At 42.6% G+C, this 144179-nt stretch overlaps 8 protein-coding genes across 10 annotated transcripts in view; 5 read left to right on the top strand and 3 right to left on the bottom strand.

The window, feature by feature from the left end:
- LOC310871682 (high-affinity choline transporter 1-like) overlaps positions 1–11028 on the bottom strand; it is a gene marked incomplete at both ends in the record, with an annotated part of 16779 nt that extends 5751 nt beyond the window's left edge. Inside the window, 8 exons of the mRNA XM_083783322.1 lie at positions 790–1365; positions 4374–4935; positions 5546–5763; positions 6347–6434; positions 8032–8180; positions 9051–9206; positions 9819–9932; positions 10845–11028. Coding sequence (XP_083639448.1) covers positions 790–1365; positions 4374–4935; positions 5546–5763; positions 6347–6434; positions 8032–8180; positions 9051–9206; positions 9819–9932; positions 10845–11028 — 2047 coding nt within the window. The remainder of the gene's footprint in view (positions 1–789; positions 1366–4373; positions 4936–5545; positions 5764–6346; positions 6435–8031; positions 8181–9050; positions 9207–9818; positions 9933–10844) is intronic.
- A 10778-nt stretch (positions 11029–21806) lies between these two features.
- LOC310871592 (microsomal glutathione S-transferase 1-like) lies at positions 21807–24194 on the top strand (the record flags this gene model as incomplete). Its single annotated transcript, XM_083783203.1, has 3 exons — positions 21807–21911; positions 22865–22956; positions 23856–24194. The coding sequence occupies 3 exons, from the start codon at positions 21807–21809 to the stop codon at positions 24100–24102; spliced, it is 444 nt and encodes a 147-aa protein (XP_083639329.1). The 3' UTR covers positions 24103–24194.
- A 13108-nt stretch (positions 24195–37302) lies between these two features.
- Positions 37303–49043, top strand: LOC310871514 (tyrosyl-DNA phosphodiesterase 2-like; the record flags this gene model as incomplete). The annotated part of the gene is made up of 6 exons (XM_083783076.1): positions 37303–37421; positions 44089–44265; positions 45635–45739; positions 47356–47461; positions 47896–48066; positions 48837–49043. The coding sequence occupies exons 1-6, from the start codon at positions 37342–37344 to the stop codon at positions 49041–49043; spliced, it is 846 nt and encodes a 281-aa protein (XP_083639202.1). The 5' UTR covers positions 37303–37341.
- A 10861-nt stretch (positions 49044–59904) lies between these two features.
- tmem64 (transmembrane protein 64) lies at positions 59905–99898 on the bottom strand. 2 transcript variants are annotated; one of them, XR_014570509.1, is made up of 5 exons: positions 99428–99898; positions 97535–98803; positions 71947–72102; positions 61445–67415; positions 59905–61047 (listed from the first exon to the last, which is right to left on the bottom strand). XR_014570509.1 is itself a non-coding variant. In XM_083786363.1 (4 exons), exons 2-4 carry the CDS (start codon positions 98264–98266, stop codon positions 67224–67226), a joined length of 1080 nt encoding a protein of 359 aa, XP_083642489.1. In that variant the 5' UTR covers positions 98267–98803; positions 99310–99898; the 3' UTR covers positions 59905–67223. The 2 variants fall into 2 exon arrangements, 1 of the variants encoding a protein (XP_083642489.1); XM_083786363.1 differs by having other exon boundaries at positions 59905–67415; positions 99310–99898.
- An 8946-nt stretch (positions 99899–108844) lies between these two features.
- cUnh6orf62 (chromosome Un C6orf62 homolog) lies at positions 108845–117546 on the top strand. The gene is made up of 5 exons (XM_083786388.1): positions 108845–110512; positions 110686–110862; positions 111420–111545; positions 112528–112662; positions 115840–117546. The coding sequence occupies exons 1-5, from the start codon at positions 110384–110386 to the stop codon at positions 115963–115965; spliced, it is 693 nt and encodes a 230-aa protein (XP_083642514.1). The 5' UTR covers positions 108845–110383; the 3' UTR covers positions 115966–117546.
- acot13 (acyl-CoA thioesterase 13) lies at positions 116897–122028 on the bottom strand. 2 transcript variants are annotated; one of them, XR_014570510.1, is made up of 4 exons: positions 121876–122028; positions 120219–120403; positions 119165–119533; positions 116897–119101 (listed from the first exon to the last, which is right to left on the bottom strand). XR_014570510.1 is itself a non-coding variant. In XM_083786399.1 (3 exons), the coding sequence occupies exons 1-3, from the start codon at positions 121957–121959 to the stop codon at positions 119374–119376; spliced, it is 429 nt and encodes a 142-aa protein (XP_083642525.1). In that variant the 5' UTR covers positions 121960–122028; the 3' UTR covers positions 116897–119373. The 2 variants fall into 2 exon arrangements, 1 of the variants encoding a protein (XP_083642525.1); XM_083786399.1 differs by having other exon boundaries at positions 116897–119533.
- Positions 122029–122382: 354 nt separating this feature from the next.
- Positions 122383–130196, top strand: LOC310873801 (tyrosyl-DNA phosphodiesterase 2-like). The gene is made up of 7 exons (XM_083786352.1): positions 122383–122569; positions 123316–123443; positions 124539–124718; positions 125452–125543; positions 126313–126431; positions 127803–127973; positions 128934–130196. Exons 1-7 carry the CDS (start codon positions 122423–122425, stop codon positions 129213–129215), a joined length of 1119 nt encoding a protein of 372 aa, XP_083642478.1. The 5' UTR covers positions 122383–122422; the 3' UTR covers positions 129216–130196.
- Positions 130197–133007: 2811 nt separating this feature from the next.
- Positions 133008–141335, top strand: gmnn (geminin DNA replication inhibitor). The gene is made up of 8 exons (XM_083763071.1): positions 133008–133090; positions 133778–133848; positions 136143–136244; positions 136870–137020; positions 137619–137701; positions 138698–138808; positions 140017–140164; positions 140339–141335. Coding segments are annotated over exons 2-8 (651 nt in total). The 5' UTR covers positions 133008–133090; positions 133778–133794; the 3' UTR covers positions 140341–141335.
- The last annotated feature ends 2844 nt before the right edge of the window (positions 141336–144179 follow it).

The raw sequence follows: 144179 nt of genomic DNA, 5'->3' as shown, positions 1-144179 counted from the left end.
TGAACTAAGTTGGTTTCGGTGAATACATTGGTTTGAATATTGAATGATTATTAATAGTCTGATCTTGCATGTGTTCCAAATACACAGCATAGATTGTCCTATCCGTGCATGGTTAACAGACTGACCTTGTCTGCATTTAAACTTGTAGCACTGAATGTTCACTCACCCAACAATTAATTCCTAAGACTTGTAGTTGGTTTGGGGAGTAGTTTCATATTAATTTGAAAGTTATGGCAGAACATTTATTTAGTAAAATATCTCCACTTTTCACTGTAAAATCCTGATGTTTCGGGGAATGGGTCACTCAATGCAAAGTCAGAACTGAACTGTCAGAACAAGTGAAAGTTTTCACCCGTCAGTGATGAATGTAACTGTTAAATGTGAACATGTCAAATAAACTGGTTCTGAAGCTTGCATCTTTCAAATGTTTATTTTCATAAATTCAAAAACAATTTAGACCAATGTACAGCTTAGGCATTAGCACTGGGTAACATTATGATACATCATGTTGATTTTCTCATTTAATTGTCAATGGCATTTAATGTTTGTTGGCACAAAAAAGGCGATTTGATCAGAAAGTAAACTCAAATGTAGTAAACTAAATTCATTTTTCATTTGTCTTTGCCACCATTAGCTCCAACATCTTGTTCTGCTGTTGCAGTATTTGGCCCAACATCCCCAATTTTTCTGTATGGCGTTGTGATATCTGTTCTGCCCTCCTCTCTGCCGCTTCTTCCCGTTCCTTGGCTTCTATTCTATATTCTTTAAGCCAAGTCGGCTCCTCTGCACTTTTTCTTTTTCTTTTTCTAGCTTTGTCTTGGTCATCTGGTCCGGTGGGTGGTGGTGGAGGTGGTGGGGTGTAGATGGGTGAAGGTAGGACAGGGGTGAATGGTGCTAGGATGATGTTGGAAGGAGGCTGAGAGTTGGGCAGAGGTGTAGGGATGGTGGCTGGTGGCTTAAAACCACTGCTGCTACTGGCCGTTGACAGGGGGTTTATGTTGGGGAACTTGTGCAGCAGAGCATCCAGGGCAGCATAATAGGGGCATGTAGCTCTGCCAGCACCAGACCTCTTATTATGGGCAAGTGTGTCCTTGTATACCTTCAGCATCCCTTTCCACTTGTTGCTGCATTGTGTACCAGTAAGTTCATATCCTCCTTTTCCCATTTCCCTGGCTAACAGCTCCCAAGCCTTTTTCTTGGTCATCTTAACAGAGGAGAAGTTCTCTCTGTGCTCTTCAAAGAGAGCGATGAGGAGCAGGATAGCAGGATGCGTCCAGATGAATCCTGCCTCAGGCTCAGCTGACTGCTGCTGACTGGACTGGCCCCGACTGGAGTCACTGGACACAGTGTCCTGCTGACTGGACCCTAAAACAAGTGAATGAATATAATTGTAAGAATGTTAAGGGTAATTTGGTTTAAGTGTGCAAGTTTAGAGACAAACAGAACCAAAGTGTTCCAGCAGGACAACTATAAGGCTACTGAGTTATAAGACTACTATCATTTATAGCAGTTCTCAAAGTGGGGTTCAGGGACCTTGGCTGGGGGGGGGGGGGGTTCCCAGTAAAATGAGCAACAGTTTAATTTACAGTTTAATCCCCGGGGTCTGAATAAACATGGGCCAGCCAAAGTCATGTACATGGTGAAGTTGGTGAACTAACACTTGTATATGTTGATGTACAGTAGGCTACTTAGCCATAGCTTAGCTTCCTCTAGCCCTAGAACGGCTCTTGTTGTTACATACAGTATGTACAGTATTTCACATACAGAGCCATAGAACACGCTCCTTGATTTGTGGTAGAACGTTAACATGTGCGGCATAAATGTGATAAATGCTCCGTTTGTACTCACCCATTAAATTATTCCAAGTGAAAAATGGTCCTCTAGTTTTATATCCATGTGAAAGTTCTGGCACAAAATGCGTATTTAGTGAATTATCTCCACTTTTTCAAGAGATGCACACGGACGCCTTTCTCTCCGGCGAGGGGGGGCACGGAAAGATCGATGAACCGATTAAAATACTTCCTGTTGTTTACCAAAGACGTCATCACAAATTGACAGGTGCCAGGTGTGCTGACATTTGCTCCCACCAATATTTGCCTCTTTTCTCCAGTAAAGTAAAAGTACCTCGAAATGTTACTTGTGTAGCCTACTTATGTAGCCTTACTTTCCACCACTGCTGGTAAAGCACGTTGTCTCTATGTATAGTAGCTCAGGGCATGCTCTATGATTTAGCCAGGGCGCCCGAGCCGGCGATCTTCAGGTCGCCACAGCGGTTAAACTGTTAACTGTGAGTGGACGACACCATAAAACACTAGGCCTACACTTGTTTACAATAGGGCCCACCATTTTCAATTAATCAAAGAGACATACGAATATACACTTCTATATAGCCAAAAACAGGAAATCATCATAGAGGTAAAAAGGGGGGAAAAAAACATATACAGTGACACATATTACACATACACACAGTGAAGTATTTAGAGAGGTACATGAGTATCTTGGTGGTGTATCGAATGTTGTGGACCAGACCCATTGCAAGAGGCTAGCTACTCTAGGGGGTTTTCATGATTCTGAATCCATTCCAAGCATTCGTTTTGCATGATTCTTTTTATTTTTTTATTTTTATTTTTATTTGGCCATAACCACTTACCCAACTGTGTCCAAATGTGATGCCGTTTTTAGCCCAAGAAGTAAAACTTGTGTAACTCCTCATGCTGAACAACTTTCGTGTTCTGACTTTTCACCTCTGACCTTTAGATGTCCCACCATTTTGCATTATATGAAAAACAGTTCAAATCTATCTACTATAAACTTTGAAAAGGCGTAACTCGTCTGCCAAAAGCCATGGATCTTGTTTAGTGAACTATGGGGGTTCCATAATATGCTGCACTTTTTATTGTAAATAAGATAAGAGAGACCCTACGTCTGTTCTGTTTGTAAATAAGCTAAGAGAGACCCAACAAGTGTTCTGTTTGTAAATAAGCTAGAGAAACCTAATGAATGTTTTGTTTGTGAATAAGCTCAGAGAAACCCAACAAATGTTCTGTTTGTGAATAAGCGAAGAGCTAAGAAGCTAAGAGTGTACTGTTGTGAAAAAAAACCTGTACATTTTGTGGAAAAAGCGGAAACCCTTTACTTTTTTTGTGAAATAAGCGCTCAAACTTTCTTCTCCCCACCCCCCCACCCACACACACACACACACACACACACACACACACACACACAATCTCTTCTTCACACACTTTTACTTTAAAAAAGCCGTCTCATTTCATCAGTCTGTTTCATTTCTATCCAAAGGCCCTTCAATTATGGAATATTAGTAAGGATTACTGTGATTATGGTAAGCTCACATATCATACATACCATACTTCACTGGCAAAAAAGGACCCCACTTTGGGAACCAGCGCAGTACAGGACACAAATAGATAACAGTCATAGATAGCAGGTAATCACATTTCAATTCCAGATTACTCATTTAAAAAAAGAAAAAATTTGTTTTTTGTTGAAAATAAATAGTATAGGCCTACAGAAGTCCCAAAGCTCCTGGTAAGGAAGCTGAGACCATATCTTTTAACCCATTCTGAACGGACACCCATTTTGGTGTCAGCATCATGTTATGCTTTAGCTATACGAGCGCGATACGAGCTTGTAGGTCTGCTATTTTTTGAAAAATAGACATTTCTAGAATCTGATCTCAGGTCAGAATGGGTTCATCAGACCAGTGTGTGTCCGGCGGAAACCTCGTTATGAATCTGATCTCAGGTCAGAATGGGTTAAACCAGATTGTGATATGCTGTGAACATATGGATGGGGCATTGGTAGGTCTTCAGGAGGAGTACTCCATCACCACTAGTAAGACGCCTGAGGGCGAGAAGCGACCTCGCCCTATAAGGGAGAGGTCAGATCAACATATGGAATGTCAGAACAAATCAGCTCCATACAGTATATGGAGATCTATAAGGGAGAGGTTGCACGTATGCATCTGCCTCGTTGACGGCAGACTGCTGGGCGAGCGCTGGCGTTTTGGCATGCAGGGGTCAGATCAACATGGAATGAATTCTGTACTGGCCATATATGGAGCATGTCTTGAGTGAACAGGGTTTGATGAGGTCAGATCAACATATGGAATGTCATAACAGGTCAGCTCCATACAGTATATGGAGATCTATAAGGGTGGTATAGCGGGGACATTCTCTTGAGTGTACAGGGTTTGATGAGGGCCCAGGTAGGGCCGGGCCTCCATTCTTGGGCCTGTTGAGAACTCTAACTGACGGGAAATGCTCAATTCCATAGTTAACTGCGACCTTTGGTCGCAATCAGAGTCCTTAATCATCCGTTAACCTACATAGACCATAGAAAATAATGTTACAAACGGGTGCTGTCGATCACCTCTGCTCTCTCCGCTCCGTTGACACCCTTTGCCCCTTCCGCCTCCCCACCCTTCTCCCCCGAGACACCCATAGGTACCAGGAAGGAGCCTTCCTCCTCCCCCGAGGCCCCCAGGACGTCCCAGGAAGGCGGCAGCACGTGGCGGGCGAACAGGAGGCGGGCCAGCATGGAGACCGAGGGAATGACAAGCAGCGTCAGCAGCATTATCAAAGTCCTGAAGGGAAAATACTGGACAATCTCTCCAGTGGACTCGTCCTCCCTCCAGCCAGGGAACAGCAGCACGGGGGGCATGTCGATCATTGGCTCCCCGCTCAGCAGTCTCAGCAAGGTCCCGAGGAAGAGGCCGGCTGCCGCGCCATACCCGTTGGCGCGCCTACAGTGCAGCACGCACAAGAGCTGGGGGAAGATCATGCAGTACAGCAGGTCCCCGCCCAGCAGAAACAGGGCACTGATGCTGCTTCCTGCAACGAAGGCCACGCCTGTGCCGGCCACGCCCGCCAGCAGCACGTTGACGCGGATCACAATTCCACATTCCCTGTCTGACGCCTGGAGAGAGAGAGAGAGAGAGAGAGAGAGAGAGAGAGAGAGAGAGAGAGAAGGAAAGACACGTTAGTTATTTAAGGGACATTTCACCGCTGGAAGAAACTGCTTTCACTCAATGTTACCGGTAATAGTATTTGTAGTAGTAGTAGCACAATTTGAAATCTGCACCCTATGGCCAGAAAAATAAGGAAGTCTGTGTGTTTACTAGGGTTTGACTGAATTCCTACAATGACCATATTGCTTTGGTGCACTGCCCCATCTTGTGGATAAGGGGGAGGCTGCATGAAGGTGTAACTTGTAGTCCAGAAAGGAAGTGAGAGCACATTTTCACGACAAAGTTTGGCATCATTACTAAAATATCTAAAAACATTACACACAGATTTTAGAAAAGTTTGCTGCTCAAACCTTTTCATGTCAAGGACTCCCAAAATTATATGTATTTGGCCCCTGACCCCCATCTCAAAATATTTTGTTCTAGCGACCCCCCCCGGGAGGTTTGAGAACCACCAGACAGTGTGTTAAAATGGTTCCAAATGTGATGGAACCAATTCTGGTTGAGTTCTTTGCATGCTTTTTGACCCTTTTTCTCCCCAAATGTAGCCGTTATGCCAACCTGTTTCCTGATGATGTTCTTGTAGATATTCTGAGTGAACATGGATGCAAAAGAAAGCAGCATAGAGTCCATGGAAGACATGACGGCTGCAGTTAAGCCTCCAATGCCCAACACTGACACCCAGTATGGAGTGAGGTTTTGCAGGGCCAGCGGCAGCACATTAGCTGCCTCCCCGCGCTCAAATGGAGGTGGAAGACCATACTGGGTCTGGTTCCAGTCTGAGAATGGGAACCGAAACAGGTATACCAAATAAGTGATGAGAAGAAGTCAATAGTTGACTCAAACTTAAGCGGCACAATGTCATTGTTTAAACAAATAAAATGTAATTTTCTCCAATGTGTATGGTAGAGTTAATACAAGATAACTTAAATACAATTGTGGTGGTTGTATTTTGTCTCATTGCTCTTCTATTGAGACATTTAGATTGTGTTATGACCTAGGCACAGGATCTGACACAGATTTTTACCTGAAAATCAACATTCAATTTATCCCCTGAGCAAGCAGGCAGGCTCTATTAGCTCAATGATATATATAAACTTGCAGTTGCGCAGAAAACTGGGTTCAAATCCCGGGTAGAAGAGAGGCTTTCCAATCAAACGATAACAAACTTTAGGCTACAAAACTAACTCAAACTAAATAAATCATACAGGAAATCTTCTTAGTTTAGTAGCTAAGTTAGTAGGCCTATCCAATATTTTTATTTAAAAATAGCAAACATAAAAATAAAAAAAGAATCTGCTATGGCTAATCAGTTGACCAAAATGTAATAATACGGCAATACGTCGTGTGTTTCTCACATGCCTGCAGTAGCAGCCACTGCTCCTGTGATGACTGCCGGGATTCCTATGATGAAGACCATGACGGCGGCAACAAAGCAGGTGATTTGAGCCTGAACAGGTGATGCAGCAGAAAGCACCCGCTGGTAGAACACCTGGTATGACAGACTTCCCAGGCCCTTCAGAGCATGCAAACAGACACGCACGCACGCACACAGACACGCACGCACGCACGCACGCACACACGCATGCACATTTATAACATTCACTCACATTCACTCACATTCATAAGACACAGTGATGTGATTTAGAACATTGGCTCTCAAAGTGTGGTCCGGGGACCCCCATGGGCTACTTGAGGGGGTTCCAGGGGGGTCCTCCCCGGCAAAATGTGTTAATATAGCATCAAAATCATTTGAACCGCTTTAACCCTATATATTGTACATCAGCTTTTTGAAAATCTACAAGCTCACAGTGATTCGCAATGCGGCATGCTTGTAGATCTGTTTTTTCTCTTGACAACACAACCTTGCATGGGTGTCCTTGACACTAAATACTTTCAGATGGAGGTCTGCGACCAAATACATACTTGACATGCAGAGGTTTGAGAAGCAGCTGGCTTACGTAGGCCTATACGAAATAAAAACTAACCAATAAGAGAAATTCATCCATCCATTTCCCAGCATCCTGCAGCTTCAGCTCCCCAATCCAGAGCTGCGACTGTAAAGGTGTCATATTACTATTAGATTAGTGCTTCTCAACATGGGGTCTTCTAAGGACCCCCAGGGGTCCTTGAGGAGGTTCCAAGGGGACCCCAGATAAACAACCGATACTTAGGAACTATAGGCTAATCAAATGGATCCTTAATGGGTCTACTCTGTATAACTCGGAGAGAGTGAGAGTGTACGTATATGGTACCCAGTGGTTTTACGGTGCATGTTGGAGCCTGCGGCGCAGACATTAAAAAAATGGGAGTCTATGGTCTAATCTAATGTATCTCACACTGGGGGTCCTTGAAATTAAAAAGGTTGAGAATCACTGTATTATATGACGATGACGACGACAACGATGACAACAATGATGATGCTGGGTTGAGAAGCAGGAAGGGAACACAGAGCCACTGGGAAGAGAACAAAGAGAGAAATCAAACAACACTGAATGATTATACATCACAGAACAGACATATCTTTTCTGTCGGGCAACACCAATAAGGCAAACTACAGTGGCTTCAACACTTGTATCACTTGTAGATAGTTGGTTTTACTGGCAGAGCAGCATGAATCAAGCTTATTATGTGCAGGGGCCATTGCTATGTTGGCTTGTGGTAGACATTTTTGTCAAAATTCAATTTTTGCCAAAGACATGAGTATTACCAGAAACACGTAAAGAGCTAGCCCTGAATGACCATAACAGCTCTGTAACTCTGAGAGAGTACAAATGGACACTCTCAGAGTTAAGGGTGTCCTTGCAAATGAAACGTTTGAAAAACACTAGTTGGACTATGGAATATGTCATAGTAAAACATGTGTCTTATCATATTCTGAAGAAAACTCTTGACATTCAGTGATTGGTTCTCGTGATCAAAAGAAAAACATGATAATGGTGCAAAACATGAGGAAAATCTCAAATCTACCACGGACAAGGCCAATACGTCTTTTCCGCGGACACATCTGTCTGTGGTGGACATGTTGATTGATGGGCCCTGCTCACCAGGCAGACGACAATGATTATGAGCTGGATGATGTCGGTGTAGGCCACAGAGTACAGGCCTCCCATCAGGGTGTAGGTGATAGCCACGGCTGCAGACAGGACGATGGACCAGGACGGAGGGAGGTCCAGGATCACACTGAATGTCACCCCTGAGAACACAAAAAAGAAGGGACTCCCACACACAGTCTTTTTAAGTAGGCTATGTCGGGCACTCGGCTTGTCCTTCTCCTACGCACCTGTCGCCTGTAGGTGTACTTTTTTACTTAAGTATCAATACTGCAACATAGAAATACTCTGTTACGAGTACAAGTCTGGAACTCAAGTAAAAGTATGTATTGGTATTAAAATGTACTTGAAGTACCAAAAGTGAAAGTTTTCAAAATGTGTATGTATAAAAAGTATTTTGAAAAAAATCTATTTGGCGGGCATTTCACCTAATTCCTCCTTTCATTGTCAAAGGCAAATATGAGACGTTTGTGGACAAAAGCTGTATATACAGTAGGCCCCTCAAAAAACACCCCCGACCTACCAAGCTACCGACCTACAAATAATGTAAAGATCAGACCCGTGTGAACTGTGAAGTGAGGGGCGCTCTTATCAATCATAATTATACAAGATATGAAATGTAAGATGACAACTGAATTTATGTGATAAGCCCTGAGCTGAATTAAAACAGTTGCATTGTGTTTAGGAAAGTCGATTTGCTCGTCCACATATAATGTATCCTTTCATTGTCAATGGCATTTAATGTTTGTGTTGCCACTGATTTGTTCAGACACACATGACATAAATTCTCCTTTCATTGTCAATGGCAAATGTGACACGTGAATTGTGACGAAAAGCTGTATATACTGTAGGAGGGGCTAGCGGCCCTCAAAAAATAAGAAAAAACGACCTACCGACCGACCATATATGGCGGGACCGCGATTGGATCTCGCTGTCTCTCCAGAATGTTATCCTTGGGGTTAACTTTTTTTTATCCTCCAGGAACTTTTTTTTTTTTTTACAGTATGACTGACCTAACCCTGCCAGGATGACGGCCACACACAGCAGATCACACAGCAGGATGGGAAGCAGCAGGGCGGTGGTGACGGCGTTGCCGTAGCGACGCTGAAACGGATCCATCATAGTCACATAACACTTGACCCTCATTGGCTTGGTAAAGAACAAGCCTCCTGTTGGGACAGAGCATATAGTAGTTGTAGTTTCTGTGTGGGAACTGGGAAGTGAATGTGATATTGTTTATATATGTTTTTGGTGTCTTATGAGTTATAATCCTGTAAGGGATGGGTCTTTACGTCAAAACATGAAAATAAAGATTAATTCATTCATTTATTCATAGAGGCCAAGGGAAAAACCTGCCCTGCATTTTTCACATCTGCCTTTTATAGTGAAACCAGCAGGCCATCTTATGTAAAAGTATATATAACTCATTCAGTTCAATTTTACACAAATCGGTATACCCATAATGTCTATAGTCATGCGATCTAGATGGATCTGTTTGATTTTCCATATTCCATTCTGATTGGCAAGATGGTTTGCAGGTGTGGTCCGTTTCGAACAAAACCAATACATAACTAAATCTTAGCCTTTTCTTTAGCCTCCAAGGTCGTCAAGGCAAGGGCAAGCACTATGGCAAGTTTTCATTGAATTTGGAATGGATGCCACGTTTCTTTAACCTGACTTTGCCAGATGGGGGCGGTATTGGGTAACCATGTTCCCCACTGTGAAACAAATTTGTGTAGCAAGCTTCTTGGATCTGGCAGCGTCAGGTTAACGTTTCTTACCTACAATGAAAGTCACTACGTAGGCCAGGGGTGCTACAGCCCAGATGAGACCACGTGAGGGAGTGTAAACCATCTCAGCAGTTCCCAGGATGTAGCCCGCTGAAACCCAGGTGGCTGGTGGTGACAGATACACGAAGAAATCAAAGCGGTTATTATTATACTCAAACATGACGATACAAACATACAACCACAACACCAGGGATTGAAGAAGTACTCACATTCTTTACTGAAGAAAAAGTATCAATACCACAATATAGAAACAAAAATCGAAATGTACTTAAAGTACCAAAAGTAAAAGTAGTCATTAATGTAGAAAGTCCCATTTCACAAGTTGTCAAATGTATAAAATGTATATATTTTTTTATTTACATCTACTGTCTGTACAACATCACAATATTATTATAACAAGCTCACATGTTGCGATGCGACTTGTGAGCTTAGTAGATCGGCTATTTTCAAATAGGCAATGTACAGTATAGGGCTGAAGTTATTTTCTTTTGTAATAATCAAAAACCTACAAAGTAACTATAGTAGTAACTAAAGTTTTCAATAATTACAGTGGGGTAAAAAGTTGTAGTGGTGTAGAAGTACAAATATAGACCTCTCGACAATTGAAACTACTCAGTACCTCACAACACTGATGTCCTGACACTATGCACTGGTTCTCAAACACTGGGTTGGGACCCATTTGTGGGTCGTGGACACATTTATGGGTCCCTTTATTTTTTTTTGTTTCCTACATTTTGTTTTTAATTATTATTTCAAAACATTTTCAAGAAACCCAAAATTGACTTCATTGATTATTTTCAGTCATTTTGTTTTTGAAATAAAAGAAAAATCTAATCAATTACATAAATTAGAAAACAAATTGTAGATCTGCTATCTTCACTATAGTTGGTCCAGGGCAAACTCATTTATTTTTTGGTGTCTTGAGCTACTAAGTTTGGGAACCACTAGCTATAATGTCCTGTGTGTGCCATGCAATGCACTGGCCAGCACACAGCAGCTACATAGGATGCTGCTCACCTGTCATTGTGAAGATTCCAATCCAAACGTTGATGTCGCGTCCCCCTACGATGGTGACCTCACTCCTGGGACCCACACACTTCTTCTCCTCCTCTCTGGACTTCTTAGATGCCCAGATGCCCATTGCCAGGATCAAGACATAGAAGACCAACAGCCCCACCAACCCCCCTACGTCTACAGCCATTGTCAAACTGTAATAATCACAAACACATAAAACATCATAGATCACATGTGTGCACCCACACACACACACACACACACACACACACACACACACACACACACACACACACACACACACACACTCCCTCTCTCTCTTACGGTTGTGTGCACAGTCCTGCTGCAAAGTGAGGAATGGTCTGTCATGGGAGTAACCTAACTGTGTAGTGAAGCTATACCAGTGTAGGCAAACAACCTCAAATGAAGCAGATTAGTTCATTTTACAAGGTCTTGCTATGCACCAAGGTCCTTCATTGCCACCCCCAGTTTCTGCCTACTGAAGCACCGGTCCTTCATTGCCACCCTCAGTTCCTGCCTACTGAAGCATGTGTCCCTAGCGATGACATCAGGGAACGACAGCTTTCTACCTCTGGTCCGCCCTGAGGCAGGACTCCAGAGAAGAAGGGAAGATATAACCTCATTGTCAGCTCTGTAGCAGTGGCCGGCAAACTGTGCTCTTCTGGATCGGACCAGTGAAGAAACACGGGGAAGGTTGCCGTATATTAGATTAGTCGATGGATGGCTCTTCCAAGACAGATTTTGCGCTCTCATTAGAAGGCGGGTGTAAGTGCCATCCAACCGATTCTCTTGTTTCTTTGAAAGTGTCCATGTCTGGCACGTAAGGACTAGGCTCTGTGGGTTGACTCCTATCCGGGCCCCACCTACGTCTCACCAGGTCCACTCCTGCTCTCACCAGGTCCAGGCCCTGTGCGTTACACCAGACTCCCAGCACCAGGCACCTCATTCAGGAATGACGGATTCTCGAGCCGCAATGGTTCATATATAATATGGTAGCACATTGTGAACACAGAGTAAGATTTTAATATATTTATCAACCATATTTTCTGAATTATTAAAACGTAATCTCCTCTATATTTAATCGTAACGAGGGGATCGTATCACATCAGTAATGCAACCTAAAACATTGAGAAAACTGGCAAATTAAACAGTGATATTATACCTCTTCTGGTGTAGGGTCTTCTTCTGGTGTCATGTGGCTAGAGAAACAGTCAGAGGACATTTACAGGTCGATTTGCATCAGCGTAACGGGGGACATTAAAGTTAGGGACAAACATTGATTACAAGATTTTAAGCATTAAAAACACATTAATTTACACATTAATTTGGCGAGAAGCATTAGAACTATAATAAGAATTTTGTTGTTATTTTTTAAATGTGTAACTCACCTAGAGGCGACAGGTGCGTAGGAGAGGGTAAGGTGCCTGACAATGAAAGAGAACAAACACCTGCACACTGTCTTCAACTTTAGTAGTAAACAGCAACGTTTCGGCCTTCATCAGGCTATCTCATAAAGATAGCCTGGTCAAGGCTTATTTTACACAAGATATGCTGTATCTGTACCTGGGAACACAAATGGCACAGAATACTGTGCCATTTGTGCGATTTTTTTCCTATTTTTTGCTGTCCTGAATGGTCACGTTTGTGACCTCAAGGTTTTGACCTCAAGGTTTTCTTTTAAGTGAGATTACGTCTCTGCTGCCTGTAAATCATGTCACGTGTCAACCATAGGCTCCAATTTACAACTAGTGGCCTACCTACTATGCCTGTTGGGTATGCAGAGCTCAAGAGTTCAATGTTTACATCGGCAGTGGCTCAGGGGTAGAGTGACCGGATGGCAACTGCAAGGTTCCCAGAGTTAGTGTCAAAGTGTCCTTGAGCAAGACTCTGAACCCCAAATTGCTCCTGATGTGCAGGTTGGTGCCTTGCATGGTTTCCCCCGGCATCCATGTGTGAATGTAAATGCTGACTTTATATAGCGTCTTTATCCAAGGCGCTTTACATAGATTGTGCATCAATTCACCCATTCACACACCGATGGTGGCGGAAACCGTGCAAGGCACCAACTAGCACATTAGCAGCAATTTGGGGTTCAGTGTCTTGCTCAAGGACACTTCAACACTAACTCTGGGGAGCCCGGGTTCAAACAGGCAACCTTGCGGTTGCCATCCAGCCACTCTACCCCTGAGCCACCGCCATGTGTGTGAATGGGTGAATGTAAAGCACAATCTATGTGAAAAATATATATAAATTTACCATTTACATCCGTAAATCTTCTCTTCGGCCTTCCTCCAAACCATATATATCTCCAAAACATCTGACATGTGCTGTTCCTCTGATGTAGCCTACTTGTTCCCTGATCCTATCCATCCTTAGAATACACAAGGCAATAACACACCAATGATACACCTATTGAATCACTTTTGCGTAATAGGTCACAGCTTCAGGACATCGATAATATGTTACAGTAAAAGCGAGAAACCAGTAAAAGTGAGAAAATCGGAACGGAGGTGGGGTGGTTGTTTTTCCGGCGGGAGGCCGTGGCTGGGTCCGGGCCGGTTCTCTTTGAGGCCATTCACACTGAGCACTGCAGCCAGCCATGCAGCGTTGTTGTTGTTGAACAGCCTGCACCGCTCAGTTCACATGGGTGTGATTTTTCCGTCTTATGGCTGCCTGCAGCTATATTTACTTTTTGTTTTCTACTCGTTTATAATTTTGCATTGTATTGTATATTTGTCTATCATTACAGCAATAATAAATAATAATTTATATGGGGAAAAATAATAATATATATTGTGGGGTCTCGTGAGCGACAACCCGCGATGGTAAGTGCGTTGCCAGGGCAACCAGACACGCTGTCAGACAGAAGACGCCTCGGGCCGGTGGGAACGCCCTCGGCCGCCTGACAGGGAGTGTGTACGTCCCGAATCACCTCCTCCGCCAGATTGAGCTGATTGACGGACCGCGCCCAAGTCAGCAAGCGGCCACACCCGTCATATAAAAGGCAGAATCAGTCTGCGTCTGACAGCGGCTGGTTCACACACACGCTCACGGAGGCACGCACACCGTCGGGGGGTAAGCAGACACACACACTTCCACCGAACACACACTCATGTGTATAGCTCTGCATGTCTTAACTGTCACTCTCCTCTCGTCACAGGCTTTTAGGATCCAGGATTATGTCCGAGGGACAGAATCCACGGGACTGGATGAATGAAATATAGGATCCGTCCAGGATTATGTCCGAGGGACAGAATCCACGGGACTGGATGAAGGAAATATAACATTGAGTTCCAGTTCTCACGTATCGGGCTCCGGGAGGAAGGCAGCCCCGCCAGCGACGGCGACGTGAGAACTACAGATAATAAGGTCGGGAAGAAACCTATAATTCTTTCTATAACATTGAGTCCTGTCTGGCATACAGGACAGGAATCCCAGTTCCACGTATCGGGCTCCGGGAGGAAGGCAGCCCCGCCAGTGACGGCGACGTGAGAACTACAAATAATCAGGTCGGAAAGAAACGTATAATTCTTGATAGAGGAACGGGAGTTCCAGTTTCCACGGACCGCGCTGCGGGAAGAAGGCTGCCCCGCCACAGCGACGAGGACGCGGAAACTACAAACAATAAGGTCGGAAAGAAACCTATAATTCTTTATATAATTCTGAGACATTGCATTGAGGCCTGTCTAGCAAACAGGCGCTCATTATATACGCCGGATCGGCTGAACGGCTGGTGCTCTCTCGGAGCTGAACCCCCGCTATGGGAGAAGACCCACTACAGTTAAAGATAAATACTGATGACGTCACGAAGCAAGGCATCGCCGTCACCTCTTATCATTTATTAGTAATCGAAGCCCTCCAGTGAGGAGGAGAGCTATAAGAAACTGTATGACCTGAGTTGAAGCTAACCTTTGTTCTCATCCTTCTCCAGGCTGTGGAAGACGCCTGTGCAACAAATAATACTGTCTGGAATATAATTTGCCCAAAACCTATGTGGGGTTTTGCTCCTGTCTGTGAATATGATATAATTTACTGCTCTTTAAATAAATAAGCCGTTTTGAAAGTGCTGCAATCCCTTGTTCCGCCTGTTGATGACCTCAGAGACTTCACAATATATATATATATATATATACACACACACACACACACACACACACACACACACACACACACAGTACAGTATTCAGTCAAACAATCAAAACATACACTGAAGGGGCTTGCATTACTTTGATTCTTCAACCCAGCTAACATGTCCATCTGGGCCCAATTGGGTTTTGACATGGGCTATGGGCATGGGTTCCAAGTGGGCCGTGCACCCGGTTTTCACAAAGGGCCCACCCGTATTAGCCCATATGGGCTTACGTGGGTTTCTAACTGGATCTTAGGTGGTATCCAAATGGGCCATTTTATTTCAGAACCATGTGTGTGCGCCACCTGTGTTTGCCTATATGGGTTTGAACTGGGATCTGATTGGGCCTTAAGTGGGTACCAGCTGGGCGAATTATATGTGACCCATGTAGGCCACACTTGTGTCCGCCCTCATTGTCTTCCGTCCTGTTTCTGTTGTCACCTGCTGTCGATTGTTCATTCCTACGGATAGGATGCAGTGCGCCACATTGTCGGTGTTTCCAGTTTTCTGTAGTAGTTTCTTCAAGTGTTCAAACTTTATGACTGGATAGCACTCGATCTGTAGAGTCCTACATTACTATCTCCTACGATCAAGGGTTAGGGTTAGGGCACTGTAGCATGCTGTTTTTCATCATTTTTGAGGACGAAAATCACTCCGACACCATGGACTGTAGCCCATGGTCTGGAAGTGATTTATTTTCATTTTTCAAATCCTCGTTTTTCATCGTTTTTGACCATGGATTATAGCCGGTTTAGGGTTAGGTTCCACGGGCTAATAAAGTGTAAATTCGGGGGTCCTTGACAAGAAAAGGGTTGGGAAACACTGTTGTAGAGGGTCTATAGCAGGGGTGTCAAACTAATTTTGGGGCAAGGGCCACATTGCGCGAAAGGTGACTTGATGAGGGCGTTTTTAGATTTTTGGACTTTTTTTTTAATCCTCGTTTTTCATCATTTTTGACCATCCCACTGAGCAATAGCCGGCTATTAGACGTGCGTCTAAAAATGGGATAAAAAACGTCTAAAAATAGACGTCTAAAACACGTATATTCTAAAACACGTCTAAAAATATACGTGTTTTAGACGTCTATTTTTAGACGTTTTTTATCCCATTTTTAGACGCTTGTCTAATAGCCCATATCATACGGCATACTGTAGCACGCCGTTTTTCATCATTTTTGAGGATTTGAATTTTCTTTTTTTTAAACGATGGGTTATAGCCCATCGTTGTTTGATTTTTTGATATTTTTTTGAATCCTCGTTTTTCATCATTTTTGACCATCCCACTGAGCAAAAGCCGGCTATTAGACATGCGTCTAAAAATGATGTTTTTTATCCCATTTTTAGACACTTGTCTAATAGCCCATATCGTACGGCATACTATAGCACGCCGTTTTTCTACATTTTTGAGGATTTGAAAAAAAAAAAAAAAACGATGGGTTATATATAGCCCATCGTTTTTTGAATTTAGAATTTTTTTTAACCTCGTTTTTCATCATTTTTGAACATGGGCTATGGCCCATACCGTACGGCATACTATAGCACGCTGTTTTTCATCATTTTTGAGGATTTGACAAAAATGAAAAGAAAAAAAAAAACATGGGTTATAGCCCATCGTTTTTAGAATTTTAGAAAAAAAAAAATTAAACTCGTTTTTCATCATTTTTGAACATGGGCTATAGCCCATACCGTACGGCATAGCCTACTATAGCACGCCGTTTTTCATCATTTTTGAGGATTTGAAAAAAATGAAAAAAAAAACAAAACATGGGTTATAGCCCATCGTTTTTTGAATTTTTGAAAAAGAAATTCATCCTCGTTTTTCATCATTTTTGACCATCCCACTGAGAAATAGCCGGCTATTAGACGTGCGTCTAAAAATGGTATAAAAAACGTCTAAAAATAGACGTCTAAAACACGTCTATTTTTAGACGTGTTTTAGACGTCTATTTTAGACGTTTTTGATCCCATTTTTAGACGCTCGTCTAATAGCCCATACCGTACACTCTATAGTCTCAGGTGTGCCGGCCCGGCCCCACCCGCCACCATAACAACATTTGCCCCACCCACCACCATAACAACATTTGCCCCACCCGCCACCATAACAACATTTGCCCCACCCGCCACCATAACAACATTTGCCCCACCCGCCACCATAACAACATTTGCCCCACCCGCCACCATAACAACATTTGCATTGTGAAATGAGCCACTAGCTGTCTGTTGGCAGTTAGCTGTCCTGGCGCGCAAGATAGATCATGCCCATAGTTACACCACATAAGCCTGAGTTAAAGCTCTGTGTAAGTAGGTGCTGCACACCGAAAATAGAGTGCAAACAGGGGAGTTGGGGGGGTAAAGGGGGTGGGGGGGTGTGGACTTGAGGGACTTTGGGGGGGATTGTGTGGAGGTGGGTTGGGGTTTGGGGACCATGGGGTGTGGACTGGCAGTTGGTGGGGTATTTGGAGTTGGGCGTACATGTTATGGGGAGAATTATATTGTTGGGGGAAAGGGGGGTCTGTAATTGCCAGTAAGACACATAGGATGTCGCCCAATGCTGCAGGGCGCTTTTCTTTTTTTTTCTTCTATTCTTGAGAATGAGACAACACGAGGAACATGCAGTTAAGAATCCGTACAAATTCTACAGTGGAACTACTGACAGGAAACAAAATATGCCCTCCCTCCTAAAAAAGCTTCCAATATATTATTTATGCCCCAAAATCTATAAATCTCACACTATTAAGGCAACCGGCCGGTTCCACGCACTGCACAAGGTGCCCTTTTCTTTTCACTTGAGCACCTGCCCCTCTAAATGTCTGTGCACACCACTGGCTAGACTGAACACACACGCTGAGTAAACACCAACAACAGTGGCCTTATAGCAGGGCTGGACTGGCCACAGGTCGTACCGGGCATATTCCCGGTGGGCCGCGACCGTAGGGGGCCGCCATGAAAAAAACAAAACAGGCAGGCAGGCCACCAGGAAAGGTCCGGGCGTGCTGCCATTCTGCTAGTGCCATCATGATAATTTCACTGTACCTGTATCAGTGAGTGACAAATAAACCCTCTACAAAGGGTTGTGTAGTTGTCTGTTGGTTTGTATCATTTATGTTGTTCTGTAAAAGTGGTGGTATTAGGGCTTGTTTGTTTGTGTGTGCCGTGACAGAGCGGGCGGTAGAGTTTCTGCTATCTGCGCGCTGGTTGTAGCGGGCCGGTCTGGGCCAAATTCACGCGAAAATGACTGGGCCGCATTTTTGTCCCAGTCCAGCCCTGACTTGTAGGCCTGCAGGGGTTAACGTTGGGAGGCGGAGAGACTGTTGGCTCTTGTTTCCGTGCAGGCATTCCAGAAATTGTGTCACCAACAAGGAAGTAGGACTGACTGTCAAGTGGATTATTTGGTGGATTATATCGAGAAGGAATGGACAACCTGAAAGACAAGGTAGAATCAAATAGCGCTGTCACGATTACACGATAATTCAAGTTGATGATTAGGCTAATTGTCATATAAATAATTGTGATTGTACGATTCAATTGTTATTTTTTCTGGCACTGAACATTACAATGATTTTTTGCTCAGATATGACAAAATACCCTAACTGAAATATACAAAGAAATTATACTGACATATAACTGCCCATTTAATTATATTTTATTAAACTACAAATAGCAGGAATCTTGTAGATCATTTCTGCTATTCTTTTGGAGAATGTATGAATATCCTTCAATAATTAGTTTAGTTTAGTTTAGTTTATTTGATCATCCTTCAGTTTCAAATACAATATTTACAGACAATGAATGTAAGCTGTTATGAAAACAAAACAAAACATAATAACAAGTATGCATACATAAACTGTGCTTATCTAAAAAAAAAATGATTTAAATGTGTTTTGGTTGCTTCATCATCAGGATGTGGTGTATAAGCTTGTAGATCTATTTTCAAATAGCATTGGCATAAACTAGGTTAATATAATGCGTTATATTAACAATCTAAATCTGCAATAGCTCAAAGCTGTCAAGAGTTGTGAGCTTGTAGATCAGTTATTTTCACCATTGTTGATATTATTTGACGATTTCTGGAAAATCTATTGGGGGTGTCATGGATCATGGTGGTGGTGGTGGGGGGGGTGTCTATATCTGAATACAGCAAAGCATTGATATGAAAAAGAAATGTAGTTTGTCATTTTTTTTCTTTTGAACACAAATTTGACAGAGCAACTTTCTCTTAAATGGTAAATGGTGCATTTATATAGCGCCTTTATCCAAGGCACTTTACATAGATTGTGCATTACATTCACCCATTCAGGCATTCACACACACATTCATACACCGATTGCGGCGGAAGCCATGCAAGGCACCAACCAGCACATCGGGAGCAATTTGGGGTACAGTGTCTTGCCCAAGGACACTTCGACATGTAGACAGGAGGAGCCGGGATTCGAAACGCCGACCCATGGATCATTGGACGACCTGCTCTACCTCTTGAGACACAGTCGCCCTATTGTAGTTACAATACAATTTACAATGTAGGCAATTAGCAGATCTCCTCTCATCCAGAGTGACTTACACTAAAGCAAGGTAAATGTAAGCAAGAGGCAATGTATGTAGTGCCTCAGTAAACACTGTAGGATCAGGCATAGACAATGAACCGAGCATCTGTCTAAAGTAGTATATTTTAGTAGTATTTTAGACCGTGAGGGGCACTCTTTTCATCATACATCATACATTCATTGTCAATGGGAATTTAATGTTTGTGTAAGACAAAAATCTACACTATAGCTGATTATAGGTCGTACGATTAGTCACACATGTTACCGCAGTGAAAGTTTTTCTCCGCATTTGACCCATCTCATGGAGCGGTGAGCCGCAGCGTGCGCTGCACTCAGGAAGCATTAGTTGACTTAACAATATACTATCAAAATAATAATCTGTACATTGAAACTATACAACTATGGGCTGTAAACAAATTAACCTATAGCATCTGTTCTAAATCACTGGTTCCCAAACTTTTCAGGTCAAAACCCAAAAGAGAGATTAGACGTTTGCCCCCACGGACCTAAACTATAGTGGAAATAGCAGAACAACAAGCAGGGCGTGTTAGATTTCCTCATGAGATTACTGAAAGGAATCATTGAATTGGTCTTGAATTCATGAAAAATTTAGCTTTTTTAGGAAAACAAATTAAAATAAAAGCTAAATGTGGGAAACACTAAATAAAGTCACCCACTGTTTGGAAACAGTGGTCCACTCTAAATGACCACTAAATGCCATCTAAATGACATTTTAACCTATGCATGAGCCATGAATGGTCGTCAAGACGACTACTAGGTCAAGTGCTAGTTGAGTAATATTTGACCAGGAGGAGTATGTATATATAATTAGTTGTTTGACCGCACTGGAGTCGAGTACTTTGTACTCTTATGCAAGTCACCGTGCGTACCACTGTCATGTCATCCAGGTTAGAAGCCACTCCAGGACACAGGATCTCCCAAGTAGTGTTTGTGGACCACTGTTGTTTTCGTCGACTAAAACTAAGACGAGAAATGTTCGTCGACTACCTACATGTATCTACCTGTATTTTCACTGACGAAAATGAATGGAAACTAAACAAAAAAAAAGACTAAAACTAAAACTAAGACTAAATATACTGACAATTTTGTCGACAAATAAAAACTAGACTAAAATGTTAGGAAGGGACCAGTGGACAAGAGATCCAGTATAAGTCATGTTACACTTGGTTGCATGCTGAAAATAGACGTGTTGTGAGCTTGTAGATCGGCTATTTTCAGCAAGTGTAAAAACACTCATTACGACGGCATCAAAATACATTTTAGTCGACTGTAGATTTAGTCGACAAAAATCTTATGACATTTAGTCGACTAAAACTAAACTAACACATTCCAGGTGACTAAAATGTGATTAAAACTAAATAAAGTTTCAGTCCAAAGACTATGACTAAACTAAAATAGAAATTTGCTGCCAAAAACAACACTGTTGTGGACCACCACATCTGACGGCCACATCATGGGTGGGCCGTGTGCATTTTCAGAGCGCCATGATGTGACATCATGGTCACGACTCCATATATGGTCACGCTTCTTGACATCACGCCTTGTGACACGTCACGGCACCATATATGGCCGTCTCCATATATGAAGATCACGACACTGACCTCATCAAAACCTGGATAGCCATACATGGAGAAGACTGGAGGATCATCACCTAGATCTGCATATATGGAGCCGGCCAGCAACTCTACATCTGACCTCAAACCTCAAACCCTTAAGATCTCCATATATGGAGCTGACCTATTCTGACATTCCATATGTTGATCCTCCCCACCCATCCTTCCTCTTCGATGTCTCCCTTTTGACTGATACCTGTCCATTCAAACTCTAGACGGGCCAGCCCCAAAGCCGTGCCCGGCAGGCCGCGAAAACTAGAGTTCTCAACAGGCCTGAAAATTAAGGCCTGGCCCTACCTCATCAAACCCTGTACACTCAAGACACTGCCCCCACTGCCACCCTTAGATCTCCATATATGGAGCTGACCTGTTCTGACATTCCATAATGTTTATCTGACCTCATCAAACCCCTGTACACTCAAGACACCCTCCATATATGGCCAGTACAGAATTCATTCCATATATTTATGCCAAAGCACCATAAAGCGCTCGCCCAGCAGTCTGCTAGCTGTCACCCAGGCGGATGTGTGCATGCGAGGGCGAGGTCGCTTCTCGCCCTCAGGGCGAGGTCGCTTCTCGCCCTCACTGGGCACGGGGTACAGTTTGTATTGACATGGACAGACGTTATTTTGTATTTACAGATGGACAGTCCGGTGTTCTTAGCGTTCTGTACCTACGCCACCATCGTCATCCTGAAGATGATGATGATGTCATTCATGACGGCGTTCTTCCGCTTTTCACGAGGGGTAAGACAGTGTTTTTCACGAGGGGTAAGACAGTGTTTTTCACGAGGGGTAAGACAGTGTTTTTCACGAGGGGTAAGACAGTGTTTTTCACGAGGGTAAGACAGTGTTTTTCACGAGGGGTAAGACAGTGTTTTTCACGAGGGGTAAGACAGTGTTTTTCACGAGGGGTAAGACAGTGTTTTTCACCAGTGTTTTTCACGAGGGGTAAGACAGTTTTTTCACAAGGGGTAAAAGGTTTTTGAGTGGTGCAACCACTCTAAGGAACAGCAATGAACGTGTCCGTCTATGTGTTGGTTAATGAGCACCAGTATAATGAGTACCAGTAGGGGCGCTGTTGTGCCAGAAACAGAGAGAGGGATAGTGCTGCACTGTTGCCTGCTAATATGAGAGAGAGAGAGAGAGAGAGAGAGAGAGAGAGAGAGAGAGAGAGAGAGAGAGAGAGAGGTGTGGGGGGGTTGAGTTGCACCACTCAGTTCACACAGGTGTGATTTTATCAGCTTGCAGAGCTGTCATCTACATTTAGTTAGTTAGTTTCATTTATTGTCCACGTACTAGACTGTAAAGACGACATTAGTAGACACTTTTCCATATAGCCTGAACGGCATAAAGAACAGCGCAACTGGAGGAGGCTGTGTTGTGAACAGACCAATTCAATTGATTGAGAATAGAAGAGAGATAGACAGGGAAAGAGATACAGGCAAATACAGGTAGTAGCATACAATATAATGAATGAAATAGTGTAAGATAATTTATATGGTATAGTAGCAGATGAGTACCATCTATGCTATTGATGAACTCCGGATTATTCTTTATTGATTATGTGTGGTTCTATGACAAAAACGATTTGAGTATCTGTTTTTTACTTGTATGCTATAATAATATATAATGTAATTAGAATAACATAAGTCAAAGCAGGGAAATAATTATGCTACTTTATGCTGTCATCCATTCAGGCCTTTGCAAACCTAGAAGATGTAGCGGATAAACCCGCCGAGGAGAGAAAGAAGATGATGAAAATTGATCCGGATGTGGAGCGTGTGAGAAGGTTAGAATAAATAAATAAAAGTTTTATCATATTTTAATTTATTTTTCATAATGTTTTTCTTTTTTTGCGGTCCATGTATATTTAGTTCCAGAGACGTTTACGCTGCGGACAAAGCCAACTGGAGCCGTGACACATCATGACAATAAACACAATGTTTTGGGCCAAACAAAGAATTAGAAAGAAGAAAAAAACTGCAGGTTACAACACTTTTTTCGTTGTTTATTTATGTATTGTTTATTCTTTGTAATTATTAGTTTGGTCCGAAATAATTATGTTTGTTGTCATGATTTGTCACAACTCGAGTTGGCTTTGTACGACGCTTATAAGGTCTTTAAATAAATACTTTTTGAAATGTCTATGAGGAAAAATGCATTGGGAACTATTTCCTGGGCCTGGCGTCGTCATGAAAGTGGGCGGGACTGCAACGCTCTATAGAGATGCACGGATATGGGAATTCTCGTCCGATACAATGTTTAAAATAACAATTTAGCCGATAGCTGATACTGATACGAATATTTATTTATTTCGTTTTTGGTGTTATTTGTTCCCCCTTTTGTGCCAGGGAAACAAATGTTGATGTTGTGTTTATAATAATAATAATTATTATTATTATGTTTACCTTGATTACTGTAAGTCGCAAGCGTCTGCTAAATTGCCTAAAATGAAAACTTCATTTGTATAGCACTTCTCAAATATAGTTACAAAATGCTGTACACAAAGGAATGTAATTGCAAACACAAAGTGAGTTACTGTATTTCAAAAAAAGCTTTGCTAATTTAATATATTCTATTTAATAGAAGCAGGGCTCCACTTTAACAAACGCAACGAGCCAATAACGATATGTCATTTTTGTACCATTCCCCCCCCCCCCCCCGTGACATGGACTCTTTCGTGTCCAGGTGCCACCAGAATGATTTGGAGAACATCATTCCCTTCGTCCTGATTGGTCTGCTGTATTCTCTGAGCGGTCCGGAGCTGTCCACGGCCCTGATCCACTTCCGGGTGTTTGCGGCGTCCCGGATCCTGCACACGGTGGCGTACGTGTGCCCTCTGCCCCAGCCCAGCAGAGCCCTGACCTGGATCACCGGCATGGTGGTCACCTTCTCCATGGCCTACAGGGTGCTCACTGCTGCCTCCTATCTGTAGAGATGAGACTGCATGGTGGTCACCTTCTCCATGGCCTACAGGGTGCTCACTGCTGCCTCCTATCTGTAGAGATGAGACTGCATGGTGGTCACCTTCTCCATGGCCTACAGGGTGCTCACTGCTGCCTCCTATCTGTAGAGATGAGACTGCATGGTGGTCACCTTCTCCATGGCCTACAGGGTGCTCACTGCTGCCTCCTATCTGTAGAGATGAGACTGCATGGTGGTCACCTTCTCCATGGCCTACAGGGTGCTCACTGCTGCCTCCTATCTGTAGAGATGAGACTGCATGGTGGTCACCTTCTCCATGGCCTACAGGGTGCTCACTGCTGCCTCCTATCTGTAGAGATGAGACTGCATGGTGGTCACCTTCTCCATGGCCTACAGGGTGCTCACTGCTGCCTCCTATCTGTAGAGATGAGACTGCATGGTGGTCACCTTCTCCATGGCCTACAGGGTGCTCACTGCTGCCTCCTATCTGTAGAGATGAGACTGCATGGTGGTCACCTTCTCCATGGCCTACAGGGTGCTCACTGCTGCCTCCTATCTGTAGAGATGAGACTGCATGGTGGTCAGCTTAACCCATTCTGACCTGAGATCAGATTCATACGAGGTTTCCACTGGACACACACTGGTCTGATTAAGGTGCTCACTACTGCCTCCTATCTGTAGAGATGAGACTGCATGGTGGTCACCTTCTCCATGGCCTGGCCCTACAACAGGGTGCTCACTACTGCCTCCTATCTGTATAGAGATGAGACTGCAACGAATCCGTCAACGAATTAAAAACTAGACTAAAATGTTATAGGAAGGACAAGTGTCTAGTGGACAAGCTGCGACGCGTTGTGAGCTTGTAGATCGGCTATTTTCAGCAAGTGTGAAATATGTCATTACGACGTCATCAAGCCCTGCCAAAATACATTTTAGTCGAATCAACCGTAGATTTAGTCGACTAAAATCTTATGTTTAGTCGACTAAAACACTAAGACATTCCCAGGTGACTAAAACTAAATGAAAGCCCAAAACAACACTGTTCTGATCACCAGGCAGTAACAATTCACCATAAATGGAATTAGTTTTTTTCCCCCTTTTTTGTCATCTGCTGCCACCTTGTGCTACAAAAGTAAATGACCTAGTAATTAGTAGCAACTTGCTTCCTCGTGTCAAAACTGACATACGGTATATCATTCATGCTTATCAATACAACAATTAAAATGTTTTATTTGTATACCAGTGTTCCAATGTGGATAAGTAAATGTACACAATTCCTGAGGTAAATAAATACAATGCATTTTAATGTGTAGCCTATGTGTTTATGTACAGCTTTCTTGAAGCTGTGATGCATGTGTTCTCATCTTATCTGTTTTCGTTCACATCACATTGTAACAATCGCCCTTTGTGTCAAATGATTAACTAAGGAAAAATAAACAACAGGATCGTAGGATTATAGTTTATATTATTTATATAGAGATGCAGCAAATGTGTAGCTATTATCAACCAACCGGTGTACATTAAATCAATGCACTTGGTAGAGTGCGTCTGTGCCCTGTCGCTCTCCCTACCATAAAGAAATAAACAGGTAAACAAACTGAAATCAACAAACAATTCTCTTTCAAAACCCCTCCCGCCCCAAACAAGTCCCGACGCTCTCTGTAGCGTCCTGCGCCACAACTACAACAAACAAACAAAACAATCAACAAACCGCCCACAGTCAAGTGTGCAAAACCGCGCTTTGTAGAATTAAATAAATAATAAAGTCCACACACACACACACACACACACACACACACACACAGTGACACCCACAGATTAGGGATGTATAAAATGTGACAGAGAATCAGTTAGAACTGAGAGTGAGAGACAGCAGAGAGACAAGGGGAACCTAGGCGCTCTGCCTGGGACGAAAGCCTCAATATGCTGTAACCATGGAACGAATGCTTAAGTTGTAACCTGTAACTATATGAATGCTGACCAATAAATGGAAAGAAGGAAATGTGCTAGGCAGCCCTCCAAGCAGAACCCAATGCTACTGAAGTTTCTGACATTTTGTTCGACCCAGTGCATTGCGTCCTGTTGCAGCAGTACCATGCCACCTGGTACGCAGACTACATAAAACATAAACACCGTGTTTATGGCCTGTCTGCGCTCTTTGACGATTTTTTTTCGTGTGAGTGTTTCTGAATATGTGAAGTATAAGTACCCATACATGCCGCTGCGAATATCTCCTGTGGCGCGGAAGCCGTTAAGTATTTTTAATCTTTGTTTGACCGATTTGGTCGCTTTGATTCTTCTCTTCCTTCCTTGTTTATTGTCACCTCATTGTACCGCCTATCTGGCTAGCTAGTGCGGCGCTATAGCTATGACAGAGCAGATCAGAGGCAGGGACGTAGCCGCACAAGCCAACCGCACACCGGGAGGAGGTACAATAAACGGTAAACAAACAAGAAGAAATAAAGCGACCAAATCGGTCAAACAAAGATTAAAAATACTTAACGGCTTCCGCGCCACAGGAGACATTCGCAGCGGAATGTATAGGTACTTAAAGTTCCCGAATTCAGAATAACGCAAACAAAAAAAGGCCGTCAAACGGCGCAGATTCAATCTTAGAGAGCATGTTTACTTCCGCGTTCCGGAATTCCCATACGAAAATATAGTCATGACCAGGGACCCTACATAAAACTCATCAAAATGTCAGAAAAGCTTTATGGAGGGTCCCGGAAGGGGCTAGAAATGTGCCTGCTTGGATCTCCTATTCATTTCAACAGCAACTTCAACAAGGGAATTAGGTAAATTAATCCACAGAGACCTGTAAGAAAGACACATCAGTACCCCTTAAACTTTAAGGGGTACTGATGTGTCTTTCTTACAGGTCTTTCTTTCTTACAGATGATGAAAAACGGCGTGCTATAGTATGCCGTACGGCGTACGGCATACTATAGCACGCCGTTTTTCATCATTTTTGAGGATTTGAAAAAAATGAAAGAAAAAAAACATGGGTTATAGCCCATCGTTTTTAGAATTTTCGAAAAAAAATTAACCTCGTTTTTCATCATTTATAGCCCATACCGTACGGCGTACGTGGATGAAAAACGGCGTGCTATAGTATGCCGTACGGCATACTATAGCACTCCGTTTTTTCATTATTGTTGAGGATTTGAAAGAAATGAAAGAAAAAAAACGATGGATATAGCCCATCGTTTTTTTTTATTATTATTATTTTTTTTTAATCCTCGTTTTTCATCATTTTTGACCATCCCACTGAGCAATAGCCGGCTATTAGACGTGTGTCTAAAAATGGGATAAAAAACGTCTAAAAATAGACGTCTAAAAAACGTCTAAAAATAGACGTCTAAAACACGTCTATTTTTAGACTTGTTTTAGACGTTTATAAACAGAACATTCAGGGTTCAAGTCTCCTGAAGAACATTTTCACTGTCCATCTAAATTCTAAACGGCTGGTTAAATATAAGTTCCCGATTGTACCTTACATGCCAGTGTGGCTCAAAAGATAAATCTGAGGTTCGTAATCCAAAGGTTACTGGTTCAAAACTCAAACAAAACTAATACTCAACCAAAGCTGCAGTAATTTGAATTTTTCAAGGCTAGAATAGAAAATAAAAACTCAAAAGCACCAGGAGACATCTGCTGAATGCCCCAAGGTGCCTTGTGGGGCGGCAGTGGCTCAGGGGTAGAGTGCCTGGATGGCAACCATAAGGTTGCCAGTTCAAACCCGGGCTCCCCCAGAGTTACTGACGAAGTGTCCTTGAGCAAGACACTGAACCCCTAATTGCTCCCGATGTGCTAGTTGGTGCCTTGCATGGTTTCCGCTGCCATCGGTGTATGAATGGGTGAATGTAATGCACAATCTCTGTAAAGCGCCTTGGATAAAGGCCCTATGTAAATGCACCATTTACCATTTATGTTAAATTGGACATTTTCATGGTAAAAGGTTAGCTGGACAGGATTCTTTCAGACATAAGCCCCAACCGTTACATCTCAGGAAACAGGGGGAGAGAGCACCGTCTCCCGATGGTCCTCCAGCACCTTGATGTCATGACATGGGACTTGAACCTGCCAACTGTCTGTAGCAGAGGCAATGGGTCAAGTGCTCCACACAATTGAGCCAAGGCACCTTTGGGCAATCAGCAGATGTCTCCTGGTGCTTTTGAGTTTTTATTTTTTATTCAAGACTTGAAAAGTTCAAATTACTGCAGCATTGAGCTGTAGGAGGAACAGGACTTGAACATGGAATGTCTGTACTGAAAGCCTGATGATTAGACCACTGCACCATCAGTCAGACACTCTCAGGCAAAGTCTCCTGGTAATTTTGAAGTGATCTTTTGTGCGTTAGCCTTCAGTAAAGTTTAAATATCACAGAATCATATTAATCAGATGTTTCTTAGCGCTGTTGTTGAGGTCTTCTTTTGTATGATAGTGTAACAGCCGGGAATCGAACCCTGGTCTCCCACGTGGAAAGCCAACATCTTAACCACTAAGACAATTAGAGTTTTGAGGTATTCAGGCTGAGGCTGTGAGCCACTGCTAGAATAGCAGTAAATGAAGCTCAATAACTCTAGCATTAAACTTTAGGAAGAGTGGGATTTGAACATGAACTCTCTGTGCTGAATAGCCCCTACCACACCATCACTCAGTAACATCTGCCTCTTTGTACTGTTGAAGCGATCTTTTGTATGTTAGCCTTCAGATAGTAAAGTTGAAAGAATAAAGAGTTGAACATAGACTCACGTTCATCAGAGTGTAACACCCAGGAATCGAACACAGGTCCCCTGCACTGAAGGCCAACATCTTAACCACTAAGCCAAAGCAACTGTCTATGGCTCAGGGGAGATATGAGACTTTTGAGGTTACCAGGCTGAGGCTGTGAGCCTTCAGTTAATACACCTCTAAATGTTCAAATCCCTGTTCTCCTATAGCTTAATGCTAAAAAACGATGGGTTATAGCCCATCGTTTTTTTAATTTTTTAATTTATTTTTTTTATCCTCGTTTTTCATAATTTTGGACCATGGGCTATAGCCCATATCGTACAGCATACGATAGTACGCCGTTTTTCATCATTTTTGAGGATTTGAAAAAAATGGAAAATGAAAAAACGATGGGTTATAGCCCATCGTTTTTTGAATTTTGAAAAGAAATTCATCCTCGTTTTTCATAATTTGGGACCATGGGCTATAACCCATATCGTACGGCATACTATAGCACGCCGTTTTTCATCATTTTTGAGGATTTGAAAAAAAATGAAAAAATGAAAAAACCGATGGGTTATAGCCCATCGTTTTTTGAATTTTTGATTATTTTTTTTATCCTCGTTTTTCATCATTTTGGACCATGGGCTATAGCCCATATCGTACGGCATACTATAGCACGCCGTTTTTCAAAATTTTTGAGGATTTGAAAAAAATGGGGAAAAAAACCGATGGGTTATATAGCCCATCGTTTTTTGAATTTTTGATTATTCTTTTTTAACCTTGTTTTTCATCATTTTTGAACATGGGCTATAGCCCATAGCGTACGGCATACTATAGCACACCGTTTTTCATCATTTTTGAGGATTTAAAAAAAAATGAAAAAATGAAAAAAACGATGGGTTATAGCCCATCGTTTTTTGAATTTTTGATTTTTTTTTTATCCTCATTTTTCATCATTTTGGACCATGGGCTATAGCCCATATCGTACGGCATACTATAGCACGCCGTTTTTCAAAATTTTTGAGGATTTGAAAAAAAATGAAAAAATGAAAAAACCGATGGGTTATAGCCCATCGTTTTTTGAATTTTTGATTATTTTTTTTATCCTCGTTTTTCCACATTTTGGACCATGGGCTATAGCCCATATCGTACGGCATACTATAGCACGCCGTTTTTCAAAAATTTTGAGGATTTGAAAAAAATGGGGAAAAAAACCGATGGGTTATATAGCCCATCGTTTTTTGAATTTTTGATTATTCTTTTTTAACCTTGTTTTTCATCATTTTTGAACATGGGCTATAGCCCATAGCGTACGGCATACTATAGCACACCGTTTTTCATCATTTTTGAGGATTTAAAAAAAAATGAAAAAATGAAAAAAACGATGGGTTATATCCCATCGTTTTTTGAATTTTTGATTTTTTTTTTTATCCTCGTTTTTCATCATTTTGGACCATGGGCTATAGCCCATATCGTACGGCATACTATAGCACGCCGTTTTTCAAAATTTTTGAGGATTTGAAAAAAATGGGAAAAAAAACCGATGGGTTATAGCCCATCGTTTTTTGAAATGTGTATTCGTTATACATTACAACCGGGTCGACGACGTCCCCGACGCGTTCATTGCAGTCTTATCACTGGAATTATAATGAATAAAAAGGTGTTACAATCACACGAGCTATAGTGATTGCTGGCGAAGACGGCTATGTGCAGATCCCCAACGGAAGACATGTCAGCGGCCACTGTTTATATGGCGTTCCCTCGATTAAGTGATTCGTTTGTTAGTTCATAATATGAAGAAGGAAACATGCATCTGTCCATGACTCCATGTGATCCGTTGCAGATTATTCTTATTCGCCGTGGGGTTTTATGGCGATTGGCATATACGGGCTGCGGGCAAATCGATGCACTTCTTAGGCTGCGTAGTGCGTTCAATAATTTTCCGAGAACGAGAGAGAGACCGACCCCCGGGGGGGGGGGGGGGGGGGGGGGGGTCCGGAACTTTGAAGATGCGATCGGAGATACATTATATGTTGTCCGGGCACATAGAAAGATGAACTAAAGTATTCAATAAAAAAGCTATAAATGCGTATAGATACGTGATACGCACATGGCGATCAGCTGACAAATGACGTATAGATACTGACCCCGCAAACGATGTGTTAAGGCCCAATCAGATCCCAGTTCAAACCCATAGGCAAACACAGGTGGCGCACACTTGGTTCTGAAATAAAATGGCCCATTTGGATACCACCTAAGATCCAGTTAGAAACCCACGTAAGCCCATATGGGCTAACACGGGTGGGCCCTTTGTGAAAACTGGGTGCACGGCCCACTTGGAACCCATGTCCATAGACCATGTCAAAACCCAATTGGGCCCAGATGGACATGTTAGCTGGGAAGTGTCTGACTCCAGAGCCATAAAACAGTGCAACAGCTCTATCTAGTGATAGTAGTGATACATGGAACGTGGCTGTGTGTTTACTGTGTGCGTGTGGTGTGTGTATGCGTGTCTTGTGTGCTCTGTGGAAACCGAGCTACACTTCCTAACCATCTGTCCATTGGGCTCCGTCTATGAGCTAATTTAGAACTTCCTGTCTGAGAGCTAGCTAATTTAAGACATCCGGTTGCCTTCAGAATAAAATAAGGTTATTTAATTTGTTAATTAAATAATTATTACATTACATTATTAGTATTATTATTACATTACAGTTATTGTAAAGACACACATTATGTTTCTGTGTAAAAATAAGTAATTAAATAACATAAAAAAGTTATCTAAATGGATAAATGCTATTCACTGGAGTGCATGGACTTTATAAAGTGGACACTGGACAAAAGACGGCTCCGCGAGGCAACTATCTGGACATACCCACGCGTTCGGGGAGATGTCCTCTACCACACCCCACTCTCCGCTAAGCGGGAGAGGTGTAAAATTCACAGCAGCAGACCTTCTACTGGGGTCAATGCTCAAAAAAGTACCGTTTCCGGACCCAGAATGGACACTGGACAAAAGACGGCTCCGCGAGGCAACTATCTGGACATACCCACGCGTTCGGGGAGATGTCCTGTACCACACCCCACTCTCCGCTAAGCGGGAGAGGTGTAAAATTCACAGCAGCAGACCTTCTACTGGGGTCAATGCTCAAAAAAGTGCTGTGCCTTGGGGCATTGACATGAAATCACTGGCCTATAACATGCATTGCAAAGTAATACTAATTATTTTGGTAATTACTGGTGTTTGAACACTAATGTCTGCATCAATGACAATGGTAATGTCATTCACTATGTAGATGGTCCATTAACAGTAATAGTTTATTTTTACAGTGCTGTGTTTATACATTCCTCCAAACCCTCTTTCTGGCTGGGCGGTGCCCAGGTATAGATGAGGTGACAACGATCGATCGTTATATATATAGTGGCCCTCTCCATAGCATTACATTTATAAAAGAATAAAAGAATACAGACAAGGCTTTGAAAGTTAGAAAAAAAATACCTTTTAATTAATCATTAATCATTTCTCATTCACTGTTACACAGAAGAAGAAGAAATCACTCTGCAAAATAATGATCATCACAATCAGAAATAAAACGCTCATTTAAAAGTTTCCAAATCCCTACAATATTTGTTTTTAAACATCACAATTTGTCTTAATGTGGACTGAGAAGCTACTTTAATAGTTAGTAGTTACAGATTTGATCAATTTACTGCATGTGTGTGCGCATCTGTGTTAATACAGCAAACATTATTCAAACACATGCAAAACATGCAAAAACTACAAAGTCAATCAGTGCAAACATCACTCAAAAGTACAAAATGGTACTATAAGTGCAACGTACCTATATAAGTGCATACATTACTCAAATGTATAAAAAGGTAAGACGTGCAATGTAACAAGTGCAAACGTTACTCAAAAGCTTAGGTACAACATGCAATGTACCTCAATGCAAACATCACTCAAATGTATAATATGGTACAACATGCAATGTACCTAAGTGCACACATCACTCAAATGTATAAAAAGGTAGCCTATAGTGCAAAGCATCACTGCAAACATAAAGTGCAAACATTGTACACACACACACACACACACACACACACACACATAAATTGATCAAAAGTTAGATGTACTTTTAAAGCAAAACCAGCTCAGTCCAAACATTTCAAACGTTTGTTTTTAGATGATCACAGTAAACACTATTGGATTAAATCACGTGGGGACGTGTCATTTGGCGTCCCTCGCATCCTCCATTGGCGGCGAAGTTCTCTTACAACATAGATAAAACAGAGCCTTTTAGTGCAGTGCAGTACTTAAACTATGTACTCAGAGCAATACATTTTTTCCTGTCAGCTCATACAATACACAATCTCGCTTTTCAGTCTCTGTTTGGTAAGTGTTGAGACTCACGTCAAACAGAACAGCTTTGGAAAACAAACAAGTGTAGAGACCACAGCTACTGGTATCAGTTTGTGTTATGAAATGAGGGCAACTGTCATAACACTCATATCTAAATGTGATAGCCATACCTCTACCATGAATTGCAAAGTACTGTAAGGCTAAGTATTTTTGCAGTGGACCAAATACATTAACCAGGTCTTGTTCATAGCTATGGACTGAATCCATTAGAACAACATCTAAGATTATGCTATCACCCTCCACTGTCTTTTTAGAGAAATCTACGACAATTGCTCCCCAATGAGTCTTTTGGAGGTTGACTGGCAATATTACCAACTCATAGCTCCACCAATTCTGTGATGTTCTTGGTACATCTGGTAGTATGCTGATGTCACCACAATAAAGACTCATTAACTGTTGGCTTACAAAAATGCTGGGACAAATATATGCCCTTTTGTCAACAACAACAGATAGCAAGAGCTGATGGTACTGATCGATTGTCTTATCACACAGCCACCCGTTAGCTTTCTCTACGCAAGCTAAGTCAGGTGAAGGAGTTACCTCTAGTTTTGGAATGGGTGTCACTTGTGTGCGGTGATTGCATCTGTCTGTGCATTTATGCATTTGTTTGTCCTGACGAAACTTGATTATTCCTTGACTGTTTATTTTCTCGTATGACACGACATAGAAACTACTTGTGACTACTGTCTTTGTGTGCTGTCGAGCGGATTCTATTTGCATCAGCTCAAAGGTATAGCCTGCTGTGTCATTCGATTCATTTGTCCAGATATGCCATTTATGATCTTTACGGATGTACAATGACACATATGGTGGCCTGTCGTAAAATACACACATACTGGTCAAAGCATACTCATTTTGGTGGTACAGACAGGATAAATTGAACGGGTTTGGAATTTTTGTGCCAGCTCTTAACAGGAGAAGTAAGGTCTGTGGGCTGTTAATTACTTCATATGTTGATAAGCTCTTTTCCTGCTGACATGTTTCACATTGTTCAGATTGAGCAGGTAATATTTGTGCAATATAGTGTCTAAGATGCCTTTTTGTTTACACCTCTCCCGCTTAGCGGAGAGTGGGGTGTGGTAGAGGACATCTCCCCGAACGCGTGGGTATGTCCAGATAGTTGCCTCGCGGAGCCGTCTTTTGTCCAGTGTCCATTCTGGGTCCGGAAACCGTACTTTTTTGAGCATTGACCCCAGTAGAAGGTCTGCTGCTGTGAATTCTACACCTCTCCCGCTTAGCGGAGAGTGGTGTGTGGTAGAGGACATCTCCCCGAACGCGTGGGTATGTCCAGATAGTTGCCTCGCGGAGCCGTCTTTTGTCCAGTGTCCATTCTGGGTCCGGAAACGGTACTTTTTTGAGCATTGACCCCAGTAGAAGGTCTGCTGCTGTGAATTATACACCTCTCCCGCTTAGCGGAGAGTGGGGTGTGACACTGGTCCACTTTATAAAGTCCATGCACTCCAGTGAATAGCATTTATCCATTTAGATAACTTTATTATTATTATTATTATTATTTAATTACTTATTTTTACACAGAAACATAATGTGTGTCTTATAGCATCATTTAAATGCTTAATTTGAAGTTTTAATGTGCAAATTAAACTTTTTTTCAATACTCTAGAGGATACAAAACGGTGTAATTGCCATGACCAAATCAGCCAAATGTAACTTTATCAATGATAAAGCCGAGGAAATCAAAAACAATCCTCGGGAGCTATGGAAGTTACTAAACAACCAACTAGGCTGTGGTCAGAAACTAAAAACCAGGTTTACTAACATAAACATCAAATCAAATAACACCCTCATCACTGACAAACTCGATGTAGCCAACCACTTGAACATCTTCTTTACAAACATTGCAACAAAGCTGGTTAGCAAACTGCCCTCCCACTCTGGGCGTTTTGGTGTAGAGCACATCACAGCCTTCTACAAAAACCTTGGTGTTTGTAAAGATGATTTTAAAATGGCAATGGTAACAACCGAGGAGGTACTTAAAAAACTGAGTGCCCTCCAACCCCACAAGGCCACTGGCCATGACAATATTCCCTCCAAATTTCTCAGAGACTCAGCCTTTTCCATAGCTCCAGTCATCACCCATATAGTTAACCTCTCCATCAAACAGGGACAGGTCCCCCAAGATTTTAAACTGGCCAAAGTAACCCCCTTGTACAAAAAAGGGAGTAAATTAGAACCCGGCAACTACCGCCCTATTTCTATTCTAAGCTCCATCTCGAAAGTGATGGAAAAAATAGTCTATGAACAGGTTGAAAAGTATCTTGCCACTAATAAATTGCTGTACGAGTTCCAATCTGGTTTCAGAACATCCCACTCCACTGACACATGCCTCCTCTATTTGAGCGACCACATCAAACACGAGGTGGATGCTGGAAAATACTGCGGCATGGTCATGCTGGACCTCCAAAAGGCTTTTGACACCGTGAACCACTCCATACTGGTTAACAAGCTTAAAGCTATTGGTTTTGATAGCACATCAGTGAGCTGGATGCAATCCTACCTGGAGGGGAGAGAACAGATGGTGGAGGTGAACGGAACACTGTCCCCTCCCCTCCCAGTGAGCTGTGGCGTCCCACAAGGAAGCATACTAGGGCCTTTACTGTTCCTAATTTATGTTAACGACATGACTTCAGCTTGTGACTGCAACTTGTTCCTGTTCGCAGATGACTCAGCACTGCTGGTCTCGGACAGGAACAAACTGCAGGTTGAAAAGACCCTCAGCTCTGAACTCGGTAGAATCTGCACCTGGCTCGCTGATAACAAACTATCCTTACACCTGGGAAAAACTGAATCCATCCTCTTCGGATCAAATAGTAAACTCAGCAAGGCAGATGGCTTCTTGGTTAGAGTGGGTGACAATATTATCACACGAAAAGATGAAATTACCTACCTAGGTTCCATCCTGGAGGCCAATCTTTCCGGTGATAAAATGGCCACCAACGTAATCAAAAAAGTCAATCAAAGAACAAGATTCCTTTACAGGATCTCCTCACTGGTCAGCAAAAACACCTTGAAGACCTTAACAGGAGCCCTCGTACAAGGTTTCTTTGACTATGCATCCACCTCTTGGTACCACAGCACCTCAAAGGCCCTTAAAACAAGGCTCCAGACCTCTCAAAACAAACTGGTCAGGCTCCTACTTGGCCTCACCCCCCGAACCCACCTCACCCCTGCCCACTTTGACAGGCTGGGATGGCTTAGGGTCGACGACAGAGTACAGCATCTTGCAATGGGTCTGGTCCACAAGATTCGATACACCACCAAGATACCCATGTACCTGTCTAAATACTTCCTTAATGTAAACGAAGTCCACACCCACAACACCAGAGGGAGTGCAACAAACCATGTACAACCCAGATTCGGCACAAACAAGGGACTAAATTCTTTTCGCTCCTATGCCACCAAAATGTGGAACGCCCTACCAACAGTCATTAAGACATGTGAATCCCTTGACTCCTTCAAAACCGCTCTCAAAGGGCACCTACGGATGGCTGCAATTCGAAACTGGCCTCTGTAAAATCTGAATCCCCCCCACCCCCCCACCCCATTTTCCCTCACTGTATATAGTATCTTTTCCCTTTTTTGCTTCCCATATGATGAATTCCTGTTCTGTTCTTTACCTACAGAGAAATGTCTATTTGTATGTCTCTAAATGTTTGTATGTCTTTAAATGTTTTGATGAATTGAACAATGTGGACCCTGTTGTAAACAAGTGTAATGCTTAATTGGGTCGTCCACTCACAGTTGACAGTCTTTGTATTGAGTTTGTGCTTAAAATGTACTGTAAATTCTACAAACTGTTAATAAAGATTTCAATCAATCAATCAATACTCTTATTTTGAAGAGATCGTCCACCGGAAGTCTTAAATTAGCTCACTAGATTAGCTCACTAGACAGTGCCCTCTAAATTATTTATTTCCTCTCTGGGAATTAAAACATCTGTGTTTCCGAGGCTAGTGCGCAACTAGCTCTGGTGATTCTGCAGCCTGCAGCGACGTGCGAAAGTGACAGTCTGACAGACAGTTTATTAGCTTAATAGCTTGTTATAAATCAGAATTATCATAATAATCCTCCACAGTGAAGTAATTTTGCAAGGCTAACATGGAGAAAGAAATCGAAAGAGGCACCACCAGCCATCAAAGCAAGAGGGACACATCTCAGGAAAACAAGGAGGTGAAACGGTAAATAAACCCAACAGTGTTAAAATAAATGTAAATGCTGTTTTTTCCCATACCGAGGTGGTGAAGCCTGGTGTGATTGATTGATTGATTGATTGATTGATTGAAAATTGTATTCACAATATCGTTAGCCTAATAGGATAAATGCATAAGTCATTTTTTATGATTTTCGGATAATAAGGAAAAACACATTTTCTCGCAAGTATGTAAGAGTTTTTAATGCAGATTTTTACAATGGTTTCCTGAGGGGTTAACAAAATGTTTTTTACAAAAAGATAAACATGAGAGTCATTCCATAACAAAAAAAAGTGACTTAGGCCATTTTCAAGAAAATAATCTGTGACTTAGGCATTTTTTAATACATGTCTACTAAACACCTGGGGGTCTATTAGAGTGATGTTAACTCCATACTAAACACCTGGGGGTCTATTAGAGTAATGTTAACTCCATACTAAACACCTGGGGGTCTATTAGAGTGATGTTAACTCCATACTAAACACCTGGGGGTCTATTAGAGTGATGTTAACTCCATACTAAACACCTGGGGGTCTATTAGAGTGATGTTACCATACTAAACACCTGGGGGTCTATTAGAGTAATGTTAACTCCATACTAAACACCTGGGGGTCTATTAGAGTAATGTTAACTCCATACTAAACACCTGGGGGTCTATTAGAGTGATGTTAACTCCATACTAAACACCTGGGGGTCTATTAGAGTGATGTTAACTCCATACTAAACACCTGGGGTTCTATTAGAGTGATGTTAACTCCATACTAAACACCTGGGGGTCTATTAGAGTGATGTTAACTCCATACTAAACACCTGGGGGTCTATTAGAGTAATGTTAACTCCATACTAAACACCTGGGGGTCTGTTAGAGTAATGTTAACTCCATACAGAACACCTGGGGGTCTATTAGAGTGATGTTAACTCCATACTAAACACCTGGGGGTCTATTAGAGTAATGTTAACTCCATACTAAACACCTGGGGGTCTGTTAGAGTAATGTTAACTCCATACAGAACACCTGGGGGTCTATTAGAGTGATGTTAACTCCATACTAAACACCTGGGGGTCTATTAGAGTAATGTTAACTCCATACTAAACACCTGGGGGTCTATTAGAGTAATGTTAACTCCATACTAAACACCTGGGGGTCTGTTAGAGTAATGTTAACTCCATACAGAACACCTGGGGGTCTATTAGAGTGATGTTAACTCCATACTAAACACCTGGGGGTCTGTTAGAGTAATGTTAACTCCATACAGAACACCTGGGGGTATATTAGAGTGATGTTAACTCCATACTAAACACCTGGGGGTCTGTTAGAGTAATGTTAACTCCATACAGAACACCTGGGGGTCTATTAGAGTAATGTTAACTCCATACAGAACACCTGGGGGTCTATTAGAGTGATGTTAACTCCATACTAAACACCTGGGGGTCTATTAGAGTAATGTTAACTCCATACTAAACACCTGGGGGTCTGTTAGAGTAATGTTAACTCCATACAGAACACCTGGGGGTCTATTAGAGTGATGTTAACTCCATACTAAACACCTGGGGGTCTATTAGAGTAATGTTAACTCCATACTAAACACCTTGGGGTCTGTTAGAGTAATGTTAACTCCATACAGAACACCTGGGGGTCTATTAGAGTGATGTTAACTCCATACTAAACACCTGGGGGTCTGTTAGAGTAATGTTAACTCCATACTAAACACCTGGGGGTCTGTTAGAGTAATGTTAACTCCATACAGAACACCTGGGGGTCTATTAGAGTGATGTTAACTCCATACTAAACACCTGGGGGTCTATTAGAGTGATGTTAACTCCATACTAAACACCTGGGGGTCTGTTAGAGTAATGTTAACTCCATACAGAACACCTGGGGGTCTATTAGAGTAATGTTAACTCCATACTAAACACCTGGGGGTCTGTTAGAGTAATGTTAACTCCATACTAAACACCTGGGGGTCTGTTAGAGTAATGTTAACTCCATACAGAACACCTGGGGGTCTATTAGAGTGATGTTAACTCCATACTAAACACCTGGGGGTCTATTAGAGTGATGTTAACTCCATACTAAACACCTGGGGGTCTATTAGAGTGATGTTAACTCCATACTAAACACCTGGGGGTCTATTAGAGTAATGTTAACTCCATACTAAACACCTGGGGGTCTATTAGAGTAATGTTAACTCCATACTAAACACCTGGGGGTCTATTAGAGTGATGTTAACTCCATACTAAACACCTGGGGGTCTGTTAGAGTAATGTTAACTCCATACTAAACACCTGGGGGTCTGTTAGAGTAATGTTAACTACATACTAAACACCTGGGGGTCTATTAGAGTGATGTTAACTCCATACTAAACACCTGGGGTCTATTAGAGTAATGTTAACTCCATACAGAACACCTGGGGGTCTATTAGAGTAATGTTAACTCCATACTAAACACCTGGGGGTCTATTAGAGTAATGTTAACTCCATACTAAACACCTGGGGGTCTGTTAGAGTAATGTTAACTCCATACTAAACACCTGGGGGTCTATTAGAGTAACTGTTGTTTGCTGTGTATGCAATGTAAAAATGCCCAAGTCACACAAAGTGAGTTAGGCGGCAACGTAAAAATGCTCAAATCACACAAGTGACTTAGGCAGATCATCATTTTTGAAGATTGTGAGCTTTGTGATTGGCTGAGGACATAGGCGATGATCCAGAACGATGCAGCAGCCCCAGGAGATCACCTGTATGCAGAAATCTCAATTTCGCCAAAAAATGACTTAGGCATTTATCCTATGAGGCTAACGATATGTAGAATGATATATTTCATCCCTATATGGGACCTCAGGATAAAACCAGAAAAAGCACCAAGACTTACTTGTTTTAGGATCCTATAAGGCTATACAGTTAAGGGGAGGGAAACGTGTACAGTATGGAAAAGGGGGGGGACTTTGACTTTTTTTGTTACTATACTGTTAGCCATGATTCATGACTCTCGTATTCATACGAGAGTCATGACGAAACTTCACCCTGGTTTTTGCGAACGATACATTTACAAATAATTAAAATATATAAACATTCGCATTTCAAATATAAAGTACTCACAAAGTGTCCCACGGGTGATTAGAATTTCTGCATCCCGCGTTGTTTAATAAAAAGCATTTTTATCCGAGGTGTTATTTTGCCATTGGCTTTCAACTACGCGCCCCTATCGGTCGGGAGGAGGGTGGCACTCGGTGTGTTCGATATATGTACGCTGACCGCCCTGCCAATACAGACTAATAGGCGAGTGCGCTCCCGGTGTGCAACTGTGAATTTCCCAAACGAACCCCGTTTGTAAAAAGTAGCCGGGGAGCTCGGACAAAAATGCTTTTTATTAAACAACGCGGGACGCAGCAATTCTAATCGCTGGCGCTGCTACTAACTAACACCCGTGGGACACTTTGTGAGTACTTTATATTTGAAATCTGAATGTTTATATATACGGAAATCTTGTAAATGCAGCGAGCGCAAAAAACAGGGCAAAGTTTCTGCATGACTGTCATCATGGCATCATGGCAGTCATGTTCCAGGGCTACTATACTGTAGGCTAATCAGTATTAGCCTGGGTAAACCCACTCCCCCTGCTGGACAACATTTCATTCTGCCATAGTATTCTCCTGGCAGAATGAAATGTTGTCCAGCAGGGGGAGTGGGTTTACCCAGGCTAAATCAGTATGGCTTATGGAGAAACGAAACTATGAAGATGCTGCTCTCAACTGCCCTCTTGTGGCAATTTGGAAGATGCATAGCATATGCTCATAGTCATAAGACATTAAACGGGCCAGAAATAGCTCAATTAGAAATATTTATTGAGCTACACTTTCCATTTTCACACATTATTGAAAGAAAGAAAGTGTGAAGTGAGGGGCGCTAATATATTAAAGTCTAACTCATGTTGATTGGGTGATGTAAAACAAACGGTGTCAAAACACACACACACATATATATATATATATATATATATATAATAAGAGCGCCCCTTAACAATTTGTGGCAACAGCCCCCCCATTAAATGCCATTGACAATGAAGGGAAAATGTACGTCATAATTATGTAGACGAGCAAATCGTCTAACCAATAATAAAACTTTATTTATATAGCACCTTTCAATTTGCATTACAAAGTGCTTCACATAGACAAACAGCAAAATATGCAGCAGAAGACATTTCAAAAGACAACAAAATATAATAAGCTAAGCAGCAGGGAAAAAAATATTAAGGTATTAGATTGGCAGTGAAGGCTAATCTATAAAAGTGTGTTTTCAAAAGGGATTTAAAAGAGGACACTGATTCACTGATGATGTTCCAAAGTTTAGGCGCTATGGTGCTGAAAGCCCGATCTACTCCGACAAGTTTGAGGATCTCAGGGAGCGGGTTGGGACATTGGGGGATATTAGATCGGCGATGTAGGGTGGAGCGAGACCGAACCTGGCCTTGTATATGGTGAGAATGAGATGAGATGAGATATACTTTATTAATCACAAAGTACAAAGTAATCACAAATAAACACAAGTGGACATAAACACACTAGACAAGTAAGACGCGAGAACGCGGGAAGCGAACGCAGATCGTAAATTGCAATAATTAGAATAAATTACGAATTAGTGAGAAGTGTGTGGTAGGCCTACTGTGAAATTAGTGAAAACAGGGCCGCCACGAGAAGGCTCAGCACCGCTAACCCCATAATATATATATATATATATATATATATATATATACACACAGACATTCAGTGTCGTTGTTAAGCAGCGGCGGGTGGTGTAACAGCGGGACACACAGACATTCAGCCCTTGCTGTCTAGCTGCGCCCTCTGGTGTGTCGTTGTTGAGCAGCAGTAAACAGGACTGTGACTGCTTAGCTAACGTTAGCCCATATGCACACACTAGTACACATAGCCTAGTTACAGACAGTGTCGTTGTGACAGTATTGTTTTTATGTTGGGCCTAGTACAGCAAGTTACAGACAGTGTCGTTGTTAAGCAGCGGCGGGTGGTGTAACAGCGAGCAAGTTACAGACAGTGTCGTTGTTAAGCAGCGGCGGGTGGTGTAACAGCGGGACACACAGACATTCAGCCCTTGCTGTCTAGCTGCGTCAGCCCTTGCTGTCTAGCTGCGCCCTCTGGTGGCGGGCGGGTGGTGTAACAGCGTGACACACAGACATTCAGCCCTTGCTGTCATACTAAGTGGCTCACTGCGTTCGCAACCAGGACCACACGCAAACTTTGGGGAGGCAGTTCTTATGCATTTGCATTATAGAGTCTGATGGCAGTTGGCATGAAAGAGTGTCTATACCGCTCCGTATGCATCCTCGGGGGGGAAGGTGAGCCTTCGGCTGCAGCATAGCATGGAAGGGGTGGGATGGATTTGCCGGCATCCTCCACTCCAACTTTGGCCCGGTAGGCGAACTGTAGGGGGTCCGAGGAGTCGCTCACTAGAGGCTGTAGGTGCTGCAGCACCTGTCTCTCCAGGGTCTTCATGACGTGTGAGGTCAGTACCACTGGCCTGTAGTCGTTCAGAGTAGGCCTACTGGGATGCACTCCTTTTGGCACCGAAATGATGCAGGATGTTTTCCGTCTCACAGGCACCCTCCCCAGTCTCAGTGAGAGGTTGTAGAGGTGCTCGAGCACCACTGACAGCTGGTCTGCACACATCCTCAGCACCCTTGGACTGATGCCATCGGGCCCAGACTTGCCCTGGTGTAGCCTCCTCAGTTCGGTCTTCACCTGGTCTGAGGTCACAGTCAGTCCCACCTGGTGGGGTGGTGATGGGGGAGTTACCGAAATAGAAGAGGGGAGAGAGGCCAAGGGCGGGGGGGAAGGAGTTTGAAATCGATTCTGAAGGAGATTGGGAGCCATTGCAGGGACGCTAAAACGGGGGTGATATGGTCAAATTTCCTGGAGCCAGTTAACAGCCAGTCAACTTTTATTAGCAGACTCAGGTCCATAGAGATACATACACGGTTTATGATTTTTATTGCCTGTTGTATCTCTTGTATGTTAACCTCGTCACGGGGTTAACATACAACAGGCAATAAAAATCATAAAAGAATGTAAAACAAATACATAACTTACATAACTTAACCCACAGGCAGAACATACAGGCATTTTAGCCAGTGTACCCTTATGTATAACGTGAACAGCTCACTGAGGGGCTTGAGAGCGCTACAATGATACTGTTTGTCGCCTTGAACAAGGACACTTTCACTTTAGTGGAACAATGACTTTCGGGCAATAGTGTTTGCTTGAGCATACAACTTCCGACATTGTCTGTATATATCATCATCATCAGTCATTTGATCCGTAATAAAATGGCCAAGATATTTAATCTTATTCCAGACCACAAGACTATTGTCTGATAGTTTAAACATAGGAAAGTTAAGGCGTTTGTCCTCTTTAGTTCTACATATTAGAACAGCGCTTTTGCTGGCATTATATTTTATATCATATTGCACACCCTAAATAAACTCAGTTGTTCATGAGATGATGTATAATGATAAGAGCACCCCTCACTTCACACGGGTGTGCTTTTTATTTTAGTTGATCTCAATATCAGATGTACAATCTCACAATACGCCATGGCACCAAACTTGAAATTGGAATGTTTGATATGCTTGATTGTCCAGCGTTGATCTAACAGAGGAGGAACCGGCCTGCTCCAGTGGAACCAACAAAACAGAAGCCAAACCGAAGCGTCCAGAGAAAGAAGATGACAAACTGTCCCTGATCTCCTGGAATTTAGATGGACTTGACTTGGAATGCCTGGTGGAGCGTGCCAAAGGCTTCCATTCCTACCTAGCTGATAGCCCTCCAAGCAGAACCCAAATGCTACTGAAGTTTCTGACATTTGTTCGACCCAGTGCATTGGGTCCTGTTCCGCGTCGTCCATGCCACCTGATTAAAACATTTACTGGCTCATGTTTACATGTTAAAACGCCTCCCCGCGCTCTTTGACGATATTCTTCAGTATGAGGCTTTCTGAATATGTAAAGTATAAGTACACATACATACCTTTGCGAATATCTCCTGTGGCGCGGAAGCCGTTAAGTATTTTTAATATATGTTTGCCCGATTTGGAAGCTTGGATTCTTCTTGTTTATTGACACCTCATTGTACCGCCTATCTGGCTAGCTAGTGGCGCTATAGCTATGACACAGCAGATCAGAGGCAGGGACGTAGCCTCACAAGCCAACCGCACACCGGGAGGCGGTACAATAAACGGTAAACAAACAAGAAGAAATAAAGCGACCAAATCGGTCAAACAAAGATTAAAAATACTTAACGGCTTCCGCGCCACAGGAGATATTCGCACCGGGATGTATAGCTACTTAAAGTTACCGAATTCAGAATAACTCAAGGAAAATAATGGCGTCACATGCCGCGGGTCCTATTTTAGAGAGAATCTCCATATCCGCATATAGGAATTTCCATACGAAAGTACAGTAGCGAGCAGGGACCCAACGTAAAACTCAACAAAATATCAAAAAAGTTTTACGTAGGGTCCCGAAAGGGGCTACCTAGCTGAGTAAGTCTTTGAAGTTCCAAGGTTTTAATATCCAGCAGTCACCACACTGTCCATTACTTCATACAATAACAACAACTCTCTAGTGCTCTCAAGTGGTCATTTAATTTAGCCGAGCCGGGGCTGCCATCTAAAAGATTTTCACACAGAAAGTATTTCTACTATCAACTCATGACAATGTTATTTACATGGCCCTTGATCAGTTACAGCAGTGTGTCAAATGGCTTTACAGGCCCACATTTAACCCATTTTGGTGTTAGCATCATGTCATGCTTTAGCTATTGAAAAATAGCAGATCTACAAGCTCATATCGCGCCACCAAGTGGCGCGATACGAGCTTGTAGGTCTGCTATTTTTGAAAAAAAATCGAAGAACGACTGACATTTTTAGAATCTGATCTCAGGTCAGAATGGGTTCGTCAGACCGGCGTGTGTCCAGTGGAAACCTCGTATGAATCTGATCTCAGGTCAGAATGGGTTAAACAGAAAACAAAAAGACCCAACAAAACAAAACGGTTCCAAAAAGCCCACATGATTTCTACAAGGTAATAGAAACTTCCCTCTGCGGATAATTACAAATAATCTTTGCGCAGCAGTAAAAAAACAACATTTGGAAATGAATATATAATATGTGATGTGGTTTCTCTGCAGATATTGTCCTGACGTGGTGTTTCTCCAGGAGCTCATTCCACCCTATGTCATGTACCTGAAGAAAAAGGCTGTTAACTACCTGCTCATCCAAGGTAACAGAAGAGCGTTTCTCAAACAGCCAGACGTTCTGACGGCGACCATTGTGTTGTACATATAGAGGGTATGTGCGTGACATCATCGTACCTGGAAGTTATGCGGGAACGCCCACTGAGTGGCAAAACACTACTTTCTGGCCTTGACAGCCCATTCACTCAAACAGAAAAGTCCTGTCTGATTGCATTAAACAATGTTAAACTCACCAACATTGCAGCTGAATTATCCTGCAAAGTTTTTGTTTCATAAAAATCCACCATAGAAACGTTATGAGCTTTCTGTCAAGCATTTGATTTGTGTCAGAGTGTCAGAGTTTGGAAGTGCTTGTTTTCAATAACACAACATTTTGCTGCCTCCTGCATTATGTGCCATTTAGAAACAGGTGGTACGCAGGACGGTTGAGTGATGTCCAACGAGCGCCCTCAAACACTCCATGCTGCTCAATGTTTTGCCACTCAGTCTAGATGAGGGGGGCGTGTCCTGATGATATCGTTACGTCATGTTGTAGTCATTGTTTTGTAGTCATCAGGCCGGAAACCCTCAATCTGGAACTTCCTTTCCCTCAAACCGGAAGAATAATACCTTCCCGATGGGGCCAATTAGGACTCCTAGTTCGCTATGCATCAAGCCAAGTACAAATAGGCGGTTCCATTTATACTCTGGAGTTACGTGTCTATTTGGAGTGGACTAGTGTTGATTTTGACAGCAATTTAGTTTTAGTCATAGTCGTTTGAATAACATTTCATTTAGTTTGTCATATGTATATGTTTCAGTTTTAGTCTCGTTTTTATTCAACTAAATCTAGTTGATTTTGTCAACAAAAAATATTTTGGTAGGATTTGATGGTGTCATGACTGATTTGACACTTTGTTGCATGCTGAAAATAACAGCTGACAAGCTTGTAGATCTAGATAGACTTTAGTCACCCAAAATCCCCAAAAGTGTCAGGAATGGACCTTGCAGGAAAGTAAAGTTTTTAATTGAATCCATGCCTGGATAACATCATTGCAAACATTTGGCAACTAAAGAAAAAGGCAAGTCAAACAGAGAAGTAAGGTGTCAGCCTCTCTCCACATACTCAACTGAGTTGTTCCCCTTATCCCATTCTGACCGGGCACCCATTTTGGTGTTAGCATCATGTTATGCTTTATCTATTGAAAAATAGTAGATCTACAAGCTCATATCGCGCCACCGAGTGGCGCGATACGAGCTTGTAGGTCTGCTATTTTTGAAAAATCGAAGAGCAACTGACATTTCTAGAATCTGATCTCAGGTCAGAATGGGTTAATCACACCAGTGTGTCCCCTGTGGAAACCTCGTATGAATCTGATCTCAGGTCAGAATGGGTTCTTATAGTCTACACTACAGACATAGCCAGTGGTGGACACTGGCTATTAAAGCAACCAACACCAGTGCAGTATCAATCTACCCAAGAAGTTAGCATACAATACAACATAAATACAATGAATGTGTATTGCTGAACATTCAATTAATCTGTTAGAGGCTGCTTTGTCACAGCTACTCTACTAACACGACCTGGCTCTCTGTCAGGTGGTGAGGAGGAGCTACTTCACTGGGATGTTACTCTACTAACATGAGCTGGCTCTCTGTCAGGTGGTGAGGAGGAGCTACTTCACTGGGATGTTGTTGAAGAAATCCAGCGTCAAGCTGATGGAGAGCAACATTGTCCCGTACCCTAATACCAAGATGATGAGGAACCTGCTGGTAGCTCAGGTGATTATGCAGTCATATGACTGCCTATGAAAGTAAACAGAAATACTACAAAAATACTTTTGTAATAATTGGCTCAATAATCACCTTATGTCAGAAGATACAGCTTTGTTATAGAATGTTAAAAGTCAAGGACGACGTCACCCATTTTCAACCTATCTTCATATAATTGGTCATTATATCATGGTAGAGGAGATCTTGAAAAAACAAGAAGGTGGCCGGCCGCACACGCCAATAGCCAGAGTGCCAATATGGCACTGACAAGAGATGAAGACGCTGTGCAGTCCTACAGGAATTGGGATATCTGGTCACCCTAATTGAAAACAACAAATTAGAGTAGAGTAGAGTACCAGACCAGACCAGTAAACTTCTCTACATTGGATCACTTTTCCATCTCAAACTGACCAGCGTGCATTTGCTTTTTCTGGTGACCAAAGGTGAAATTCAGAGACCTGGATCTGTGTCTGATGACATCCCACTTTGAGAGCTGCAAGCCGAACGCAGCAGAGAGAATGAACCAGCTCAGACTGGTTCTGCAGAGAATGACCGAGGCACCCGATGACGTCACGGTGCTGTTTGGAGGGGACACCAACCTCAGAGACAAGGAGGTCAGGGCACGGGGCCTTGATCTAGTCACAGTAGTAGGGGGTGAAATAAACGCAGGTCCCCATATCCTCTCTCTGCTCCTGTCAGATCAACCAGCATGGGTTGCCAATGCAACGAGGACATCATCCCATGCCTCCCAATCAGTGAACAATACTGACCATCCTGTTATTTGAAGGGCCCGGCAAAGCTTTAGGCACCATTCACATTGGAAGCCAATGACATGCAGAATACCGGTACATACAAAATCTACAAAACTACAATCCAAGCTGGCTTCAACTGCAAAGTGTTATTTAATCATTTCCACTCACCTTCTCTCTTCACACAATATCTGCTTGTAATATGGGAAAAGAAATATTTCTGTCAGCTAGTTCCCAATTTTCTTTATATATTCTTCTCGCTCGTCGGACACACGCTTGACGTAAACGAGCGTGTTGATCACTACGCAGTGACAGATATGCTGCGTCACTTTGTGTTTTTTGTAGCTGACAGTGTGAACGCATGGCACTGTTGCCAGTAATTGAACCCCATGGGCTCAGCCTCTGCCCTATGGTGCCTGGCAAAACCTCTATGTCATCAAATTATCATCATCACACACACATGGCTTTTCAGATAACTTTCACTGCAACAATAATGAAGCCGTCAAAGCATAATAAACGCTGTGGCGTGCATCTTGATCACCTACATGGAGTCATTAATGAAACCTTGCACACAGAGTTCTTCGGGCCACTCATAGCTCACCTCTAATAATACCCACGTTATGTTTCCGTCCCAGATGGCCACGGTGGGGCTGCCACCCGGTGTGTGTGACATATGGGAGAAGCTGGGCAGTCGGGAGCACTGCCGCTACACCTGGGACACCAAGGCCAACGACAACAAGGACGCGATGTACACCAGCCTGCTCCGCTTCCACCGGGTATACCTCCGAGCCGCTACCGGGGGTGGGGTCCCGCAAAAAGGCTTTGCTGGTGTTATTATTTAAGCATGTGTGGGTTAGGTGAGACTGTGCTGGGTTAAACCACTTTAGATCATTATGCATCATAACTGTCATTGCAAGACTTTCCTAGCCTGGTAAACCATCTGCTGGCTAAGGTTTTACACAAGGGATATACAAACAAATGTCTGACTTTGCGAAATGAAATGTAGTAGTACTGCAACATGACCACTTGAGAGCACTACAGAGTTAAGGTAATGTCTGAAGTGATTGGCACTTGGAAAATGACATCTGTTTCTAGTTAATATCAAAGACTGACACACATGTTCACAGAAACTCATAATATAACATGAGTTATGAAGACAAAACCGTTGCAGCAATGAGAAATAAGTTAAACTGCAATAGAAGCAAGAAAGATGCAACCTACAGGAGCTTACATAAACTTGCGTTGTAATTATGTTGTAATCATGGGTGTACTATAAGAGGAGCAAAGCAATACGTAATGGGTGCTTAGTGCTTACACCTCTTGCTTCCTACAGATAAATATCAGGTACAAAGAGCGTTGTTAGAGGTACAATTAAACAGCGTTGTTACCGGCGTGTTGGTCATAGTAATTATTGGGTAGGTCACTATAATTGGTCATGACTGAAGGGGATTATGGTGTGAGTGTGTGTGTGTGTGTGTGTGTGGGGAGGGGGCTACTTTGTCTCCCTTCAGGACATTTATGACATATCCATCACATCAGTCCTTGGACCAACCTTTCCACACAGTTATGTGCATATCGTTGCTGTTGGGCAGAAATGTCTTATCTAAATGAACGCCCTACCCTACTATAGTGTCATGCAAAAGCATCAAAAGTAGCAGATCCGCAAGCTCGAAACACTGCGAAGCGAAGCGACGAGTTTTGAACTTGTAGATCTGCTGCTTTTGCCAATGAATTCCTCCCACTGCTTGCCACTGCTGATGTAGCCTATACTGGCTCACCTACCGAGAGGAAGTATACCACCTCCGTACGGCATACACTCCTCCCAGTAGGCCTATAGGGAGTATGATGCGACATACCAAAGCCTAACCACTTGTGCTTATAACCACGCCCGCTTCTGCGACCAACGTGGAAGTGGAACTGCCTCTCGCCTAGAACAACTGCAGACAATGTTTGTGGCCGACAGTGTTGGACCGTGACGGAGGCGTGCCATCTCAAGCAAACTTGAGCCACAGACGAGTGAGCTAAAGCGAGCGTTTCGCCGTGCCGAACGTTGCAAAGTTTGCATAAGCCGACTCAGCGCCGTCCAACATATGTACCGATAGGACCAGGATCATAAATCATGATTTGGCTGGCTACTGGCCAATCACATCGTGTCCTTGCACAAGCAGTATAGGCTTCTGGATGACACCCTGCTGACAGGTGCCATCCAGCCCAGCAACCAATTGCAATGACAAATATTGCACCCTCCCCTGAACAGCAGTGGTGTAAAGTAACTAAGTACATGTACTTAGTTACTTACAATTTAGTCATTCTTACTTTATGTTCAATATTTTTACTTCTACCCACGTTACGTATACATCTCAGAGGAGAATATTCCACTGAAAAAATATGATTTTGACATATTTAGTTACTAGTTGTTTTGTAGATTTTATTATTACAAAACACACTAACCACTTCAGCCCTAAACTGTATATATATTTCAGCCATTTGAAAATAGCCGATCATTTTCAAAATATATTTGAATGGGACATTCTGCAGCGAGTACTTTTACTTTTGGTACTTAAAGTCTATTTTGACCCGGATGTACTCAAGTACATTTTGAAAATGGGACGTACCACTTGTAACAGAGTATATCTACATTCTGGTATTGTTATTTGTTAAGTAAAACATATGAGGAGTACTGGATGGAACTGGTGGGCATATAGGTACTAGCCTGGCTAATAAGCCAGACACGAATCTGCCGTGATATGAGTCTGGCTTATAAACCAGGCTAATTGGGTACCGGTGAGCCACCTGAGCCTCTTTGAGCTAGCCCCTCCTATGCCCAGCTTTGTGTGTCCTTGTGAATTTTAGGGATGATTTGATTGGCTGATCACCCCATAGCGATGATTTGATTGGCTAAGCAAAGGTGAGGATAAATGTGAGGGCAGACAATATTGAAGACTCACTTTTCTGTCATTCTGGCCAATCACAATTGGCCAGAATGACAGAAAAGTGAGTAGGCCAATTGTGATTGGCCGGAATGTGATGATGTATGATGATAAGAGCACCCCTTACTTCACACGGGTGTGATTCTTAACTTCCTATATTACTGTTGCTTTGTTTTAATCACTTTATTCTGTCTAGCACCTTGTAACACCTTTGAAAGGCGCCTATAAATAAACCATATACCTTTCCTGACAGACAGACAGACAGACAGACAGGGGTGAGAACATGACCTCCATGGCTGAGGTAGATTCCTTGCAAGCTGTCAGGACGCATGTTGTCAGTGAGTTTGATGGCGGTTCTTTTCCTGACATCACCAGTGAAGCAAACAGACTCATGCTTAACCACCTCAACCCGATATACTTCACTGGCCGGGGTGCCTTAGGGCTCTACGCTTGGTCCCCTTCCCTTCCCGGGGTGCTTCAGGGCTCTACGCTTGGTCCCCTTCCATTTTCTCCCTTTACACCAGCGGTTCCCATGCAACATTTTCTGAATCGGGGCCCACTTGAACATCTGGAAAGCGTGTGCGAACACTTAAACACGGCAGCCTTTTATTTGTCAATGACTACTGACTGACTACTGGCTGTCTACTGACTGACTATTTTCTCTCACTGTTTCACAGTGAGAGAAACATGAGAGGACTTTTGTTTGGTGCGTTGGACTATATTTGACCGGAATTGCTGGACAGTTGTTACATAAAGTGTAACTGTAGACTGTACATTGGTCAGACGGGACCCGGAGTCTTGGATGTTCCAAACCGGAGCTGTCCTCGTGGAGCTCGGTTGCGTAACGCCAATCCACCCCCCCCCCCCCCCCCCAGTTACGCCATGTCTAGCCCACTGTCTCTCAAACGTCAGGATCTGGGGACCACCAGGAGTCTAAATGGAGCCCTATATGGGTCTATAGAGTTACATTAACAACACAACATAGTGTCATAAGGGGGAGTATATCAAACAGGGGGTCTTGAAATGGAGGAGAGAAAAAAAAAGGTTGATAATGACTACTCTTACCGGAGGAGTTGTCCTCCTAGACCTTGGTTGCATAACGTCAGTCTGCCCCCAAACCCTGTCTATAGTCATCTCTTTGCCATCCATCCCCGCTGGCTAGCCAACCAACCAGCCAGCCAACCAGCTGCCACGGAGAGACAGTGGGAGAGGAGGGGGGTGGAAGAAGTATAGGCTACTCAGATAGTTTACTAGTAGAGTACTAGTAGTACTAGTAGAAATAGAACGTACGACATCTACAATTAAAATAGTCTATACTTTAAAATTGAAAGGAATTATGCATTATTGTGTTCATCGCTTTAACGTTGCAGATAATTACTTTACGTGCTGCTGCAGATTAGCCTATATTAATAGGCCTAAATCTGTCAGCTTATTAACAATACAGGTTTGTAATAATGCGATAAAGTAACTATTAAATAATGTCAAATAGTGGAGTGAAACCAAAATGTCCTCCAGAGTGCTCAGTGGCATATAGATGCCGAGGACACAGTGATAGGGGGAGAGCGGGGTATTAGCTCAGTGGCATATAGATGCTGTATGTATGGCACTGTTACCAGGTTTTGCCAGTCCGGGTCTGGGTCTTTGAAAACAAAGCCCAAAAGAAGTGACTTTATGCTACACGAGCCCTTTAAAATACATCAAAAGCTCACAACCTGAACATGTGGAATGTTTTTTTTTTTTTTTAAAGATATTTTTTTGCGGCTTACGCCTTTTATTGTTTTTTTTTTTTTGAAGGGACAGACAGTAGGCTGACAGGAAACGGGAGAGAGATGGGGGAAGACATGCAGTAAAGGCCGTGTCGGGCTCGGGAGTCGAACCCGCGGCACACTGCGACTGGATTACCAGTCGGGTGCCCAGACGGTTACGCCACCGCCTGGGCAACATGTGGAATGTTTATGAAACATTTTAAAAACACAAATCTTGTAGAGGGAACTACCATTATTTTACAAGCGACGTTACAGGAAAAACGCTTCCCCCTTAAAATAAGCGGATGTGTCAACCGCCAAACGTGCTGTACGGGACTGTATTTCCAGCAGCCACAGCTACACACATATAAAGAAGCGCTGACCTTAGCGGAGGACACAGATGTCTGCTGCCATGGAGCGCACCATGGCATGTCACCATCAGAACACACCTCAGTCCTCCTGATCAAACACACCCCATACACTGTTGAGGTGTTATAAGAGTCCCTCAGGGCTCTTTGCTGTAGGCCAGTCAATCGAAGCTAAAAAAGGGGCGTGACGTGACCCCAAATAATTTGCAATAGTAATCATTAAAGGTTTATTATAATCCTAGGGTAATCAAAATAATTAAATTAAAATTTAATTAAAATAAATTAAAAAACATTTTTAATATGTTATTTAATTACCTTAAAGGGACCCCTTTTGCAACCAGATCTTATTATAATGACGTTTGGGAGACAATCACTTTCCTGGGATCTTTATGTCGGTAATATGTGTTATATTTAAGGTTTTCAACATGTCCATGGAATCCATGATGTCATGGACACGTTGACTACGTTACTTCCTGGACTACATGTTGTAGTCAGTCAGACCCTCCCCCTATCCACAAGGAGGAGCAGTGCACCAAAGCATTATAGGAATTGTAGTCCAGGAAGGAAGCGAGCCCAGTGTCCATGACATAATGGAGTCCATGGACACTTTGAAATACTGAAATATCTAAAAACACATATTACCCAGATAAAAACCCCAGGAAAGTGTTTCTTGTCTCCCAAACATCATTAAAATAAGATCTGGTTGCAAAAGGGGTGAAGTGTCCCTGTAAGGATCATAAAAAAACGATTACAATTTATTATACAATTTATTTTGGGTCAAACCTTCGATTGACTACTGGTGTCTTTCCCGTTTTCCGTTCTACAATATTAAAATGTCTTCGCTGAATATAGCCGATCTACAACCTCACAACGCGTCGGAACCTTCACAAAGGCGATGCGTTATTAGCTCGTAGATCAGATATACAGTAGAGTCAAATTAGCTCAAGTTCAAGCATATAGGGGGTAAAAGGAGTATAGTTCCCTCAAAGCAAAGTTTATTTTGTCTCTGGCAGGAGACTCAAACTGAGTCTACGGTTGATTGATGACTCGAACATCAAATTATTGGCTCAGGAATGTGACATAAACAAAAACATCTCCATGAATTCTAAGTATCATGGGGTGTGTAATTGATAGAAAATAAGTACATTTTTGGGTGAACTACTCCTTTAAGAATATTATTTTGCAAATCAAAGCCCAGGTGTGCATGTACTCGATTAAATAAGCACGTGTGGAAATCAAGTAAAGGCAGCCTTTGTTGAGCTAGTATAGTCCTCCTATAGTCCATGGCGGTGCTGTCACACCTGGGTTGGGTTCCTAAAACCGCCCTGGCACTGGCATAATCCCTTCTGATGGGGATATAACAACATATAACACACCCTGGGAGTGGTGCGACTGACTGACTGTCTGTGGCATGGGGACAATGAGGGCAATGTGGCAATGAGTCACACAATCGTGTGACTATAGGGATGTGCTAAAAACGAATCTATCTGGCAGTGTATCGTCACAAACTCCTTGCTAAAGCTGATACGCATTGATATAGAGCAGGGGGTCTTCGACAGGTGGTCCTCAGAATTACTACAGGGGGGCCACCAAATCTTTGTGTGATATTAGTCACTTCAACCCTAGAATCACTATTCTGAGGGGAACATTGGCCCAAAATAGAAATGTGTTTACCTCAGAAACACACTGCCCTCTCACTTTCTCACTATTTTTGTGTTCACTGTTTGATTTGGTAGCCCAAAAACATCACCGTCGACCAAAACAAACAGTGAAAACACCAAAATACACTGAGAGGGAGTGTGTTTCTGCAGGTAAACACCAATACTACTCCAGTGTCTGATGGCTGCTGGTATAGAGGGAAGTATGGGTACACAAATATTTGTGTTGTAAACACAGGGCAAAGTCACATAGCCTATCTTCTTCTTTTCCCTTCAGGGCCCACACCACAGCAAATCATCTGCCTCCATCTCACCCTGTCCTCTGCCTTCCTCTTCTCTCACACCAACTAACTCCATTTTCTCTTTCACTACATCCATAAATCTTCTCTTTGGTCTTCCTCTAGGCCTCTTGCCTGGCACTCGTTTAGATGGAATTGATAAATAATCTAAATCTGTAATGTAAAGTTTAAAGTAGTGAAAAATAAAGTAAAAGTACATAACAGTACTTGAGTAAATGTACTTGACATGTGCGGCATGCAGCTCAACCAGACAAGTGATTAAACCATCATGACTCAGTTATGTACATTGATTGATTGTATGTCTTTGCTGTACTGACGTGATAACAAGGCACCTGCCTCCTATTAACTGTCAAACAGAGATAATGTTCAATTAACACGTTAGGGAGAGCACTGAAGGAGAACTTGTAATAGGGGTTGCCAAACCTTACTATGCAGAGATAACGCCCAAATAGCTAACAGCTACTGTACCTTTCTGGAAAATTGTGAAATACCTTGAAAAACAGAAAATAATCAAAAATAGCAGATCCACACTGTGGAAAGGCTGACCGACGGCACAAGGCTCCACAAAGTATATTTACATTTTACACTCACATTACATTCTTTATTTACCTCCAAAAGTTCATTAGAAAATAAATAAATAAAAAGTAAATAAATAACACTGGACAAAACGACGTTCCAAAATAGGAAAGAGAAAAACAACAAACAGGAACTTACCATAAGAATACTGCTAACAGGCTGTGGTAAATGGTGCATTTATATTTTTTATATAGCGCCTTTATCCAAGGCGCTTTACAGAGAGTGTGCATTACATTCACCCATTCACACACACATTCATACACCGATGGCAGCGGAAACCATGCAAGGCACCAACTAGCACATCGGGAGCAATTAGGGGTTCAGTGTCTTGCTCAAGGACACTTCGACAGTAACTCTGGGGGAGCCCGGGTTCGAACTGGCAACCTTACGGTTACCATCCAGGCACTCTACCCCTGAGCCACCGCCGCCCCAGTGCGGCCCTCCCCTGATGTTGTTCCTGGCTAGACTCAAGACAAACTGAACATCTCCTCACCTGCAGCTGATGAGATGATGAGATATACTTTATTAATCCCTGCGTTACAGCAGCATAATGTGACACATAAATAAAACTACTGGACAAACAGTAAAACAACAGGCACAGGTGGACATAAACACATAATACCAGGACCACCATAGCCAGACCATATGCATTTGGGGAGACAGTTCTTATGCATTTATTACTGATGGCAGCATGCCTGCTCTTAAACAGGTGGGACAAACCAAGCATAATCACAGTATCAATAACTCAAAGAGGCAAACCAAGGCCCGTTAGCTGATCTAGAATTACATACTGCTTTTCAAACAGATTTTCAATAAATACAATTCAATAAATATTTCAGGTGAAAACATGACAGGAACAAACACTCTACAGTGCTTGGCCCAATCAGTGCTTCCAATCAACAGGATTAGATTGCCAGCACTGCAGAGAAGAGATGGTAATTAAACATATAAGTGTTTCAATCATACCAGTACACGTCTTTGATGCGTGTATGTGTATAGGGCAGGGCACGGGCTGCACTGTGACACACACACACACACACCCACAGCGTACATTGTGAGTGTGTAGATCTGCTATTTCCGTGTTTGTGATTGTTTGAAAATGTTTTGACAGATTTGGCACAATAATCAATAAGTTCTCTTTTCCAATAGGCCAAGCATCAGGATGTAATGATTCATTAGACTCAATAACCCACCTATGTCTACCTCCCAAGAGTTCAGAGTGTGAATTCATGTAGAATATATATAGGCCTATACATAATCCTCTCGCTCACGCTTGATGCCAGTCATCACCCATTCACCCTCCCCTTTTCCAATGTTGGCACCCGTGCCTGAGGTTGCCTATGTATATACCCCAGATTGCGTGTGCATAGCCAGGATTCATTCATCTTCATTCATCATGTACAGCAAAGGTCTGCCAGGGGTGGGTGTCCTGCTTTGTCCCACTTTACAGGACATCTGTGTCACCGTGTCAAGAGGTGACAACAGGTCACGTGGTTTATCCATTTGCCTCGAGTAAGAACCCTTCAACCAAAGACCCGTCAACCTTTCCCTCCACAAATATCCACACACCATAGTACTGTGGAGGCTGAAACTCAGCCGTACATTACGGACAGAATATTGAAAATAGCAGATTGTCTGATCTTTTCAATGAAAGCTTTCCCCACTATATGTACACTGGGGTTTAAGTGGTTTAGCATAAATGTAGCTTTCCTTTCCTACAGTGGTGGTCAGGTGGATGTGTTCCAAGATCATTTACCTCATTTTCCCATATTTTGATTAATTTCTTTCACTCCTCCATATTAGTGTTTACCAAACAGAGTCGCAACCTATTTTGGGGGCCTGTTTTTTTGGGGATACAGGCAATTTTTTCCTGCAGAAAAAGGAACAAAAATCTAACAAACATAGAAATAAAATAAATCATTTGGAGTACCCAATTACTTTATTAGCACTTTTCCTACAATGTAGTCAGTAAGCCAATCAATTCCTATTGAAAATGTGACACTTTGTGGTCCGGGCACCTAGGCTCCAAAGTAGCCCGGCAGCACTCACACGCACACGCACATGCACACTCACACTCACACTCACACACACACACACACGCGCACACACACACACACACACACACACACACACACACACACACACACACACACACACACACACACACACACACACACACACACACACACACACACACACACACACACACGTTGGGGTCTTGTCCTTGCGGGTAATGATGGATCGGACACAAATGTGACCTGAGAGTCCGGAGAGAAAGCAGCAGACAAACCGGTAGCTCTTGCTAACAGATGGAGCTAATGAGGTGCTTGAGGAGCCCCAGTCTATTCACATTCTGATTGATAGACTATGGCGTGGCTCTTTGTCAATTCAATTCATCAGTGGAGAAAAAAGTATATTTCAGAATTTTACTGGAGAGCTTTTCAATGTTTGTAATTATTGAATTAAAAAGTGTATACAATAAATTATATTCTAAAACACATTAATTGACGCCTAGTCTGTACAGGGTTCTCACACATTTCAATGCATTTCAAAAACATTTCCAAAACTTTGATTCTTTCGGCGCAATAATGAGTCTACTCCTACTGTATATGTGCAATGCCCAAAGACTGAGACAGAATGGTATAATTCCATTCCAAATGTCATGCCAAATCTTTGCTACACCGTCTATCCTAGGTCAAAGGATCACACTGCAGCATGTTGTGAGCTTGTAGATCTGTTCTTTTTGTCAAGTCCGTTACACAATAGGCTGCAATCACGCAGTCCGTTTGGCGAAAAACTACTTATTAACAAAATAAATAGCCAAAAACAATTGCAATGCATAGTCAAATATTTGATGAATTCCAAACCTTTTCCAGTATAAAAGTATAAATCGCTTAAATATCTTGTTTATAATTAAACGTCTACAATCAATGAAAAGCTCTCCTGTGAAATCCTGAACATGTCACTTGCCCTTTGGGCTCCATGCTCTCAATATATAAGGTGGTGATATAAGGTTTCCCCAGATCTGATAAGAACGCTGGCTTTAGGTGCTCTCCGACCTAAAGGGTCTGAACAGCATCTGGGCAAACTCCAGACATTGATAGCACCTCAATCTCATAGATACAACACGGCCCCATTTGGAAAGTAGCCTACTCACATTTAGGATTAGGACATGTGCCTTTACATAACACCTTCTGAAGTCTGCAGATTATTAACCCAGGTAAAGACGGAGGACATGATAAAACACAGCCCTCAACAAGCATATCGTTGCAGTCGGGACAGAAATCTCAATATTCAATTTTTTTGTGTTTTGTTTTTATTTGTAACTAAGCGGCCTACTTGATCATACTGCACAGTGTCACACAAATTCATCAACAGTAGATCTACAAGCTCAAACACACTGTGTTTTGAGCTTGTAGATCTGCTACTTTTGCTATGTTTGAATTTGAATACTGGAAGGTAACAGTTTTGGACTAATGAGGTTTCCACCCAACAGAGACGTCTGAGAAATAACCAATGCTTCTGCTTTTGATATTCCCCTCTGCTCATCCATTTATCACCACCGATGGGGAGTCTGCATGCAAATACATGCATTTACTTTCAATATAATTATGCATGTTTGATTACAAAAAATAAAACATTAATTAACCCTGGTATCCCTGTTTTGAGCAAAAGTTCTAGATTTAATTTCACAATTTAGCAGAAAGAAATGTAGATTTTTTAACCCATTCTGACCGGGCACCCATTTTGGTGTTGGCATCATGTTATGCTTTAGCTATTGAAAAATAGCAGATCTACAAGCTCATATCGCGCCACCGAGTGGCGCGATACGAGCTTGTAGGTCTGCAATTTTTTGAAAAATCGAAGAACGACTGACATTTTTAGAATCTGATCTCAGGTCAGAATGGGTTCATCAGACCAGTGTGTGTCCAGTGGAAACCTCGTATGAATCTGATCTCAGGTCAGAATCGGTTAAATAGCAAAAATAGCTGATATACAAGCTAACGCTAGCGCATCACATTGCAACACCTTAACTTGTAAATTGGCTATTATCGTATATATAGGGCACATAAACACATGTTTAAGCCGTTATACACAGACAAAAAAAAAGAACACACACAAACGAGAATAATTAAGAAAGCCTTGACAGTTTTTATTTCTCTCTCTCATAAATAACACTGAACAAGCTTCATACAGCGATAAATATCAATATTCATACACCGTCTGTAAAATTCTCTGTATTACAAAATACAGTATTATGTGTAATGCACTTGATACAGGTGGGGGAAGTATTTCATAGTACCTCAATAGCCGACCCTTAAGTTAATATGTTACTGTAGTGTACCCGTGTAGGCCTACTCACATACCAACAGTGAAGAAATGTGCAGTTCTAACCTCCCAGACTCGGGTCTGTGTGGGTGTCTATGAGAGATTCACTTCCCTTGGGAATTGGTTGTTGCATAACTAGATCTAAAGTTAAGTTCAGAGCCCACCTATAAGGAAAAACAAAAACAAAGCCTCGAATGAATGAGATCACCCTCGGTAAAAATGAAAATTCTGCCAAATGATCTACTCACTTTCATGCCGGTTGAAAGATGGGGGACGTGTCTTTCACGCAGCATATAAGCAGTTTTCCAGAAACACTAGGAAAAACAACTCAAGTCAATGGCAGTGATAATTTTGACAGCAATTATTTGTTTCGTTTTGGTCCTAGACTTTTGAATACAATTCAATTTAGGTTCAGTCATATTTTAGTCATCTGAAATATTTTAGTTTAATTAGTTTTAGTTGACTAAAATTCATACCATTTTAGTCACTGGTCAGGCGCTAATGAAGAGTTCAGAAAAGGCCAGATAATGACACTAAAAAGACTCCTTGCGCAGCATGGTCCAAGCCTTCAGGAAGCTAAATGATCACACATGCAGATATATTCACTATAGTCATTGTTTTCCAAAGCGCTCATGCTTGCCGTACACCCGGGGCTTGCAGAGCTCTGTGAAGTCAACCTCCGAGGCAGGGGTGTAAACATGCGGGGGAGACTTTGTGTTCTTACTGAGCAGCGCTTGGCTTTAGAAGACTGCATCGAGTCATGTCATGTTTTTTTTTATAACTCTTTAAGATAGAATGGTGCTTATGGGGGGTTGGGGGGTAACACTATTTTCAAATGCAAATATAATACTTTCATGGAAATACAACTTCATCAAAAGGTCTAAGAACGAAATCCTATTACAGATTTATTTTGCAGTTGAAGACTGCCTACGCACGTGTTGCTTTTGTATAGGCGTGCAAAATACTTTTTTCACAGAACTCTTAAGAAAGTGAACTCTAACCACCTACAGAACCAGACAGGATGCGTCAGAGAAGACCCGAGGACCGGATCGATGCTGAAGCAACACACTGTTCCATTCTGGGGATGAACATTCTGCGAAAGATTGCACATCTACAAGTGGCGCTGCCACAAAGAGATTTCGTGCAGAGGCAAACGAAGACATTTCGAGGAGGTCTAGTATATTTATTTGAACCGATTCCGGTTCTTTAACGATACCTATAGGGGGGGTCCAAATGGACCCTTACGGGTCTGTAACTCTCAAGAGTTATGGTGGTCCTTGAAATGAAAACATTGGTGAATCACTGGTATTGTAATTGTATAGCAGAAGTGAAGTCCACCACACGGCGCACGCCAGCTCTGACAGAGGGATGGAAAACCGATCGAACAGTCCAACAGACTCTGGATCCCAACCCTACTAGGCCCCTGGGGGACTCCGGTCAACACATACAGTATAGGGTTTTAATAGGTTAAACATTGTATTTGAATTTGAAGACGCAAGACAATACTCTTGCCTGTGAATTATGCAGAACTCTAACAATAGATCACCATTGACTTGAATTGTTTTGCAGAGAGCTGCCGTGTATTCTTGTGTGGCTAAAGACATGGCATCCGTGTCTCAACTGACATGAGGTTGAGGAGATAAAACAGCGTTTTCACTTTTGGCTGAACTATTCCTTTAAGTAAAAACGGGCCTACCGTACTTCCTCTAGTTCTATTTACGCTCCTCGATATCACATTTTCAAACATCTAAATTTGGGAGTCTAAAACAATGCAAAGCATGACCGCAGTGACCGATTGTGGACCTACGTTTGCGGTTATTTTTCATTCATTTTTTGCATTAAACTTGGAAGAACCTCCTTGTTTCCCCACTCTGTTCTGTCAAAGAACTTGTAGTATGACAACCACCCTTCGTTTGGAGAGGACCGTCTGTACAAGTAAAAACTAGCGATGGCCGTCATCAAGCCAGCCGATTGCGGCTAGTCAGTTAGTCTGCAGCAAAAGCTAATGGCTTTGACAATAAAGACAATAACGTGATGAAGAAATCGCTGCTGACCGCCATTTCCAGAAGGCCTTGGACCTTCAAAATGGGTTTCTCATGAATAATAATAATACAAAAAACAATGTTGAAAAATAAGAACTTATCCGAGTACCATTTGAAAACACACGTCCTCATGTCACAACCAATCCAGACAACAGTGTAAATCATCAATTCAAGTACAAAAATGTCAAAACCTCAAACTCTGACAAATGCCTAATTTGGTTGGTCAAATGGCTAATTTGGTTGTGCAATCTGTTGTGAACAACTGAAAATAGCCTGTCTATAAGCTCACAAAGTGTGGCACCACAGCATGTTGTGAGCTTGTGTATATGCAATTTCCAATGTGTGACACTAGCGCACAATTCTGTATTAATCAGGCATTAATATTTTCACATGCCAAAAGGGCAACGTATTGAGAAGTTAAACATCCAGAAATCGTCTGCAGACTCTCCAATTCAAGTGCTACCAAGCTGAAAGGTGTATTAGACACTGGTGTTTGGGTGGGTGTGGTTGCCTTGTTGTTCTATTAGATACTGGTATTGGTTGTTGTTCTTTTCTCATTAAATCTCTCTATCACATCACAGCCAGGCAGCATGGACATTTCACAGATAAAGTTGTGGGAGAATGTAGGGAGGCTGAACAACGTATCGGAGCACAAGCCTCGCAATGTCTGGTTCGTTACAGAGGCTTGTAATTGTAACACGGGCCGCATTCCAACTCATATCTAATTCATGTCCTACTGCTGTAAACTTCTAGTTTACTACACTCCAACAATACAAAATATATTCACATTTTTTCCTTCCTAACACTGTAAGTGATGGGCAATTTCCAACACGTCGGCTGACTCCAACATTGGTTCTCATTGGTACAACTACAACTTATAGCACACATATATATCCTACTGTATATATACTGTGTTTATATATATTTATATATATATTTTTGCTTTAAAATCTGATTATTATTGCTAAATCATCACACAGGAACGGGCCCCCGATCAACCAGTATAGAATGTGAAGACATTGAGCGTGGGAATAATTCTACAGCTTTATCAAACTGTCTAACGGCATTGGAATGTGTTTGGTTCACATGAGTCTCTCGCAAACACCTTCTTCCACAACCTTCAAAAGCTACATGGACACTGCCAGTCTGTAATAGACACAGCGGCCATAATGGCAAAAAAAATTGGGCCTCTTTCTTCCTTCACAGGTGTTACCAATGATACTAATTTGTACACACGCGTAAGCCCGGAGCCCTGTCAAGGAACGATCCCTGGACCCCAGTTTTCCAGTGAGCCAACATGCGCAAAGGCAAAAACGAACATGGGGAAATGAAGTTATTTTCAACCCATTTTCAGAGCTTCCAAAGTACAGACTGTCGAGCACAATTCATGCACGTTGTATGACAGTGTGAGGCCATCTATAGACGCATCTGTGGAGCCGTGCCATGTAGGCCAGCTGTCCCAGGGCAGCCTGCGTGGATGTCTATAAGCTCATAGTTATGCATCACCTATTTTTGATGAGCGACGTTATCGTACCATGGAGCATCCATTAAGCATTAGGCAGGAGCATTTGAAAATTGTGGGAGCCAACATGTCCGCCTCGAGAGACTAATTTCACATCAACCGCCTAAAACTTCACAAAATAACTACTTTTGTGAATACATCAGACGGGCTTGTGTGAAAAAAAAATTAAACACACAAAAAAACCGTAACATAAAAACAGATCTCATATAGGAGCCCTTATTTATATTACTCAATCAGACGTTGTCTGAGGAGCAGCATCATGAAAACAGATGTCATGTAGTAATAATAATTAAAAAAACACACACAAAAAGAAAGGTATGATCACATTCATCGATTAGAGTCCATGTTTGTGTTTGATTGTCGATTTTGAGACACATTGTTTTTGAGCTTCAATTATCTGGAAAACAAACTCCTCTCTTGACTTCACGTTTAAACCGTATGAAAATATCTATTCTAACGGACTGTGCAAAATAAACTAGAACTTTATGCTTGTTATGTTGATAGCTGTTTTTAATAACAGCTGATATTGCCTACAATAGTACTTTATGGAATAAAATAAACAAAGTCACGTGTACTGAAGCCTCCATGCGCCATCGGTTCATTATGGCACGTAGAACAATAACAGCCTTGTCATCTCTTCTGTCATCGCTTAAATGCATGTAGAATGTCAGTGACAAAATAACAACACATACAAAAGGAGACGTGATCCCCCACGCTGTCATGAACTGAACCCTAGCGTCCCTTCTGGGGGGAACAGACAGAAAATGGCGGATCTATAAACTTGTAGATTGGAAAGATGTAAAAAAAAAAAGGGAAAACAGTGTAGTGTAGTGTAGTCTGTAGAGTGCAGACCTCGGTAAACGTAAGTATGTGGATTAGTGTCGATTTTGACAGCAAATTCTGATTTAGTGTTAGACATATTTTTTTTAAATAAAATTCAATTTAGTTTGAGTCATGTTTTAGTCATCTGAAAAGCTTTAGTTTTTGTCTAGTTTGAGTTGACTAAATGTACAGTTGATTTAGTTGACTAAAATGTATTTTGCTAGGCCTTGATGGCGTCGGACTCGAAATGGCTGATTTTACACTTGGTTATAAGCATAAAATGACTTGTCTTTTAGTTCTACTGGATCTCTTCTCCACTAATCCCTCCCTAACATTATAGTCTAGTTTTGTATTTGTTGACGAAATTGTCAATATATTTAGTCATCGTAGCTTCGTATTTATTTAGTTTTCATCAGTGAAAAACTGAAAAAAGGTAGTCGACAAACAATTTTAGTCATAGTTTTAGCTGACAAAATCAACAGTGGTCCTGATGAAGGTCTAAGGCGTTCCTTATTAAGTAATATAATAATTGCAAGTTTGCGGGATCACTCTACTTTAAACATTTGGATTATCCTATGCGCCTGTCGCTAAGATACTTAAGGTGTGCTTCGGCTTTCAGTCAAAATAAAAATTATAAAACAGAACAGAACCGTAAAAAATGCAGTAGAATTTCTTATTAAGTTTGGTTTCAGCACTGAAATGAGACATTCATGCCATGTGCTGCTTTGCTGACCGTTGTATTGCACAGAAAAAAAAGTCAAAGACAAAACTACCGGCCTAGCAACTAAGGTAAAATATCTACACACTTTCCCAAATGAAGTTAGTAGTATAAAGGCTTTAAAATAAACAACAACGTAGGGGTTTCATTAGCAGGTCCTCATGGGGACATTTCTGTAGCTATATTACAGTGGTTCTTAACCTTCTACGGATCAGGGCCCATGTTTGCGGCCCACCCATCTCACCACTTAACTCATTTACTGACGATCACGTCTTTTTTCCCAAACGTGCTCGATAGCGAAGGCGTCTTTAAAAAAAATAATCAGAATAGCCTCAAGTAGCCTCCCCGTCGCTAGGCAACGCTCGCTTCCGTTGTGGTCCGTCAATGAAATGTTTCCCCGCCATCCACTTACATTATAAGTGCGACCTTTAGCAGGCTTTTTCTCAGAATCGAGGCTTGGAACGTCAATGTTAGGAGCTCATTAAAATAAATCTGCGGTTACAATATTAACGCTTTGGATGAAAGTTAACGATTTTTACTGCCGGTTCATCCGGCATGAATTTCAATGTTTTCAATGTTCTGCTGCCGTGTTAAGTGGTCAGATGGGTGGGCCGCGTCCATTTTCAGAGCATGTCAATTGTAATCAATCGATTGTGTTTCTGGCTTGGATCACAAGCTGGAATTTATCGGTTCACACTGACTGAAATGGTTCCGATTGCTTTTTGGGTGGACTACTTGAAATACCCTCGCGGCGCACCAGTGGTCCCCGGTCCCCACAGGTTTAGAATCACTGGCTTATTAGCTACTAGGTGTGTGTTGCTCCCTGCTGACACCACAGCTTCCCTGACAGAACACAGCAGAGGTTCTCCGCTGTGCCAAGCCTGCTCCCCTAATCCATCTGTTCCTATCAAAGCTGCACAAGCACTAAAATGATCCCAGGGCTAGCTAGACGTGCCGGTGTGCTTCTTAGCCAGCAAAACTCGCAACACACTCAGAGAAAGGCTGGTAAATGCTTACTGAGAGGATCCCCACGCGCACGCACGCATGCATACACACAGTTAACAATAAGACACTTAAAAAGAAAATTAAGAATTTGACTCAACCACTTGAACCCTAGTGTTCCTATTCTGGAGCAAACATTGGGCAAAAATAGCTGGGCTACAGCCTGCAGATCGGACATTTTTGGGGGAAGAGATTTGGCGTTTGGTGAAAATAAATAAATAATAATAAGCAGACCTAGTATAGTTCCCTGGTGGGACGACTAATTACTGTATACAGTATAGGCTTTATGTGGTTGAAAAGAGTCAAAGTCATCAGAAAATGAATAATGCCCTTATTGATCATACTGTAAAAAAAAAAAACAAGAAAAGCATCGGATGCACGAGATGAACAGGGACAAGGGGGAAATGGTCTGAAATTAAAAGACGTACTGGTGAGAGGTGCATAGGTTGGCAATGAAAAGATGATGATGATATGGTATCAACAGGTTACCAAGAGATTTCTAGGTTGCACATTCATTGTATTGGCGGGCATTGTACACCCATCTTTGTTGTGATTTACTCACTCACTTACTGCCTCCCTCGGCGCCATCCTCCACAACTCTTGTAACAGAGCCAGACTAATTTGATATGAAGTGCTATCATTTGTTTTACATTTGAAAAAGAAAAAGAAAATTGCCTTGTGATGACGTACCACAAAAAAAACATTTCTTTCAGCGCCGTTAAGCAAGTTCGTCAAACGGCGCATGGTCCCGCGCTTGTACAAATGGTACAGACTGAACAGCACATCCACATCGTCTGCATAAAGACGTAAGCTGTGTTTTTTTCTCTGTTTCTGGAGCGGCACAATGTTGACAAACCAACATTCTGTGCCGCCGTGCCGGCCAACACGCCTGAAGACCCCGGAAATCCTTAATTTTGCTGTGCGGGTATCCCTTCAGCATTTTCACAGACGCTACCCATAAGAAGTTACCTCCCCGGGGCTTGGATCAGGTCCGGACAGTCTCTCGGGGGGTCAGACCACGTTAACGCCGTTCCCTCCCCCTGCCATCGCCCTCTTGCTGCAGTAGGTGAAGCCGCCGTGACTGGCCGAGGAGCCGTTCATGTGGGACGTCTTGAGTTCCATCTGACAGGCGGTGATGGCCGCGTTGAGTTCCACCTGCGCCCGGTGGACCACGTAGAACATCAGGCCGATGCTGATGATGATCTGGAGGAGTGGACAAAAACATAAATAAAGACATGAGTTTAACTTTTATGTATGTATACTTTGCAGTGCAATACTATTTGTCATCTCTGCAAGGCCGGACGGCCGAAGGCCAAAGGCAATGTTTTCGCCCCAGTCCGTTAGAAACTTTGCGCACACATTCCCGGGAGGCCAAGGAAGTACCTCCGCCCCACACCTTTCTAATTGGCTTCATGGTGGCGCTATAACACTGTTTTTGCTACTACTCAAACTCACACAAAATCGGCACACATGAACTCTGGGGTAATCTCTCAAGACAGTTCCAGAGCTCCGCAGCTGAAGTTGGAGGCGTGAAAAGATGATGTCGGCGTCGAGTGGATGCCCGGAGACCCTCAGGGCTGTATACTAGTGGATTTTCTGTTATTGTGGGGAAAGCTTTCGCTGAAGAGAGGGTTTTACGCGGGTTAACTAGCTCAGTACAGAACTAGCTATGTCCTGTCCTCCCTCACACTGCTGGCTGAACAGAAGGCTCTTACACTCTGCAGTAATGTTGTTTACAATTTGTTTTAATATTGTGATTACCTATTGATTATGCTCTTGCTTTTACTGTGCTTTGTGTTAATTTCATCTTTAATCAGATTGATTGAATTGCAATTGCAATTCAATTGCAAATAAGAATGTGGTTCTTAATTGTTCAAGCCCGCTTAAATAAAAAGGTAAAAATAAATAATAATAAATACAGCATACGATACTCATGAGAAATACTGAGTTGAGTGCTGAGAGTGTGCAACTTTAACATCAGTATCGGTACTTCAACACACACTTACCCAATCGGTGATCTTTCTGAAACGGACATCAAAGCGGTGTGTAATCAGTGCATGTATCGATTTGTGCAGGTCACAGACATGTCCTTGGCAAGCTACCTGGTGGCCTTCTCAGTGAGCAGCAGGCACTTTAAAACACTTTCAGCTTAGTGTGTACCCCAGACAGTTTTTTTAAGTAGCTTGATTCAATATTTAGATGATTTGATCACACGTGCCTTCATTGCCTTCCTACATACAGTAAGTCCATTGAACTGTAGACTCAGAGAGTTCAATTAACATTCAGGATTTGACTGTGTAAGTTCAAAAAGTGTTTTATCAGAACCTTTAAGAGCCAGTCAGTGGCACTCTGAGCACAAAGCACTAACAGGAGAATGAATTAGCCTAAAAGGCTTCTTCTGCAGTGTGCCAATCAGTCCCTTCAGAACAGTGACTCTAACAGCTCGGAGCAAAGCTTAATAAAGGCAGGAGACCATGGGTAAATTATATATTTTGGTTAAAACTAAACTAAACTTTTTTTATTTGTAATTTTTTTGCTAAAAGGTAAAGTTCTATATTCTGATAGTTATCAATTCAATGTAGTGTTTGTTCAGTACCAGGAATCAGGTACAGGTACATCCTCATCACAACAAGGATATATGGTATATATTAAAGGTAACATGTACTTTATTTATTCCCCCCTGGGGAAATGTGTCCTCTGCATTTATTTGACCCACAACGTCCCAAGTTAACTACTTTTTAGGAGCATTGAGAAGCCACTGGGCAGCCACTGGGAGACCAACTCCAAGTGTTATTCCTGTACATTGCTCAAGGGCAAGAACCATGCAAACCCCACACAGAAAGGTCAAAACAGCAAAAAAGATTGTAACGCTATATTAAACTATTTCGCCAGGCCTAGTTAATGATGGCTAAAGTTAGAGTGAGCTTTGTGAGATGCTGGGGGTAAAAATAATCTTACAATGGGTCTTGAATGTGCATCAAATGTGCAAACCTCTACAAAAAAAGAACTACAGGAAGAGCTGTGGAGTAGGAAGATCCAACAAGCAGGTATGCAAGTCTCAGCAAAACCAAAATAGAATACGAGAGGGAACAAAAAGAATCGCACAATGTACGGCCCCGTACAAGATCTCAAAGCTGGATGAAATGCAGTTGGGAAAAGAATGTACCTGCCCAGATTGCATGCTATGGAAATATGTCCGTAGATAGATGGCCCCAAGGATATGGAAGATAAAGATAAAATATCAGTAAGGTTCATCCTTTGGGGAGCATAAAAAGGCACATTGCTTTGCAATTTCGCCAGTACAGACCTAGCTGCCATTGCTGCTAGGATTGTCACAATTATTACCACGCATTGTGAGCTTGTACATTGGCTATATATTGGAAGATAGGGCTGAAGTGGTGTGTGTTTTGTGATAATAATAAAAATCTACAAAGTAAGTTGTAACTTAAGTTTTCAAATAATTGTAGTATATAATAATAATAAATGTATAATATTTGCCTCTGAAATGTAGTGGAGTATAAGTAAAAGTACCTAGAATTGGAAATATTCCAGTAAAGTAAAACAACAAATCTAAAAAAATTAGTAAATGTTAGTTACTGTTTGAGATAATCACAATTATCTTTGCATGAACGTCAATCGTTTCCATGTTTCAAAGATAGCAGAAATAGCAGATCTTCGAGCAAAGAACAACTTTTTCAATCATAACGCTGAGTGCCTGAGTCATCACACAGACCCATAGTCCATATACAGCATGATAAACGTCACTAGGTCAACGTTCCAGATGGCACGCCTGCTCGATAGAAAACATTCCAAGTGAAACCAGTTTGAATGGACCTTAAATGGGAGGATTAGGACACATTCATAATAGATAGGTAGGTGTGCCATAAGACAGTAACACACCCTGTTAAAGAGGTGAGCATGCAATGAATGCATCATCTGTCCTGTTCATGTGGGCTTTTTAAACACCAGAGGCACAGACATTTAACTGGTTGTGCTAGCTGGCTGATTCTACACTGTCGTTTCCTGTACAATTAAACAATGTAGGCATTTAGCAGATGCTCGTACCCAGAGCGACTTACAAAGTGCACGATTGGAATAAGCAAGAGTAAGCATGAACTCTAGTCAATAATATACAAGGGAAATAATGTTAGGTCCAGGCTGCCAGTGCCAGCGTGGTGGTCCGAGCACCCTAGGCTGCAATGCCAGCCTGACAGCGTGCTGCGGGTTCGAACCCCGATCCCGACAACCTTTGCTGGGTGTCACTCCCCATCTCTCTCCTCATTTCCTGTCAGTCTACTGTCCCATCAATAAAGGCATAAAAAGCCCAAAATAAATCTTAAGAATCTATGTTAGACAGTATTTAAACTGCTAAGAACATGAAGCAATAGCATAAAACATGAAACACCTTGAACTTTAAAATATAAGCCTAGATTAAAGGAAATTGTATTTATTATAGGGCTGCAACGATCGTTTGTCTCAGCCATTATTCTATCGATTACATTTTTAATGAATCACACAATTGAAAAATAAATAAATAAACAATAATAATAATTCTCGCCTATAATGAGTTTAATAACATGGCCTAAAATATGGACCCAGGTTATTTTTATGGTATGTATATATGTGTGTGTGTGTGTGTGTGTGTGTGTGTGTATATATATATACACGTGTATATATATATATATATATATATATATATATATATATATAATATATGTGTGTATCACTATATACTACTGTATATATATATATATATATATATATATATATATATATATATTATATATATAAGCTCCCTCTGTTATTGGGAAATGAGTGCGCACATACTGTAGTACTAATGTTTTGGTGAGCAGTTCTATGAGCCCCACTGAACAGATGAAGTGACTTGTGTTTCAAGAAGAGTGTGGATCACCAGGGGGCAGTTACTGTGTGTGTGTGTGTGTGTGTGTGTGTGTGTGTGTGTGTGTGTGTGTGTGTGTGTGTGTGTGTGTGTGTGTGTGTGTGTGTGTGTGTGTGTGTGTGTGTGTGTGTGTGTGTGTGCATGTGTGTGTGTGCGTGTGTGTATGTGTGTGTGTGTGTGTGTGAGGGAGAAATGTGCCACCGCTCTATGTCTCTGACCCGCAGGTCATTTGAAACTGTCACCACATTGCTTACACCTGTTGCAATTCCATTGGCGCTTGGCTAGTGCCCAGGAGTGATTCATGGCTATCAAACTGTGGTCCACAGACCACAAAGGGTCCATCCATGGCATATTACAGGTTGTGTGTGTGTGTGTGTGTGTGTGTGTGTGTGTGTGTGTGTGTGTGTGTGTGTGTGTGTGTGTGTGTGTGTGTGTGTGTGTGTGTGTGTGTGTATATATATATATATATATATGTATTATATATAATACATACACATACATATATACATTTGGCCGCAGACCCCCATCTAGAAATATCTTGTACCAGGGAACCCCACATGCAAAGATTTGCACAAATTATTTGCACAAAATTATTATGTCACTTAGTGCCGTGCTATGATTATCTGCTATTTTTGTATAGCCAACTAATATCCAGTCCATCAAATGTCCATCAAATTTAAGAAAGAGTTTGAACTAATGTATATTGTGTTTTTTTAATGATAAACGTTGGCCCCAGTGTATGGACGCTAGGAGGGTTCATCCCAGCAACCTACAGAGACAGTTTTATCGGGTGTTATGTGGTGTTGGCGTCATGGCGGCTCCCTGTCCGCTGACCTGCAGGCTGAAGACGAAGTATCCACTGAGGCTCTGCTCGGCGATGACGTCCTCCATGGTGCGTAGCGTGGTGCCCAGGTAGGAGTTGAGGAGCTGGGTGGGCAGCAGGCCCACGGACGAGGCCACCAGGTAGTTTGGCAAGGACACATCTGTGATCTGCAACAAATCAAATATGTGACACTGATTTAATCCACTTAGACCTGATTCTACAAATGTCCTCTGTTTCTATGTCAGTGGTGCTCAACCTTTTTCAGAATTATCTGTATTTGGCCGTGGACCCTCATCTGAAAATATGTTGTTTCAGCAACCCCCCCCCCCCCCCCCCCTTCCCCACAGAAACAAAGATTTGAGTTAAAAATGTTTGCTGTGAAAGAATATATATTCAAAGATTTGCGTCACATTTTCACGATTTAAAGAAAATAGCAGGTTATGTGTAATGTCACTCAACGTCCCTGTGCCGGTGTCTAAATATAAACGTGTCTCTGTGTCTGTGTGTGTGTCACCCTTGAACACCAATGAGTGATGACATAAGTGTGTGTGTGTGTGTGTGTGTGTGTGTGTGTGTGTGTGTGTGTGTGAAGATGCGACCTTCGTATTCGGTACACTTTGACTCCAGTGTTGCTGATAGTGCTGTGTTTGGGGTGTACGTGTATGTGTGTGTGTACGTGTGTGTGTGTGTGTGTGTGTGTGTAGAGAGGGGTTGTCATGGCTTGTTGCAGCGAGACAGTGTGTGTGACAGTGTGTGTGTGGAGAGGGGTTGTCATGGCTTGTTGCAGCGAGACAGAGTGTGTGTGTGTGTGTGTGTGTGTGTGCGCGTGTGTGTGTGTGTGCAGTGCACCAAGATGCTATCTAGGTTAAGTCAACACTCATGCTTAACATGTAGATCCGGCATGAATGTCTTTCCATCCATGATAAATCCTAACCCACCTGCTGTTAGGCTGGGTTCGGTCACACTTTTATTGCACCCTCACATACTTATGAAAGCCTCCTAGATCATCAGGCTCAGGCTGATGTCACTCTTGGGACAAACAGGCCTAGATCTCAGTGTTTCTCCTTGACAAATTATCACCAATACAGTATGTCCACATCATGTGTAAACAAGCTAGAACTAAACCACCTATTCCAAGGGCTCCCCAAATATTTCCACCATGGACCGCCCCCCCCTCCCACCATCTGAAAATAATATTTGTGCCAGGGGGGCGACCCCCAGAAGCATATTTGAGTAGAAAAGAATGTCGCTTTAAAGATGTATTTATTTTTCATTGTTCACTGGCATAATCATCATTGTGACAGATTTACCAGAACATTGGCAGAAATTGAATTATAATTTATTATATATATATAGTATCTTATTACGTGTATGTGGCTAGTTGGCAGATAGATTAAGATTAATTGTAGATTAAGACCCGGACATTGGAACACGTGGAAATCTTTGACGTCAAAGTACAAAATGTCAAAACATTCATTTATGAAAATGAAAACATAAAAAAATGAAAATATGCAGATTCACGCCTTCTGCCCGACATCGATGATATATATCATTATATAACATATATGAGGTTTCAACCTGACAAGAGACAATATTTCTTTACCTCTTGTCCCCATTCAAGTCTCTTATTAATCAAAAAGTCATTAATTCACTAGTTACACAGGCCTGTGATCCTCACAATTCCACTACTGTTTATATAATAGCTTATTTATTCCCGAGATTAGGCTCTTGAGAACTCAGTTCTGTTTTACTGTCAGTATTTTTTTTCTTTCTAATGCTTGAGCCAAACAGATGGTTTCCTCCTGCATGACTGGATTAAACGACCTTCCTTTTTGCACCGTGGAAAAAAGGGTGGAACTTTGACAGAGCACTGTCTCTCTGTGCGTCAAAAGGTTAGAACCAACCAGTACAGGATAGGATAGGATAGAGCATCTGGGTCTCAATGACAGGCCCGGGGACCAACTGGGGTCCCAGGTGGACGCTTTATCGGGCCTGTAACCAAAAATAAATTAAGGTCTGCTGCAAATAGCCACCTGGTTCCGTTTAAACGCCAGGCAGTGTCCAAATCGATTTTGCGTTTTAAACGCCTGGACTACTATTTGGAATATCAAATATACGGTACTTTTGATGCAGTAATGAGGTATTTTTCTGTCCTTCTTTCTTTCTTTTTTTGAGTGGTGCAATCACTCCCTTACGGAGCTATGTGTGTGCCTGGGTGCCATGGTTGTTTTTCACCACCTGTGCGCAACCTAACACACACACAAACAGACACAAAGCACATATTAACTGTATATATATGATGATTTCGGGTGTGCCAGTACAGTGAACTGCATATATGATGATTTCAGATGTGACAGTACAGTAGAGGGTACAGTAAAGGGACCCCCACACGGTAACTCTGTCATGAGTCTGGATGTTCCGGGGACCCCCCCCCCCCCCCGGGGACTCCCCGGGGACCCCCGGAGACCCCCACATGGTAACGCTGTCATTTCTCGGGGACCCCCCAAAAAAATCATGTGGTTGGGAGTTATGGCAGTTGAGAACCACTGCCATAATCCCCACCACAACCTTGAGAATCAGTGGGATACGGGCTAGTGGTTCCTGGGTGGTGAAGCTATGGCTGGTGTCTGACGGCTGACCTTGACCTTCTTGGTAGTATGGTGAAAGCAGAGTGTCGCGGTCCAAAGGGCAAACCTCTTTACGTTTGGCTCTCCTTCCTGCTCCCCCTCCTCCCCCTCCCCCGTGTCAGGAACATTTTATTCAGGGTCCTCCACACCGTAATGATTAAGGAGGACCCTGAATAAAATGTCCCCGTGCTAAAACCTGTCATGTTGATTAAGGCTTAATCAACATGACCGGTTTTAAATGACTTTACACAGGCTTAACAAGACAAACCTTATGAAATAGAGATTTGTTGAAAATAGTTCTACTTCAGTAATAATAATAGGGTTTCCCCCCTCTATCCAGTGAATGAGTGACACCTTAAGTACAGTTACTTGAGTACTGTACTTTAGTATTTCCATAATTATATTATATACACGGGCGAGCTTGTAAATCTCTGAGGGGCGCTAGCCCCTCCTATACCCAGCTTTGAGTGTTTGTGTAAACACAAACATTGAAGACAAAAGTGTGCAAACAAACATTGAAGACAAAAGTGTGCAAACAAACATTGAAGACAAAAGTGAGGATGCAAATTGTGATTGGCCAACGTGATTGGGTGGTAGTTGTGCCATTGGTTGAGAATGAGATGATGTGTGATGATAAGAGCACCCCTCACTTCACACAGGTGTGATTTTTTTGAACAAAATTGAAAAATCTCTCTCCTCTTCTGGAGGGGTCTCTCCCTGGCACAACATATTTTCAGATTTTGGGTGGTCGACGGTCAAATATGTCAATTTGGGGGTCCTTGACCTGGTGGTTGATAATAACGGTCTACAGTGTCTCTCTACTCCCCCTTCCCTTCCGACGAGCACTGGAAGGCCGGCGGGCGGGCGGGCGGCGGCGTGGTCTTGTCATCACGCCCTACAGACACTGCAGCCTTGAATTAGGCCACGGCTCCTCGCACATAAAGCTCAGCGCAGTGGAGCTCTTTTGTTCCAGCCGTTGAAGGGAATGTCAGAGCGGGGAGAGTCTTCACCCAGGGACCAGTAAGAGAGCCGGGCAGGCGCTGCCAGAAGCAGGCTAATAGGCTGCTGCGTCTCCCCCCCCCCCCCACCCACCCTCCACTGTCCTCTCCTCTTTTCCAACTCTCCCACACTCTCCTCTCGACCTCTCTTAAGGCCAGTGGTTGGTTGTCAAAACGTCTTTCATATCAGGGACCCACAAATTAGCCCAAGTTAAACCCCTGTAGTCTTAAGAGAACTGGTCTTGAGTTACAACTGTTCTCAGATTTCTTTTTCTTTTTTTTTTACAACCAAAGCTCTTTGCCTACAATAGCTGTCACTACAAGCTCACAATGCATTGCGAATGAGACACATTGTGAGCTTGTAGATCGGCTATGTTTGGTTGATGTTGCCACCAGAATATGGATGCTGGGGTCTAAGAGGTTAATATGTGCCCGGCCGCCTACCACCGTACCCCCATCTGAAAATATCTCATGGCAGCTTAATTGGTTGATGCATATTTTGAAACAATAATCTAAATTTTAAAATAATTTTAGTGCCGTAAAAAGTAAAAGTATTAAGTGTGTACTTAAGTACAGTATTCGAGTAAATGTATACTTAGTTATACTTTCCACCCCTGCTCGCCTGATGAATTCAGCATCTCTTCAGCACCTCATTATGTAGGGTAATAGATGGGAGGCAAACTGACCAAGCAATGATAAATACCTGTAACAAGATACAGTGGGGGGACCTGAATATGTCCAACTCATCCTCCAAAGGGCCACAAAAGATTATTATTATTTTTTCACCACAGCCGGGCCTGTTGTTTTGCTAACGGTTGCAGTCTTGGTCGTGGTTTCAGGTTACCTCCCCCAGCCATAATGCAACGGCGTGCACTTCAGCGGAAACATGCAAGGGACGAGGAGGAAGGGGGGCGGCGGGGCGCACACTGAAATGTAGCCTTGTGCGCGGAAAAAGCGCTCGCCAAGGGCAAACATCCGCATAACAATATACACCGGCAACCGTCATGTACCGTCGAACACGGTGGCCCTGTTTTAGGGAATGTCATTGTACGGCAAAAAGTTTGACATTTTTCTCAAAGCCGCTATGTGTCGTGAGTGTGTAGATTGGCCTTTTTCGCTGTGAACCTTGTATTATTATAAAATGTATGGCGTGTTTTGGCCACATAGTATAATATTTATTTTGATTAATGTTACCGGCTATTGTCAGTCATTTCTTTGTATATTTGCCCTGTGCAGTTCTAATTTCCCAAAAGGCATGTTTTTATTTATACAGTATGTTCCATTGTTCAATGCCCAATAAAATTCAATTGTTAATTGTCACACAAAATGATTGCAAATTTGCAATCATTTTGTGTGACACTGTGACAGTCAATTGTAACAGCACCAATGTAATGCGGGTGACAGCCCTAACCATAGGACCAGCTGTTTGGCGCTGCCTTGAATTATAACTTGCGGTTCGCCCTTCAAAACACTCGCACCCCCTTGGTTTAATGGCTTCCAAGAGAAAATGTGAACTACCAGGAATGTTATGTAATTTATATGATTAATATCGCAAGATCATGGTTTCCTTCATCTCTTAGACCTTCTCTGTCGTTTACTAGTGTAACCCAGAATGCATTACTGTCCTCAATAAATCAAGGTCAGGTCTGGGCTATAGTTCAAGTACACTGCGAACGTTGCAAATCTTGGCTGTCCAGTGGGAAAACCTTGCATGTCCAAAACCATTACTTTTCAGGAAATGGAAGGAGAAAATAAAATAACCAATCCAATGTACTGTAGTTATAATTTAGTCACAAGCTCTAATACGTTTCGTTGGTTTAATATTTATGAAACCCAGGGACAGTGGGACACACTTCACACTTTCAACTTGGCATTCACTTCTTTTGCATGGTAGATTTATATAGCGCCTTTATCCAAGGCGCTTTACATAGATTGTGCATTACATTCACCCATTCACACACACACACATTCATACACCAATGACAGAGGAAACCATGCAAGGCACCAACCTGCACATCGGGAGCAATTAGGTTGTTCAATTCAGTGTCTTGCTCAAGGACACTTCAACACCAACTGGCAACCTTACGGTTTCCATCCGGCTACCCCTGAGCCATTGCCACCCCGCATTATGAAAAGACAAAGCTTAAATAATGGAGATAATAAAAGGTTTCTGCATGCACGACACAGACGAAACACTGAAGCATCCAGTAAAAGTGAGAGCGAGGTTCATGTGGAAATATCAAGACATTTATAAATGTACCCGAGGCTGGCCTGGCTCTGGCCCGGTCACATCCAAGACAGCTGCAAATACTCAAACACGCATGTACACCAGGGGGGCAGTCAGCCAGATATTTCGTGAAGCCTCATTTGAAATCGGTAGTTCATAATAATGGCCTGTTGTGGCGCTGGACTGGACCCAAAAAGCCCCATAGCTCCATAGAGGCCCATGTATTTTGGCCCAACTTCACCTAGACTGTATTACCTTAATAAACATGGTCATGAATACTTTCTTCTTCCAGTCACTAGTTTAAAGTCTCATTTCTAATGTCATAATATTCTTTTTGGAAAATGATGGTCCCATTAATTAAAAAAATGACCATAAAGAAAAAGAACCATCGCGTATGTTCTGAGGGGCGTGGCTACCGTTACAGTCTATGATCGGGATTCCCCTCCCACTCGAGTCAAAATAAAAACCAACGGAGAAGAAGGGGGGAAGTCCCGCCTCGTTGTCTGGGCAGCCAATGGCCAGCTGGTCCAAAACGGAGCCAGCCAATGGCCAGCTGGTACCAAACGGATCTAGAAAGATGGCGACTTACAGTGCAGGAATAACAGGCTTCATTTTACGTCCATGTTAGACCCGGCGAACGCTTTGTCCATATTTTTTACAGTCTATGATGTACACACACACTTGTATTACTATACTTGTGAGGTCATTTTAGGGCAGCAATTAAGTGGTCACTATTAATCCTAAAATTACTATGAAAACCTGCAAAACCCATCCGTCAGTCAGGTCACGCCTCCATATATGGTTGTCAGTCCATTATGGTTGTCCATTACGCTCCATATATGGCGTCTCCATATATGGAGATCACAACACTGATCTCATCAAACCCTGGATGGCCATACATGGTTTGAGATACTAGATCTGCATATATGGAGCAACTCTACATCTGTCCTCACTGACACCAGATGAATAAATCCTGCTTCTCAACTGGTTGCTTATTATTATTACTTGCGCGAGTAGAGCGGCGCAAGTACTGTTTTCGGCTGCGTATGTCGGTGACACCCTTGGCCAATCAGGGATTGTGAATTTTTTGGTGACGCCCTCGGCCAATCAGGAACCACCCTTTGTACATGAACACACAGTTACGTCATCGGCCAATGGTATGTATGTGGATGACATAACCAATTTGAGTTTCAAACTTATATAGACACTTAAAACATTTAGAATCCGTTGTAGTGGATATCTGGAGCGGGATTTATAAGATATAGACATACCTCAACCAAGTTATTGAAACATCTGAGTTAAGTTGCGCACTCTGCTCGTGCACAAGTAGGCCATTCATGGCCAACTTGGCCATTATTAATGTGCAAGCTAATGATGCAGCGATCGGCCGCCAATCAAAATGGCCAGTTTTATACCAAACCGGCTGCATCGCTGACCAGCCGGTCACTGTCAAAGTGTCATACATTCCGGTTTTATGCCGGTCTTGTGTCAAATTGATACTGCATGGGCACTGTGCACAGAGCTGCCAGAATTGACTAAAATTACTTTTGAATATTCTTTTTTAACACCACGTGGATTTTCAAATTTTGCGGATACATTTCAAATGTATATTATTTTCAATATAAAATATTGTATAATGCACTTCATTCAAACAGTCAGCAGAAGCCTCTTTCTTTCTCTATGTGCACACTGACACGCCTATATCTAACACACCCTACATTTGACGAGCTGCAGCTGTGTTGCTTACATCAGAGTGAGGGACGAGGTACTACAACGTCTCTGTTGGGAGGAAACCTCATATGTCTCAAACTGTTCCTTGTCAGGACTCAGGAGTCAAAGCAAAAGTAGCACTACATCTACTTTTTTCAACTTTCTATGCTTTTGTGTGACGCTGTAGTACGATCAAGTCTAGGGCATTAATAATTTACGAAAAAAACACAAAGTAAATATGTGGTCATAGGAACGTTCTGCCTGACAGCCCCGTTAAGGTCAGTCCTAGGTTAAAGTCACACATGTGCTTCAGCCAACACATCTGTTGGCCAACACATCTTCAGCCAACACATCCGTCACAATCCCGCCCGGCTTCTCTCCCCCGAACACGGGCCAAGTGTGTTTGTATATAGTATACAATAGAATAGACCCTGGACAAAGCCGGGTCGGTGCACCGCGGTGGATTCGAACCCACAACCTCCGCGGTGGTCGGCAAGCACTTACCACTGTGCCACCCGAGCGCTTGAAACAGACGTAAGTAGCCTTATGCTGCCCGCCATGTTTTTAACCCTGTTGTAGTTTTTTTTTTTTGTAAGCACAAATAACATGCATTTTAAAACGGCTTTTAATATTTAATAATCATATTGTCTATGTCCCTCAAAGTTATGTCTAATGGTTTGATCCTCAATCACCACTCTGATATAACCAGTCCTTGTCATTTCTTTCTGGACTTTGAAAGCAGTTTTAGCTGCAGTACCACAATGTCCTGAGGTGGTGGGGGCGCTTTAAAACAGGGGGTATGAAAATAGCAGATACATACGCTGTGAGCTTATACAGTAGATCTGCTATTTTCAACGTGCGACACCGGGCCTGCAGCAAAGTTAAACCGAGGCTAGGGCTGTCACAATTACAAATTTAAGCTGACGGTTAATTGTCACAAATAATTGCGATTGACGATTGTAAATGTGTATTTTGCATTGAACGTTGGAATGTTACAATTTGTATTTCTGTTTTAGGCTTTGTAAATCATCACAAATTACACAGGGCAGATATGACAAATACGTTAAATATACAAAGAAATCACTGGCAAATTTAATAATGAAAATTCTACAAGCTTACATTATATGAAGCTTGCCTTGTAGATCTGCTATTTCTGCTATTTTTGAAAAATGTAAGTGTTTCACACCCTGGAAATGATTGACAAATATGCAAAAATAATAATAATTATTATTATTATTATTATTATTATCTCAAATAGTTGCAATTAGACGACTATTATGTACATGGTGACAGGCCTAACTCGGGCACTGGCCTGTCTTTGGTGACGCTGGCATTTCTACACAGAGAAATGACAGTGAAGGTCTCAGATAGGAGGACACGCCCCTCGCCTGTTTTCACCTATTGTTGCTCAGACCGCAGGCTTTGTCAGCTCCCCTCTGACCTCCGAGAAGGTCACGCTCCAAAATATTCCAGCTATGGGTATGGGGAGGATCCCCAGATGTCAGGGCTGGACCTCGTTAGGCAAAGCTAGGATTTTTCAAACCTCGGTACTGAATTTCTGGGTGAATTTAAGAAGTAAACACTGCACTGTGTCATTATGGTATTAGCACATCATTTGATGACAATTTAAAAAGAAACCCGCCTCGATTTTATCAATACTCAGCATTCCAAGGTCATTTGTAATAATAGAGATTAAAATAGGGTGCATTTTGCATCCCAAAACGCAGTTTATAGTTAAGGGACGCAATAAAACAACAACCTCTGCATCCACGGGATGCACTACTGTACAGTTTTTTATTCTAGTTTATTTTACTAGCTTTAGTAATAATAATAATTTCTTCTTCTGTTTTCTACATGAATACAACCACATTATAACCATATCAAATTAAATGAGAGTTAAATGCTGCAATTTGTAAAAATGGCAAAAAATATGACTAACGTGGTTGAAGTGGGACTCTTAAAATGCCCATGGGACCCATCTGAAAGACCATCCCTGCATCCCGGGACTCATTACATTGAAAACCTATTTACATCACTGTAATATCAAATAATGACCTTGGTATTTGACATACCGTACACCAGGTAGGTCCCTGATGATCAGATTCATAACCATAGTATCTGTATTCATTAGCATAACGTGGACCTACATGGGATTATGGAATAGTAGCCCTGTGTGCTAAACCACGGAAGCTATAATTTGTCATTTACACAGAAATTTCATTTGGAAGAACATGCAAAATGGTTCTGAATGTACAGTATGTCCATCGAGTATACATTGTGTGCACCCCTAGCCTCGTGCAGGCCAGCCTTCATCTGCCTTTGCAATGTATATGGAGGCTGGCCCCGGGAAGACTAAGTCTGGCCCCTCTCAATTGTGGGAGGACTTCACAGCCGAAATGGTGACGGCCAACCAGATTCATCTGGAACCAGGCTAGAACCAACCAACCAACCAGGGCCAAGTATTCAAATATGGGGCGGGACATTGCGAGAAAAAAAATCTAACACTGAGAGGGACGAGACTAATATCTAGCAGTGATATTAGTATTGCTGCACAAGGCTAATGCACCGCTGCAAGGCTAGGATATATTTATAACATTTATAACAATATTAGTATCGCTGCACAAGGCTAATGCACCGCTGCAAGGCTAGGATATATTTATAACATTTATAACAATGATATTAGTATCGCTGCACAAGGCTAATGCACCGCTCCCTGCAAGGCTAGGATATATTTATAACAATATTAGTATCGCTGCACAAGGCTAATGCACCGCTGCAAGGCTAGGATATATTTATAACATTTATAACAATGATATTAGTATCGCTGCACAAGGCTAATGCACCGCTCCCTGCAAGGCTAGGATATATTTATAACATTTATAACAATGATATTAGTATCGCTGCACAAGGCTAATGCACCGCTGCAAGGCTAGGATATATTTACAACATTTATAACAATATTAGTATCGCTGCACAAGGCTAATGCACCGCTCGGATATATTTACAACATTTTCAATAGAGCTGCAACTATGGATTGATTTCTTAGTGATTATACTTATTACGTTTCCGTATAAATTTAAATATACATTTTATATTAATTGGCAATCAACTAAATCAATTAGTCTGAGCCAATTAAGCCCTGCGTATTTATACAATACGTGTCATACAATAGCATGACCACAGACATTGAGAAAATGTGTATTCGTTTAACATTGACTATTTTGTTCAAATTGATTATATTGATTAGTTTGATTAACTACTAAACCCCTACTTTTGATGTATGATATAGTAAATTACGATTTTCAGTCATTTCTGTTCCAAGGGGGAAGGGAAATAAAATTGCTTTTACAGCTTGCCCCAGGTGATGGCTAGTCAGATGGCTTTGATCAGCATACAGGGGGGGGGGGGGGCTGTTAGGGGTCATGTCAATAGATCAGTGGCACTTAGGCCGGGGCAGGTCAAGGGTCGGAATCGCCGACCTTCTGGTTCCCAGACAGCCTATGTTAGCTAGATTAATTTATAATTCACTCAGTCATCTCTCTCCTCTATGTTAGCTAGATTCATTTATAATTCACTCAGTCATCTCTCTCCTCTATGTTAGCTAGATTCATTTATAATTCACTCAGTCATCTCTCTCCTCTATGTTAGCTAGATTCATTCATAATTCACTCAGTCATCTCTCTCCTCTATGTTAGCTAGATTCATTCATAATTCACTCAGTCATCTCTCTCCTCTATGTTAGCTAGATTCATTCATAATTCACTCAGTCATCTCTCTCCTCTATGTTAGCTAGATTCATTCATAATTCACTCAGTCATCTCTCTCCTCTATGTTAGCTAGATTAATTTATAATTCACTCAGTCATCTCTCTCCTCTATGTTAGCTAGATTCATTCATAATTCACTCAGTCATCTCTCTCCTCTATGTTTGTGCTGTCAAAACCCCTAATTGGCATCAATCATTGGTGTCGACCAACTGATCATGAGTCAGCACCTGGTGACAATCACTGATTGGGGCGAGGCACTGAAAACAGGAAGTGTTTGTTCAGTATGAGAGCAGCAGCAGTGGAGAACACTGCATGGAGAGAAGCAGAACTGAAAGAACTGAAAGACTCTAACTGCAAACATTGAAGCTGGGAAGACCGAAACCTGAAGCCATCAAGGGGAATGCCACTGGTGCGTTAATTGTTTCTGCATTGCAGTTTATTTTATTGCTTAAATTTGTTATAAAAGTTATTTATGTTTTTGTGCTGCTAGGCCACACTTAACTGCTATAGTAGTTTGATTTAAGTTACGCATATAGGCTTGCTTAGTCTAAATGATGAATGATGAATACTGAATATTATGAGTTAAAACAACCTGTTTATTTAGATTACTGAAGTGACTAGTGATTCAGTCATGTAGGTTACGTTAGTAACTTTGGTTATTCAAGTGAAATGAGTGAATTTCAGTGATTTATTTTGTTTGATTATGCCACCTTACATAGTTAATGACAGCTTGTATTTTGTTTTTTGTCTTTCTCTGTTTAAGGTTTTCAACCTACTCTAATGCAACTGTACTTACCTGTACCACTACCAATTTACCAAAGTAAAAACAAACAAAAGAGGAAAGAAGTTGTCTTTTTGAGTTGACCACAGTTCCCCCTGTCGGCTAAGCCGTTTTTCAAGTTTGGGCAGAAAGGTTTCTGGAAAAAATCCCGAATAACTTGACAGTTGAAAACCAACAGCGTGCCAGCTTGTTGATCAAAAAGAACTCATCAGTCCAGCAACAGGACAAGAAGATAAAAGGCTTCAGAAAGTCCAGCAGAGGGAGCTGATGAGAAGGGTCACAAACAACAGAAGCACCTGTGGAAAAAGTTCAACTTCCAAAATCAACAAACAACCTGAAAAGGAAAAACATCTCACTGATCAAAATGGCGGAGGATGTTCATGGCAAAACAATTGATCAGTTAAAGAAGGATAGGACTGTAGCCAGGAGCTGCTTCACAAGGCGGGCCAACTACCTCACCAGGAAAGCAGACACTTTATATGAGTCAGAGCTCAGAGAAGAATACACAAAGTTATCTGCTGATGCACGGAGGGTCATTGAAACGAATGATGATTTCAGGACTGGCCTACTGGCAGAGATTGAAGCCAAGGACGCAAATGGTGAAGACGCACAACTTGACGAAGATCAGGAAGCAAGCCTGGAGAAGGTCGTCAGTGACTGTGAGGAAAGATTGGATGAAGTAAAAAGGCTTGTCCAAAACAACATCTGGGCCAAGTATGGACAAGATGTGATGGAGGCTGCATTCAAAGCAGCTGGAAAAGCGAGTCACGATGGATCCAACATACCTGTGGAAAGCATCAACTGCGAAAGCTTTGAAGTCCATCTACTCGTAATGGAGAGGCTCATCAAAGAGGCATCTAAAGCTCTATCTGACTGGGAGCCATGGATCCCCACAGCAGAAGCCAGTGTCTTCAAGAGGGAGATTAAAAACATGAGAAGTGTCAGCAACGAGCTCGACTTGAGAAAAGCTGATTTTGCCAGAGCACGAAGACTTGAGTTTGAAAATCAAGTATCAGCACCAGTTGATGTGAAACCAGGTATGACAAGACATTTCATGCCGCTTGTGAAAATTAAGCCAACTAAACTGCCTACATTTAGTGGCTGCAAGAGGGAGTTCCACCGCTGGAAAAAAGACTGGGAGAGCCTGCAAAGGCAGGGAGAGCCGACTGGGTCACAAGAGGTCAAGAAGGTCCAGCTCCTTGACAGTGTGGATGAGAAGATGGCCAAAGAACTAAGACTGTCTACCTACAATACAGCTGATGACATATTTAGAGTGCTGGAAAACAGGCATGGAAACAAGTCAACCATTGCTATTGAAATAATTGAAGAGCTGGAGAAAATCCCACCGGTGAGAGGAAACCAGCCGAGGAAAGTAGTAGACCTAATTCAGACAGTAGAGAAAGCCCTCTCCGACCTGACAGACTTAGGAAATACTGGGGCCCTCAAGAACCCACTCGTGGTGAGGTCCATTGAGAGCAAGCTTCCTGACTTTGTGAAGAAAGACTGGCTTGTCTTCATGGTTGATGCCAATAATAATGTCACTCAAGAGAACCATTTTGACATGCTGCTCACATTCCTGAAGAAGCAGGAGGACATCTATGAGAGACTGGACCACCTGAAGATAGTGGACACACAAGAAGATAAAGCGGACAGCAAATTCAACAAGAAATATGCCTCCACCAGAACCACAAAGAAAGATGACACCGACGGTGGGTGTATTATCTGTGGAGAAGAAAGGCATAAAGACAGGATTTTCTTCTGCAAGAAATTCAAAGCACTGAAGCTGTCGGAGAAGGAGACGGCTGTTGAGAAGATTGGTGCATGCAGGATATGCTTGGAGTGCCATAAGAATGATGACTACTGTAAAGAGTATTTCCTTTGCAAAAACAAAGACTGCAGAAGGGAAGGCTCGTCAGATCACCACTTCTTTCTCTGTCCAAACCCAAGAGGAGAAGCAAGGAGAGGCGACAACGAGAGGCCACGAAGAGACGGCGAGAACAAAAACAGCCTAACAGAGGAACAGGAAAAGTTCTTGAGTGAACTCTCACCAGAGGCAGCAGAAAGGTGCAGGAAAGCTTTCACTAACAAGACCTCCAAGGAATGTTCTGAAAATGACCAGATGGGGCTACTAAAGGAAAGTGGACTGCGAGAGCTGCCTGTCTTAATGATGTTGATGGAAGTGACGGCCAATGCTGGCCAGAAGATTGGAACCCTGGTGGACCTGGCTTCAGACACCAACTACATCACCCACAAAGCAGCTGACAGGTTGAAGCTGAGGAGTGAAGAAATCACACTAGTCGTGCATGGAGTTGGTGGCATGATGACTAAAGCGGCCACAAGAAGATATCTTCTCAGGATTCGAGTCAAAACTTCCAAGGGAACGGAAAGGTCTCATGAACTTGTCTGTTATGGCCTAAATGAGATTGCTGAAGTCAACAGAGTCGTCAGACCTGAGCAGCTGAAAAGATTCTTCCCAGAGGTCGATCTCAAAGAGCTGAAGAGACCCGAGGAGATTGAGTTACTCATCAGTCACAGAGAAGGAAGACTTGCCCCACAGAGGATGAAAGCTGTGGGAGACCTTGTTTTGTGGGAAAGCCCTCTTGGAAAAACTGTGGCTGGAGCTCACCCCGATCTGTTTGAAGAGGTAAAAGTGGCTGCACATGAGTCGGAGACACATTTCGCTCGTTCCATGCTAACAGCTGCTGTCAAGTATGAGGAGATTCCAGCAGAAGGCCTCTTCAAAACAGACAAGACAGTTCACCTGGATGACACCGCCGTTGAGGCCAAGTACACAGCTGCCAGTCACAGAGACTTCCTAGAGTGGTGGAAGTGGGACAGCATAGGAGCAGCCTGTAACCCGAAATGTGGTGGATGTCGCTGTGGCAACTGCCAACCTGGAGGGAAGGAGATGACTCTAGCTGAAGAGAAGGAGTCTGAAATCATAAAAGAGGGTCTCACTTATGTCATGGAGGATGAACATAGCAAGTCACCACACAGAGTCAGAGAAGAGGATAGCTACGTTGATGACATCCTGACATCCCACGATGATCTAAACAGACTGGAGGAAATCACCAAGGAGGTTGAGGGAACCCTAAAATCCGGTGGATTTGTCCGGTCAGGGCAAAGTGGGAGGAGCGTCGGCGTAGCACCGACCCTCTCAACAAAGAAGCCTTCTGAAAATGGCAACGCATTGATACTGCCAAAGAGAAGAGGCAAGATGCGAACAGGCCAGGATCTTTTGATGGAGGAGGTGAGAGAGAGAACACCCAATCCTCTGACCAGAAGAGAACTACTGAGCCAGGTAGCAGGACTCTATGATCCAATTGGCTTGGTCACACCTGTGAAACAAAAAGGAGCTATCCTTGTCAGAAGAGCATTCCAGGAGACGAGAAATGGAAATCTGGCCCGAGACACTTGGGACAAGCCGCTCTCTGAAGGCCTCAGGGAGGAGGCCATAAAGCTGTTCCAGGAGTATATACAGCTGGGACAAATCAAGTTCCATAGGAGCCTTACCCCACCAGGTTGGAAGGGAAGACCTTCGGCTATCACCTTCTCAGATGGGAGTGACAAGACCTACGGAGCTGTCATGTACCTTAGGTGGGAAACAGACCACGGCATTGAGGTCAGGCTAGTGGAATCAAAGGCCCCAAACCGGTCAAAGTGGGAGGCCCCAAACCGGTCAAAGTGGGAGGCCCCAAACCAGGCAAAATGGGAGGCCCCAAAGAAGAAGAGAGCCAGGCTGAAGAAGAGAGCCAGGCTGAAGAAGAGTCTTCTGTCTGTAGTCTGACAAAGGATCAGACTCAAGAAAAGGAGCGGACTCAAGAGGAGCAACTTGGAGGAAAGGAAACAGTCTCAGAATGAGGTGACCTCCTTGGGTTCAGCAACCAGGAGCTCAAGTGGGAGGTGTGCTGTCAAAACCCCTAATTGGCATCAATCATTGGTGTCGACCAACTGATCATGAGTCAGCACCTGGTGACAATCACTGATTGGGGCGAGGCACTGAAAACAGGAAGTGTTTGTTCAGTATGAGAGCAGCAGCAGTGGAGAACACTGCATGGAGAGAAGCAGAACTGAAAGAACTGAAAGACTCTAACTGCAAACATTGAAGCTGGGAAGACCGAAACCTGAAGCCATCAAGGGGAATGCCACTGGTGCGTTAATTGTTTCTGCATTGCAGTTTATTTTATTGCTTAAATTTGTTATAAAAGTTATTTATGTTTTTGTGCTGCTAGGCCACACTTAACTGCTATAGTAGTTTGATTTAAGTTACGCATATAGGCTTGCTTAGTCTAAATGATGAATGATGAATACTGAATATTATGAGTTAAAACAACCTGTTTATTTAGATTACTGAAGTGACTAGTGATTCAGTCATGTAGGTTACGTTAGTAACTTTGGTTATTCAAGTGAAATGAGTGAATTTCAGTGATTTATTTTGTTTGATTATGCCACCTTACATAGTTAATGACAGCTTGTATTTTGTTTTTTGTCTTTCTCTGTTTAAGGTTTTCAACCTACTCTAATGCAACTGTACTTACCTGTACCACTACCAATTTACCAAAGTAAAAACAAACAAAAGAGGAAAGAAGTTGTCTTTTTGAGTTGACCACAGTTCCCCCTGTCGGCTAAGCCGTTTTTCAAGTTTGGGCAGAAAGGTTTCTGGAAAAAATCCCGAATAACTTGACAATGTTAGCTAGATTAATTTATAATACACCCAGTCATCTCTCTCCTCTATGTTAGCTAGATTCATTCTAATCTCCCAAGACAGATTCTGCTAGGGGCAGAATTTGTTAGCGCCGTCTGCCTTAAACATGTAATGTTGTTGTTGTTTTGTTGTTAGAAAGAAGGAAACACAGAGCTAGCGCCCGGAAGGTATAGTGGACTGAATAGGGGAGGAGCCAAATCAGAGTTCCTGTTTACCACCAAAAGGAGGTTGTGCCCCTAGAGGCAATATTATTTTCTTTTTTGTATTACTTGAATGGGTTCCCAGATTGTATGTCAACGTGCGGCGGAAATAGCCGATCTACAAGCTCACAAAGTGTCATGCTGCGACATGTTGTGAGCTTGTGGATCGCATTTTCCGGCCTGGATTTAACCAGACACCACCAGTGTGCCAGACTTAATATGAGAGGCCTAATCACGGCATGGGGCTGAGAAATAAGAGAGCGATGTGTCCTTCTAAACTGGTTCTCTTCTCCTGTGCCGATTCCAGCTTTCCGCTCTGCATTTAAGGGATGAAGAGGGGGTGACTATTCTTCCCCCGAGGCACACAGCTATAGAAATATCAAGCATCTTGCTGACTTAATGTATTGCTGGGTATTTCCAGTCAACAGGCAACAACACGTAGCTAAATGTAGCCATCTTTGGCTATGATAGATGGCCCTCTCCTCTCCCGTCTGCTGTTTTTTTTTTTACAGATATACACTACAGGCATATTTTACAACAATGGTTCTCAAACTTTTCAATGTCAGGGAACCCTCAAAATGTACATGTACGGGGCCACGGACCCCCACTTGAAAAGATTTGTGCCACTTGGACCCCATAAGAGAAGATTTGTATTTAGGATTGATTTTAAAATTATTTTACTTGTGTATAAAGCTCTCAATGGTCTCGCACCTTCCTACCTACATGACTGCCTGCCTAAATATGTCCCAAACCGCCCCCCTAAGGTCTTCCACTGCTGGCCTGCTCGCTTTGCCTAAAAAAATGGCAACTAAAAAATACGGGGAAGCAGCTTTTTGCTTCTACGGGCCGTCGGCATGGAACAAGCTCCCACTGTACCTTCGTCAGGCAGCCTCTGTAGACATTTTTAAAGCACAGCTTAAGACCACTTCTATAACATTGCTTTTAATTGATCTTTTATTTTTTGTTATTCATGTCCTCACTGTATTGCATTACTGCTTGTTTTTTAATGTCGTTGCCTTGCTTTTCTTTTTTTTCTCCATTGCTCTGTAAAGCATTTTGAGCTGCATTTCATGTCATGAAAGGTGCTATACAAATAAAGTTTTATTATTATTATTATTATTGTTGAGCAATTTCAAAATGTGTTCCAAATTCCCTGAATGTGTCAAAAATCTACAAGCTTGCAAAGTGCTAGCCTGAGCTAACGTGTTAGGTTTCTGGTCTAGAGGGGCGGGTCGCGGCTGAGATTTGCGCACGCCCTGATTGGATCTCATCGATCTGTCCGTCACCCCCGGCCCCTCCTCTCCCCCCTAGTGCAACACTACGTCACATAAATTGGAGCGACGCCCACCCGGAAGGGTTGACTCCCAATTTTAGACCAGAGCGGCCAATGCGTTCCTCCAGGCTTTACATTTTTGCACCAACAAAAATGAAAGCCTGGTACCGAGGCTAGCAAAGTGCCGCGTCCGGAATCACTGTGAACTCGTAGATCGGCTATGTTTAATAGGGTTAATAAGGGTTTAAAGACAAACTCTAAAATGGGGAAAAAGTGATAGTTCCTCATTTAGCTGTGGATCCCCTCAGGGACCCCTGGGGGTCCCCACCGGACTCCACTGTGAGAACCACTGTAAATAATGTAATTGCTCACACGTCTGTGTAAAGACAGTGTCATCATATGGGTACAATAATATGGGGAGGACCATTCTAAGAAGTGAAAGCCAGTACAGATGCTGAAGTAACTAGCGATTAATCATTTATTGATTTATTTATTTTTAACCTGCCACGGTTGGGAACCTAACCCACCCCGCAAACAAATATATGAATCAACGACCCGTCCCGCAACCAGCAAAAACAAAGAGTAGCCTATGGGCCGGCTTTTCAACACTAGCAAGATCATTCGATGTCAGAGAGAGAGGTCCCCTCCACGTGTTATTTTTCGCCGTGATTTTTGATCCAACACATCTGTAGTTTAACTATGTTCAAAACAACAAAATAACAAAATAAATATAGGCTACATTTCTCTCTTTGTTTACAAATGAATCGTGGAGATTCATTGCATCGACTAGTCTGAGTCATTTATTTTTCAGCGTCACATAAGCATATGAAAAAAGAGGGTCAAAGGAAACGCTTCCCCCGTCTCATCGTCATCCACTCTTACCAACCATTAAGTACAGTCACCTGTGTGGTGTCATTATCTTTATAGCCTACTCCATGACAGCAGATATAGGAGACCTCAACACAATAAAATAAATAAATAAATATAGGCAAAAATGTATATACCCGGCAATTCACAGGTCCTGTGAGAGAGCTACGGGTCGGCGCGCGCAATACCAGCAGTAACACTGTAGTAATTATTAATCGTTTTCGGTACTGATCCTGAGGAAGATAATCAATGACTGGTATTGGCTACTAAATGCCTTGTCGCAGAACCACTACTTTTAAAATCTCCTCATTCCGTTTCATTTAAAACCCTCTTTTCAATGCAGTTATTGGAAAAACAGTGTCGTTTTTTTGTGGTGTTTTACTGTTAAAGGTTGATATACTAGCCAGAGCAGCTACGTAATGAAGTTCCACCTAGGAATGGAGGATGGCCAACTTCATTAATCATAAATTTGACCTGCCATACGCTTCTCTTGTCTCTGTTGCATGACCTTCTCGCTGGCCGGCTACAGTACACCCACCCCCTGCCATAAGCTACTTTAGTTAGCAGTACAATTTAGGCATTTATCCAGAAGGACTTAGTAAGCAAGGCAATTAGGCAAACACAACACCAAATGTATAAACAGTGTCGTGCTGTGATTTTTAACCCGCAGCACGGGTGATTTTTAACCCGCAACACAGGTTTGTGTGACTAATGACTGTTGGTAATATGTCTAACCAACATATGCACCCCACCTCATTAATCTAGGATCATAGGCAAACCGAGAACCTAGTATCAGTCTTATTATATCGAAAAATAAATAATCTGTACACCGAGTGGCGCGATACGAGCTTGTAGGTCTGCTATTTTTGAAAAATAGAAGAACGACTGAAATTTTTTGAATCTGATCTCAGGTCAGAATGGGTTGATCAGACCAGTGTGTGTCCAGCGGAAACCTCGTATGAATCTGATCTCAGGTCAGAATGGGTTAAGACTACATGGTTGTCAAGGCTAGTGAAAGTGCTTTAAGGCCCAGGACTACGGCGAGTCTTCAGATTCCGGCGGATAATTGGAGAGTTCTTTCCAACACTTTGGGAGCCAGAAGGGAGAAGAGTTTGGGACGTGTGGAGCATTGTCCCAGATGTTTTAGGGAAGGTTCAGACAGCTTCCCTGTGTTAGCTGATCCGAGTGTCTCTGAGAAGTCCCATAATCGCCCCTATATTAGGACATGATTTGACTTGTTTGATGACATTATAAATGTGCAGCTGTTGGGACCTGATCTTTAACCACTTTCACAAACATTTTTTTAAACTTTCCCCCCCAAAATAAATCTACAAGCTCATTATGAGCTTGTAGATTTTTTTTTTTTTTTTAATACACAGGTTAAATAAAACATAAAATGTATGCTCATTGTATAATTAAAGTTCAATGTTCTTATTGAAGTTCAATATAGTTACCTTATATATATTAAATAATTATGTATTTATATAATTGTTTGTTTGCTTCGAATAATATAATAAAATGTACTTTTCATTTTACAATACATGGGTCAAAACATCGGTGGTCTAACGACTCCCTAAAATCGGACCCAGAACAGCGTCAGGCTTCTAATTGAGCAGGGTAATGAGCCAGTCTACATTATTCATGCCTTGAGTGAAGGTCATGTGCGTCAAGTTCAACTGTAGGAGCGCAGTGTGGTGACCTTGCTGAAATACTGTGTTTCAACAGGGAGACAGACGGATGGAGACTAGATCACATGAGCTGACTGCTTGCCTATGGGCTTTTTAAACCAGTGGTTCTCAACCTGTGGGTGGTGGGGATATTGCTAAGTTGGAGCACAATCAATTGATTAATAATTAAAATAAACATAAATGGTGCATTTGGTAAATGGTGCATTTATATAGCGCCTTTATCCAAGGCGCTTTACATAGATTGTGCATTACATGCATTACATTCACCCATTCACATTTCACACACACATTCATACACCGATGGTGGCGGAAACCATGCAAGGCACCAACCAGTACATCAGGAGCAATTTTATGAGGGGTTCAGTGTCTTGCTCAAGGACACTTCGACACTAACTCTGGGGGAGCCCGGGTTCGAACTGGCAACCTTGAGGTTACCATCCGGCCACTCTACCCCTAAGCCACCGCCGCTTAACATGATCCATTTGTACACTCTCAGAGTTATGAAGATCCTTGACATTAAGCAGTTTAAAAACCACCGCTATTGTAACTGTATTAGCAGACGTGGGGCCCCATTTTCTCCAGCCTTACCCTTTATCCCTAAACTTCTTTGACTTTTTTACTATTTTGAAAACATTTATGAATTGTTCAAATAGTCAATCTACATGCTCACAACGTGTCGATGTAGATCGGCTAGTTGAACAATTTTAGGGGAAAAGCGCTGGCGAAAACAGGGCCTATGAAGTCCACATACCAGCTTTGATCGTGTCATTAAAACGGTTCCGGAAACGGTTCCAAATGTGATGGAACCGATTCCGGTTCCTCAATGTTGGATCCGGTTCCTCCGTTCCCGGAAACCCAGCCTTGTCTGCCAACTTGTCTGCTATTCACTCCAAATGTTCGCCTGCAGAATTGGGACAGTACGGTTCAAGAGGACCAACGTACCCACCCCACCCACCAATCGTAAAGTTGCTGGGAACTGCGTAACTCCTAGATATGATATGAATGGAGCTGATTAGGTGTTCAACTCACAGCCTCATGTGGAACAGCAGTGTGTGAACTTTACTTTCCAACTGGAAGTACTTTTACTACTTAAGTAAAAATAGCAATACCAGTGTAAAATCACTCATTATGAAGAATGTTCCAATTCACAAATTCTTAAAGAATATTTCAAATATAGCCAATCTTCAAGCTCACAATGTTGTGACATTGTCATTGTAGATCGGCTATTTTTGAATTGTAAGTAACCAAAGTAGAACACAGGGCTTAAGTATTTAAAGGAGTAGTTCACTTCACTCCGTGGTTTTTGTCGCATTCCTAAACAGTAATTTGATGACCGGCGGAATCTCCGGCGGAGTTTTCTACTGACTGATAAGTGATAACCCGATCATCAAATTATTGGCTCATGAATGCGACAAAATAATAATATTAAGAAATAATTGATGAACTACTCCTCGAATGTATGTGTATGTAAAAATATCTAAATCTAAATCTGCACAGTAACCAGCAACTAAAGTAACGTTTTCAAATAACTGTGGTGGGCGGAATGAAAAGTTGCTGCGGAGTAGAAGTGTAAAGCATTGAAATTTTGAACTACTCAAATAAAGTAAAAGTACTTGAGTTTAATGTACTCACTCAGTTTACCTTCCAGCACTGACGTGGAGCCTACTTTCAAAAGATTGTAAAAGTGTGCCGAGAGAAGAAATGGAACAGCACTTAAAGGTTGTGTAATAGATATGACACCTCAAGCGCTACAGTGAGCCGCACAACCTAACCCAGTTATTTTGGGAGTTCACAGAAGAAGTGTCCTGAATAAAGAACTCCAACAGACACTAGATTGATAAAATAACTGATGTCTCTCCGCCCGGGCTGCTGACACAAAGGGTCCCAAATAAATGTGATGATGGAACAGTGGTTCTCAAAGATATTTATTATTTATTCTGTCAAGGAGGAGTCCAGCCAAATAATTAATATTGTATTTAGCCACCACAGACGCCCACATGAAAGTATTTTGTCCCAGGGAGACCCCATAAAGGAGAATGAGTGTAAATTATATATATATATATATATAAAATGTATATATTTATTATTATTATTATTTTTGAATGTATATATATATATATATAAGATGTATAAGTACTGTATAATATGGTGTGTTTCAAGTGATTTTGATGCTATATTAATGCATTTTGCCCTGGAACCCCTGGAACCCCCTCAAGGACCCCTAGGGGAACCCCGACCCCAATTTGAGAACCACTGCTCTGACCAGACACGAGATTGATAAAATAATTGATGTCTCCGGGGGTGGTAAAACAAAGGGTCCCTATGCGATGGAACTAATAGGAAAAAAATGAAGAAAATACTATCATTGTAATACTGCTGGGAATTGGTCCTGTGAGCTTGGTTCTGAATTCGATTTGGAGGGGGGGGGGAGGGGGGGGGGGGGGGTAGCTAGGCCATCTGGTAATCAGAAGGTCGACGGCTGCCCATGATCTCTACATCAAGATCTTTTGATAGTCACAGCATAACATGTGGTTAAAGATGGAGTGCCGTGATTTTTTTATTTTTTCCAGTTTTTCATGCGTTTTCAAGTGACGGTACTAAATTAGACCCCTTGGTGTGGTTATGATGTGCAATGATGTCTTCCCTTTGTATTTAGGGTCTCTTCCTGGAGGCTGAAACCTTGACAGTCAAACGTGCCAATGACAGTGATATAGTGACATCATAATATCATCCCCTCCCCTAACCCCTCCCCCTTTACCATCCACAAGGCAAACCAGGCATAATTAACACTTTGACTCCTGACCTGTTGACTGTAGAACACTTTCCCTCCGTTCGCGAGTTATGTTTCCATTGTTTAATCCGCGTTTTAAATACGTTTTAAGTCATACAGGCTTTCCACAGGACAGGGTGGGATAGGTGACGCATTTTTGGGAAATATATATAATATTTTGAATAGCCTGAAATATTGAATAAAATATGGCTTGCGTGTTCAAACTGTTGAGCTTTTGGGTCCCTGAGTCACACTTTGAGAAGCACTGGTTTGTTTTACAGTATCAGGAGCAGAGCTACTGTACTGGAAGCAGAGGTCATTCCAGGTAATGGAAGCCATGCGTGGACAGCATTACTCCACTGACATGATTTAACACCCAACTCTGGCTGTGGACTTGTTTCTGGCGCTTTATGGTACAGAGATGTGAATGGTGAAGCAGGGACATAGAATTGTGTCACAGATTAAACATTTTCATAGATTGCATAGATAGCTTCACAGACTAGTTTGACAGCTTGTTTGTTTGTTTTCACATTATCTTTTCTGTTAATAGTTGGAGTCATGTTAATGTTAATTTTTACACATTTAACCACTTGAAGAGCCCTCAATAACTAGTAAACATTATTGGCTCTGTACATGGTCTGCTTGTACCTCTGCACGACACACCGAATGTCTTCACCGGAAATAGCCGATCTACAAGCCCACCCATACTTGGCCTCCCCACAGTAACTCTAAGGACCCCTAGGGGCCCCGTACCCCTGATGAAGGCCCATGCTCTCGTCTAAAACACTTCTTCTTGGTGTAGGTTTGGAGGCATAATTGCAACCTGACTTTACTGTAGCTGATACTTTGGTCATAATGTCAAGCATTCCTCCCTGTTCAGGAGGAATAGATCTGCTATTGTCAAAAAATAGCAGATCTACAATTTAGTCATTTATAACGTAGGCATTTAGCAGAAGCTCTTATCCAGAGCGATGTAATAAAATACAAGTGTGAGATCAGAATAAGCAAGAGTAAGCATGGTTTTTCTTGTCAATAAAAAGGTAAATAATCACATAGTTGAGAGAGAACAATGCTGTGCCTCACAGAGAACAATGCAGTGCCTCACAGAAACTAGGACACCGGGTACACAATAAACTGTTACTTACAGTAGCATCTGTGCAAACAACATTGAAATAGCACAACAATGACGTGGCACGTTATGAGCTTGCAGATCTGCACTTTCAAGTGGCACTGAACTACGCTCACATATAAAACAGTGATTGTGATTAAGTGGCCCTCGCACAGGCCAATCAGCCAATGAGATTTCGGTACCTGCGGTACTCCCAAAAGGAGTGCTCTTGAACGGCTGCCATGAACTCTCAAAAAACCTGAACTGCAGCATACTCGATACAACCGATGCCAAACTATTTTTTACGGCATTCGCAAACCGACGAAGGGTTTGGCGAGAGAGTTTCATACTCGCTGCGGCGCCGCTACACTCTGTGTTGACAACGTTCTACCCACTCAATCTATACACTTGACTACTGGAACAGTGATTACCACAGATCGTCACCGTTTGTTTACATCAAACTCTCTCCATTCATGATTTGCAATCTGGTTGTGCTTGTGGTAGTTTCCCAGAGAGGGGGATTATAGAGGTTTGTATCCTAACCGCCACAATCAACCTTTACTTCCAAACCGCCCATGGTGCGTTGCTTGCAGCAGAAAACCATACAAATCACGACATGAGCACATTGAGTGTCTGATCGTATCACTGACACAATGTTAAGCTGGCGGAATTGTTCTGCTAGCTAGAAACTCTTGGGAGGTACAAGAACTGCCAAACTGAACGTATAAGCTTCTTATGACAACTCATCTCGTTCTTATTGAGCTGCAGAAGCGGAACTAAATACACCGGTAGTCTTTTACCCCTCTAACGAAGGGCTGACACAGACATCACAGACGCACATTAAACCGCATCACATCACAGACATTACATAATACTCACCGAGAACACTGCATTTTGGAGCCCAAAGGGGATGGGCGTGAGTCTTGCTAAGGCCACAACTTTGAGTCCGCTCCCGCCCTCCACCACCCGTATGACGGCGCTGAGCTGCTCGCTGTTGCCCACCTTGTTCAGCACCCAGTCCGTCAGTAGCCGCTTGCACGCCAGGTGTGCCACGAAGGTCCCGATGAGCACGCCCACCATGACCAGTCCCATGCCCAGCACAAAGCCGTAGAGGTAGCCCGCCGCCACGTTCAGCAGGATGTAGCCCCAGCCGCACGGGAACGACACGGCGATCAGGCCCACGATGAAGAGCATGGCGCCCACCAGGCTGTCCAGGCTCTCCACCCAGAGGAGGAGGTCCTTGAGGTACTGGCGCACGAGCGCCACGGAGGAGAAGCACACGGCGGTGAGGATGCAGGCCAGCAGGGCGCTCTTGAAGCAGCACGTGGTGATGCAGCACGGGTGGCGGAACTCCCCGCCGCCGCCGGAGGCGAACGAGGCCCCCGCGGTGCCGGCCTCGCCGCCGGGGCTGTCGGGGTCGGCGTCGGACTTGACCCCGACGACGCCCCTCTCGTCGAAAGCGCTGCAAATGAGGATGTCGATCTTGTCGCACGACTCGTCGGCGGCGGTCCTCTGGAGCCAGCGGTTGAGCTGGATCTGCGCCTTGCCCGCCGCGTGCTTCAGGAGCTTGGAGAAGAGCTGCAGGCTTGTGCCGGACCCCGACGTCCACATGGTGATGGTGGTGGTGATGTTGGCGATCTGAGGGATGGTGGTGATGGGCCCCCAGTCGAGAGAGATCTGGGGGGTGATGGTGAGGGTGGCGGGCCCCCAGTCGAGAGCAATCTGAGGGATGGTGGTGATGGGCCCCCAGTCGAGAGAGATCTGGGGGGTGATGGTGGCGGGCCCCCAGTCGAGAGCGATCTGAGGGGTGGTGGTGATGGGCCCCCAGTCGAGAGCGATCTGGGGGGTGGTGGTGAGGGTGGCGGGCCCCCAGTCGAGAGAGATCTGGGGGGTGGTGGTGATGGTGGTGATGGGCCCCCAGTCGAGAGAGATCTGGGGGGTGGTGGTGATGGTGGCGGGCCCCCAGTCGAGAGCGATCTGAGGGGTGGTGGTGAGGGTGGCGGGACCCCAGTCGAGAGCGATCTGAGGGGTGGTGGTGGTGATGGTGGCGGGCCCCCCGTCGAGAAAGTCCTGAGGGGCCGGCCGGAGTTCAGGCCAACCGTCTTTAACCTTCCCTCCTCTGCTTCAGAGCTCGCTGGGGAGACATTTCTGTGAAGAGAACTAGAATTTCAAACACAGAGATAACATACATATATATATATATGCACACACACACACACACACACACACACACACACACACACACACACACACACACACATATACATATATTATATAAGCAGAATATATTATAAGTGGCAACTGGCAACCCATAAAGGCTGTAGACATTAACCACAAATGTAGAGCCTTAAATATATGCACTATCTTGGGTACACTAGTTTAGTTGGTGCAACAGTTAACTGAATTGATAATAATTACAAATAATTTGTTTTACAAAATAGCAGATCTATCACAAGTGAGCTTGTTTTCATGACATTTCATGAAATCTATTAGAATTGTTCTCACATTATGAATATAAAAAGGCACTTCTTGATTATCCACTTAATCAAAAAAGCAATCAATAGAACAACAGCAGAAGAAGATAATCAATATAGCTGCCAGCCCAACAACTACTAGTTGTACATGTCAGTTCACAGACACACACACACGCTTACATAGACGGTCGGTCTGTCCGGAACACACGCCATTCTGTGCTTCTTTAAAACGTGGACTCAACTGACAGGAGGGGAGAGAAGAAGAGAAGGGGGTCGTGGAAGGAAAAATAACACGAACCGTTTCAACCCCGGTTTCAAGTGAATCGGTGCAAAAACTTTTCCTTGGCTCGGCGGCTCTAGGTTGGCTGTCTCTGGTTGACTTGGTTTAGTGCTCCTTGTTTCCCGGAGCTCCAGCTAACCGACAGTTAGCATCAATCAATGCAGCGGCTACTGCCGTCACTGCCTGCGGGGACAAAGTCCTCCTGTCCCCCCCCGGTCCCATCGCAACAGCAGCAGCCAGCGGGGCTACGGGCTACAGCCTACAGTCAAGCCGAGCCAGGCGTCCTCTGCAGCGGTCTCTGTCCCCCGGACGCACCGCCACCGTTAACCCGCCGTCCACACAGACACACTCACACAGAGAGACGCGATCGGAAGAAGCCCGTCTGTGTTGTTGTGATCCGATTCCAGCAGCTGTGTGTGTATTTTGTATTAATGTGTGTGTCAGTGTTGTTTCTGTGTGGTTACACAGTACACACACACCAGCCACTGTCTGTTTGTGTCCCACAATGCCAAGGAACCCCACACCGCCACGTGACCAGCAGCCAATCACGCCCCCCCGACGACCATCGCGAGAGCCCCGAGGAATCTCGCACTCGGAAATGTCCGACTCGTCTCCGCCGAAGGTAGTGCTGTCCATAGCATGATTCTAAACTACGTCCGTCTCTAGACATGGTAACGCCCGCCTGCCGGGTGCTGTCCGTTATCAATGTACTGCAGATCCAGTCTAGAGCGGATACGGAAACAATCTGTGTGGGTGCATTTTGGGTGCAACGTGTTTATAGATGACATTATACAGTAGGCGGGCTCTAGACCGGATCTGTTCACTCAGCAGTAAAGTAGAGACCAGGTTTTCCACATGTACTGATTGATTGATTGATTGATTGATTGATTGATTGATTGATTGATTGATTGATTGATTGATTGATTGATTGATTGATATATAGTCTGCTTGCCTATAGGCAACCACAATAATAATAACACTCATACTCCAACCTAAAAGTTAGCTCACGAGTCACCTCGATCACAGTTCGGTCATTCGGTGCCTTCGCATTAAACTATTGTCACACTGCATTCAATTCAAATCCTGGCATGCCCTTCATTAATCACTCATCATGTATGCCTACGAGGCCCTACTATATCTCTTTTTTGTCTTTTTTGTCTAGTCATGCGTCCAAAACAAACTGGTCAGGCTCCTACTTGGCCTCACCCCCCGAACCCACCTCACCCCTGCCCACTTTGACAGGCTGGGATGGCTTAAGGCCTATTCATAGTCTGGATTTTCGGTGGTGAGGTGACCACCGCTCCGGTGGTGAGCTGACCACCGGAGCTGAAATAACGTTGAGCGGTGGTGAGTAAAAACAGAGAGAAGGGCTGGAGTGGTGGCGGTGGTTTGCTCTTCACCGCGGCTCGTGACGTCATGTTGTAGTTCGGTGGTCACCCCACCACCGAAAATCCAGACTATGTATGAGCCTTTAGGGTCGACGACAGAGTACAGCATCTTGCAATGGGTCTGGTCCACAAGATTTGTTACACCACCAAGATACCCATGTACCTGTCTAAATACTTCCTTAATGTAAACGAAGTCCACACCCACAACACCAGAGGGAGTGCAACAAACCATGTACAACCCAGATTCGGCACAAACAAGGGACTAAATTATTTTCGCTCCTATGCCACCAAAATGTGGAACGCCCTACCAACAGTCATTAAGACATGTGAATCCCTTGACTCCTTCAAAACCGCTCTCAAAGGGCACCTACGGATGGCTGCAATTCGAAACTGGCCTCTGTAAAATCTGAATCCCCCCCCCCCATTTCCCCTCACTGTATATGTATCTTTTCCCTTTTTGCTTCCTATATGATGAATTCCTGTTCTGTTCTTTAGCTACATAGAAATGTCTATTTGTATGTCTCTAAATGTTTTGATGAATTGAACAATGTGGACCCTGTTGTAAACAAGTGTAATGCTTAATTGGGTCGTCCACTCACAGTTAACAGTCTTTGTATTGAGTTTGTGCCAGGGGGGCAGTCAGCCAGATATTTCGTGAAGCCTCATTTGAAATCGGTAGTTCATATAATGGCCTGTTGTGGCGCTGGACCGGACCCAAAAAGCCCCATAGCTCCATAGAGGCCCATGTATTTTGGCCCAACTTCACCTAGACTGTATTACCTTAATAAACATGGTCATGAATACTTTCTTCTTCCAGTCACTAGTTTAAAGTCTCATTTCTAATGTAATAATATTCTTTTTGGAAAATTATGGTCCCATTAATTAAAAAAATGACCATAAAGAAAAAAAAACATTGCGTATGTTCTGAGGGGCGTGGCTACCATTACAGTCTATGATCGGGATTCCCCTCCCACTCGAGTCAAAATAAAAACCAACGGAGAAGAAGGGGGGAAGTCCCGCCTCGTTGTCTGGGCAGCCAATGACCAGCTGGTATACAAAACGGAGCCAGCCAATGGCCAGCTGGTACCAAAGATGGCGACTTACATCAGGAATTAGCATATTATTACAGGCTTCATTTTACGTTCATGTTAGACCCGGGGAACGCTTTGTCCATATTTTTTACAGTCTATGGTTTGTGCTTGAAATGTAGGCCCTACTGTAAATTCTGCAAACTGTTAATAAATATTTCAATCAATCAATCAATCAATCCTTGTCCCAACCATTGGCAACAGAGAATACCTGATCACCTCAATGGAAACCACCTACCGTACGTGCCAAACCAAATAAACAGTTTAGCAGTTAAATCAAGTTATACCAGCTAAACTTTAGCTGGTATAGAACTTGATTTGATCTCCAATTGTGTCTTCAAGTAACAATATCCTTTTAAAAGCCATAACCTTTGTGGCTATTAATGAGGCACTTTTGCATGGGAAGCACTTACTGATGAGATTTGATTATTTACTTTTGACTTTTTTACATTTTCCACATTTTTGTGTGTAGGAGCGAAATTAATTTAACCCCTTGCTTATGTCATATCATACATCATAATTGAATAATCGAAAACCTCATAGACCCCATAGATTATTATGGCTTCAGTATGATTAGCCTAATAATGGAAAACCATTAGAAGTTACACTAGAAACAATAAACTGGGGGCACGGTGGCACAGTCGGTACTACCGACTCGGTATAGTGCTGTCGCCTCACAGCTAGAAAGTCCTGGGTTCGATTCCCGCTGGGGACGCCCGGGCCTCGGTTACCAATTTTGTTGCTCGGGAGAGGGAAGTCTGGAACTCTCTGCTGGAGCTGTTGCCCCCACAAACCCGACTGCGGATAAGCGGTTCAAGATGGATGAATTGACCTGTGTCCAGCATCGGGCACTGGCCTACTTGGGAACGATGCAAGTTGGTGACCACACTTTCGGTGGTCCACCTCATCCCCGTGTGGTGGTGTGGAACGTGTGTGTCAACGTTGAAGTCGTTGGGGCGAATGGTTCTCGAGTTATGTGGATTACAGATGTACATGTACGAGACGTGGGTTTTTTAGTATTGTATATATTGTCTATCGTTTAATGTTTCAATGATTTCAGTATAAAATATAGCCCCAATGGAAACAAAAATCCTTTAAGCAGGCCTGTACTGTACTATTGTACTGTAACTTCCCTGTGCTTGTCCATGTAAACTGTTAATACAGTATTAAATCAATCAATGAAAACCCACTTGTACATTAAAGGGCCTGCATGCCCTTTGATTCAAGTGTCCGACTCCAGAGCCATAAATCAGTGCAACACCTCCATCTAGTGGACGTTTGCCATAGAGCACACAAGACACGCATACACACACCACACGAACACACACGCACACAGTAAACACACAGCCACGTTCCATCATGGAACTTCCATGTATCACTACTATCACTAGATAGAGCTGTTGCACTGTTTTATGGCTCTGGAGTCAGACACTTGAAGAATCAAAGTAATGCAAGCCCCTTCAGTGTATGTTTTGATTGTTTGACAGTTTGACTGAATACTGTACTCCTGTGTGTGTGTGTGTGTGTGTGTGTGTGTGTGTGTGTGTGTGTGTGTGTGTGTGTGTGTGTGTGTGTGTGTGTGTGTGTGTGTGTGTGTGTGTGTGTGTGTGTGTGTGTGTGTGTGTGTGTGTGTGTGTGTATATGTATATATATATATATACACAATGCAAAATTATAAACGAGTAGAAAACAAAAAGTAAATATAGCTGCAGGCAGCCATAAGACGGAAAAATCACACCCATGTGAACTGAGCGGTGCCGGCTGTTCAACAACAACAACGCTGCATGGCTGGCTGCAGTGCTCAGTGTGAATGGCCTCAAAGAGAACCGGCCCGGACCCAGCCACGGCCTCCCGCCGGAAAAACAACCACCCCACCCCCCCGTTCCGATTTTCTCACTTTTACTGGTTTCTCGCTTTTACTGTAACATATTATCGATGTCCTGAAGCTGTGACCTATTACGCTAAAGTGATTCAATAGGTGTATCATTGGTGTGTTATTGCCTTGTGTATTCTAAGGATGGATAGGATCAGGGAACAAGTAGGCTACATCAGAGGAACAGCACATGTCAGATGTTTTGGAGATATATGGTTTGGAGGAAGGCCGAAGAGAAGATTTATGGATGTAAATGGTAAATTTATATATATTTTTCACATAGATTGTGCTTTACATTCACACATTCACACACATGGCGGTGGCTCAGGGGTAGAGTGGCTGGATGGCAACCGCAAGGTTGCCTGTTTGAACCCGGGCTCCCCAGAGTTAGTGTTGAAGTGTCCTTGAGCAAGACACTGAACCCCAAATTGCTGCTAATGTGCTAGTTGGTGCCTTGCACGGTTTCCGCCACCATCGGTGTGTGAATGGGTGAATTGATGCACAATCTATGCAAAGCGCCTTGGATAAAGACGCTATATAAAGTCAGCATTTACATTCACACATGGATGCCGGGGGAAACCATGCAAGGCACCAACCTGCACATCAGGAGCAATTTGGGGTTCAGAGTCTTGCTCAAGGACACTTCGACACTAACTCTGGGAACCTGTTGCCATCCGGTCACTCTACCCCTGAGCCACTGCCGATGTAAACATTGAACTCTTGAGCTCTGCATACCCAACAGGCATAGTAGGTAGGCCACTAGTTGTAAATTGGAGCCTATGGTTCACATTTGACACGTGACATGATTTACAGGCAGCAGAGACGTAATCTCACTTAAAAGAAAACCTTGAGGTCAAAACCTTGAGGTCAAAAACGTGACCATTCAGGACAGCAAAAAATAGGGAAAAAATCGCCTTCTAATGAGACCGCAAAATCTGTCTTGGAAGAGCCATCCATCGACTAATCTAATATACGGCAACCTTCCCCGTGTTTCTTCACTGGTCCGATCCAGAAGAGCACAGTTTGCCGGCCACTGCTACAGAGCTGACAATGAGGTTATATCTTCCCTTCTTCTCTGGAGTCCTGCCTCAGGGCGGACCAGAGGTAGAAAGCTGTCGTTCCCTGATGTCATCACTAGGGACACATGCTTCAGTAGGCAGGAACTGGGGGTGGCAATGAAGGACCGGTGCTTCAGTAGGCAGAAACTGGGGGTGGCAATGAAGGACCTTGGTGCATAGCAAGACCTTGTAAAATGAACTAATCTGCTTCATTTGAGGTTGTTTGCCTACACTGGTATAGCTTCACTACACAGTTAGGTTACTCCCATGACAGACCATTCCTCACTTTGCAGCAGGACTGTGCACACAACCGTAAGAGAGAGAGGGAGTGTGTGTGTGTGTGTGTGTGTGTGTGTGTGTGTGTGTGTGTGTGTGTGTGTGTGTGTGTGTGTGTGTGTGTGTGTGTGTGTGTGTGTGTGGGTGCACACATGTGATCTATGATGTTTTATGTGTTTGTGATTATTACAGTTTGACAATGGCTGTAGACGTAGGGGGGTTGGTGGGGCTGTTGGTCTTCTATGTCTTGATCCTGGCAATGGGCATCTGGGCATCTAAGAAGTCCAGAGAGGAGGAGAAGAAGTGTGTGGGTCCCAGGAGTGAGGTCACCATCGTAGGGGGACGCGACATCAACGTTTGGATTGGAATCTTCACAATGACAGGTGAGCAGCATCCTATATATAGCTGCTGTGTGCTGGCCAGTGCATTGCATGGCACACACAGGACATTATAGCTAGTGGTTCCCAAACGTAGTAGCTCAAGACCCAAAAAATAAATGAGTTTGCCCTGGACCAACTAGTGAAGATAGCAGATCTACAATTTGTTTTCTAATTTATGTAATTGATTCGATTTTTATTTTATTTCTAAACAAAATTACTGAAAATAATCAATGAAGTCAATTTTGGGTTTCTTGAAAATGTTTTGAAATAATAATTAAAAACAAAATGTAGGAAACAAAAAAATAAAGGGACCCATAAATGTGTCCACGACCCACAAATGGGTCCCAACCCAGTGTTTGAGAACCAGTGCATTATAGTGTCAGGACATCAGTGTTGTGAGGTACTGAGTATTTTCAATTGTCGAGAGGTCTATATTTGTACTTCTACACCAATACATCTCAACGGTCAATATTGTACTTTTTACCCCAATGTAATTATTGAAAACTTTAGTTACTACTATAGTTACTTTGTAGGTTTTTGATTATTACAAAAGAAAAGAACTTCAGCCCTATACTGTACATTGCCTATTTGAAAATAGCCGATCTACTAAGCTCACAAGTCACATGTCGCTTCGCAACATGTGAGCTTGTTATAATAATCTTGTGATGTTGTACAGTAGATGTAAATAAAAAATATATACATTTTATACATTTGACAACTTGTGAAATGGGACTTTCTACATTAATGACTACTTTTACTTTGGGTACTTTAAGTACATTTCGATTTTTGTACTTTTACTTAGGCTACTAATGTTTCTATATTGTGGTATTGATACTTTTTCTTCAGTAAAGAATGTGAGTACTTCTTCGATCCCTGGTGTTGTGGTTGTACGTTTGTATCGTCACGTTTGAGTATAATAATAACCGTTTTGATTTCTTCGTGTATCTGTCACCACCAGCCAAAAGGGGATTTTGTTTCCACCGGGGGAAAAAAATACTTTTAGTTACTCCGCTGCGCCCTCTACCGATATTGCCCAGAGAATTGCCCCACAGAGAATATTTTTCCTAACCTGACGCTGCCAGATCCAAAAAGCTTGCTACACAAATTTGTTTCACATGGGAAACATGGTTACCCAATACCGCCCTCATCTGGCAGAGTCAGGTTATATTTTTCCCCCGATGACAAAAAATCCCTTTCTGCACCTTTGACTGCACCGTTGTTAAAGTGACGCTCACACGCACACCCGTACACACACACCCGTACACACACACACGCACACACACACACACACACACACACACACACACACACACACACACACACACACACACACACACACACACACACACACACACACACACACACACACACACACTCCCCTCTCTCTCTCTCTCTCTCTCTCTCTCTCTCTCGCTCTAATTAATTAGTCTCAGATCTAGCAGCTGCGCACAGTTTCTCCCGGCGGATCCTGCCTAGCTATGCCATAGAAAGCATAGAAAGCCTGAGTTCCAGGCTAGCTGCGCACTGACAGTTGAAAAATCAGCCTTGGAGGTGTTCCACGTACAGCTTGGTGCCATGACTAGGGTTGCCACCTTTGAGATCTTGAAATAAGGGACACTCTTTACGCCTGCCGCGGCCTTGCGGCGCAGGCGTGTGCGGCAAGGCCGGCAATAAGTTGAAGCAATACGTTGAAGCAATACGTTGAAGCAATAAGTCAAAGCAATAAGTTGAAGCAATACGTTGAAGCAATAAGTCGAAGCAATAAGTTGAAGTTTCCCTTCAACTTATTGTTTATGGTATGCTATCCACAACTTTTGAAGTAGAATTTTGTTTTCCGAATGAGCATAACAACATCAGCAGCCCATTATAAAATATATGCCAGCGACCCCCATAAGAGAAGATTTTTACACAGTGATTCTCAACCCATTTAATTTCAAGTACCAGTTTGACATGCATTAGTACTATACAGACCCCCATTTAATGACATTTCTATCTCTGGGACCCCCAATTCATATTGTAAAATCAATGTTAATTTAACTCTGATGGTCCATTTGGTTCCATTTGTACACTCTCAGAGTTACAGACCCATAAGGGTCCATTTGGTTCCAAACTATAATTTAGCTGGGGACCCCCTGGAACTCCCTCAAGGACCCCTGGGGGTCCCCGGACCTCACTTAGGGAACCACTGGTTTAGGCTACTTTAGGTAGTGTGTGCCTCCCGCTAGAACAATTGTGCTGACTTTAATATTTCCTGTGTTTTGTTTTGTTCATTATTGTTAAATTCAGTGTTGACGTGTAGGGGCTATTTAGGAAAATAAGGAACAAACTGCGTTCCTTATTGGTTCAATAAGGGACGCATCATTTAATTCTCAAATATGGGACGATTCTGTATTTTAAGGGACGGGTGGCAACCCTAGCCATGACCCATAAACATGCCATGACTTTCACTTAACTGAGTCATAAAAGTCAAGGTATAACACAATACACCTATATAGACCACAACTTCAGTGCGCGCACGCACACTCATAGTCTCATACCAGCAGTAACGCCCTACTGAGTTTGAATGGACAGGTATCGGTCCAAAGGGAGACATCGAAGGGGAAGGACCAGGAAGGACGGGTGGGGTAGAATCAACATATCAGAACCGGTCAGCTCCATATATGGAGATCTTAAGGGTTTGAGGTAGAGTTGCTGGCCGGCTCCATATATGCAGATCTAGGTGATGATCCAGTCTTCTCCATGTATGGCTATCCGCAGGGTTTGATGAGGTCAGTGTGAGATTTTCATGGAGACGGCCAGAGCCACTCTGGAGATGGCCATATATGGAGTGTATCACGAAGCGTGACGGACTGACGACCATATATGGTTGCGTGACGTGTCATGAGGCGTGACGGACTGACGGCCATAGCCCTATGGTGGCGTCACTGGCGTGACGGCTCGAGTCACTGACAGCCAGGTTTTCATAGTAATCTGCGACCTACACAATAATTGGGTTATCACTTGTGACTCGGACTCATGTTGTATGAATGATGATTAATGACTTCATGACTTCCTGTCATTCTGTGAGGGTATATTGACATAATTAGGCTATATATTTTCTAAGAACTTGCAACTTACACCATACGTCCATAGATATAATATAAGGCTTTCTTATATACCGTATATCTATGACTTACACACTATAAAATATTTCCGTATCCGCTACAGACCGGATATGCGACATGCAAAGCGATAAGCGTTGTGGGCTTGTAGATCTGCTATTTTCATGTTGTTTTTCCTTCTCGTGGTCACATGGTGCGCGTGTCGTCATATCTTTTGTAGCTGTGCTGTTGTGTGTCGTCGCGGCCATTTTGGGGCAGGTTTGTTCGTTCAGCCGTCGAGCAGCTCGCTCTCTCCTTCCTACAATTTTACCCACCGTAAAATAGCGACGAAAACAAACGACGCAAAACAACGAAACGAAGAACAAATACAGATACATAAGAGCAGAGCCGCGAAGATGGGTCCGCCGGGAGACAGAACTCAGCGCTTGTTTGATGAAAGAACGGAGGACTGCGGCTGGATGCTCACTTTATCTTGACATGGCGAGTACGACGTTGTGACGACGGAAGAAAAAGAAGGAAAAAAAACGACGAAGAGGAAAAACAACGACGACGAAAAAACAGCGCATTCATTGTGTTGGCCGTTCAAAGCCCCTTTTCCCCCCGTCGTCGTGCAGTTATAAAACCAACACTGGACCCCGAGTATACCGTCGCTGAGTGAGTGGGGGGACTTCGGTTCTTCCATGTGTCCGAAGGAGAATTGTGTCAAAATGCTGACGCCGAAGTGGAAACAGTCGACCGATTAATCGTGTAACGGGTCCGACCAACCGTGTAGTGGTCCCCTGTTGCCCCCCCACACACACACGTACGGCCCCGCAGACCCAGAGGCCAGCACGGAACCAGAACCAGCCGTAAACGATGTGAAAACGAAACAAGAAAAAGGCGTCTTTTCAAAGATGACTACACGTTTAAGCTAGGCCCTGCAGTGCAGTTACTGTCAAACCGACACAGAGATAAGATGTAGCGAGGTCGATTCGGTTTGCTCACTAACTAGCTAGTGTTGTTGGAGATGTGTTGCGTAGATTAGCTTGGGGGGAGGGGGTGTTAGCTAGTCTGCTAAGAATAAACTGTTTGACACGATGACAAACGACAACAACCGCAGGCCCCTTGAATGGCGCTGAGCAGAAACAAAATACCAGAAATGTCAAGTTATTTTGATGTTGCCCGATGCCAACCTCTCCTGGCATCTGCGTTTAGCTGCTGCCATGTTTGTCTCTTAACCCTCAATCCGTCTGTAATAATACTTATAAAATCACTTTAAATAGCCACAAAACCACAGCCATGGATCAGAGACTCTGAGATGACCACCCCCACAACTATAGGAGATTTGTCTGCTTGCTAGATTTTGTAGTCTTCAATTTCACAAGCAACATAATTGGTATGGGTTTTGGTAGTATCAACCCTTTTGCTGTTAACCAAGAATAAGTGCATTTAATTTGATTTGCCCCTTTTAATTTTAAATTTTAATGTTCTAAAATCTAGCGATTGTCGAATAAGAAGTTAATTTGGCCCTCATTGAAAAGTCATGTCTTAAACATGCACCCTTGAGTTCTCAATAAGGAAATGTAGTCTTATGCTGATAAGCATCCCCCCTCCCAATATAGTCCCTTTACAAATCTGAAAATGACTTAGATTGATTTTGTATTTCTTTCCTTTTTCACTTGGTAGTTAGCAGGTATTTTGAAGAGCTAGTATAGAGTTGTTTGACGTATAATTTCTGCAAAGGGTAGCTAACTACACCTCTTTGAGAGAGTGAGTGTATAGCCAAAATATTCTGTATAAGCGAGGGCACTAGTACCATCAAAATCTAACCATGGGGGACCCAACCTCACGAAGAAACCAAACAAGGAATCGCCTTCGTGCTCAACTCCGGAAGAAAAGGGAATCTTTGGCTGACCAGTTTGACTTCAAGATCTATATAGCCTTCGTATTCAAAGATAAGGTTAGCATTCATAATACTGGGATGTTATCCATGTTACAGTTTAACCTGAGGGTGTCCGACCTTGATTTTGTCTCTTGCATCTTCTCGTGACATACTTTTGCTGTGTAATATCCCACTTATAGCAGTGTCACTCAATGACCCGAATGGTTTGTCTTTGTTGTTTGTCCTCACAGAAAAAGAAGTCTGCACTGTTTGAGGTAGCTGAAGTGGTGCCAGTGATGACAAACAACTATGAAGAAAACATCCTCAGAGGTGTACGGGATTCCAGCTACTCCCTTGAGAGTTCCTTAGATCTCCTGCAAAAAGATGTGGTGCAATTGCATGCCCCCAGATACCAGTCAATGCGCAGGGTAAGTCAGAGTCCATTGCAAGCATTTGTTTTGCATGTAAAACACTCCTTGCGCCTAAAAACATTGGTGACACGCAGCGTGTGACTAGGTTTAGTGATTTCCGGTGATGTGATTTGTTGTCATTCCAGAAAATAATTTGTTGCCTAATTTGACGAATTGAACTAACTACAACACTTAATAACACTTATTTATGGATGATTCCACTATGCCGAGCATGGTACTTTTGATACTGCAGGCTACATTTAACCCTCAATTTATAGTTATTGCTCTGTTTCTTTAGCGTGACCTCGCCCTTAGGCGTCTTACTGGTATGATGAGAGAATGCAGAATGCATACATATTTGTCTAGTTTTACTGTATAGTAGAGCTATTTTAGGTGCACAATGCAAAATGTGTGTAACATTGTACTGGTATAACTCAGACCTGAGACACCCTTTAGAACGGAAAGCAGCAAAGATTGAGAAGCTGTAGTTAAACTTGCCTAAACTGTGCGATTTAGGAAGTTGAGGAACCAACAAGGCATTACTTAAGTTCCTGCCATCATGTTGTGTCCGTCAGGATGTGATCGGTTGCACACAGGAGATGGACTTCATTCTTTGGCCACGCAATGACATCGAGAAGATCGTCTGTCTCCTGTTCTCCAGATGGAAAGGGGCCGACGACGAACCCTTCAGGCCTGTTCAGGTTGGAATGTTATACCAATGCTAGATTACTACTATTAACACTGAATGCAACAGCAGATAGAAAGTGATCAATTTGGGATGTATAGGTATCGAAGCAGTAACAATAGAGCACCGAAGTCCTGACGTAACTCGCTCATCCCGATGATTCCCCTGGTTCGCGGAAGTAATTTCTCCATGGAGAATAACATGGGGTGATCTTAATATCGTCTACTATAAGCGTTGTGGTCCAAAAATAAACAAGCTGTCTCGGCTTTATTGTTAGGGAGGTGTCTCTGTATCGTTTGCAACAGTCAGTCACTCATATATGATATAGTCTGCTTCTAGCGAAAATCTAACTAATTCAGCAGCAGTAACATTAGCGTTTTCTCTCAGTCAGTTGATTCTTCATATCCATATGAGTGAAGCGGCCGGGGTGACATGTTTATTTTTCAAACACGGTTGTTATATGAGGCGATCTAAAATCGCATGAACCTGGGGACTGACGCCCTCTACTGAAAGTGACGTCAGACTTCATGTTTCACCTATACAGTATACACAGGATGTGTCTCAATAGAAGAGCAGGGAGACGATATACAACGAAGTACCGGTATTAAGATACTCTTTACCATGCAGATTGGACAAAATTACATTTTATTCATAAAAAAAAAGTTACATAGTGCTGCTTAAAGTTGGGTAATTATTGGGTTTATTAAATAAATATACTGTACTTTTATTGTCCTTGTGGGGAAATGTGCTTTAGACTGTCCATCCTGCAGTTATAAGTTATATATTAAAAAAAAATCATCTTACACCTACAATACTTTCATACACATGCCACGTTTGAAATATACACATGACACCTCCTGACTGATGACATTGCTCTACCCTCATGGCACAAATATTGTGCAACTCTTATGCATTCTTCAGTATGAGGATGTTGTGCATCCTCTAGTCAAACGTATATGACATGTATGTAGCAAATTAAACTTCCTATGCATTTACAGGCCAAGTTTGAATTTCATCATGGAGATTATGAAAAGCAGTTCATGCATGCTGTCGGCCGCAAGGACAAGGCTGGAATGGTGCTGAACAACCCCGCCCAGTCTGTATTCCTCTTCATGAATAGACAGCACTTACAGGTGAGTCTGACCAGCAAAATGGATGGACAACTGAGGTCAGGTTGTCAAACGTTTTCGTGCCAAGGACCCCCACATTGAAATGTATTTGACTGCAGACCCCCATCTGAAAATGTTTTGTGCCAAGGACTAGAGATGCTACGATAATCAGCCACCGATCGGTGATCGGCCAAATCGGACAATATTCACTAATACCTGATCGGAGCATCACCAGGGACCCCCAAAAGAGAAGATTTATGTATAAAAAGAGAATTATTCAACATTTTCCCAACATTTGTCAAAAATCTTAAATAGCAGATGTACAAGGTTGCAGCATGGCACAAAGTGATGTGAGCTTGTAGATCTGTTTTTGAATAGCAAACGTATAAATGGACGAAGTGGTTAAAAGGATTGTGATGCTACATTTTGCTACACTTAAACTTAATCCAGGGGTCTATAATTGGTCCACTCCTTTAAAGGTATATTCAGTGATTTCACTTAATTCAAATATCACTTATTTTTTTGTTTTGTTGTGATAATCCTCCCTACTATAGAGTGTGCTGGCCATATAAGGAGTTCCTCCCTGTCCCCAGTTAACCCCTGGGGGTTAAAAAACCTTAGGTTTCGTTTTTGACACTCTATCCTGATTGGACGAAAGGCTGGGTCCCACAGCCAAAAACGAAACCTAAGGTTTTTTGAGTGAAATCACTGAATATACCTTTAACTCTACACCAATTTTTTTTTCTTTCAGAATACAGCCAATCTACAAGCTCACAATGCTCGTTGAGCTTGTAGATCTGCTACACGCTGAATGTTTGCCTAGAATGTTCTCACGTAGACATGCCCATAATAGGGAGGGACGCTAGGGTTTGTGGTTCAAGTACACCTCCAGTATTGGTCAGCCTTAGCTTTTAGCTGTTTAGTGATCCCCTAGCCCATTCTGACCTGAGATCAGATTCATACGAGGTTTCCACTGGACACACACTGGTCTGATTAACCCATTCTGACCTGAGATCAGATTCTAAAAATGTCAGTCGTTCTTCGATTTTTCAAAAAATAGCAGACCTACAAGCTACAAGATCTACAAGCTCATATCGCGCCACTCGGTGGCGCGATATGAGCTTGTAGATCTGCTATTTTCCAATAGCTAAAGCATAACATGATGCCAACACCAAAATGGGTGCCCGGTCAGAATGGGCTAGACATTCGCATTCAAAAAGAATTACACGCCTATGTTCCGGAACTACAAACTTCATTATTTGTATACAAACATTGATACTGTGCACATGCACACAAGTTGCATTCATTTTGCATGCTTAAAACCCTCTAACACCCGTATTAATTTCTACTTGCAAAAAATAGATTTCAACCTTACTACTACTTTGTACTACTAGGACTGACACTAAAACATATGTTAAAAAAAATAAAAAAAATAAAGTTTGATGGAAAATTTATAATAATTATATAATTATATAATAATATAATAAATTCATAATTTACATTTGGGGGATATCTTTCACAATAATGAATAAAACATGTTCTAGACATTCTAATGATCACAAAAAAACATATATTGCAATTATTGTACCTACTTTTATTAGGGTAAAGGTCAAAAGTCTTAGGTTAAAAAAATCAAAATCGCACAGAGTCCAGGCATTTTTAATTTGTGTGAATTTCAGCCTCTGTGGGGGGTATTTATATGCAAATATCATGACCAATGGCATTGAAATGGCATTGCAATGAACATCACTGATGACGTTTAGGTGAAAAAAGAACAGAAAAAAAAAAAAAATAGTAATTAAATAAAATAAAATAGTTGCTAAAAAGCAACGCTGGGTCTTAGAGGGTTTCTGCGTATGAGACTTGTGAGGTACGATGGCCTCTTGCGTCAATGAGGTCCCCCTGCGAGTCAAAGCTTAGCTTAGTTACTTGCGCAAGCAGAGCGTGCAAGTACTAGTTTCGCCTGGGACTCGTATGCACCGTCCCAGCCGTCCCGCCAATTTTGATGCGTATGCACCGTCCCAGCAAATGACGTAATGACTTAATTGTGCCTGATACGGCAGTGGTGCCAGATTACATACATGTATACATAGGAGCATTACCTTTAATCCTCCCAACACTAAAACATATCGTCATTACGTCGCCATCGAAAACCAATTACACTCTGGCATTGGGTCCTTTAATCCACATCTTTATTACGTAATCATTGAGAGCTAGTTATACATATACTATGTATGTGTATATGTATAAAATCAATGGTTTTCGATGGTGGTGACGTAATGACGATATGTTTTAGTGTTGGGAGGATTAAAGGTATTGCTCCTATGTATACATGTATGTAATCTGGCACCACTGCCGTATCAGGCACAATGAGTCATTACGTCATTTGCTGGGACGTGCATACGCATCAAAATTGCTGCGACGATCTTTAGCAGCGTTTATTTCAGAATTGAGGTGATCATACAAAACATCAGTGTTTTAGGAGCTCAATAAAAGAATCCAGTGACCTCGCGGTACTGTATCAGCGCTTGTGATGAAAACAAAAGTATCTAGCGAGTGCCCCGGAAATGATTTCTTGTTACTTCCGGGGTACTTAACATATTGGCTGCCAGACTTTACTCTCGCCAGATGGCGCTCCCTGCCACGGCTGCAGCCGGATGTTTTACTCTGAAGATTCCCAAATTCACCCCACAGTGAACCGGAAGCAAAATAGCCTAAGATATATTTTTTGGATGGGGTCATTTTAAAATTGTAACCGCGTTGTAGCGACGTTTCAGTAATGAGCCGCCAACATCCCGGTTTTGATCAAATACCTCAATCTGAGTCTTTTTCTCTGTGCCACCTGGCTCCTACTGACTTGAGGGCAGGCCTGGTGCCTTCCCTCAACTGAATGTTGTGCCCCTGTCGGTTACAATGCAGCATGAAATAAATCTAATTTATTGTGCAATTATGTTTTATTTTTCTGCCAATACACGTTGCTGTGGCAAATTGGTCGAATGAGTACTGACACTGTGACTGTTGGTGTATGGCTGGTACCATCACCTGGAAGAGAGGAGTCGGATGAGAGTAACGTTTCACCTGGTTGCCATAGCATCGTTCGGGCAGAAATGGAACATAAATTTGGATTTAGTGGAGCTTAAGCTTGTTTTGTTTTTCATCGTACCACACTGTCAATTAAATATTTTGTTTCATGGCTTTCAGACTCCTAAAACCAAGGCAACCGTGTTCAAGTTGTGCAGCCTCTGCCTGTACTTGCCCCAGGACCAGCTGACCTGCTGGGGTGTGGGAGACATCGAGGACCACCTCCGCCCATACATGCCTGACTAGGACACCCACTCTGAACCCTCCTCTGTCCCCATGTATACCTAAAACTACTGAATCAACCTGATCTAGTTCTCACCGACCCCATTTTTCCATCCAATAGTATTGAACTTGTGCTTGGATCTGTCCTATTTGTCACCCACTCCTTCCTTTTTTCCCCCCCCTCTCCGACCTGAAGCCGATTCAGTTCCTTTTGTTTTTGCCGTCATCACCCCACTGTACATCCCATCCTGTGGTTTGGTCGCCCCCTCCTCCCCCCTTTTTAGTTCAACCCTCAACGCTCACCCCTGTTCAACCCCACCTTTCTCGCTCATCCACTTTTTATTTGAACCTGCATGTTGGTTTTTGAGTGGTTGTTTGTTCTCTTGGGAGCCATACTGTCAACAACACCTGTCACCGAAGGAACTCTTATGTTGTCACAAAACAGGAACAAAAAAAACAACACAAAACACAGGTCTTCACGGAGGTCCTCGGTCGGACATGTGTAATAATCCTTGCTGTCAATACAAAAGGATTGAAAAAGCTTGTTTGTGATGTAAAGATACCTGGGGGGATTTCTAGAACAACCTTTACACAATCTTTTGACCAAGGACAGGCACAAATGGGTGTTTAAAACTCCTGTATAGACAAAGATAACAAGATGAACAATATTTGTCAAAAGTCATTTGGTGTAGGCATTGTGTCTCTTTTTGAACCTGTTAGGATTTTGTTTTGTTTTTGGCTGGACAGATTGTTTAACTTTCAGGTGTCATTTGCTTTTTCTCTAAACGCATGCAGTAGAGCCTGACTGATGCCAGATTTTTGGGTCCGATCCTGATTTTGGACAGTGCTAATTACCACCGTAATTTTCAAATCAATCAATTTGAATAACTAATTTGATTACATTTTCTATTTGAGAACATTTAACTTCTAAACCAGAATAAATAAATAACGGCTATTTTAACAAACTAAAACTATATGTAATTGAACCACTTGACTATACTTCGTTTTAATAGCCTATCTTCCAAGTTCGCAATGCATTGTGAGCTTGTCGATCAGCTGTTTTTGAAAACCTTTAGCCGATAACTATTGCGTCTCTCATGGCATAGTCACTGAAAGTCAAATAATGGCCGATATATCAGTCGGGCTCTACAGGCAGACCTTTGGTCAAATCAGAATTAGGTGTGACAGATTCAAACAGTTGAAAGATGTTGGTTTAGTTGCTCATGGTTATTGTCACATGCAAGCCATTCATGCACTATTGATTTAAGCTACTGAAAGTAATGTTTTATGTTTTTGGGGAGTGTGGGTTATTGGTTAACTAATTGCTGAGGAACTAATGTTGAAATATAATGTACCTAACAGGAACGTTTAACTGATTTTTAATTTGACTTACTAAAAAATAATAATTTGCTGCAGTACATATGAAAATTTAAATTCTTCTTTGCAAGCTTGCTTTTCAAAGAATCCGAAGCACAGAGTACATATAATTTAGCTCCATGTTGATTCATTATGTTACATGAAAGGGGCTAGGGTGGGTCATTTGTTTTTGCTTTATTCTGCAATGATTCTCAAATCAACACTGCTGAACATATCCCAATACAATGCAAAATTTGAAAGCATAACTATTGTCTTTTTTTATTGCATATGTTCTGAGCTTGAATCCACTCAATCCAGTAGCATGTTGATTATTCAAAGGATGAATTTATTGGTCAAATGTAAATACATCGGAACAATTTAGAACGGCCTTGATTGCCACAGTGAGGTGACATGATTTAATATTAAATGACGATTAAAAGGTCAGTGACGGGCTGATTTTACAGACAAAAATAACAAGTAGATACAAATGCTCCAGAGGTAATGCACTATGCACGGCAGCCATATCGGTAAGAAAGAGACCCAATTTCTATGATGTAATGAAGGCTATTGTAGTGCAGTGGTATTCAAACTTTAAATTCAAGGACCCCCAAAACTGAGTGTACAAATGGAACCAAAATGTTCCATTTGTACACCCGTAAGGGCCATTTGGAAGCCCTCCAAGGAGCGGTGTTTCTAGTGAGCCAATATCAGCATCTTGACTGTTTGACCAAAATGGAACAGAGTATATAACTAACTAGTATATGTGCGTGGTAGGACCTGTGAAGGAACTACGGACGACGACAACTTTCTTTCCAATATGGCTGCTGTGCTGTGCATAGAGCCTATTGTGAGTAACACCCTTAACAGTTTCCCTTCCTGGTGATTAAAGAAGCTCCAGAGCTACCTGCCGAGTTTACACTAAGCCGACTTGATCCTTGCGTGTCATGAAAATCCACTTTAAAACGGTGTAATCGCTTGTCATAGTGTTAGTGTTCCAAAGTGGTGATCACAACAGAGCGGAGAAGGAACGCGAGCCATTGTAATGCATTGGGCCTCGATGTCCCATGCCTGTGTGACGATGTCACCTATCCCACTCTGTCCGGTGGAATCCCTGTATGACTTAAAAGTTAAAACGTATTAAAAACGCAGATTAAACAATGACAACATAACTTGTGAACCGGAGGGAAGCTATTCTAGTCAATTAACTCGTGTTCAGGAGTCAAAGTGTTAATTTGAACCCTGGTCCCCTGTGTAGAGAAACCAAAGTACCTCTCAAGAGGAGAATCAGCCCTTGAGCTTCTTCAGGCAGTACTGCCTGTCAACCAGTAGGAGTAGGTGTCCTCCAAGGTGTACATTTATATAGTAAAGTCAGGAGACCACATCCCAACCATTGCTGATGAACTAGTTGCAGTACAATGTATTAACATGCGCTACCATACAGATTGGTTCAAATAACCTTTTATTTATTTAAATACGTTTTGCAGCTTTGATACCGGTAGTCATGGAGTAGTGGATGACTGTTGCACAAACAGAACACCAACCACTGACAGTTCGAGCCTTGAAGTGATTTACAGTGGACTTAACAGGCACACCATTTTGTTGCTGTTGAGAAGAAACCTTGTATCTCCATATTACACACACACAAAATAATGCCCTGCCTACATCATACAGGAGTGTTGCAAAAAAGTTGTGAAAAAAGACTATTTACAAGACAAGTATACATTGACTCATTGCATAGGATCTTTAGTTGAGGAGCTTAGGGATATTTTGCGCTAATTTGTCCAGCTTTTGTTGTGTGCACAAACTTTGTCCTACACAAAAAAATGCCATTGACAATGAATGGACAATTGTAAGTGTTTGTGAAAACAAACATTGCGTAACAAACATTGATGACAAAGGTGAGGACGCAAATTGAGATTATAAGAGCACCCCTCACTTTTTTTTTTACATTTGCTGAAAAGTAATAGTTTGACATACAAGGTTTCCACCCGACAGTGACGACTGACGAGTTAACATGTTGACTCAGTACATTTAACAGCAACAATCACACCGTGTGATTGTCATACAGGTTGACATTTAGCCGCTTCCAAGGTGCTTTGTGTGTCTCCCCTGTGCAAGGAGTTTTCCTGTGGCCTTGTTGGTGAGGTCTACAGTGGCGAACGCCAAGGTCCGGCCCTGCTTCAGAACCTGTGCGGTAATAAGTACATCTTCTCCTATTTTGGCGGCATTCATGTACCTGGAAAGACAAACAAGAACATGTACCACTTTCTGTTAACCACTTGAGTGAGGTATTGTAGTTCAAAGCACTAAAGCAGGAGGGGTGAGCCACCATTTTGGGCACATGGTCACTTAGCTCAGGGGTCTTCAACAGATACGGTATACAGCTTTAGAGATTGGTTGTTTAAAAAATAAAAAATCTTTAAAGTGACATTTCTTACTCAATTCGCTCCGTCTGGGGGTCCCACTCCCTGGAACAACATATTTTGAGATGGGTGGGTGGTGGTTAGCGCCCAAATACATGTTTTTCATTCAAAGGCTGGTGTTATCACTCATATCAGTGCCCGACAGTGAAAACCACCACCCTGGGTTTCCAGAAGGTCACATTACCATCTTGTTTTGCTTCAGTTTCCCATAGGCTCGGCTGCCTCGGCATCAGATTTAAACCATAAAAGGTCAATATTATAATACCTACCTATAGCAAAGAATGAGTCAATAATAATAAAGATTATGACTATCTGGGAAGGAAAAATTATGTATGCACAATTGCACATGGTTAATAATGGTTGTTTTCTGATCACGTGATGATCAACAGCCCGATGATCCGATCACCTGGTGGATCAAAACGAGATGGTTTCCCTCCCCTGCCCTGCACTAGGGAACATATTTGAGTGAAATTCAAACGGACACGACGTCATACTCACGTGATGTTCATGTCGACGCTGACCCCCGGAGCCCCCCTCTCGCTGTACATGATGGCGGCGGTGGAGATCACGTCCACCAGAGTGGCCGTCAGGCCTCCGTGCAGCGTCCCTCCTCGGTTGGTGTGTTCCTCCTGAACCGTCATCTGACACACCACCTTGCCGGGACTGGCTGCTACCACGTCCACCTGGGAGGGTGACACGCATGGATCCAACGCTTTCAACCTTGATGTCACTATTTTTGGGCTTATCATTATTTCTTAAGAGCGCCCCTCATTTCACACGGGTGTGATTTTTTAAATCTGAATCCTGAAAAGTACACGTTTTGGACATGACGTTTCCACCCGACAGAGACGATATATTTGCTGGGCTATATTTGCTGTGCCCCACCATCACACAACAAAGCATACAACATTAACCGAGTTAGGTCCCCATTATGGATATGGCATATCCATTGGTGATATGGTGTACTGTAAAGGCTCATACATAGTCTGGATTTACGGTGGTGGGGTGACCACCGAACTACAACATGACGTCACGAGCCGCGGTGAAGAGCAAACCACCGCCACCGCTCCAGCCCTTCTCTCTGTTTTTACTCACCACCGCTCAACGTTATTTCAGCTCCGGTGGTCAGCTCACCACCGGAGCGGTGGTCACCTCACCACTGAAAATCCAGACTATGAATAGGCCTTTAGAGTGTAGAGGTGTACTGTAGAGGGGGAAAAAAGTGAGTGGTGCAACTCTGTGTGGGGGGTCCCCGGAACTTCCAGGAACGCGCGCGCGTGTGTGTGGTTAGGCTGCACAACAGTGACACTTGGTGATGAAAACCAACTGCTATTTTCGTGCTCGGACCCAGGGACACAGCCAGCCAGAGACACACAAAGCTCCATATAGGAGCACTCAAAAAAAGTATTATAAAAGTATTCAGATTCGGGGGCCAGTTTCGAATTGCAGCCGTCCGTAGGTGCCCTTTGAGAGCGGTTTTGAAGGAGTCAAGGGATTCACATGTCTTAATGACTGTTGGTAGGGCGTTCCATATTTTGGTGGCATAGGAGCGAAAATAATTTAGTCCCTTATTCGATGAATTGAGTACAGGAAACAAGCCAATAGGCTTTCTTGCATTCATAGTACTGAGACTGCACTGTAGGCTACTCATTGTACCCATTTTTAGCAGACTATTGTACTGTAATTCCCTCCCTGTGCTTGTCCATGCAAATTGTTAATAAAGTATTCAATCCAAATCAACGAATCAAAATGATGATTTTATGATTTATCGATTCTGACATGTCAGAATTGATAAATCATAAAATACATAGTCTAAATCTTAGGCTACGTACAGGTCTACAGAACACACTGTAGGCCTATGGATACTGTCTAACCTGTTAATCAACAAAGTACCTGTTGATTAACAGAGTCGTTAGACAGTATAGGCACTTTCTATAGTATCCATACAGTCACTGCCTGTTAAACAAATCATATTCCATTCAGGTTTGTGTGTTTATCAATGCCAAAAGCTATGTCATTTAAACCCGAATACCAACAATGAATGAAAGGAATACTATTTCCTCAAGGTTCAAATGATATGATATCAATTCAGCAAGTTATCGCTAGTATATGATTTTAATGTAAGTAGTGGTATTATTGGTTGTATACGTGTTACCTTACTGAGGACTCTGTCGAACCCTGGGCTGTCCACCATGGCCCTCATGACTTGTTTTATAGCGTTTAATGACATGGACACCATTATAGCTGATCAGTGTGCTTTCAATGTCAAACTGCTGCAGCTACCTGGCTGGCTGCACTGCTGCTGTTGTTTACGTTCACTCCGGAAGCTGTTGCGTTTGCTAAGAGGTCCGGTCACAACATGTACCGAGTAGGCACACAAGTTACATTTACAACCCACACGAAGTTCATCGCCACCTCACATCTGAAGTGCTATCATCATAATGTGTGACCTGACGCAGAGCCTGACTTGACGATACACGGCACACAACCATAAACTGCGAACCAAAAATGTGACCTGTGGCTGTCACCTATCATTCTCACATTTGGAATGTGGGAATAAATAGTAGTAGACAGTCCAGTTTGATATCTACGGCCCGGTACTTCGGGTAAATATTCGTGATTCCACCCGGAGGTATTTCTCGGATAGACCTAAAACGTGTGCATCTGTTGTAAACTTGGGTGAAGAAGAGAGCAGAGCTACAATGAGCAACCCGCCTGAAACCCATAAACGACCTCATTCTGATCTAGAACAGAGCAGGACTAAGCTCTGCGAAGAGTTTTCCCAAATCACAGGATCTGACAGCGGAGTGGCTCAATGCCACCTGGCTGAGAATGAATGGGAGATGGAGGTACAGTCCCTTAAAAGCTGAGGTCTTCACATCAATAATACTTGCATGTATTCTGCCTGCAATGGTTCATTGAATATCACCCATTTTAGGGACATAACTAGCAATGCATATGTGTTTAGGGCCCTTTCAATTAAAAAAAAAAGAAAAGGAAAAAACGTTTAAACTTTGTTTGAAGTTGAACAAACTAACAATATGGTACATTCATTACTTTTGGGTTGGTCCCAAATGTTGTGATAATATATTGATTTAAGTCATATCTGCAACCTTAACCTGAACTGTAATCCAGGATCCAGCTCTATTCCTACAAGGCTAAGGCTTGGCATAAATAAAGTCTATTTTAGTTTCTATGTAGCCCCTTTTGGGACCCTCTGTTTTTTTTTCTGTATTTTGAACGGCGGTGCAGAAAAGGTAAGGTCCCGAAAGGGGCTAGTGTCTATGTTCCCTCTGCCCCATATGTTATACCTGAGCCTAAAATTGACCTTAACCCTTAAAATTTACCTCAACCCTTAACCCTGAGGCCTGCCCCTGGGGAACAATGCTAGGTTATTGGTTTACGTGGAGGATCCTATAGTTTCACTATCTCTGCATGCTATGTATGTGAGTGATTACCCTTATCTGGATAAGAGTGTCCAAATGCTATTGTAAATTGGAAGACGGAGCTGAGAGAACATTGGGCTGAGGGAACACTGACCCCTCCAGTGCAGTAACCTCTGAGTGGCTTTTCGTTGTACTAAATGATCCTGCAGAGAGCACTGAACTCGTTCTTTGAGGCTGACCTGGAGGCAGTGTTCGCAGTGGACGATTCCCCAGAGAGAGACACCAGCAGCCACCAAAGCAAGAAGAAGAAAACGGATAATGCTGCAAAGGGGAAGTGGTAAATGCAAACCCCACATGGACAAACTTGTTGCGAACGCAGTGAGCCACTTACTATGACAGCAAGGGCTGAATGTCTGTGTGTCCCGCTGTTACACCACCCGCCCGCCACCAGAGGGCGCAGCTGTAGCACACACACACACACACACACACACACACACACACACACACACACACACAGGGCGCAGCTGTAGCACACACACACACACACACACACACGCACACAACCACACACACACGAGCTGCGTTCGCTTCCCGCGTTTGCGCGTCTTACTTGTAATAGACCAAGTCGGAATGTTTGTAAAGATTGTAGGGTATAGAATAGATTAGCATGTATATGTAGCATCCGGCTTGTTTACCTGCAGTGGTAAACAACTTGAACAAAACCTAGACAATAACGCAAACATCGTGTCGTTTGTGGCTTTAAAGCCAAATTCTATGTATGTTGTAATTAATTAGGAATAGGCTTTTTCAGCGTACCGTATCTGCTTTGAAGTCCATAATTTGTAATCACGCACGCGCGCGCACACACACACACACACACACACACACACACACACACACACACACAAATACAAATGAGATGTTTGTACGTGCCCAGATGGTTCAGGTAATCTTGATATAACAATAACGTGAAATGACACCGGATAATATTGCCCCATGATGATTTGGTCTATAGAGCTTTGCTTTGTAGAAAAACAATTGCAACATGCTTCAGGGGAACCTAATTAAAGATCCAAGGCACATTGTTTGGTTGAAAAATACTAATAGTGATAAATAGCCTTTATTACAGCATGGCTTGGCAAAGTTAAAAGAAAACATGAATGGACCAAGCTCAATCAGGGCCCATTGATTATAACACACACATCAATAACAGATCTCAATAGATCAATGTGACATTAAAACAGGGGTGTACACACTATAAAAACAACAACATGTGCCGTATTATTATTACAAAGTACATCTCAGATGTGACACATGAACAAAGATACAATTGGGTGGACAATACGTGTTATAAGCAAATACCAATGAAATGACCGTGTCTTCTGTTAAAACACTGGATGATTACTGATTGTTATCTACTTTGATTGTCCAGCATTGATCTAACAGAGGAGGAACCAGCCTGTTCCAGTGGAACCAGCAAAACAGAAGACACGCAGAAGTCTCCAGAGAAAGAAGATGACGACAAACTGTCTCTGATCTCCTGGAATGTGGATGGACTTGACGAGGCTAACCTACAAGAGCGTGCCAGAGGCTTGTGTTCATATTTAGCCTTGTAAGTCTTCACTTTGAACTCTCATCTTTGGTTGGAATTCCATGATCCTACATTATCGTTGGTCAATTATCGTTGAGGGGCAACCATAGCTGAATGGTTAGAGAGATCGTCTGATCAATTTTGTCTTATCATGTCTTTGTGGCATTACTTTCAATTTAACTTGTTTGTCACTTGTAGGAGTTCTCTCTCATGATAGGATAAAATAGGTATACCGACTTGAAAATCTACATTACTGTATGTTTACTAAAGAGCTAGATAGATGGGGAGACCTCTGTTACTGACCAAAGTCTCTGTAGCAATGATTACCAGAATATTAACTTATTAATAAGAATTTAGAGCTACTTACCACTTTTTCTATATAGCAACATACATTTTCCAGAAAACTCTTGGAATTTAGAACAGTGTTTTAGAAAAGTGGTTCGAACAGTGGTTCTCAAAAATACCTTGTACCATTTCTGAACATTTTTGAAAAATCTTGTATAATTTAGATTTGTTTTATTAACACATCTTCTCGTCTGGGGGGTCCCTGCCTGGCACAAATCATTTTCAGGTACAGTAGGTGTCTGCGGCCAAATACATATAATTTCGGGGGTCATTGGCCTCCGAAATGATACTGATTTAGCAGGCATTTGTTTACTCGCCCCAATGGGTCATGTTTCTGAATGAAATGTCTTCTACGGTTTAACTACAGTATACTATAGAATAAGGTCCATGTTTATTACGTGTACAACAGATATACTCCTGACGTGGTGTTCCTCCAGGAGCTCATTCCACCCTACGTCATGTACCTGAAGAAACGAGCCGTCAGCTACCTGCTCCTTGAAGGTAACAATAGAAACAAGACGTCAGCTACCTGCTCCTTGAAGGTAACAATAGAAACGGGCCGTCAGCTACCTGCTCCTTGAAGGTAACAATAGAAACGAGCCGTCAGCTACCTGCTCCTTGAAGGTAACAATAGAAACAAGCCGTCAGCTACCTGCTCCTTGAAGGTAACAATAGAGCAGAGTTTCTCAAACTGCAGGCCGGGACCCTCAATTGAGTCTCCAGATGTTCACGACAAGAACCACTTTCCATTGAGGAACATTGTGTTGTTTAACCATTAACGGAGTAGTTGACCCCCCCAAAAAGAACGTATTTTCTAGCTGTGTTTTGTCGCATTCCGAAGCCAATCATTTTATGACCGGCAGACTCGGAGTCTCCTACCGAGTCTCCCACTGAGCGAGTGACCAATGACCCGATCATCATTATTGGCTCAGGAATATACCGGTACAAAGACACTGGTGTTTTGAGAATGACCATAGACTAGTATATTGTCACTGTTGGCCAGAAATGTTCATCTCCATAAAATGATATCCCTGTAAATGAATGCCCAACTTCATCATATGACAGAGTTGTGAAAAGGTAGCAAGAATAGCAGATCTATTTGCTCACATAATGCATTTATCTACTCACTGCCTGTCATACACTGCCCCCCACTGGACTTGTTGTGTCATAACTACTAGTAGCAGGAATGGTAACGCACAACACCTAGGGTTCAGTGTGGTACTGACCTTCGGGACCATGTCATACTCTACTAACATGACCTCTCTGTCAGGTGGTGAGGAGGGCTACTTCACTGGGATGATGTTGAAGAAATCCCGTGTCAAGCTGCTGGAGAGCAACATTGTCCCGTACCCTACCACTCAGATGATGAGGAACCTGCTGATTGCTCAGGTATATATTTAATTATGCAGTCTTATGTCAGAAGATACAGTCATACAGTGTCTGTGAGGCACTACAACAGTGGTTCCCAAACCTTTTAGCTCAAGACCCAAAAGCGAAATCAGATGTTTGCCCAGAACCCAAACTACTGAAAATAGCAGATCTCACAACGTGTTGCTATTTTCACTACTTCTTAAAGGACAACTTTAGTTTTTTTCAACCAAGGTTCATGTTTTACGTTGTTATTAGAGTGGGGGCATTCGAACATGATCCTAAATATGTATTTTTTTTTACAAAATGTTATAGCGATTTATTTTATAATTATTTACTATAGTCCTACTAGACCGCAAGAAATTACATCTGGCTACAAAAGATCACGAGATCTACTGAATGACACACAGTGTGGCTTCCCCCCAGTAGGCCTCCTTCACATTCAGTAGATCCTGTGATCTTCTCTGGCCAGATGTAATTTCCTGGGGTATATTAGAACTATATTAAATAATAAAAAAATATGATATTTTGTAAAATAAATACATATTTAACCCCATGCTCGAATTCCCCCGCCCCCCTGTCAAAAACCACTAAAATCCCTAAAACAAAAGAAAGCAGTGTGCTTTCTTGAAGAATGAAGAAAAATTAACATCTTTTACTTTCTCTAATAACAACCTAAAACATGAACCTTGGTTGAAAAAAAAAAGAAATTTATTTTCTAATTAGGGAATTTATTTATTCATGAGGCCTCAGGCCTCAGGAACAAGGTGATTTATTCTATACCTGGATTGCCGTGTCCAATTCAGCATCTTAATATTTCATTCATAGGTTGTCATATAAGCAACATATCCAGAGTCTCTTTACTGCAAGTTAAGGCACTCTGGACTAATGAACAAAGAAGCCAGGAAAAAGATAAATAAGCTTGGGAAAATGCTAACCCCACACAGACATACATTATAAATAGATGTTTATAACCTAGGAGTAAGAACCTGCTCAGTGCATGCACTTTTCAAGCACGATAAGCACTAGGACCAACAATCAAACTGAAAATGTTCTCAATACTGCTGCTATCCTTATTATTCCATTTTATTTTATTGTGTATACAGTAGTATGTTTATATATCTATTATTATCATTCCTTTGACAATATCTGAGGAACTAGAAAGACATACCTTTTATGTACCTCCACACAATATGTAACAATAAAGAAACCTTGAATAGCAGAATACGTTTCATTGTATTCTATATTTCAACAGCAGTGAAAGCAAACCTAATGCATGTGACTGTGAGGGAAGGGAAAGGTGGCAAAGCCCACTCGTCTTGTTTAATCACCTTGTGTGTGTGTGTGTGTGTGTGCTCGTGTGTGCGCGCGCGTTTTCTCTGGTGACCTCAGGTGAAGTTCAGAGGGTTGGATTTCTGTCTGATGACGTCCCACTTTGAGAGCTGCAAGGGCCACGCGGACGAGAGGATGAAACAGCTGAGGCTGGTGCTGCAGAAGATGAATGAGGCACCCGATAATGTCACAGTGCTGTTTGGAGGGGACACCAACCTCAGAGACACAGAGGTTAGGCTTCCGTCTTGTCTTCTGTATCGGAGAACAGAATCAGAATCAAACTTTATGGTCCACATCACAAGTAGGTTGTTTTTGTGCATAGTTCCCAATTTCCCATCGTGTCACTTTTTCAAAGAAATACAAGAAAGGGAAGAAGTGATAAGCGGTAAGCAGATCAAGGCAGGAAAGAAGAAAGTTTGAGCGCTTTTACCACAAAAAGTAAATGGTTTCAGATCATTTAGAAGCTTGTATCACAAACAGCACAGATGTGTTTCTCTTATCTTATTTACAGGCTGTAACAGCCGTACAACCAAAGGGTCTCTTTTCAAATACATTTACACATAATACCTGAGATAATATACAGTGTGTGTGTGTGTGTGTGTGTGTGTGTGTGTGTGTGTGTGTGTGTGTGTGTGTGTGTGTGTGTGTGTGTGTGTGTGTGTGTGTGTGTGTGTGTGTGTGTGTGTGTGTGTGTGTGTGTGTGTGTGTGTGCAAGCGCAAGCGTGTATATATATATTTGACAGTTATTACCACAAAAAAACAGAAAGGGAAATTCCCTCCGGATGTCCTGACCGGTAAAATGCAGACGACAATAATCAATAATTATCATCGCAAATCAGACACATTTGAAATCCTAACCCTAACCCACCCACCGATTACTTCCTGGCCAATTAATATGACTGTAAAGTGACCTATTTGGCCATGATTACAGACTTTTCTTACACCAGATTTGCCTTATGTCCTAAATATTGTGACAAATACATTCGTACCTGTCCTGTAACCTTGTCCATAGAGATGATGAGAGATTACGTTACAGCAGCATAATCAAAATAAACAACAGACAGACACATTGGACACAAATGGACATAATCACAACAAGACCAAAGACCTCAGACACAGGACCATAAGGGAGAAAGTTCTTATTTGTTGTAGAGTCGTCATTTCCTAACTCGCCCTTTAACATGGTCTCAGGTTTCCAAGGTGGGGCTGCCGCGCGCCGTGTGTGACATCTGGGAGCATCTGGGCAGGCAGGAGCACTGCCGCTACACCTGGGACACCAAGGTCAACACCAACAAGGCCGCGCCGTACGTCAGCCGCTGCCGCTTCGACCGCGTATACCTACGACCGGCTCCCGGGGGCGGGGTCCCCCGCCCGGCCCCTGTCAACATGGCCCTGATTGGCCTGGAGAAGCTGGACTATGGCCGTTACACTAGCGATCACTGGGGCATATACGCTCAGTTCACCACGAGCTAGCGAGACACAGGTCGGCTTGCAATAGACGGGTTGAAACTAGGGGTTGCGATCCAGAACCGGAGGAACCGGATCCAACATTGAGGAACAGGAATCGGTTCCATTTCAGATTTTGGAACCGTTTCCAGAACCAACCCTTATTGAAACATGATTCAGGGGCACTGCTGGCTAAGGGAGGGTTTTATGAGCCCTGACATACAAAGGCTTTACAGTTATTATGGTTTAAAGCAGGGGTTCGCAAACGTTTTAATTTCAAGGACCACTTTAGGGCAACGAACCCCCATTTCATATGATTTTTTGTTTTTAATCTTGGGGATCCCAATGTCCACTTTAAGATCCGCAGTGTTTAATTTAAACACAGACAAATAAGGGTCCATTTTGGACCCCTGGTGGTCCACAGGTTTATAAGCAAAGCATGTAGTGGGAAAGGTCTAGAGTTATGAGTGAAACCAGTCCAGATCATTATGGTTGCTGTTGGGCAGAAACTTCTTATCTCCTCATTCTAACCTTTTGATGCGTTTCAAGGTTGTAAATCTGCTACTTTTGATGCTTTTGAATTTGAATCCTGAAAAGTAACAGTTTTGGACACACAGTATGAGGTTTTCACCCGACAGAGACCATATCCAACATAACTGTCTTTTTTCCAGCAAACCTCCCAAAGTCCATGTATGCAGTCAGTGGTTAAAAATAGTATTTTCAATATAGCATATTGTTTATGCATGGCATAAATTTACACTTTGCTGTCTTCAAACAGAGAGAGAGGGGTATTTGATCTATTCAGAGAGTGAGGTGTTTTGTAATGTTTCTGACATCTTAATCATTATGTTAATGTTACCATGCAGTCCTGTCTAGTGCTGTACATGGACCACTGCATTCATATGCTTTCTTACTGATATGGTTTGTGCTCTGTCTCTAGATGGACTTGCGTTTCCATCCAAATGTTTTTTACTACTGTACAAAGACTTCAATAAACAAAATTAATACCGGTAATCTACATTCTGGGAATTTTCTATTACATTCGCAGTTTGTTGAGACTGCTGTAACTGATCGAGGGCCATGAAAATAACATTGTCTTGAGTTGGCAGTACTATATGCAAATGCCTAAAAGATGTATCACCCTGATGGAACTCATCAGCCATTCAGCCTTAATTTTATCCTTCCACCTCTTGATTATGTCCCAAAATGAGGGGATATACAGGTTTGTAGCAATTCGCAGCAATTGTAGAAATATTAAACCTTAGTCGAATGTTTAAGCATGTTCCAATCATCCATGATACTTTACTTAAATACATGTTCCAAATATATATTTAACAATTTAATGGTGCCCACCTCACCTATCCTGTTACTAGGGGTGACGATATTTGTGATGAATATCGTCCAGACGATACAACGTTACGTCTCCACGATATGCTTGGCATTCTCTGAGTATTAGTTCAAACGATCAATTCATAAATTCCCAAGACAAACGTAAACTTTGTTTTGTTTTTATTTCAGAAAATAATAATTTGCATAATTTCAACATTATGCATGCAAGTAAACCATCCCATGCTGTACGCACATCATATTTTCAATGAGAAAATTAGTATTAAACAAAATTCAATGAAAATGGTTTCATTTTGTCCCCAGGCATCTCTGTTGGAGGTTCTGGCAACTGGCAAGCCTTTTGGGCAGTGTTGACATATTTTGCGAGAGAAAAAACAGAATCTTGGGGGGAAAATGTGGAATGTTTTTATAACATACACAAACAGTACACAAATCTTGTATTGGGGTCCTTGACAGCTGGGGGTTGATGGACAAATATAAATTTGGGGGTCCTTGACAAGAAAACATTTGAGAACTACTGGTTTAAAGTAAACATTAAACAGCCCAACTAGAGCTTGCCAAACAAGACCAACTAAGCAGTTAAGAAACAAGCCCAAAAACAAAAAGCCATTTACAATAAGCTGACATGGCATTGATGGCAACGCTATACTTTGGGGACTGTCATATAAAGAGGCCTTTTCGGAGTGTGTCAACGCCTTTTTCCCTGCAGACGTCAAAGAGGAAGATGGATTCCTCACATCCAATAATCGGATCACGTTAACTACGTTCTCTGATAGCTGGTACTGCGCCTGTGAATTTCAAGCCTCGATGTGCAGGTGGAGAGCAGATATCAGATCCCTTCCCATAAGTGCAGTAGTTCCCAATCCCATGTCCATAACATAGAAGTAGGCTGGGACTTGAACGCCATTCCTGTGAACAGTGGCTTGCATGCAGCCCTGCTCCATCACGGGGCCCTGTGAACAGGTCAGCTGCACTGAAGTGGAGTGATGGAGAGGAACGTCTTTAAAATGCTCCTCGTAGACGCATCGGGGTAAGACGGAGACCGCGCTACCAGGATCCACAGTCAGCTCGACTGTCTTCAGTGGCTTTTCTGCTGCCTGAATGTCCACTGGTATTGTGTACAACCGTGTCTTAAAAGGAGCAGACAGAGGACAGAGTGTGTATGTGGGTGCTTCATCCTCCGTCTCTGAACTGAGTGTGTGATCGGTGTCATCCTCCATCTCCTCTGAACGGAGTGTGTCCTCCTCTTGAATCTTCTGAGCTTCCTGAGCAGAGACAGTCTCCTCTTTCATTCTTTGTAAAAGCAAATCTACTATTGGCATGTGCATGAGCTGACACACATGGCAGTCCATGACCATGCAATCACTTGTGTGGAGGCTCATTTGACTGGAATTTGCTTTAGGTTTAGACTGTAGTCTTCTTCTCCTGCTGCCTGCTGTCTTCTCAGTCCGCATGGCATCATGTACAGCCTTCATGTATATTGTATTAGCCTTCGTCTTCACCGGCTGAGCAGGATACAATCTGTGTGTCACAAGCAGTGGTTGTACAAGTAAAGTAGATACGAACAGCCAAACTAGTGAGTCGTGACAACAAATAATCATAGGAGTATGGTACATTATTTGCCTCTGACACTGTAGCCGGCGGAGTACAAGTATAAATATCAAAACGTAAATACTCAAGTAAAGTAGCTCCATAGAAGTGTATATTTGTACATCTTTAAATGTTCTGATGTAGCCATGGTTCACATGACGCTCGTACTTCAATCATGACAGTCATGTTGTTTCAGGGCTAGTTCTGAGTGGAAAGTGGAAATGGAGGCATCTGATGTAAACAAGTATTTTTCTGGTTTAATCCTCGCAGCAGTTTTTGTATTGACCTGTACTTTTCGTTTGAACTGTACCCATTCTACAAACTGTGAATAAACGTTTCAATCAAGCAATTTCAATACCTCAAACTTGTCCTCAAGTACCACTTGGTCACACGTTGTCAAGGGAGGTTGAACTTTGAAGCCAAATGCAGGTAACTAGCTGAAAAGGCTAGTTTAATGAAGATGAATTGGCAAGTGCAGGTGGTCAATCTGAATATTTAACGTAGCCTCAGCCTTGGGTAACCATTTAGCCAATCACAGCGCGGCTGACCGCCCAGGCGATGGAATCTAGTCTAAAGATGCCGTGGGGGCGTGTTGCCCTTGCCTGCAGAGGGTTACGTTCTATTAGATGGCTCTGGTTACCTGGTAACCGTGTTGCCAATCACAGCTCGACTAGTTTTCAGCGGTTTTCAGTCAGTGTAAAAGTCTGTGCCTGTGTTTTGTGCTCGTTTGACTCCAGCGGGCCTGCCGTTTGACCGGGGGGCGGAGTCAATGCTTTTCCCAATGGAAACAAACCGCCACGCGGTCATTTGATGAATTGAAACGAGCGCTCTCTCTTTGTCGGTGAGCCACGTGACCCGAGGGGCCGTACTTAAATCGCTGGTGGCGCGAGTTCTGTACTAGCACAGAAAGAGAACACAACAGGAAAACCAGACGCGTCTTGAAAGCAAACAAAACACTGAAAACAGTAAGTAAATATGTTCTATTCATTGTTTTTCCCCATAGTGCTTGTTTTACGCGAATATGTAACTCTTGTTTAACCTGGATGGACGCACACAGCTGGAACTAAAACTATCAAACAAACAAGCTTGTTTCGTGTGTTCACCGCCCTCTCATTTTGTTATTCCCGGATTTCATTGTAGTTCTATATGGACCCGAGACCGTTAAAGATTTAATGAATGAATTGATCAATGGTGACGATGAGTTTGATCACTGTACGTAACGTCAAAGGCTCTCCCTTTAGTTATTCGAATGGTATAAAAATTGATTGCACGTTACATTTGCTTAGTTAGAACGGCGGCCGGCGGTTGAATGCCTTGCTTTGGATCAAGAAGACTATCATAGATTCAGACTTTACCGTCGTATCTGATCTCGTAGATATAAAAATGTCAATCGATAAAAATCCATCTATGAGCTTGGTCCAAGGCTAGTGAATACTCAACATCGCGGACACCCATTTTGAATTTACTTTAGTAAATTTACTTTACGATTACTTTAGCTCTTTGAGACGAGCGTGCACAGATCTTCCTTTTGTATGCTCTCAGAGTTGGACCCATACACGACCCGACGTTAAACGGTGGCTTTTGTATTAGAACTGATGTTTAGCTATTCTTCAAAACTACTCTAATGTTGCCCCCCCCCCCTTTCTCTTTAGGCTACTACTGAAAGAAAATGAGTTCCAACAAAACGATGAAACAAGGGGCCAGGTCCTCGGAGAATATCAAGGTAATCTAGTCTCCTCTCTTCCCCCAACAAGTGGGTGCTGGGTGGCATTAACCCTGGCTGGCACCCCTGTTTTGTGAAACATTTTCAAGACTTGTCAAATTGTTCAAAGAAGACGGATCTACAAGCTAAGAAAATGTCACATTGCAACATGCTGTGAGCTTGTAGATTGGCCGTTTTCAAATGACTGGACTGAAGTGTAAAATCTGATCACTCCTCTTGTTGTTTTCAGTTACTATGAGGTAATCGCCACCCGTGGTCAGTTAGAATAGTGGTTCCCAAACCTTTCAGGTCAAGACTCCAGACTAGGGTTGCCACCTTTGAGATCTTGAAATAAGGGACACTCTTTACGCCTGCTGCGGCCTTGCGGTGCAGGCGTGTGCGGCAAGGCCGGCAATAAGTTGAAGCAATAAGTTGAAGCAATAAGTTGAACATCAGCAGCCCATTATAAAATATATGCCAGCGACCCCCATAAGAGAAGATTTTTACACAGTGATTCTCAACCCATTTAATTTCAAGTACCAGTTTGACATGCATTAGTATACAGACCCCCATTTAATGGCATTTCTATCTCTGGAACCCCCAATTCATATTGTAAAATCAATGTTAATTTAACTCTGATGGTCCATTTGGTTCCATTTGTACACTCTCAGAGTTACAGACCCATAAGGGTCCATTTGGTTCCAAACAATAATTTAGCTGGGGACCCCCTGGAACTCCCTCAAGGACCCCTGGGGGACCTCACTTTGGGAACCACTGGTTTAGGCTACTTTAGGTAGTGTGTGCCTCCCGCTAGAACAATTGTGCTGACTTTAATATTTCCTGTGTTTTGTTTTGTTCATTATTGTTAAATTCAGTGTTGACGTGTAGGGGCTATTTAGGAAAATAAGGAACAAACTGCGTTCCTTATTGGTTCAATAAGGGACGCATCATTTAATTCTCAAATAAGGGACGATTCTGTATTTTAAGGGACGGGTGGCAACCCTACTCCAGACACAAACTAGTAAAAATACCAGATCTATAGATCGACAGTTAGGATCATGAGTGAGTTAACTACCACCCCCACCCCCCCCCCCCCCCCCCTGAAATCACATTTGAGTGTTCATGGTCCAGCACTTATTTCTATCAAATCACGCACTACCACTTTGCAATAGAGCAGACATGTATCAGCAATTTTGCAGCCAGTCCCATCATTCTAGGTGAAACGTTTCAATGACTCAAGGTAATTTTTTAATAGTGGTAAAATGATGTTAATCAAAACAAATTGAAAAATTTCTGAAAACTTGGGTCAGGATTTAGAAGGCATTTTTAGAATCTGCCTCGGGTCTAAATGGGTTCTTGCGTTTCATTCCATGTGGCATTAACGTCTAAAATGTTACTTTATGGTACATGCAGACAGCGGGCGGTGTTTTGTTAATTGTATGACTCCTGTGCTCACAAAGGGGCTACATCAAGCGTCTACATTTACTTAGAATTTCGTTAGGCCTGGTTCTTCAAGTGGCCTTAAGTTCAGATGGAGCCACAGGTCTGTAATGATCACCAAATGTGACACCGCCAGTGTTCATTTAAACTTCCATAAATTAATGCACACATTGTGTTTTGACCGCTGCCAAACATTAACTAACCTAACTTGACCGTTGCCTGTAATGGGCTGTGGGGGAGAACACTTTCCCACGATCATTACCAACGTGCACGCGGCGTAGGTGAAGGTGCAAGGGCCTGACGCGGCCGCGCACCGTGGGAACCAACACTGCCTGATGCATTCAGCCCAGCCCCCTTTCCCTCCTGTCAACAGAGCCACCCCCATTGTACTTTGTGCGGCAGTGTCTTGCATTGAAAATGGGCAATCTGCAAGCTTGTGTCATGTCTCATTGCAGTGCCATTGTGAGCTTGTAGATTACCTATTTTCAGTGAGCGACACTGGCGTACAGCGAAGTACAAATCGGGCTCTACTCTTCCCAGGAGTGACAGTGTAACTAGAGTAAGGGCTGTAAAGTGGTACTAAGCCGCGGTGAATGAGCTGTGAAGGCGCGCTGCTGATTGTCCTGTGCGCTTTTCCCACGGGACTGAACTGTAATGGCTTCTCAAGACCCAGACGGGGAGGGAGGGGCGGGGGGCATGGGCGAGGGATGAGGGTCACGCACTGCTTGTGTTTTTTGGCAAGCTCTCGTTTCCAGTTAACACTGGGAGGAACCAAATATACGTCATCTTTACAACTGACCTGTGGTGGCAATTGAATTAAAGTTAAGATGTGCAGTAGCACACATTTTAACTAGAGCATTTTTTGTGTTTTCCAGAGCTTTTTCTCACCATCTAACCAGGCGATGGGAGCCGTGAGGAAAACCCTGCAGGTCCTGCAGCCCTCAGCCTCCGGCACAAATGTGGGCACGTCTCACCAGGTACAGTCTGCTCAAGAGGCCTTGGCTTTGCTGTTGTAATGTGTTCTAAATGTCTGTCTGGTGTTAAGTTAACATGGCTCTCTTCGGATGGGAAATTAAGTTTGTTAAGCGTGGGTGGGGGGGGGTTAAGTAAACAAAATGGTCTGAGCAAATCAGTATATTTGTCCCACACAGATTAAATTGATTGGAGAATTTACGTCATGTGTCTGAGCAAGGGGGGTAGGAAGAAATCTGTTAAGGGCTGATTATTTAAACCATTGCAACGGTTTATAGCGACGATGACTATCCAAATATAGAGCTTTAACCTTAAAGGTATATTCAGTGATTTCACTTAATTCAAATATCACTTATTTTTTTGTTTTGTTGTGATAATCCTCTCTACTATAGAGTGTGCTGACCATATAAGGAGTTCCTCCCTGTCCCCAGTTAACCCCTGGGGGTCAAAAAAACCTTAGGTTTCATTTTTGGCTCTCTATCCTGATTGGATGAAAGGCTTAGGTCCCAGCCAAAAACGAAACCTAAGGTTTTTTTTTGAGTGAAATCACTGAATATACCTTTAACACAATTCAATGGAGCACACAGTACATCAAATGTATCTGCAATGTTGTACGTTCTCGCTCCTCAGAATGGTAAAGCCATCCCCAAAAGGAAGCAGTGGGGTTGTGACCCGGCGACTGGCTCCAAACGGACGAAGGCGGAAGTGAAATCCACCCAGACGGAGAGCGAGTGTCTGCCAGACGGCGTCTCAGCCGATGCTTACATGCTCATGGTCAAAGGTGGGTGTTCAGTTTCTGCTCTGCTAGCCACTAAAGGTGGCCTTACACTAGCTGATAATCGGGCATTTTGTTTACGCTCGGGGCTCACAGCGCGATTGGGATCGGCCTGATCAACATCAAGTGTTTGATATTTGCGCCAGAGTTTTAAACTTGTGTAGTGTGTGTGCTGTATAATATAATCTGGCCAGATTATCCTGTAGTGTGTGTGGTGCTATCAGATTTCAGATTGAAAAAGAATCGGCTAGTGTAAGGCCACCTTTAGTCCCTGGTAATGATCACATCAGCTCCCAGTCAAAAGCTATTGTGGCTTTTCTTATCTTCCCTTAACCATTGAACCCAAGCATCACTGTTCTGGAGCGAACACTCAGTAAAAATGGCAGTGTGATGCATTGGGATCTATTTTAGGCTAGCGATTTGGATGGGAGGGAGACAAAAGTATAGAACCCCTCAGGACCCTGGTCAAAATATGTATCGTTTAGATTAGTCATATTATGCACTTTCGATCTGCAATGATCCTGCACAACTAAGAATTTACCTTTTTACTTCTGACAAACTCCTTTTTGTTCATTGAGTGACTGCTTGTCTCCCATTCTTTCAGAGACTCCTCCCTCCGCTTACTGGAAAGAGGTGGCCGAGGAGAGACGCAAGGCCCTGTACAACGTCCTGCAGGAGAACGAGAAGGTGGGTTAATCTTCAAGAGATCTGAACTAATGTTTAGCCGTCAGTCCAGCCTGTTCCCACGCTGACTGAAATCACCCATTTAGTGCTTTTAGGCTTCTGTCCCAGTAGTCTCACTCTCAATGGGACCTAACTGTTGCATTATAATCAAGCAGACATACAAATTGGATATTCAAATTGATACATGTCGGCTATTCTCTGTGCATGGTACTGTTGCAGGGTGAAATGTGTCGCTAGTTCTCACACAAGAGGTTTAATGAAATGAAACAAACACTCTCCAAAACAGGTTTGTGGATCTGTTAGGAATTCATTACATGAAACGGGTCACCTGTGCGTCCAGTCTTCAAGGGACATTTCACCGCTGGAAGACACTGCAGTCACTCTGTTAATAGTATTTGTAGTAGATAACGGTAGCACAATTTGTAGTTTGTACCCTATGGACAGAAAAATAATGAAAGTATGTTTGCCTGGATTGCTGAATTCCTATAAGGCTTTTGTGCACTTCCCCTCATTGTGGAGAGTGGGGAGGCTGCATGGACGTGTCTTTGTAGTCCCGGAAGGAAGTGAGACGAAGGTTTTTGGTCATAAACATGGCGTCATGACTAAAATATAAATAAAAAAAACATATTGCACGCATAAAAACCCCAGGAAAGTGTAGCTCTGGTTGCAAAAGGGGTGAAGAGGCCCTTTAATGTTCGTAAACAAATGTATCTTGAAAGCCTGAAATAGACGGAGAATCCCTTTTCGTTCACTTTTATATTATTTGGTCCAGCCATGTTAAACAGGGAGGGGGATGATAGTAAAATTATAGGATATCACATCCCCACATTTTCTTTATAGGATATCACATTTTTATGGATACAGATTAAATGCAAGCAAAAACACCCTGTGAATTTATGAACTGTGCAGACTCCAAAAAAAACACCCTGTTTTTCAGTACGTGCATTTTGTGTTCGGTCACATTAGTCACCACCATGCTTGTCCTTGTCACCACTACAGTTGCACAAAAACATCGAGGCCAAGGATGAGCAACTCGCTGAGCTGAAGAGCGAAAATGGGGAGCTTCAGGAACTGGCCCAGCATGTCCAGTACATGTCTGATATGATTGAGGTATAAAGTCATGTTACTTACTGGCTGCTTTTTTTTTTTTTTTTTTTTTTTTTTCTTTCAATGACTTCTGAATTCCTTGTATTTGTTTTATATAGATCTCTTGTAGGTTACTAAAACATTTTTGAAAAGGTGTGAAATTAGTTTATACTGTCAACCCTGAGTATCTCTTGGAGTTAATAAGTGGACGAGAAATGGCTTGAGCATGGAAAGTGTAAGAGATTTGATACTAAAGCACATGAATAGCCTTTGGTAAGGTGCAAAGTAAACCCGCTAGAGGGGAAAAAACTACTTTGAGAACAATGTGGCTAGTGCTGTAAAATTTGTCTGTCGGGTGTAAACGTCGTATGTCAAAATTTGTCTGTCGGGTGTAAACGTCGTATGTCAAAATTTACTATTGTGGCCTGGGCCGTGGCTCAGAGGTCCAGGCACCGTGGCTGCTAAGCCAGCTTTACAGCATGTTGTGGGTTTGAGTCCCGATCTAGACAAACTTTGGCGTGTCCTCCCCTTCTCTCCCCCCTTTCCTTTCTACTTATACGGTCACCTGTCAAAGGCAAAAAAGCCCCAAAAACTCTATCTGAGGCGTTTTGCTTGATTTATACTAGGGCCGGGACTAATTGCGATTAATTTAGATTAATTAACTACAGATAAATTAATCGCACCTTTTTTTTCACCGCGGAACGTTTCTCACTGGGCGCTTTTCTATAGTACTGGAAATAATATGTCACCCCATTTTGTGTTGCCTAGAACTGGAGGTCTGACAAAACCGTAACAATATGAAGTAAGTACAGCTTTGTGATGTCACTGAGATGTACTTGTTACTGTTACTAAAAAAAAAGTCAGACCTCCAGTTCTAGCCAACACAGAATGGGGTGACTTTTTATTATTATTTCCACAACGGGTATATTAATGACAGTAAAATGTTGAAAATGAGTGGTATCCTGTAGTCACTATTCGTTGATTCACTGGGATACCAAAAAACATTAAAAAAAAAGGTTTCTCGCTGTTCTCGGGTTGAATATTGATATGCGATTAATCTAGATTAATTAATCGCAAAGCCTCTGATTAATTAGATTATATATTTTAATCGAGTCCCAGCTCTAATTTATACTCGTGCGGTGCTACTCACCGAAAAAATGGCGTTCTACAGGCTCAACGCAAGTGGCTATTTTTGGTGGCTATGTGCTTGCTAACGTGTGGTGTCTTTTCAGAGGCTCACCGGGTCGAGTCCAGAAAATCTGGAGCAGCTGAGAGACATGGCCCTGGAAATAGGGGATGAAGATGACGAGGCTGAATCTAGTCTCAGTGAGGATGACGAGGCTGAATGTAGTCTCAGTGATGAGGAAGATGAGACTGAATGTAGCCTTGCTGAAGAGGAAGTTGATACTGAATGTGGGGCCAGTGATGATGATGATGAAGAGGCCTCAGACCAGGTCCTAGATAAACCGCCGGGATATTGGCAGAATCTGCTTTGTGAAAGTGACTCTGAGAGCTCTTTCCCCATGCAGTCAAGTCAATGTAGCCTTGCTGAAGAGGAAGATGAGACTGAATGTGGGGCCAGTGATGATGATGATGATGAAGAGGCCTGACCAGGACCCAGTTGAACCGTCGGGACGGTAAAAACCACACTGCTGCGACTGCCGGTCATTTGTTTTGTGACACGTAATGCCGTTTTAAGTTATATTTTTATTTTTTAAATTACAGTTAAGTTTGTGCAATGGCGCATTAGGTTTGATTGTGTAGCTGCCTTGCCACGATGTAATGTGGTGCGGTGTCTTCATTATTCAACATTGTTGAGCTGATTAGGGAACTCATAATCCAAAATAGCCTAATTGACATCGCACAGTGAAACGGCTCTCAAAATGTTTCTTTTAGCATAAACAAATATGTTGCTGCCAATATAATATCACAAATCAATGGCTTTTATTCTTAAAGAAATGTCAACTCTAGTTTGACCTTTTAATTATACATTTATATATAAATGGGTGTAGGTATTGTGATGTTATATTGGCAGAATCTGCTTTGTGTTGAAACTTAAGTGACTTTGAGAGCTTTCACCATGCAGTCAAGTCAATGAGGAGACTTTTTTTTCTTTTTTGCGGGGCTCTTCTGTGGTCTCCTTCATCACTGCCTTGCACATAGCCTTGTTTCTGCCTCCTAAAACAAGTATGTACTGATTTAGTACCCCAGCTCTAATCAACCAGCTATTGAAATGTTTAGCCATGGCAAGTAAACTGCACTACACCAAACGTCATTGTGCTTTTTAAGGGGGCAGTTCTAGAATGAAGTACTGTATGTTTGAAGAGCAGTTCACTCCCGTCTCCATGACTGGCCCCATGTTCTATCTCTAAACCTTGGTGGCATGCTGTATTTCATATTCCTCCTAGCCAGAGACATTGAACCTGTTGCTGGTTCAGTTTCCAAACCAACTATGATGGAGCATAACTTGAGTTTAAGACTGTACACCTTGTTGCCATATGGTGTTTTAATAGATCTACTACAGTGCAGTTTTATTGCACTCTTATGTACATATGATAAGTTCTGTGCAATAAACATTTTAAAACTTTCATGTGCTGTCTGTGCCTCTTGTGTTGACTCACCTTTCTCAGATTCACAATCTCTTAACTTTTGTAAAATGTCTAAACTAGCAATGCATTATTAAAAAAGTAAAGTGTGGAGTGAAAATGTAATCTTCTAGCTCACAATGTGGTCTGAAGCATGATCTGGTGTTTTCACTACTGTTTTGGTCCTGTCTAATTTCCCTTTTGGGTCTTCAGCTAAAATGTTTGGAAACTACTGCTGCTAGAGTGTGTGTGTATATGCATGCATAAAGGCAGGTACTTGAGTACAAATTTGACTGGGCAACTAATTGATGGTAACTACTAACCAGAGTATTTTATAGCCAGCAGATGCTGGGTTTGAGTAATTTGTCCCACACCCAGAGTATGTAGCAAGGTTGCAATGTAATGTTTGTGCCGATGTCTGGAAACTAGCCCATATACTGTAGACTTGTGTAGTGACAACTTGCTAATGACATTCCATCTTCATCCAGTAGAGTGTGCCAGTGAGCCAATTATACAATGCAGCCAGACATTTGTACACTTGAGTTAAATAAGCAGACAATTTTGGGCTGGAGGTTCCAGTACATAGTTCAGTGATTCTCAAGCCTTTGAATTTCCAGAGCCCCCAGTGTGATGCGCATTAGGCATTGGACCCCCCATTTGAGACCATGTTTTTTTTTCTCTTGACTTATTCCATCTACACTGTACAAATGGACCCTCTCAGAGTTACCAATGAGTAAGGGACCATTTGCACCCCTGTTGGTACATAATGGACCATACATTGAGAACCAGTGCTAATAAATGTCATTTTGGGTCTCACAAAAGAGTCACTTGATGAAACCCAGAATGACACTACTCTACACTGACAGTGTGGTTCATAATGTGGGGTCTAGGTACCCCCAGGGGTCCTTGAGTGGTCCCCAAGTAAATGATTGGTAGTTAATCTTCAATATTACAAGCAATATGTACAAGTAAATGGAAGTACACTATACAACTTAAATCTGGCTACCTCTACAGTCTACCTAGTATTCCTAAACATCAAATGTACTTCTTCATAGTTCCATAAAGATGCCTCTGAAAGTTCAAGAGAACATAAACAATACAATTCACAATTTAAGCATTTAGCTGATGTTCTTGTTTCCAGAGCGACTATGCAGCAAAACACGGTGAATTGTCACATGTATAAGTAAACTGTTCCCACAGTTGGTCAAAACAACATGCTATATAAAGACAAGACTTCACATGATATGACGAAATAAATGTTTACCTTTTTGTGTGTGTTCTGTCTTAATCTAGGAAATATTGTACAATATTGTACCTTACAAATGGAAATACTTTTTGCAGGGTGCTCCGATACACAGAAGATCTGTGCCAATATACACATCGAGGGAAATGGAGATTAGTGATTTGCTTTGTTTCAGTCCATCTTTAGGTCTGTAGCCTACTCTGTTACTGCCTGGCACCCCAAACAAGCTCCTATCAAAAGATGATTATCATATTTCAAGTATAGTCTGTGAATTATGTTGAATTATACCGGTAGGCCTATATTGTTTTACTTATGACCCGGTTTCCCCTAGACCAGGGGTCTTCAATGCTTTTCAGACCAAGAACCCCCAGAATCCCAGCTGAGGGAGAGATGGAGCAGGTACCCCCAGTCCCCCACGTCATATCGGATTCATGTTAAATGTGTGGGTTGTTTTTTTTTCAGGACGGAAATCCCGAACCCCTTTTCAAGACGGGAACCCGTTTTTTTTTTTTTTGCGGCTTACGCCTTTATTGATTTTTTAAGGGATAGAAAGTAGGCTGACAGGAAACTGGAGAGAGATGGGGGGATGACATGCGGTAAAGGCCGTGTCGGGTCCGGGAGTCGAACCCGCGGCACACCGCGACTGGATCACCAGTCCGGTGCCCAGACCGTTACGCTACGGCCTGGGCCAGGGGGGAACCCGTTTTTGTTGTTGTTATTGTTGCTATCTTCAGTCAGTATATAGCAACATAACATTTATTTTTCTATGTTTTAATAAATATTTGAAGTTTTACAGAAAACTTAGGCCTAGTTCAGAGTTAAACCCTCAATAGAATAGAATCGGCCTCAGTCCCAAGAGTTAAACCCTCAATAGGCCTATTGTGTAAACTTGACCTTTGGCTCGGTTCTTAATCTGTTTCCCCTCTGCATCTTTGCCAAAAATAGACGATCTACATACAAGATCAAAACGCGTTTCTCTCAGTAGATCTATTTTTGAGGGGCGCTAGCCCCTCCTATACAGATTTTATGTTTGTCTTTAGTTCAATGTTTGTTTTGTAAACTCCATTGACAATGAAGGGAAAATGTACGTCATAATGTACGTCTCTTTATTGTTAATGGCGGTTAATGTTTGTGTTTGCACCGTTTGTTTTACATCACCATACCATTACATTACATAATGTTCCCCCAGAATTGGGATGCGAGGGTTCATGTGAAATTAAAAAAATAAAGTTCCTGTCACACAAGGGGGTCCTACCGTATCTCTGAGGACCCCCTAGGGCCTAGGGGTTCCGAACCCCCTGTTAAAAAACCCCTGCTTTAGACAGTATAGAAGGAAAATTCTGTAGGCCTACATCCCCTGGTCCCCCGGTCTACAGTGCCTTTAGAATATTCTTCTTTATTTGTACACAACATTTGCAGTGCAATGCAATGCAGTATAATGCAATGCACAGTATATGCATTGCATATCAACCACACCCAGGCTGCTATGTTGTATTGGCACCCATGGGTTTAGGCCTAATTAGAAGGTTTGTGTATGGATTGAATCATTCAATACACGACATAGCCT

This window comes from Protomyctophum parallelum (assembly GCF_964188405.1).
Source record: "Protomyctophum parallelum genome assembly, chromosome: 1".
NCBI lineage: Eukaryota > Metazoa > Chordata > Actinopteri > Myctophiformes > Myctophidae > Protomyctophum > Protomyctophum parallelum.
The sequence above is the reverse complement of the archived record's forward strand: the minus strand, read 5'-3'. Positions and strand labels throughout refer to the sequence as shown.

What these genes read in the sequence shown, in the direction of transcription:
- acot13 (XM_083786399.1), bottom strand. Translation starts at nt 121,959, where the DNA reads ATGGTGTCCATGTCATTAAACGCTATAAAACAAGTCATGAGGGCCATG. An exon ending in TCGACAGAGTCCTCAGTAAG is followed by an intron (nt 120,404 to 121,875) that starts GTAACACGTATA and finishes TCACCCTCCCAG; the next exon opens with GTGGACGTGGTAGCAGCCAG. An exon ending in AGCGTCGACATGAACATCAC is followed by an intron (nt 119,534 to 120,218) that starts GTGAGTATGACG and finishes TTGTCTTTCCAG; the next exon opens with GTACATGAATGCCGCCAAAA.
- tmem64 (XM_083786363.1), bottom strand. Translation starts at nt 98,266, where the DNA reads ATGTGGACGTCGGGGTCCGGCACAAGCCTGCAGCTCTTCTCCAAGCTC. An exon ending in TCCAAAATGCAGTGTTCTCG is followed by an intron (nt 72,103 to 97,534) that starts GTGAGTATTATG and finishes GATTTGTTGCAG; the next exon opens with ATCACAGATGTGTCCTTGCC. An exon ending in ACTTCGTCTTCAGCCTGCAG is followed by an intron (nt 67,416 to 71,946) that starts GTCAGCGGACAG and finishes CCACTCCTCCAG; the next exon opens with ATCATCATCAGCATCGGCCT.
- gmnn (XM_083763071.1), top strand. Translation starts at nt 133,795, where the DNA reads ATGAGTTCCAACAAAACGATGAAACAAGGGGCCAGGTCCTCGGAGAAT. An exon ending in GGTCCTCGGAGAATATCAAG is followed by an intron (nt 133,849 to 136,142) that starts GTAATCTAGTCT and finishes TGTGTTTTCCAG; the next exon opens with AGCTTTTTCTCACCATCTAA. An exon ending in ATGTGGGCACGTCTCACCAG is followed by an intron (nt 136,245 to 136,869) that starts GTACAGTCTGCT and finishes CTCGCTCCTCAG; the next exon opens with AATGGTAAAGCCATCCCCAA.
- cUnh6orf62 (XM_083786388.1), top strand. Translation starts at nt 110,384, where the DNA reads ATGGGGGACCCAACCTCACGAAGAAACCAAACAAGGAATCGCCTTCGT. An exon ending in CCTTCGTATTCAAAGATAAG is followed by an intron (nt 110,513 to 110,685) that starts GTTAGCATTCAT and finishes TTGTCCTCACAG; the next exon opens with AAAAAGAAGTCTGCACTGTT. An exon ending in TGAATAGACAGCACTTACAG is followed by an intron (nt 112,663 to 115,839) that starts GTGAGTCTGACC and finishes CATGGCTTTCAG; the next exon opens with ACTCCTAAAACCAAGGCAAC.
- LOC310873801 (XM_083786352.1), top strand. Translation starts at nt 122,423, where the DNA reads ATGAGCAACCCGCCTGAAACCCATAAACGACCTCATTCTGATCTAGAA. An exon ending in AGAATGAATGGGAGATGGAG is followed by an intron (nt 122,570 to 123,315) that starts GTACAGTCCCTT and finishes ATGATCCTGCAG; the next exon opens with AGAGCACTGAACTCGTTCTT. An exon ending in AATGCTGCAAAGGGGAAGTG is followed by an intron (nt 123,444 to 124,538) that starts GTAAATGCAAAC and finishes TTGATTGTCCAG; the next exon opens with CATTGATCTAACAGAGGAGG.